Source organism: Hevea brasiliensis, chromosome 1 (assembly GCF_030052815.1).
Source record: "Hevea brasiliensis isolate MT/VB/25A 57/8 chromosome 1, ASM3005281v1, whole genome shotgun sequence".
In the NCBI taxonomy this organism is placed as follows: domain Eukaryota; kingdom Viridiplantae; phylum Streptophyta; class Magnoliopsida; order Malpighiales; family Euphorbiaceae; genus Hevea; species Hevea brasiliensis.
In genome coordinates this window covers 5,050,752-5,194,930 of record NC_079493.1, presented here as the reverse complement: position 1 = coordinate 5,194,930, position 144,179 = coordinate 5,050,752, and the positions used below count along the sequence as shown (strand labels likewise).

The 144,179-nt window shown below is 32.5% G+C and overlaps 10 protein-coding genes, 1 long non-coding RNA gene and 2 pseudogenes across 18 annotated transcripts; 3 read left to right on the top strand and 10 right to left on the bottom strand.

The window, feature by feature from the left end:
- Nucleotides 1-14,151: 14,151 nt before the first annotated feature.
- Nucleotides 14,152-14,821, bottom strand: LOC110652012 (histone H2B). The gene has a single exon (XM_021807507.2). It carries the CDS (start codon nucleotides 14,752-14,754, stop codon nucleotides 14,311-14,313), a length of 444 nt encoding a protein of 147 aa, XP_021663199.1. The 5' UTR covers nucleotides 14,755-14,821; the 3' UTR covers nucleotides 14,152-14,310.
- Nucleotides 14,822-21,315: 6,494 nt separating this feature from the next.
- On the bottom strand, nucleotides 21,316-33,060 carry LOC110652014 (actin-depolymerizing factor 2). 2 transcript variants are annotated; one of them, XM_058143400.1, is made up of 3 exons: nucleotides 32,967-33,060; nucleotides 21,903-22,168; nucleotides 21,316-21,798 (listed from the first exon to the last, which is right to left on the bottom strand). In XM_058143400.1, exons 1-3 carry the CDS (start codon nucleotides 32,967-32,969, stop codon nucleotides 21,648-21,650), a joined length of 420 nt encoding a protein of 139 aa, XP_057999383.1. In that variant the 5' UTR covers nucleotides 32,970-33,060; the 3' UTR covers nucleotides 21,316-21,647. The 2 variants fall into 2 exon arrangements, with proteins under 2 accessions (XP_057999383.1, XP_021663200.2); XM_021807508.2 differs by lacking the exon at nucleotides 32,967-33,060 and adding an exon at nucleotides 23,525-23,681.
- Nucleotides 30,780-33,095, bottom strand: LOC110652591 (actin-depolymerizing factor 2). Its single transcript, XM_021808205.2, has 3 exons — nucleotides 32,967-33,095; nucleotides 31,240-31,505; nucleotides 30,780-31,141 (listed from the first exon to the last, which is right to left on the bottom strand). The coding sequence occupies exons 1-3, from the start codon at nucleotides 32,967-32,969 to the stop codon at nucleotides 30,991-30,993; spliced, it is 420 nt and encodes a 139-aa protein (XP_021663897.2). The 5' UTR covers nucleotides 32,970-33,095; the 3' UTR covers nucleotides 30,780-30,990.
- Nucleotides 33,096-50,108: 17,013 nt separating this feature from the next.
- LOC110653126 (histone H2B) lies at nucleotides 50,109-50,972 on the bottom strand. The gene has a single exon (XM_021808729.2). It carries the CDS (start codon nucleotides 50,872-50,874, stop codon nucleotides 50,431-50,433), a length of 444 nt encoding a protein of 147 aa, XP_021664421.1. The 5' UTR covers nucleotides 50,875-50,972; the 3' UTR covers nucleotides 50,109-50,430.
- A 4,084-nt stretch (nucleotides 50,973-55,056) lies between these two features.
- On the bottom strand, nucleotides 55,057-86,588 carry LOC131178431 (uncharacterized). The gene is made up of 3 exons (XR_009147415.1): nucleotides 86,442-86,588; nucleotides 85,986-86,043; nucleotides 55,057-55,180 (listed from the first exon to the last, which is right to left on the bottom strand). It is a non-coding gene; the product is annotated as an uncharacterized LOC131178431 (long non-coding RNA).
- LOC110652899 (40S ribosomal protein S15a-1) lies at nucleotides 58,814-60,727 on the top strand. Its single transcript, XM_021808514.2, has 4 exons — nucleotides 58,814-58,965; nucleotides 59,703-59,853; nucleotides 59,953-60,113; nucleotides 60,432-60,727. Exons 2-4 carry the CDS (start codon nucleotides 59,721-59,723, stop codon nucleotides 60,528-60,530), a joined length of 393 nt encoding a protein of 130 aa, XP_021664206.1. The 5' UTR covers nucleotides 58,814-58,965; nucleotides 59,703-59,720; the 3' UTR covers nucleotides 60,531-60,727.
- Nucleotides 71,695-77,117, top strand: LOC110636516 (ras-related protein RABE1c). The gene is made up of 8 exons (XM_021786249.2): nucleotides 71,695-72,165; nucleotides 74,529-74,601; nucleotides 74,692-74,792; nucleotides 75,600-75,665; nucleotides 75,930-76,027; nucleotides 76,311-76,373; nucleotides 76,446-76,538; nucleotides 76,678-77,117. The coding sequence occupies exons 1-8, from the start codon at nucleotides 72,093-72,095 to the stop codon at nucleotides 76,759-76,761; spliced, it is 651 nt and encodes a 216-aa protein (XP_021641941.1). The 5' UTR covers nucleotides 71,695-72,092; the 3' UTR covers nucleotides 76,762-77,117.
- LOC110636519 (uncharacterized) lies at nucleotides 77,647-81,160 on the bottom strand. Of its 5 annotated transcripts, none has more exons than XM_021786254.2 (6): nucleotides 80,992-81,160; nucleotides 80,664-80,726; nucleotides 78,800-79,840; nucleotides 78,639-78,701; nucleotides 78,359-78,557; nucleotides 77,647-78,007 (listed from the first exon to the last, which is right to left on the bottom strand). In XM_021786254.2, exons 2-6 carry the CDS (start codon nucleotides 80,664-80,666, stop codon nucleotides 77,943-77,945), a joined length of 1,371 nt encoding a protein of 456 aa, XP_021641946.1. In that variant the 5' UTR covers nucleotides 80,667-80,726; nucleotides 80,992-81,160; the 3' UTR covers nucleotides 77,647-77,942. The 5 variants fall into 5 exon arrangements, with proteins under 5 accessions (XP_021641946.1, XP_021641947.1, XP_021641944.1 ...); XM_021786255.2 differs by having other exon boundaries at nucleotides 78,639-78,704; nucleotides 78,800-79,831; XM_021786252.2 differs by having other exon boundaries at nucleotides 78,639-78,704; nucleotides 80,992-81,159.
- A 3,020-nt stretch (nucleotides 86,589-89,608) lies between the features above and the next one.
- On the bottom strand, nucleotides 89,609-90,872 carry LOC110636505 (xyloglucan endotransglucosylase/hydrolase protein 22). Its single transcript, XM_021786234.2, has 3 exons — nucleotides 90,557-90,872; nucleotides 90,280-90,473; nucleotides 89,609-90,186 (listed from the first exon to the last, which is right to left on the bottom strand). The coding sequence occupies exons 1-3, from the start codon at nucleotides 90,833-90,835 to the stop codon at nucleotides 89,793-89,795; spliced, it is 867 nt and encodes a 288-aa protein (XP_021641926.2). The 5' UTR covers nucleotides 90,836-90,872; the 3' UTR covers nucleotides 89,609-89,792.
- A 2,986-nt stretch (nucleotides 90,873-93,858) lies between these two features.
- Nucleotides 93,859-94,813, bottom strand: LOC110636506 (zinc finger protein ZAT12). The gene has a single exon (XM_021786236.2). It carries the CDS (start codon nucleotides 94,610-94,612, stop codon nucleotides 94,112-94,114), a length of 501 nt encoding a protein of 166 aa, XP_021641928.2. The 5' UTR covers nucleotides 94,613-94,813; the 3' UTR covers nucleotides 93,859-94,111.
- Nucleotides 94,814-109,106: 14,293 nt separating this feature from the next.
- LOC131183399 (uncharacterized) lies at nucleotides 109,107-112,175 on the top strand (annotated as a pseudogene).
- An 18,019-nt stretch (nucleotides 112,176-130,194) lies between these two features.
- Nucleotides 130,195-135,961, bottom strand: LOC110636520 (protein ALP1-like). 3 transcript variants are annotated; one of them, XM_021786260.2, is made up of 4 exons: nucleotides 135,902-135,961; nucleotides 135,297-135,485; nucleotides 130,748-131,737; nucleotides 130,195-130,527 (listed from the first exon to the last, which is right to left on the bottom strand). In XM_021786260.2, the coding sequence occupies exons 2-4, from the start codon at nucleotides 135,439-135,441 to the stop codon at nucleotides 130,433-130,435; spliced, it is 1,230 nt and encodes a 409-aa protein (XP_021641952.2). In that variant the 5' UTR covers nucleotides 135,442-135,485; nucleotides 135,902-135,961; the 3' UTR covers nucleotides 130,195-130,432. The 3 variants fall into 3 exon arrangements, with proteins under 3 accessions (XP_021641952.2, XP_021641951.2, XP_021641949.2); XM_021786259.2 differs by lacking the exon at nucleotides 135,902-135,961 and adding an exon at nucleotides 135,579-135,866; XM_021786257.2 differs by lacking the exon at nucleotides 135,902-135,961 and adding an exon at nucleotides 135,579-135,865 and having other exon boundaries at nucleotides 135,297-135,489.
- A 4,611-nt stretch (nucleotides 135,962-140,572) lies between these two features.
- On the bottom strand, nucleotides 140,573-143,108 carry LOC110636507 (protein SOSEKI 5-like; annotated as a pseudogene).
- Nucleotides 143,109-144,179: the final 1,071 nt, after the last annotated feature.

The following is a 144,179-nucleotide window of genomic DNA, read 5'->3' as shown; positions in this document are numbered from 1 at the left end:
CTGCCACTCAGGGTAGGGGTCAAGCTCGGGTTTTCACCCTAACCCACCAGGATGCTCAGGTTTCTAATGCAGTTGTGGCAGGTATTTTATGAGGCTCGTGTTTTGATAGATCCGGGTGCTACGCACTCATTTGTCTCCCCTGTGTTTGCCATGAGGTTGGGTAGAAACCCTACAACTTTAGAGTGCCCTTTGTCAGTAGCTACCCCACTTAGTGATAACATAGATGTAGACATGGTATTTCCGGGTAGCCCAGTGGTAGTGGATGGAAAGATCCTCCCGGAGACTTGGTTCCTCTACCAAGAATGGATTTCGATGTAATCACGGGATGGACCGTTGGCAACTCATTATGCCACCTTAGACTGCAGGAACAAAAAGGTATACTTCCACATACCTGGTGTGGAAGAGTTTAGCTTTGATGGTGACAGGAGCGTGGCTCCATATAATTTGGTGTCAGCAATTTGTGCTAGAAAAATGTTGAGGCGTGGATGCCAAGGGTATTTGGCATTGGTGAGAGATACATCTGTAGAAGATGTCAGCATGGAAAATGTTCATGTTGTCAGAGAATTCATGGATGTCTTCCCTGAAGAGCTTCCAGGGTTGCCACCAGAAAGGGGAATAGAGTTCTGCATTGATGTTATTCCGGGTACAAACCCCATATCGATGCCACCTTACAGGATGGCACCAGCAGAATTGAAGGAGCTGAAGGAGCAACTACAGGAGCTTTTGGACAAGGGTTTCATACGTCCGAGCACTTCACCCTGGGGTGCTCCTGTTTTATTTGTGAGAAAGAAGGATGGGTCATTAAGGTTGTGTATCGACTACAGACAGCTGAACAAGGTCACTGTGAAGAACAAGTATCCACTTCCTCGGATCGATGATTTGTTTGATCAGCTCCAAGGAGCTAGATTCTTTTCCAAGATAGACCTGCGATCAGGCTACCATCAGTTGAGAATCAGGAATGAGGACGTGTCCAAAACGGCTTTCAGGACAAGATATGGTCATTATGAGTTCTTGGTGATGTCTTTTGGACTCACTAATGCACCAGCAGCCTTTATGGACTTGATGAACAGGGTGTTCAAGCCATTTTTGGACCGTTTTGTCATCGTATTCATAGATGACATTCTGGTATACTCTCGGACCGAGGAAGAACACGTGTGGCACTTGAGGATGGTGTTGCAGACTTTGAGGGAGCACCAGCTATACGCCAAATTTTCGAAATGTGAATTTTGGCTAGAAAGCATCTCATTCTTGGGACACGTGGTTTCTAGAGACGGTATTCAAGTGGATCCCAAGAAAATTGAAGTCAGAATGGCGATTGGCTTAGGCCTACAACAGTCACTGAGGTGCGAAGTTTTCTGGGTTTAGCTGGCTACTATAGGCGTTTTGTACAAGATTTCTCCAGGATAGCGGCTCCCTTAACTAAGTTGACCAGGAAGAATGTTCCATTCATTTGGACAGATGACTGTGAGGTGAGTTTCCAGAAGCTCAAGGAGTGTCTAACCACTGCCCCTGTGTTGACACTACCTGTGAGTGGTGAAGGATACACCGTGTATTGTGACGCCTCCAGAGTTGGCCTAGGGTGTGTTTTGATGCAGAATGGAAAGGTAGTGGCTTATGCTTTAAGGCAGCTGAAGAGGCATGAGCAGAACTACCCCACCCATGATTTGGAAATGGCGGCTGTAGTCTTTGCACTAAAAATCTGGAGACACTACCTGTATGGTAAAGTGTGCGAGATATACACCGACCACAAGAGTTTAAAGTACATCTTCCAACAGAGGGACTTGAACTTGAGACAGAGAAGATGGATGGAGCTTCTGAAAGACTATGATTGCACCATCCAGTACCACCCTGGAAAGGCCAATGTTGTGGCAGATGCCTCGGCGAGAAAATCTTCCGCGGTTTGGCGCACATTTGAGAGAAGAGAACATTTATTCATGAGGTACATGAGTTGATGGATCAAGGTTTAATCCTAGATCTTTCAGATGAGGGGGTATTGTTGGCTCACTTTTCAGTGAGGCCAGACTTGAGGGACAGAGTTAGAGTTTCCCAGCACAGAGACCAACAATTGATGAAAATCATAGAAAGAGTACAGCAAGGTGAAGGTGGTGAGTTTGGATTTGCCAATGATGGCGCCCTAGTGCAAGGTTCTAGGATATGTGTGCCCGATGTGGACAATCTCAGAAATGAAATCATGCAAGAGGCACACTACACACTTTACAGTGTCCATCCAGGTTCCACCAAAATGTACCATGATGTGAAAGATAGTTACTGGTGGAATGGCATGAAGAGAGACATAGCAGACTTTGTGTCCAAGTGCTTGACTTGTCAGAAGGTGAAGTTTGAACACCAGAGACCGTCAGGGAAGCTGCAAGAGCTCCCTATCCCAGAATGGAAGTGGGAAATGATCACTATGGATTTTGTGACTGGGTTGCCTCGTACCACGCGAGGATATGACTCGATATGGGTAATTGTAGACCGTCTGACCAAATCAGCTCACTTCTTACCTGTAAAGACTACATACTCTGTGGCACAGTATGCCCGGCTCTACATTCGAGAAATAGTCAGATTGCATGGAGTTTCGGCTTCCATAATATCTGACAGAGGGCCCCAGTTCACTTCTCGGTTTTGGAGAAAGTTGCAGGAGGCACTTGGCACACAGTTGAACTTCAGTACAGCCTTCCACCCTCAGACAGACGGACAGTCCGAAAGGACAATCCAAACACTGGAAGACATGCTTCGCATGAGTGTCTTGGATTTTGGAGGTCAATGGGATGAGCAGCTAGCTTTGGTGGAGTTTGCCTACAACAACAGTTACCACTCCAGCATAGGGATGGCACCCTATGAGGCACTATATGGAAGAAAGTGTAGGTCTCCTCTGTGTTGGACAGAAATGGGGGAAGCGAAGGTGCATGATGTAGACCTAGTGCAGTACACTTCAGAGGTAGTTCCTTTAATCAGGGAACGACTGAGGACTTTCGATGAGAGAAGAGTTATGCACCCAGACGGAGGGATGTGGAGTTTGCGATGGCGACTATGTATTCCTGAAGGTTTCTCCAATGAAGGGAGTCATGAGATTTGGAAAGAAGGGCAAGTTGGCACCTCGGTATATTGGACCTTTTGAGGTTACTGATAGAGTTGGAGCAGTTGCCTACCGGTTGGAGCTACCACCCAACCTTTCTCACGTTCATCCCGTGTTTCACATCTCCATGCTCAGGAAATACATTCCTGATCCTTCTCATGTACTGCAGCCGGATGTGATAGAGCTAAAAGAGAACTTGACATTTGAGGAGCAGCCTGTAGCCATAGTGGACTACCAAGTGAGACAGCTGAGATCCAAACAGATCCCTATTGTTAAGGTTTTATGGAGGAGTCAGTCAGTGGAAGAGTGCACTGAGTCGAGCGGGACATGCGTAGCAAGTACCTATATTTGTTCAATGTATAGTCATGTGCTTTATTCTGCCTTGTGTAAAATTCGAGGACGAATTTTCTGTAAGGGGGGAAGAATGTAACACCCCAAAATTTTATTAATTATGGGTATTTTTGATATTTAAATTTTATTTAAATTTTAGGAATTTTTTTGAGATTTTTCGGATTTTAAAAATCGGGTTCGATTTTCCGAAAATATAAACTTTGATAATTTTTAAAAATTAATTTAAAGACCACGTGGCAAAACTAAAAATATATTTGGAGTCTACGTATTTTTCTGAGTTTCGAATTTTTGAATTTTTTGACCTCATTTTCGGTCCCGAGGCAGAGTAAAAATTCAAAATTTTGTATTTCGAATCGAACCGGCCGAATCGAATCGGACCGGATCGGACCGGTCGAATCGGACCGGTCTCTTCTCTTTTTCTTCCTCTTCCTCCGGCGCGCGACGCTCTCCCCTTCTCTCTCTCTTTTCTCTCTCCTCCTCGCCGGCCACCGCCTCCCTGCGTCCTCCCTCGCGCGCCCCACTCGGCCCCAGCCTGGCCCGAACGGCCGGAAAACGCCGCGCGAAGGTCCCCTGCGCGCGCCGCGCCGCTTCAGCTTCCTCGGCCAAATCCGGCCGATCCGGTCACCGATTGGACCGGGTCTTGTGTCCAAAACCATCTACTCGGCGAGAGCTTTCCATAGACACCAAGAACGCCGAAATCCATCGAGCGGATTGTCCGATTTTAGCTCGGGAAGATTTTAGCCCATTTCGACTTTTGGGCTAAATTTCTCGGCAAGTGAATCCACGAGGAAACCGAGGCCACCAGTACGCTCCATTCGTCGAGAGCTTCGCAACGACATAAATTTCGAATTTTTCCGACACCGTTTTTCGGTGGGTCCCACGGAACTTCGCAGTGTATTTTCGAGCATTAAATGAGCTTAGAAAATTCTGAAAATTTTATGTACTAACCCCCGTGTAATGGGCTTCGTGTAGGTATCCTCGATTCGCGGAAATTCGACAGTTGATCGGGTCTGCAAATTTCGAGCCAGACAAACCCGTTACCGGAAAAGTCTCCGAATTGGGCCGAGGTTTTGGCTAGCCCCCCATTGTCAGACGTCCCGAGCGCGTTCCCGAAGTCGGAATCGGCAAAGGTAAACCCGAACCTAGTTTTTACGTAATTTTCTAGTGCTTAAATAGGATTAAAAATCCATAAAATATTCGTGGTAGCTTAGAAAATTACGATTCTTTTTGCAATAGCTTAGTAATATTGCTAAGGACATGGGCAAAGTTTTATAATTTTTAGAGCTTGTTTGGGCGCTTTTGCAAAAATGATCAATAATAAGGACTAAATTGAAATTTTGCGTATTGTGATGGATGATTGATTTGATGGGCCTGGAGGGGCTGTGTGATATGATTGAACTGTTGATATATGGATTGTGAGTATAGAAGTGTGTTTTAGCCCTTTTGCAGTTGGGTAGGTCCTAGGTATAGGGAGACTCTGCGGATTTTAACACGACTTAGGGCGATTTGATATTTTTCTTTGTTTGTATTGAGTCAAATTTATTAAATAGATGTAATGTAATTGTCGGGTGAGCGATGACCTTCTTCTCCGCCACCGCCACGGTAATTTGTCGTCAAGTTTGTGAGTAAAATATTAATTTTAATTGTAATTTCGATATTATTATATGTTCACATGCCCATGCATCACTTATATGCATATATTTATGTAGTTAAACTCTAGGCACGAATTATGTTGCATTCATAGCGTTAATGTGCCATGAATGTTGTTGTGGTAATTTGAAGCAGTGTGCGTGCGTTGGCGTGCGTGTGATGTGGTGTGGACTATGGATAGGACGGGGCAGTCACGGCTTGAGTTCTTCATTGGGACGTTCCTTCGAGGGTAGTCACGGCTTGAGTTCTTCATTTGGGACCCTCGATTTGGTTTATTAAGCGAAAGTCAGGCTTGAGTTCTTGGCTGCACCAGTTGGATTTAAGAGAGTCGTATAGGATCGGCTCCCAATATATTATGATTGATGCTACGAGTGCGTGAGTGCTCCAAATTACCTTTTGATGCTATGATGTGAATATGATGTTGATGTTGCATTTCACTCTACAGGTTGCATTAGTTTCAGATAGTTATAGAGATTATGGTTAAAATTGATATTTTACTCTCTGAGTCGAACGCTCACTCCTGTTCAAAAATTTTTACAGGTCACAGGAGGATATTTTGTTCTGGGTTAACCTGCTTTTCTACCTCGCAGGTTGTTTATCAATAATTGTGTAATTTTAATTACTCCTAGAATTTCCGCATGTGTTAGCAGTATTTATTTGAATTTGGTCTGTAATATTTTTATCATGTTGGACCTGTAAACTTAAATATGTTATGCATGTTGATGGATTGGATGAGGGAGCTGAGCTCCCATTTATTTTATGTTGATGAGTATGTGGAGGGTGAGCTGAGCTCCCCAATTGAGTATTTATTGTGTTTACAGGTCGGGTGAGTCAAAAACTCCCCGTTGGAAAGTCCATTTTATGGCCGGACTCTGTCCGTTTGTTTTCTTGAAATTGGGTCCAAATGGGCCTTAGAGTTGGGTTAATGAATAGTTAAGGCTTACTACGGGCCTCGGGGGCTTTAGGCTGGCCCAGGTCCTAGTGCCGGTCCGGCCCATAGGTTGGGTCGTGACAATACAAGTATTGAAAGATATGTATGAAGGAGCAACTACTATTGTGCGCACAGTGGGAGGGGACACAAGAGATTTTCCGATCTCAATTGGATTACACCAAGGATCAGCCATAAGCCCTTACCTTTTTACATTAGTTTTAGATGAACTGACGAAACATATACAAGAGAGTATCCCTTGGTGCATGATGTTTGCGGATGATATTGTTCTGATAGATGAGACACGAGAATGAGTCAATAGGAAGCTAGAACTTTGGAGAAGTACTCTAGAGTCAAAGGGTTTTAAGTTAAGTAGAACGAAGACAGAATACATGCATTGCAAGTTCAGTGAAGGCCAAACTGGTGATAGGGAAGGAGTTAGTTTGAATGGAGTGGCACTGTCCCAAAGTAATCACTTTAAATATCTAGGCTCAGTCCTTCAAGTAGATGGGGGATGTGAGGAGGATGTTAGTCATAGGATTAAAGCCGGATGGTTGAAGTGGAGACGTGTCACGGGAGTTTTATGTGATCGTAAGATTCCCAATAAATTAAAAGGAAAATTTTACCGTACAGCCATACGACCGGCTATGCTATATGGTAGTGAGTGTTGGGCACTGAAAGAGTCGTATGCATCTAAGATAAGAGTTGCAGAGATGAGAATGTTAAGGTGGATGAGTGGTCATACTAGACTAGATAAAATCCATAATGAAAGTATTAGAGAAAAAGTAGGAGTGGTGCCAATTGAAGATAAGTTGAGAGAAGGGAGATTGAGGTGGTTTGGTCATGTGAAGCGTAGACATACGGAGGCTCCAGTTAGACAAGTAGAACACATTAGGCTAGAGGATAGAAAGAAAAAAAGGGGTAGACCTAAATTGACTTGGAGGAGAGTAGTACAGCATGACTTAGAAGCATTACACATTTCTGAGGATTTAACCCAAAATCGTTCAGAGTGGAAAAAGCGAATCCATATAGCCGACCCCAAATTTTTGGGATAAAGGCTTAGTTGAGTTGAGTTGAGTATTTTATTATTTTGAAGTACTTATTAATTACTATAACATATTAAATTTAATTTTAAATTAATTTTTAATATTCTCTAATTAATATATGTAAAAAAGTATTTTTCTCACAAACAATTTCAACAATAATATTAAACAGGTCTAATAACTTCAATTTAAAAAAGTTAAAATATCACATTACCTCAAATTGAAATAGAAAAGAACGTGTAACAACATGGCATTTCCTCTTTTCTTAATTTTCCTAGAATTTTTATGAATTATGTGTTTAATATTTGAGTAGATAGGAATACTAATTACCTTAACCTTGTTCATGTAGAGCTGGGGAGCAGTAGTCTTTCTTTGTTGGGAGCAAACAGCACCATTTCTTGTAAAAAGGCCTTTACCAAGTAAAGCCCCACTTTCATTTTGTAGGTTTCTCAAGGTCCAATGGGCTGAAGCCATTTATTTCCCTCACCATGTCATTGTCCATGTCCAGATTACTCACATGTAACATCTGTATGTGATCCCAAGAGCAAACCTGAATAAATTTCCTGTCAAAAAGTAATATAGTGGCTTCTATTTGTAAATATACTACAAGTGTTACAAAATGGGATATATATGTCAAGCTTTTATTGTGCAACAATAATTATAAATAAGTTTTAATATCAAATTAATTGCAGTCGACTATATAAATTATTTTTCCCCATTCAAGTCTGTGGAGATCAGTTTCTCAATAGACAAATAGTAGCATATATATGCAGAGTAAGAAATTTCAAGAAAATGAAATTTGCAAAACTGAAGCTTGTGATGTCTTCATACCATAATTATGCTTGGTCCAGTGCTTGAAATATGGTAAGACTGTAAAACAACCATCTATTTTTGGAGCGTCAGACATTTGAGACGTCATTCTCTTCGTTTCTGGTATGTTTCCCAATATCATAGAAGGTGGAGCGCCTGTGATCCCTTGCTTTCTAAGCTTTATTCTACAACTTTCAGGCTTCCACAGAAAACATAAGTAAGCATTCTGATCAAATTGAATTGAACCAAATTAGATTATAAAAATTAAATTATATATTTTTAAAAATCGAATCAAATTGAAATGAATAAAAAATTGAATCAAACCAAATCGTTTTATTTCGATTTAGTTTAATTCAAACTGATCAGTTTTAATTTTTTATTGATTTTTTAATTTAGACTTGATTTTTAAGTTATTTAGCCTAATTTTAACTTTAGTTTGAACCTAATAACCATTAATCAATGAAATTAAACAATCTATATATATAATTAAATATAATTCATAAATTTCTTATAAAAATAAATCAATTCAAAAATCGATTCGGATCGATTTGAATATATAAAATTATTATTTAATTCGATTTAATTTAATCGATTTTTTTCTCTTCAAAACCGAATCGAACTGAAATAACCTAAATTTTTATAATATAAGACCGAACCTATTAAATTTTAAAACCTAACTGATTGAACCAAATTAATTCAGTTCGGTATGAACCAAAATCTGCTCACTCCTATATAATATAGATAAATAAGAAAGCTCCATAGCAGAAGCAAAACAGCAATGAAAAGAGGGAATATCTCTTCCAAAGCTACAAATGAGAGAAATCAAGACCACAAGTGCTTGAATCAGGAGCTCTAATAAGGATTCATAAAAGTTGCTGACCCTGGATTAAGGATTCGTAGATATTATCTAAATTATTTCCTTATCAAGGTGATGAACCTCTAGTAAGGATGAATGGATGTTGTCTGGAAAGAAATACTAAGAAGTTGAAACGTACAATTAACCCCAAATGCCACAATCCTGTGTAGATTATAACAATTTTCCTTTTTTTTTTCTTTTTTTCAAAAGGGAAAACAGAAGGCATTAAAGATAAATCAGAATCAAGGAAAAAGGAAGGGACAGTACTCCACTCTTGAAGATCAGACTAAGAACTAATTGTCAAGGCCAAACAATGGGCTACAGGCTACACGTTCGCTGACCTGCGAACGAAAGAAACTATGCAAGAACTAAACTCATTTAGAATAGAAATACAATCTGCTATTATAGAACCAAAATAGGAGAGGTTCGGTTGATTCGCTTGGAGAGCTCTTACCAACAAGAGGCAGTCTCAGTCTGATTTAAAGACCCCACTATGATACCAAGGAACTTGATCCAACTAAAAGCCTCTCCGAAGGAGAGAGCTTCGACTACTTTCGGATAAGGGGGACTAAAAATATCAATCTGACAAGCTTTGACAAGATGGCCATAATCATTACGGAGAGCCCACGCCAATCCTATTATTAAGAGGACGAGGGAAGGTATCGATGCTGCACTTAAGAACCCCCTTGACGGTTTTCTGCCATTTCGATTGATCAATAATCAGAAGTGAGGAAGGAGGGCCAGAAACTAATTGCTGGGCACAAACTGTCAGCTAGCCACTAATTAAGTGTGAAGCAGAGATCGAGATTTGTTGAGCATTGCCATTGACTCCCTTCTAGAGCACTTGGTTCCTATTTCACCAAGGAGACCAAAGAAAACAAGCCAATTGGCGATCTTGGAGATCAGAAGAGTGGAAAACGATAAGAATCCAAACTGAAAAGCTTGAGAACTTGAGGCCAGTTGGCTCGCCAGTAATCATTAGCTATAGGACACGAGTAAAACATGCTCAACAGTCTCATCCGAATTTGAGCATATTGGGTACACACTATCCAAATCAATGTGTTTGCTAATTAACAGCATATGGGTAGGCACACACTCTCCAAACTAGATTCTGCACTTTAGGGGGGAATGAGAGTGGACCAAAATTTTTTCCAGAAACCACCACCTGAGCTGGGATCACAAATGATGAAGGCTAGGACATGCTTCGATAAGCCCATTTAACAAAATACAAACCATTAGGCTTGAGCATCCAAAACCAAAAATCTTCTCTATTATGATTGCATAATGGAAGTTTCTCGACTAAAGCTACATCTAGCTCGTTAATGAGATATCTGATGATGTCCCAATTCCAATTCAAACCAGATTACGAAATCAAATCACTCACCCTCAAATTAACCCCGGGTTTTAAGAATCTGGGATCCACGGGTCCCGCCAGAAAAAGATAAGTATCCCAAACCTACGCGTCTTCGGCAACCGCTATGAATGATTGGGAATGCAGCCATCAAACTTCGCCCGATATAGCTAGGATTATGCCTTAGATTAGCTTGCAGCAGATCTGAATTAGAGAAATATCTAGCTTTATAGATACGAGCAACTACGGAAGAAGGATTTGCCAAAATCCGCCATACCCATTTGCCCAACATAGAGATGTTAAAATCATGGACTCTCCGAAAATTCGAGCCCCCAAAATCCTTATGATGGCAGATATGGTCCCACCGCATCCAACAGATTCCTCTCCCACCCCAAGGACTTTCTCCCCCACCAGAATGCATTCATGAGCCTTTCAATTTCAAGACAATTCCCTGGGAAGTTAAAAAAAAAGGATCACAATATATGTCGGAATTGATTGCATAACAGACTTGAGAAATCTTCTTTGCCTGCTCTAGAGAGGAGACGACGCTTCCAACTATGGAGACGATGCCAGACTCTTTCCTCAATGAACTGGAAGATTTCCCTCCTGCTTTTGCCAACACAGGATGGGAGACCAAGATATAGGCCTAAATTATGAGAACCATTCACCTGAAGCATGCTTGAGAATCTTTGCTTAATAACCCCTCAAGTATGACAACTAGAAGCTATAGAAGATTTTTGAAGATCAACGACTTGCCCCAAATCTTGCTCGTATTGGATGATGCAATCTCGAATGTGAGTGCATTCACTCGAGAGGACTTTGAAGAAAAGTAGGTTGTCATCAGTGAAGAAGAGGTGCGATATTTGTAGAGCACCTGTAGCCACCTTGCATCTATACATCCAACCTCGACATTCCTTCTGTCTGAGGAGCGCCGAGATGCCCTCTGAGCAGATAATGAACAGGTAGGAAGATGGGGCACCGCCTCGTCGCAGACCTGTTTCAAGAAAAATGAGCCCCAACTCTTTATTGTGATGGACAATTCAGTAGCTAACTGTAGAAACACACATGAAAACCTTGATTAAAAACCAAACATTCTAACATTTTTGTAAGATACATCCATTCCAGGCGATCGGAAGCCTCATTCATGTCGATCTTGAGAGCCGCTCAACCATCTTTACCTTGTCTCTTGCAGTTCCTGAAATGAATAACCTCATACATCACCATTATATTATCTGTTATAAGGCACCCAGAAGAAAAGGCGCTTTGGGACTCCTAGATTATAACAAATTATTATGATATACATATATAAATACTTATTATAACAAATTATTATATATATATATATATATATATATATATATATATATATATATATATATATATATATATACACATACACTTATTATTCCGATCAGGCGCTTAAAACTTCCATGCTTGAATAAATTAAGGTTTATTATAGAAGAAAATAAAAAACAAACTAAATAATAAAAGACATTGTCTACTAATAGGAAATTGGTTCCACGCTAAGCAATTTATGAGCACCCCTAAAGTCTCGGGGTTTGAGTCTTATGACTAACCATAGCTGGGAATTAAGGGTCTCTTTAGATGTGTGAGGATTTCTTGGGGTGTGGAAGCCTATCAGCCTTCATTCTATTTTAAGTACCCAAAAAAAAGATTGTGGATAGATGGATGGTTAATTAAAAAATTGACATGTATAAAAAAAAAACAAAAATATTGCAATCACATATTTTGTATTGTAATATTATATTATGATTTTATATTACAAATTTATAATTTTACAATCCAATCACAGATAATTTATAATATTTTCTTATCGTATTTACATAATTTTGTATTTCATTTTTGAAATATGAATTTCTAAATTACCAGAGATTTTCTCAAATAAAACCGTGATATCATTGTTACATACACTCTAGCAAAATGCCACACTAGATGGGGTTGCCTAAATGGATCAATTTCTCTATTCTACTTAGTTTAGAGCTATATCTTCAAAAAGATCTAAGCAACATCCCCCCATGCCATCCTAAGCTTGCTCCCTTCCCATCCCTTACAACTTCAATATGCTCAACCTTTGGTACCAATGCACTTTTTTGTTCTACAATGTACATGACCAAATCATCTCATTCTCCTTTCCCTCAACTTTTCTTCAAGTGCCACTTCCACCTTACTATGAACACTCATTCCTTATCCGGTCTGTTCTTGTATTTCCACACATCCATCTTCGCATTAAATTTTTCAACAAGTACTTTAATTCATTACCACTCTTTCAATTCAAGGCATTATTAAGAAAGAAATTAAATAGGATAAACAAAAGGGTATTGTGCCACAACCACACCTGCTTCACAGCTCCCAGTATGCTTTAGCTTTTATGGATAATGAATATGTCCACAGCACTTCTATCAAATTAAGAAATCAGCATGTTGACCTGAAATACAGATGAATTCCTAAGCAAGTTACAAATTGTTAAGGATAAACAAAATATTAGACACGTTGGAATGGAGAAAGAAAGAGAGGGATTTTGTGTACAGAAGACATAATGCAGTATGGACTTGCCTTGTGATTGAAGTGTACTCTCATGAGGCCAGACCATTGTAAGCATAGATCTCTTCCATGTCATCCCTAATGAAAAATTCAATCAAGTTGCTTCAATCATCATTCACAATCTGCTAATAATTCTTTTACCTCAAGATTGCTCATAGCATTTGAAACCAGGAAGGAGATCATAGGGTAAAACAGCAACAAGAGGAAGAACAGGAGATGAACACAAAATATTTGCCTAACAGAGCAGATAACGGGAAATAAAGTAGAACTTCAATAGACAATATAGATCAGTTGTCCTGCATGAACCAAAACACTTCAATTTACATCACAAATAATAAATAAAATCAATATCTAGATTACAAATGAAAAACAAATTACATAATTGTTCGCTCAAACCCCAAAAACAGATGAGACAGCCAGCTTGCATAAGGAATCATTTTGATTAAAAAACTGATGAGAAAATTCAATGGATAATTAACAAGATATTGAAAAAAAAAAAAAAAAAAAAAAACTTTACCCTTATTGTTTGGAGTTTGGACAGAGTGAAGGAAAATCTTTTCAAGTAAGGTAAAATAAGATATGAAAACCTTCTAATCCATCAATTTGATGGGTTAAAAAAGTGGGGTTTTTGGAGGTTTTACATCCTTTAAACCACAATAAAATACTTCAGTGTAACGGTGTAAGCAAGTTCAGCAGAGCCATTGATCCACTTCCACCCAAATAACTAGATAATTTCTTTACAACTGTAATTCAGGCCTTACCATGGAAATTATGAGATATCTTCATCCGAACCCCTGCCCTAATCCCCTCCCCCTCATATCCAAAAATCAAGCAAAAGAAAAAAAAAATGCTGCACAAACCCATTGTAAAGCCTCATATGAATCAAGTTCAAACAGCTATGTAGTAGACACTTCAAAAATGCAGATGATTCATGCCCCCATCCATGAATCTAAATATCTAATAGAAATAGTGCAATGCAATGAATTAATCAAGCTCTAGTTTGACAACCCAATCTTCAAAGATGCATCTGTTGCATTATAGGCTTGCTAATTTATCCATAACAGGTTAAAAAAGCAATAATAAAAGAGTGAGAAGGAGAAGCCTTGAGGGAAGTTGTTTATCTAAGCTAATCAGCTCATTTTCCAAACAGCGCCATTCCTAAATTGCCGAAATTTGAAACCACCCAAGCAGAAAGAGAAGATCCTCGCTCCATATGCCCTTTTAAAGAACTAGCAACTAAGAATAAATAAAAGCACAGCAAATGAACACAGATATGCAAAGGGAAGCTCTTCAGCAACCTTAATTTCAAGAAAGAACAAAACAATCAACAGGGCGTGCCATTCAACTACAAACTGTTAATGAGAATCAAATTCACACTTAGAAAACAGATCTAATGCAAAAAAATACATCTCCATTAAACAGAGCATCAATTTCTAGGCAATACCAAATCAAAGCAACTCAAAAGACAAATCAAAAAAGGAAAAAGGAACAATGAATTAGAGAATAAAAGGCACTTTCAGCTGATCCGTACTATAATTCATTCATATCACTTGTGAATATATCATTACAGCCACACTGCTCACTCTAAAAAGGGAAAACTAACCGACTCTAAACGAAGAAAATATCCTAATTTTACCATTTAATCACAAAACCCAAACCACCTAAAACGCTACACCTAATTCAAGAACTAGTAAACTTGGTAACAGCCTTGGTACCCTCAGAAACAGCGTGCTTAGCCAACTCCCCAGGAAGCACCAATTTCACGGCAGTCTGTATCTCCCTCGAAGTAATAGTGGGTTTCTTGTTGTACCTAGCAAGTCTCGAGGATTCCTGTGCAAGCTTCTCGAAGATATCGTTGATAAAAGAGTTCATTATGCCCATGGCCTTGCTAGAGATCCCTATATCAGGGTGCACTTGCTTCAGAACCTTGAAGATGTAGATCTTGTAAGTTTCTATGCTCTTCTTCGTGCGCTTCTTCTTCTTGTCCGCAGCCACTGCGCCGCCTTCTTTAGGTAGCTTTTTTCCGGCCTTCGGCTTTTTCTCTGCCGGAGCTTTCTCCGCTACCGTCTTCTTCTCTTCCGCCGGTTTCTTCTCGGCTGGTTTCTTTTCTGCCTTTGGCGCCATCCAACGGAGGGAGACTCTATAATTTTCTTTTTTTTTTTTTATTAACAAGGGCGGACAGCGGCAGAGAGAAGTGAGGAACGAATTGGTGTGGATTTATTATTTATAGGGTGGAAATGTACGATTTGATTGGATGATAGGGAGAGTCAAGAATTGATGACGTGGAGACATCTGCCGTTGAGATTCCAGGGTATAGATCGACGGCTTGGAGAGATGCGTGAAGAATGGTTTGCGTGTGAGGCGTGTTCAACGTGGTTGAATCTTATTGGTCATTAGTGCTGAGATTTGGATTGGTGACCTGAGTCGATGTCTTTTATGATTCGTTAGAGAGGTTGTTCAATGCTTTTACACCTTCGAGAAGGGGAAATAATAAGGAAAACAACATTTGAAAAATATATTTTTTTTATTTAATTAAAAAAGAAAAATAAAAAGAAAGAGAAATTTTTGTTTTTTTTTTAATTATTTTTTCTTTAATTTAAATAAAAAAAAAGGAAAAGTAATTTATATTTTACTATTTTTATTTTTATTTTTTATTTATCTAAATATAAAAAGGTAAAATAAAATAAGAAAAAAAAATTTTCGTTTCTCTTTAATAAATTATTCAAACAGGGTGTTAAAGTATTATTTCATAAAATAATTATAATTATTTAAAATTTTATGAGAATTTAATTGAAAAAATTAATTTTAAGTTTAAAATAAAAATTTTAATTTTTTAATTTTAAAAATATTTATATATAAATTTAATTTTTATTATTCTAATTTCTATTTTTTATAAAATTTAAACTAATTAAAATAAAAAATATATTATGTCTTCACATAATTATTTTCTTTCAAATTTCACGCGTACTTTATATATTACTAACTGCGATACTATAACCAACTTCATCAGGGACAAATTTGTTATTATAAAATTTTACGCCCGTCTACGTAATTAATTGATAAATAATTATTAAATGTTTATATAAAAAAAATATTATTTAAAAAATCATATAAAAAATATTTTTAATAATGTTAATAATAATATACAGCGATAAACATAGTCCAGCAATAATCAGTCTAGTGATACTTGAGAGGCCTCCTATCTCTTTATGTTTTAATTTTTTTAATAAGATTTTTTTACATGTATTAATAAAAATATTTTTAAAAATTACTATTTATTTTTTATATTTTAATAAAATTAACTATTTAATCTACATATTTTAAAAAATTTACAAGTTAGTTGCTTTATTTTGTAGTCTGTTAAACTATTCAATTCATTCATCAATTTTTTGTTAATTAATATCAATCAAATTATTATTTAGTCTTTATATTTTAATAAAACTAATTAGTTGATCACTGTATTTTGAAAAATATATTAGTTAATCTTGATAATTTGATTATGATAAACTTTTCAATTTCTTATATTATTTTTTAATACCCAAACTGTTATAACTCCATACCTCTTATTTCTCTCTCAACCTCTCTTATTTCTCTCTCCTTGTGTTTCCCTCTTTTACACCCAACTATTTTTTCTCTCTTCCTCTTTTTATTTTTCATCTTTTGATAAAAAATTATACAAGATATTTATGCAAAAAGGTTAATCAGTTTTCTAGATTTTAAATAATCAAGGCGACAATCTAAAAAAATTATTTTTCAATAGATAAAATATAAAAAAATATTCAAAGAATTGAATAAAAATAGTTAAATAATTTATAAAAAAAATGTAAATTCAAAATTAGAATTTATATAGTAAAATTTTTATTTTTATCCAAAAACATATTTTTCAAAATTCATAGATCAACTAATTAATTTTATCAAAATAGAATGACCAAATAGGATTAATTATTAAAAAAATGTGAAAAAAACTATTTACAAAAATAATGTTTACTTAAAAAAATGCTATTATAAAAACAGGTTTCAAATAAAGATTTATAATAAAGAAAACGTCACTCCCAATAGATTTCAAGTGCATTTATAACATCTTGAATTTTTAAATAATTATTTTATATGAGAATTAACTGGTTTACCAAGTCTATGAGAGGCATTATGTAGTTCTTGTGTTGTGGGCTTGATGCCTTTTAGATTGAGAAGTGTTAATTGAGTTATTTTGTAAGTTGGGTATGTTCTAGGTACTGATAAAATTTTGCTCGATTTTCGACATAAACCTATGGTATCTTAGGCTCTTTAATTATTTGTTTTGAGTTAATATTGATAAATTTTTTGAATATGATTGTTTATGTGATCCTAGTCAACCTTTTTCTTCTTCTCAGCCGCCTCAGTAACATTTGGATAATCTGTGAGTAGATATTGATTTTATTTATAATTTCAATATTATTATATATTCAAGGTATACTCATGCATTCACTTATAATATATTTATATATTTAAATATTAGGCACGGCTTGTATTGTATTTTTATGTGATGAGACTGTTATGGATGTCGCCTTAAGGTAATTTGGAGCTCTATGTGTGTGTGTGTCGACGTGCATGTGGTGTGATTATAAATATGAGTAGGATGAGAAGTCACGATTGGAGCTTAACTCACTAGGACCCGATCCTTTTTGTGGATAAGTCAGGGTAAGTACAATTTTGAGTTAATATTGCTAGCCCCCGCATTTGGATTATTAAGCGAAAGTCCGATTCAAGTTGATTTCGCTGGTAGGTATTGAAATTAAGAGAGTTGTATAAGGAATCAGCTTCCATACGTATATACATATTGATATGACATATGAGTGTGTGAGCGCTCCAAATTATTTTTTATGTGAATATTGCTTGAATTGTTTAATATTATATGACTGTGCTGCATTTCATATATAGGTAATCCATTAGTTCTAGATAGTTATAGAAATTGTATATAAAATCAATATCTTACTCTATGAGTAGACCGCTCACTCATGTTCAACTATTTTTTCCTCAGATGACAGGTGAGCCCCTTTTTATGAATAACTTACTTCCTTTCTCGTAGGTTTATACAACAGCAGCTTGTTTGTATTTTATTTCCTTGAATTATAATCTAGAACTTCGCATATGCTAATAGTATTCTAATTGTATTGGGACTATAATAATTTATTTCTTTGAAGTTGGAAATCTATTATATGGATATGTTGGAATGTATGAGATGAGTATTCACTTTGGATGAGGGAGCCGAGCTCCTATTTGATTATTTATTATTTTGAGAATTGTGAGGGTAAGCTGAGCTCCTCAAACTGAGTTATTTTTGTATTTACAGGTCGAGTAAATTAATACTCCCTGTTTAGTAATTCAATTTATGACCCGACTCTGTCTATTTAATATCTTAAATTTGGACTACATTTATGAGCCTTATGATTGGACTATGAATAGTTAAGCTTACTATAGGCTTTGGAGGCCTTATGCTGACCCAAGTCCTAGTGCTGGTCTGGCCCAGAATTTAAGTCGTGACCAATGCTTATGTCAGAGGCTCTGCAGAAAATATTTTTTTTTGCTTCTAAAAATGCCACAACTAATAGAGTTTTCTTTGACAAGTCAAATCAATAACTTTTTAATAGAATATAAGGTTTATGCTCTTGAAAATGCCATTGACAGTAGCGTTTTTAAAGTCATGTTATATCACTCCCTACAACTTTTGCATGCCTAATACGATACAAAATAGCTTATAAAAATGCCATAAGGAGTGACATTTTCATAAGCATATGAAAATGCCACTCCCAGTGGTGTTTTCAATGGCTCTTTCTATCTATAAAATACTAGCCAAGTTTTATTATTTTCTTTTACTACATTCATTCATTTCTTCAGTTAGTTCTCTTCTCATGTTTTTTTCCTAATATTATATAGTAATACTCTTAACAATTTTATTATTTTCAAATCATTTAACTCTTTGTCGATCGAATAATACTGATATTTAGGTTTATATTTGAACACTTTTTCTTAATAAATTTTAATGTCATTGTGAAATATTTATAAGTTTGTATTTTTTTTTTACAAGGAGATCTCTTATAATTATTAGAATTAAACTTATAAATATTTCACAATGACATTAAAGTTTATTGAGAAAATGTATCAAAATATAAACCTGGATATCAATATTCTTATATCGATAGAAAGCCAGATGATCTGAATATAATAAAATTGTTAAGAATACCACTAAATAATACTAGAAAAAAAAAACCCAAGAGAAATGAACTAACAAAAAAAAAATGAATAAATGTAGTCAAAGAAAATAGTAAAACTTGACTGGTCTTTTATAGATGAAAAGAGCAACAAAAAATGCTATTGGATGCTTATGAAAATACTATTCTTAATGGCATTTTTACAAGCCATTTTCTCTCCAATTACTCTCCAATGACTGTGTTGTACTAAGTTACTCTCTAACGATTGTGTCAAACTAGGCGTTTTCTTTGTTATAAACCTTTCCTTGAAACCTCTATTTCTAATGGCATTCTTTTAAGTAAACACTATTTTTGTAAATATTTTTAAATTCACACTACAATTGTAAGTAGTTTTTTTCACATTTTTTTAATAATTAATCAAATTAAATAGTAGTATTTTTCAAAATACAGAAATTAACTAATTAATTTTACTAAAATAAAGAGATTAAATGGTAGTTTGACTAGCATTAAAACTTATTAACTAATAAAAAATTTAACAGAGAAACTAAAGAGTGTTTCAAAAGCAAAATATAATAACTAAATAATATATTTTTCAAAGTAAAAGGCAAAGTAAATATTAAATAGTTTAAGAAAATTATAATTTAATCCTTAAAATTTAGAGAAACTTATAATTTAGTTCCAATTTCTTTAAAAATTGCTTATTTAATTTTTAACATTTTAATAATGACCTTGCCATTAATATCGAATAAATTTTAAAGGTTGTCCCTGAACTTTAAGGATTGCAACAACGTCATCTCTGAACTTAAAAATATAACATAAAATCCTTTAAATTTTGAAATTTTGCACAGTAAATCTTTCTAATCGTCAATAGTCAGTTTATGCAATGCAGAATAGCGATAACGTGGATAATTCTAACTACTCTATGTGACAGTGGCAAAATCAGCTATGATTTTCTTCATAGATTATCCATAAAAAGAATCTTAACCGTACAAGCTAATAAAACATTAGATGTATAACAGCTGATTAGAGGGACTTTACCTTCAAAAAACAACAGTAATTGTTCATGTTATTACCATTCATAATTGTTCACATCAACGTATTACTTATAAATCGGCTATTAAGAGTTGAAAGGATTTTATTATGCAAAATTTCAAAGTTTAAGGGGTTTTATATTATATTTTTTAGTTTAAGAACGATTATGTTACAATATTTATAGTTCAAAGACGATTATTGAAATTTATTCGATTAATATAACATTTAAATTACCGCGAGTCAAATTGATTATAAGTTGATAACATAATTACTAATTTTTACTATCCAAAATGCCCCTTCACTCATGGCTCTCCCCTCTCCTCTCCACTTATCTTTGGTACCAACAGATCTGAAAAGCTAATAAAAAACAAAACAAGATCCAAGATAACAGGACAAGAAAATTTATCTCCGCCTTGCGATTGAAATTTTACCATCTTTCATTTTCTTGAGAAAGAAATTTTACTAAGAATTTTGGTACAATAAGAGAAATTACTCTTACACAAAACTCAAGCAAACAGATGAAATAACTGAGTCCAAAGTGTCCAACGACTTCCAAATGTCTAAAACTCAGAAAAACACAACAATTGCCTTTCATTGCAGCAATCTTGTGAACTTTGAACACACCAAGAAAACTCAAAAGGTCCAAACTTTATTTTGCAATCGTCCTGTTGGCATTACCAAAACTTGCAAGAAATGGATGAATAATTTACTGATTTATATTACATTATTCTAGTTACAAGTCTCTACTGATGGGACAGAAAGAGCCATACTTCTCATGAGAGCTAGCAGTAATTAATTAACTTAATTCTGAATGCGTCTTTACCCTGACATGAAGCTTACAAATATGGACAAGAATGATGATTAAAAGGAACGTTTCATTGATACACATAATTATTGTTCCTGGGCTGTAGAAGAATCTTTTATTGTCCCAAACGAAAGACAAGAACCAATGTCTAAGTTTAACAACACTATAAGGACTAAAATGTTTAGAGGTGGTTTTTAATAACACTAACCAATGTATAAGTTTAACTAAACCACAAGGACTAAAGTAAAATAAAGAGATTAAATAATAATTTTCAAAAATTTTAAATTATTAACCTCCTACAAAGTCCGAAAAGATTATATTAATTGAACCCTTAAAGCCTACAATCTAATTGTGGTTGACCAACATCTCTTACATAGTTAATAAGTTTCCAATTTTCAAAAACATGATCCAAAAATATCAGTAGTTTCTGCCATCCATCAATGCCCGCTCATGGATATATGCCAACCACAATTGTTTGCCTAGCTTGAAAAGCCAAAGAATAATCTTTTTAAGTCTCCAAAAAAAAAGAGTACAACAGTACAAATGCATGGACAGCTTCTTTCATTTCATGGAGATGCACACATGCGCATACAAGCAAACCACCATGCCTTGTTCTGCAGGGTTTGAAAAGAGTAAAACATCCATTTTCAGTGTTGCAAATACAAAACCCCGGTTCGCTATACCATCCATTTAAGTAAACCAGTTGGCTATACCATCCATATAAGTAAACCAGTTCGCTCTACCATCAGATGATGATACACCATATATCGTAAACATAACTATAAAGAAACACACGCTGCATAAGTTCAGTGCATAACAGATCATAAAAATATAATCAAAATCATCGAAACCATTCCAGAAGAAGACTGTAAGGTGAAACTCAAACAACAAACCAGTAACCATAATTCAGTCAGGTTCACCGTCCATGAACTATAAACATTTCGCTTAAGAGTGCATAAGAAACCCTTCACTGCGAAATTGGCATATTCTATTTAGCTGGCACGGCTCCTAATGACATCAAGGCCCATTTCAGTTGGATCAGTTGCCTGCAACTCTACCTGAATACCATCTAGTTCTCTCTTAAACCGATCCTTAGAACTGGCATAGATCATCTTACTTCTCACCCTTGAAGTGTCAGGAGACCTTTGCAGATAATAATTGACAGAAACACCAATAGTTAGAGGGAATGCCAGAAATACACACACAAGCAATCATGCACACAAATTACTTTTAGAATGTGTTATTACCACGCAATGAAGAAAATTCTGCTCTTTTGGCAATTCTCTTCAGTCACAAAGTCGAAATCATAAACAGCATATCGGCACTCATCAGCAGGGAGGCTTGCAGTAAAATCTTCATAGCTTTGAGTCGGCTCACCAAGCTTTTCCACAACAACTTGCTTTTGCTTCTCCTCAATCTTAAAAACTATGAAGCGGTAAGTTCGTTTCGCCTTCAGCTCCAAAAACTTTAGCTTGCAATCATCATGCACAGCCATTCCAGAAGCTGCATTGGCCTGCACAGAGAGAGAAAATTTACAGTAAGTGAGATTGTATACAGTTTCCTGAAGGTTCCAACACTGTTATTTGCTAAATTCATTCTCTCATAAAACGTTACAATCTTTTAAGGGGAGAGGTTCAAAGTGAAAATTGTGGTTTACATGATGACAAGCAAGTATCATGAATCATATACTGGAATTATAGTTTGTAAAACCAAAATCAAATATGTTTGAACTGCACTGACCCAAGCCTAACACCTAATCGACATCTTTCTCATAGCAATACATCAGGGATTTTAAACTGGACTATACATCTTGCAGAAGTCCTAAACACGCAAATTCATTAACTGAATGAACCATGACATCCTATTCCTATAAAGTTGAACCAAGGACATTGAAACATGGATCTGAATACTATCCGAAACCTCAATTTGCAAACTAACTAGGCCATTGAGTCCCTAGGAAAGCTGAATGCTTAAAAGCAAACAGATATTTTGATTCAAACGGAACCAAAATATGAGCTAAAAATTAATAATATTCACTGACCATTGGATGTGTAAAATCAAACAGTAATGAACTAGAATTAACACTGTGAAAGAGGCATATCAGATATCTTCCCATAAAAATGAGTCAAAACAGTATCTAACAATAACAATACTCACTCATCATTTGATGTGTAAAATCAATCAACAAATCACCTTAGCAACTATTCATACAAATTTTCAAATTTTACCAATATCAAAATCAAAATATCATAAGGTAAAAACCATTGGTCACAATATGAAATGGTGCCAAATTATACCCATCACCAAAAATATTCCATTAAATTGGAGATTACTTTTGGATCTGACAACTAGTATACTAACTTTAAAAAAAAAAAAAAAAAAAAAAAAAAAAAAAAAAACACCTATTCCCTAGCAATAGCAGATTCATTATCCAGATCAGCAATTGAAGCACTCTCGATTCAAGGATGGATATAGTATCTATGAGTATTAACTATCGCCACAAACCCACTCCCATTTTTTCTCCGAAAATGCCAGATGTACTACTAAAGGCCACGCCATCAATAAACCCGGACTTTCGCTATTTCAATTTTCTCAACTGAACCACTACAATTTTGAGAATCAAAACAAATAAGATCCGCCAAACAGCCAAGCACAAACCCAAAGATCAATCCATTTTCATGTAAAATAGCTTAATCAACATCAAACTGAAAGATCTGCAACTAAATAAACAGCAAAATGGGATCTAAATTGAATAAAATGAAACTGTATCCACTGACAATTACAAATCAAAGATCAAAAGCCATCAAAATGCTACCTAAGAAATTAAATTACAGTAAAGAGAGAGAGAGAGAGAGAGAGAGAGACTGACCATAGTTATAGGAATCGAGGATCTATGAGATCGAAGTAGCAAAGAGAAATTAAAATTTGAGGATATATTTACAGAGAGATACTTATAGATTTATATGTAGAGAGAGAGAGAGTAGAGTATTTAAAGGCTTTTCTTTCAACGGAGACCGCCTGTGTCTTTCTTTATCTTTTATTTAATTATTTTATTTATTTATTTATTAAGAATTTAGGAATATTTTTGGTGGCTCCACTCCGCCTAAATCCTCAAATATCATGATAGTACTCAGTGCTTTACTGCTCATGCGTGACAACAGAGACAAAGAATGTCTGTCGAATGAGACTGAGACGCGTGGTGAATATTGAAATGTCCCTTTTACCCCCCCCCCCAAGCTATATTTCTTTTTGAAAAATTTATAATGATAATTGAATTGAGTATGAAAATATAAAGCGCAATCAAGTCAAGCTTAAATTTGTAGTTTGTAGATCTGAGATTGTTGCTTATGATGTTCTTTATGTTACCAGTTGGGATTTTGTTTATTATCTGTAGCTTAGCTAAATTTGAAATTTTTTTTTTTTTTATGAATTTTGGTTCTAAATGTCTGTTTGGTTGTTGAGAAAATGATGGAAATCGATTTAAACAGCTTATACTTTCTTGAGCTGTCACAGCTAGCAAATGGAGCTTCAATTTTTATCTTATTATGTCCGCATGTTAGTCAAATGATGTATTGCCTGTAGAGTTGAATTAGGGTTTTCAAGGGGGAGAAGAGATATAGTTTATTTAATCAAATTCTGCCTTTTGCACCTGCTCGACTAAGCTGGGTTGTGCGCTGCTTCGGTGGAAAGTACAATTAGGGAGCCAACGAACAGAATATAGATGAAAATAATTATATATGAATTTAATTAATATTATTAAAATTTAAATTTATTTTAAATTTAATTAAAATTTATTTTTAACTATTTGAATTAATTTTAAATTTGATTATTATTATTTAAAAAAAAACTCAAATTTATTTATTTTTATATATTTTAATTAACATTTATAAAAAAAAATTATTTTTGATTAATAATTTATATTTTAAAACTTTAATAATTTTATAAAATATTTAAATTTTATTTTAGATAAAATATATAAAAATTTATAAATATTATTACAAAAATATATATTTTATATTTAATTAATTATTTATATAAACGGGCTTTGGTAACGAATATTCAATATATAAAACTCGAACATATCCCAAATCTGATCATATAATATTTAAATCTGACCTATTAAGGTTCGGTCGGATCAGGTATTCGTAAAAATTCGATTCGTTATCATTTCTAAGTACAATTGATACTCTTTGTTTGAATTAAATATAGTCTAATTTATTAATGTATTATATTATATTATATAATTTTTATTATTATTATATTTTAAAAAAATATTAGATGATATGATATATTAAAATAAATATAAAAATTATTAAAATGTTATTTTAAATACAAAAATTTTAAATTATCCCAAATCATCAATTTGGTGGTTTGAATGTGATAAAATAATGGCTAATACCCTATTTTTATGAACAATCTTTCTAAATATATAAAATAACCATACCTTACTATATGAAACCATTATAATCCAAAGATGGCGCTAGGGTTTGAACAGAAGTTAAAGAGATTTAGGCTGGAGTTTGGGACTGGACTGCTCTTCAATGGTTTACGGACATGGAAGTTGTTGATTGGCTTTTGAAGGATGATCCCTTGTGGTGGATTTGGAGATGGGCGAAATGAAAGATTATTCCAATGTATTCCAAGATCGTATGGTATGGGTCAATGGAAGTTTGGGTTTGCTACCAAATTGGCCTGTGTACTGTTCCTTGATGCAAGCTGAACTCCAACTTTGTTTCAGTGGGAAATTTTTTATCATCACTGGGAATAAAATTATACTTTTCAATGCTTTTTTTTTTTTTGCAAGAAAAGAAGTCAATTCTTACAAAATTATGTATAATTTTTATTGTTAAAAAAAATTAAATTTTTTAATTTTAAATACGAGATTTATTAAAAAAAAATTATTTGAATTGAGTTTTCATAATATTATATATTTCAAAAAAAGAATTAATGTTGCCGTAAATCTTTTCGATATTTGATTTACTCTTGTTAACCGGATCGAAAGTCACTTAAAAATAAGAAATCGGTTTGACCATCAATCATGCCTGAAATCTCAGTTGAGATTAAACATTATAATTAACGTATGATCTGTTGAACTGTAAAATAAAAGGACATAGATTCGATTAAAATTTTATGAAAATTATCCTTCATATTTTTATAAAAACAATTCTAAGACATAGAATGAAGTAAGTCACTGTAAATTAACCACCGACTCTTACTATTCTCAGGTCACCTTCCATCCAGTCAATAGTAGCAAATCAAATACTTAGCAACATCGAGAGTGAATTCTTCTATTCTTCTGTTTTTCCTCCGGAATGAAGTTGAAATCTACGTTCTATATTCTGATTTGTTCTTGATATGCTGAACCAATGCTGACTAATGGTGGGGAGTGGTCTTGACAGGGGTTGAATACAAAGTATTAATTTATACACAATACAAGTGCTCTTCCGCAGTGGAGAATGTTGGAGAGGCCTGTTCAGGAAATGGATCCATGTATGAAAATGCGGTAAGCCTAGACAATTATGGTTCCCTATTATGAATGTTGAGAGGGTGCATATAACAACCCAAAAATTTTAAAAAAATACATATATAATAATAATAATAAATTAAAAAATTAAATTAAATATTTAAAATTTTCCAAGAATGAATCTGGACAACATGACTGTCCAGTTTCATTCTCAAAAATTAAAAAAAAAAAAAAAACAAACAACAGCCCCTCCCCCTTAAAAACTCTCTCCCGTCACTCTCCCTCCCGTCCCTTTTCTTCCAGCCGGCGAGCCTCCTGCCACCATGGCCGTCCGGCGAGGCATCCCCCCACCCTAGGCGATGCCAGTGAGCTGCCAGCTGGTCAGAGCAACAGCGCAAATGTAGGAGTTTTCCTATCAACATGCGCACAGTGGGCAGTAAATTTCCGACGCGATTCCGACTTCATCCGAAATCCGATCGAGGCGATTCAGGTGGCGTTAGAAAGCTTGTTCCGATAGCCTTTCTTTTGATACAAATTTTGCAGCAAATGGAGATCGGATGAGTGAGATATGGAGGAGAGAAGTTTTGAGTTTTTTAAGCTTTTGGGTCAGATCTAGGACGATCCGACCATTAGATTAACGATCCGAGACCACCTACGGACTGAGGGAGATGAGAGGAACATAATGGTATGATCAGATCCGGCAGAAGTCGCTGGCGACCGACAGCCGACTATCGTGTGCGGTGACTCTGGCTAGCTTTGGGGATGATTCAACTTCCACAGGCTTCCTTATAATTTTTTGAAATTTTTGAGACACAGATAAGTTTCGGATATGATTATTTTCATTATTTCTCAGTCTGTGGAACATAAATGCAGAGTTCTTTAAACAAGAAAAATTGGAGAAAATTTCTAAGAAAAATTTATGATGAAAGTAAAATTATTTGGAGATATTCTATGGTATTTGTTGAATTTTGAGTAATTGTAGAATATTTTTAAAAAATATAGATGGATTTTAGTTAGATTTTTAGCATATGGGCATATAAGATTATCTGAAATTATGATATTTAAATTTTATATGATTGGTTGAATCTTGAGAATACAGGTTTAAATATGTGAATATTGAATTGGGTTGAATTAAGAATATGTTAGTTGTTGGAAACTTATAGAATTGAGTAATATTCTTGAATAAAATATTTATGAATGATTAGAAAATTACAATTTCTTTTGTGATAGCTTTATAACTTTATTAAGGACCGTGGGGCAAAATTTTATAATTTTTAGAGTTTGTTTGAGTGGATTTTTATAAAATATCAATTATAGGGACTAAAACGTAATTTTTCAAGTTTATGACTATTGTCTGATTTGGAGGGCCTAGGAGGGGCCATATAATGTTGAAGAGATGTGATTGTGAAAATTGAGATTTAAAAGTGTTATTTGAATATTTTTGCAGGTTAGGTAGGTCCTAGGTACAAGGGAGACTCTGTCGGATTTTCGGCATGAATGAGGCTATCTGTTGTCTCTTTAGAGTTTTATTTTGACTTAATACTAATAAATTTATAATATAATTATTCCGGTGATCGAGGTCAACTATTTTTCTCCATTCAGCAGCCACAATAGTCCTCGGTGTACTGTGAGTAAAATATTAATTTTAATTATAATTTCGATATTATTATATGTTTAAGTATGTCCATGCATCACTTATAAATATGTATCTATGTAGTTAAATACTAGGTACTTTTATATTACATTCATAATTGTTGAAGTGTCATAGATGTTGTTTGTGGTAATTTGGAGCAGTTTGTGTGCGTGGCGTGCGTGTGGTATGGTATTGGATATAGACAAGACGGGTAGACACGGCTTAAGAGACACTTGCTGGGACTTGGTCATTCGGGGTAGAAACGGCTTGAGAGACACTCTCTGGTACCCCGCATTTGGTTTATTAAGCGAAAGTCCGGCTTGAGAGACACTCGCTGGCAGAGGTTGAATTAAGAGGGTTGTATAGGGGATCAGCTCCCATACATGTATTGTTTGATAGTGCTGGGTGTGTAAGTGCTCCAAATTGCCTTTTTGCTGATTGTGATATGAATTGTATGAAAAATTTATGAGAATGTTGCATATCACTCTACAGGATGCATTAGCTTCAAATAGCTATAGAAATTATGATTGACATTGGTATTTTACTCTCTGAGTCGAACGCTCACTCCTGTTCACCATATTTTTCCAGGTTACAGAAGGAGACCTTTTTCAGAATAACATGTTCCTTTCCTCGCAGGTTATGAAAAAATTAATTAACTGTATTATTGTTATCTAAATTTATAATTTAGAACTCCGCATGTACTAGTAGTAGCATTAATCCTGTCAGGAACTACATGAATTTAAGTTTTTGTATTAACAAATGAAAAATTTTTATAAGCTTTAAATAGTTTGTAAATGATGTAACAGGGTTAAGCAGGGCTCCCCTAATTATAGTTTTTGATAATTACTCGGTTAAGTTGGCTCGAAATAAAATTATTACAGTTTAATTTAAATTATTTATATACATATTGGGCTTAAATTATGGGTCTGGTCATAGGTTTGAAAACAATAAAACTTGCTACGGGCCTCCAAGACTTTATGCCGACCTATAGGTTGGGTCGTGACAGTGCATGATTTGCATTATAAGTTTGGTAAAACTTATTTATAAATAAAAAGTTACAGTTGATTATTATTTAATTTAACTTATAAATTAAAGAAATTATTTAAAATAAATTAGAACTTATGATTTATCTAAATTTTTTTTAAATTATTATTTTATTAAGTAAAAGATTATATTATTTTAATAAATTTTAAAAATATCAATATTGTCCTATTTTAATAAATATGACTGTCAATTACATATATATTTTTTTATTTTGATAAATTAAATTACTTTTAAATATATTTTAAGTAAATATTTAAATTATTTATAAATTAAAAAATAAATTATAAATTAAAAATTAAAAATAAGTCCATAAACCAAACACCCTCATGGGTTGAAAATGGACATTGTAATCTTGTTAAATTTGGGTGAAACTATTTAAGAAATGAGAATAGAGGACTTATGAATTAGGATGGCAAGCCAATCTTTTAGAGGGAAAAATGGATACCCTTTGTTTTTTAAATCTAGTGGAAGGTGTCAATTCAAATTAAAGTGACATAGACGAGAAACTTGAGATTAAGCATTGAAATTTCAATTAAATATATATATGTTAAACATGAAAATATGGATTTTACGCTTCTCTCCTCCACTTATGTGGTAGTGGACTTTTTCTGCAATATATATACTTTTTTATAATAATAATAAATTTTTTAAAATGTTATATAATAATTTATAGATTAATTTTCCCATATCGTATTAAATTTATTTATTTTTTATAAATTAAGAGATTTATAAATGAGAAAATTATATTAAAGGGGTTTTAGTGTTGCCTTAACATTAAATTGGGCTAATACTTAGAGTTAGTATACCTTTTTTTTTTTTTTAAATAAAAATCAATATTCACTACAAAAAGAATCTTGGAGTAGAGAATGTTTTCTATTTTTATTTTTCAGTTTTCTTCTTCATTTCCTTTTTTTTTTCCATTTTAAAAAGGAAAACAAGTTTAATTAGTTTTTTAATTTTTACATTCTATTTTCTCTTTGTAAGAACTCTCTTTTATATTTAGTAAATAATCAATGTTTCAAGAGAAAATAATAGTAATTTAATGTGATTATATAAATAGTTCCAAAGCATAAAAAGAGTTGAATAATTTTAAGTTTAAAGAATACATTTCAAAACTAAAAATTGCAATGATTATTTTTATGAACTTTTTTAATGCAGCACTTTGAAGTTAATATAAAATTTATATATTAATGAGTTGTTGATTAAAAAATTAAATATGAAAAAAAATCTATTATCTTGATTTTAAAAATTTGCATATACATCATTATAAAAAAATAAATTAAAAAAAATTTCCCGATAATTACAAAAAAAAAAAAAAAAGTGGCACTACGATTCGGCGGTGGGAGAATTTCGTTTTGAGAAGCAGAGGAAAGAGAGCTAAATTTCAATCGGCTGAGGGTTTAAGATTTTGTTGAATTTGCTAAATCGAATTTTTCATATGGGTATCGTGATTGACAGTAAATGAGAGACATTTTCAGCAAAGTGGAATTGCAAACAAATGAAAATGAACGAAATTTTTACTGAGAGACTCCAGCATGAATGGGTAGCAGAAATGCGTTTTACAATTTTTCATTGTTTCCCTTTTTAGAGAGGTAACAACCAGATTTTATAAAAATTCCTTTTATCGCGCTAATTGTTAAGGAAAATAACAGAAAGGTTCTTTATATATATTTTGTTTGAAATGATATTTCACGAGGCGAAGAGGAGGGGGAGGGGAGACTGGAATGGTGGTTGTTTGTACTCTGTTTTATGAAGGAAGAAAGAGAAAGAGAAGGGGAAAGGGAAGGTGCGGGTGGGGGGAGGTGGAAGCCAATGAATGCAAAGGTCAAGTACGTATATGTGCATATAAGCAAACCGTCTAGGCACCATGAATGGTTCTGCAGAGCTTGAAAAGAGTAAACAACCATTTCCAGTGTTGCAAATACAAAGCCAAGTTTACTTTACCATCAGACGATGATACACCATGTATTGTAAAGATGACTATAAAGAAAAACATATCGCATAAGTTCATTGCATCACAGATCCATAAAAATATCACCAGAATCATTGGAATAGTTCCAGAAGTAGACTGTAAGGTGAAACTCAAACAACAAACCAGTAACATAATTCAGTCAGGTTCACTGCCCATGAACTATAGACATTTCGCTTAAGAGTGCATAAGACCCTCTTCAGTGCAAAGTTGGGAGATTTATATTTAGCTGGCACGGCTCCTAATGACATCAAGGCCAATTTCAGTTGGATCAGTTGCCTGCAACTCTACCTGAATACCATCTAGTTCTCTCTTGAACCTGTCCTTAGAACTCGCATAGATCATCTTGCTTCTTACTCTTGAAGTGTCGGGAGACCTTTGTAGATATTGACAGAAACAACAATATTTAGAAGGAATGACAGAAATATATACACAAGCATGCAGGCACATACTATTTTTAGCATATGTTATTACCAGGCAATGAAGAAAATTCTGCTCTTTTGGCAATTCTCTTCAGTCACAAAGTCAAAATCATAAACAGCATATCGACACTCATCAGCAGGGAGGCTTGCAGTAAAATCTTCATAGCTTTTGGTTGGCTCACCAAGCTTTTCCACAATAACTTGCTTTTGCTTCTCCTCGATCTTAAAAACTATGAAGCGGTAAGTTCGTTTTGCCTTCAGCTCCAAAAACTTTAGCTTGCAGTCATCATGCACAGCCATTCCAGAAGTTGCATTGGCCTGCACAGAGAAAGAAGATTTACAGTAAGAGAAATACTGTATACATTTTCCTAAAGGTCTGTACACTGTTATTTGCTAAGTTCATTCTCTCATAAAATGTTATGATAATTTAAAGGGAGGGTCAAATTAAACATTGTGGTTCTACATGATGACATGCGAGTATCATGAATCATATTCTGGGGTTATCATTTGTAAAACCCCAATCAAATATTTTTGAACTGCACTTACAAGAGTCCTAACTTCTAATCCACATCTTTCTCATAGCAATACATCAGGGATTTCACATTCAACTACATATCTAAACATCTCACAGAAATCCTGTACTCACAAATTCATGAACTGAATGAACCATGACATCCCATATCTATAAAAGTTGAACCAGGGACCTTGAAAAATGGATCTGCATATCATCCAGAACCTCAAGGTGCAAACTAATTAGGCCATTGGGTCCCTAGGAAAGCTGAATGCTCAAAAGGTATTCATAAAAAATATGAAAAATTAAAAAAAGGTTGCAGCTTCAAAGTTTCTGGTAACATAACCTACTTGTTAATAATACTAAGACAAGAACAAATCCACATTGTTCAATTACAAAACCAGGAATGAGCAAACAGATATTGATTCAAACAGAGCTAAAATTAATAATACTCGCTGACCATTGGATGTGTAAAATCAAACAGTGAAGGAGTATATCAGATATCTTCACATAAAACTAAGTCAAAATATACAATAAGAATAACAATACTTAATCATCATTTGATGAGTAAAATCAATCAACAATGGAAAAAATTCAACTTCACAAATCACCTTAGCAACTACTTATATAATATAACCATAACAAATTACCAATGCACACTAATTTTCCAATGTTGAACAAGAATGCACATCATGAGGTAAAAACCATTGGTCACAAGATGAAAATGGCGTGCCAAATTATTTCCATCTCTGAAAATTTCAATAAGTTGGAGAGTATTGTTGGATCTGACAACCAATATATAATTACAATAGACTATTTCCAAACAACAACAGATCCATTATCCAGATCAACAATTGAAGCACTTTCAATTCAGGACAGATGGATAAAATATTTAAGAGTATAAACTATCGCCACAAACCCACCCCCACTTTTTCTCCAAACATTCCAAATGTACTACTTAAGGCCACTCCATCAGCAAACCTAGACTTTTGATATTTCAATTTTCTCAACTTTAGGACTGCAATTTTCAGCACCAAAACAAATAAGATCCGTCAAAAAGCCAAGCACAAAACCAAAGATCAAGCCATTTTCATGTAAAATAGCTTAATCAACATCAAATTGAAAGATCTGAAACTAAATTAACAGCAAAATGGGATCTAAATTGAATAAAATGAAACTGTAACCACTGACAATTACAAATCAAAGATCAAAAGCCATCAAAATGCGAACTTCAGAAGATTAAATTTGAGTAAACAAAAGAGACTGACCATGATTACAGGAATCGCAGAGCTACGAGATAAAAATAGCAAAGAGAAATTGAAATTTGAGGATATTAGGTTTCGATTGATAGAGAGAGAGAGAGAGAGGAGTAAACTATTTAAGCCTTTTTCTTTAACGGAGACTAGTGTAATAGAAAAGCGAAAGACTGTGTCTTTGTTTTTTTTTTTTTTGCTAATCTGAATTTTAAAAAATTTAGGGATAATTTTGGTGGCGCTACTCCGCTAAATATCATGATAGTGCGAAAAAGAATATCTGTCCAATGAGAATTAGACGCGTGGTGAAATTTGAAATGCCACTTTTACACCGAAGCTGTGTTGTTTTTTTTTTTTTTTTTTAATCAATCTGTGTTTTTCAGACAATAGTTATGAATTATTTAATAATTTATAATAACAAATTGATAAATAAGAATATGAATATTTATATAAAATAATATTTTTATATGTAAATTTTAATCTTTAAATTTTTTGTAAAATAAAAGGTATAATTTCTATTAAATTGAGAAAAATATAAATTAAAAATATAAAATTTTATATTATTATTATTTTAAAAAAATTAAAAATAAATTATTTATATAAAATATAATAATAATTATTTTAATTTAAAAAATTTAATCGTATGGACAGAACTTCTGAGTTAGTCATTCATAGGAGTGAATACAATTCGATTTGAACCAAATAAACCAAACATAACACCTTCATTTAGTAATTCGATTTGATTTTGCATTTTAAAAATTTTAGTTATTTTGGTTCAGTTCGATTTTAGAGAGAAAAATTAATTGAATTAAACTGAATTAAATTATTTTATTAATTTTTAAATTAATTTAATCAGACCAAATATGTCACGACCCAACCTATGGGTCGGACTAAGACTAGACTCAGGCCACCTAAAGCCCCGAGGCCCGTAGTAAGCCTAACTGCTCATTAACCCAACTCTAAGGCCCATTTGGGCCCAATATCAAGAAAACAAACGGACAGAGTCCGCCATAAAATGGACTTACCAACGGGAGTTTTCACTCACCCGACTGTAAACACAATATATAGTCAATTGGGAGCTCACCACCCTCCACATAGTCATCAACATAATAATAAATGGGAGCTCAGCTCCCTCATCCAATCCATCAAACATGCATAGCATATTAAGTTTACAGGTCCCAAAATAATAATTTAGTTTACAGACCCAAATCAAATAACATTTCTAACACATGCGGAAATTCTAAGATTTAACAAGTTTATACAAATAAAGAATAATTGACTGCGAGGGAGAAAAGCAGTTAACCAAAAGAAAATCCTCCTGTAGTTTGAAAAATATTGAACAGAGTGAGCGTCACTCGTGAGAGTAAAATATCAATTTTAACCATAATCTCTATAACTATCTAGAACTAATGCACTCTGAGAGTGAAATGCAACATAAACAATATTTTCACATCATAACATCAAAAAGGTAATTTGGAGCACTCACACACCCTGTAGTATCAATCATAACATATGGGAGCTGATCCCCTATACAGCTCTCTTAAATCCAACCTGGTGCCAGCGAATTACTCAAGCTCGGACTTCCACTTAATAACCAAATCGAGGGTCCCAATGAATTACTCAAGCCGTGACTACCCTCAAGGAACGGTCCCAAATAATTACTCAAGCCGTGACTACCCCGCCCTATCCATAGTCCACACCACATCACACGCACGCCAACGCACGACACCGCCTCCAAATTACCACAACAACATCCATGGCATATTAACAGTTATGAATGCAACATAAATCGTGCCTAGAGTTTAACTAAATAAATATATACATATAAGTGATGCATGGGCATGCTGAACATATAATAATATCGAAATTACAATTAAAATTAATATTTTACTCACGCACTTGACGACAAATTACCGTGGCGGGCGGAGGAAGAAGGTCATCGGCCACCGACAATCATATTACATTTATTTAATACAATCTGACTCAATACAAACAAAGAAAAGACCAATTACGTCCTAAGTCGTGCCGAAAATCCGGCAGAGTCTCCCCTATACCTAGGACCTACCCAACCTGCAAAAGGGTTCAAAACACACTTCTATACTCACAATCCATATATCAACAGTTCAATCATATTACACAGCCCCTCCTGGGCCCATCAAATCAATCATTCATCACAATATGTAAAATTTCAATTTAGTCCTTATAATTGATCATTTTTGCAAAAACTGCTCAAATAAGCTCTAAAATTATAAAACTCGCCCATGGTCCTTAGAAATATTACTAAGCTATTGCAAAAGAATCGTAATTTTCTAAGCTACCACGAATATTTTATGGATTTTCAATCCTATTTAAGCACTAGAAAATTACGAAAAAGAAAGGTTCGGTTTACCTTTGCCGATTCCGACTTCGAACGCGCTCGATGCCCGACAATGGTGGGGTAGCCAAAACCTCGATCCAATTTCGAGACTTTTCCAGAGTTGGTCCTGTTCGCCGAAATTCACGCATCCCACAACCGCCGAATTTTCGCGAATTGAGGATACCTACACGAAGCCCAATAATAATATATAAAAATCAGGGCTGTTACATTCTTCCCCCCTTACAGAAAATTCATCCTCGAATTTTACACAAGGCAGAATAAAGCACATGATTACACATTGAATAGATAATGGTACTTGCTACGCATGTCCCGATCTAACTCCGGTGCACTCTTCCACCGATCGACTCCTCCACAAAACCTTAACCATAGGGATCTGCTTTGATCTCACTGCCTCACTTGGTAGTCCACTATGGCTACAGTCGCTCCTCAAATGTCAAGTTCTCTTTAGCTCTATCACATCCTACGCAGTACATGAGAAGGATCGGGAATGTATTTCCTGAGCATGGAGATGTGAAACACGGGATGAACGTGAGAGAGGTTGGGTGGTAGCTCCAACTGGTAGGCAACTGCTCCAACTCTATCAGTAACCTCAAAAGGTCCAATATACCGAGGTGCCAACTTGCCCTTCTTTCCAAATCTCATGACTCCCTTCATTGGAGAAACCTTCAGGAATACATAGTCGTCCACTGCAAACTCCACATCCCTCCGTCTGGGGTCTGCATAACTTTTCTGCCTACTAAAAGCTGTTTTCAGTCGTTCCCTGATTAAAGGAACTATCTCTGAAGTGTACTGCACTAGGTTTACATCATGCACCTTCGCTTCCCCCATTTCTGTCCAACACAGAGGAGACCTACACTTTCTTCCATATAGTGCCTCATAGGGCGCCATTCCTATGGTGGAGTGATAACTGTTGTTGTAGGCAAACTCCACCAAAGCTAGCTGCTCATCCCATTGACCTCCAAAATCCAAGACACTCATGCGAAGCATGTCTTCCAGTGTTTGGATTGTCCTTTCTGATCACCGTCTGAGGGTGGAAAGTCAGATCAAGTTCAATTGTGTGCCAAGTGCCTCCTGCAACTTTCTCCAAAACCGAGAAGTGAATCAGCCCTCTGCCGATATTATGGAAGCCAAACTCCATGCAATCGACTATTTCTCGAATATAGAGCCGCATACTGCGTGCCACGTAATATGTAGTCTTCACGGTAAGAAGTGAGCCGATTTGGTCAAGCGGTCTACAATTACCCATATCGAATCATATCCTCGCGTGGTACGAGGCAACCTACCACAAAATCCATAGTGATCATTTCCCACTTCCATTCTCGGGATAGGGACCTCTTGCAGCCTTCCCCGACGGTCTCGGTGTTCAAACTACACCTACTGACAAGTCAACCACTTGGACACAAAGTCTGCTATGTCTCTCTTCATGCCATTCCACCAATAGCTATCTCTCACATCATGATACATCTTGGTGGAACCTGGATGGACACTGTAAAGTGTGTAGTGTGCCTCTTGTATGATTTCATTTCTGAGATTGTCCACATCGGGCACACATATCCTAGAACCTTGCACTAGGGCGCCATCATTGGCAAATCCAAACTCACCACCTTCGCCTTGCTGTACTCTTTCTATGATCTTCATCAATTGTTGGTCTCAGGGCAGGGAACCTCTAACTCTGTCCCTCAAGTCTGGCCTCACTGAAAAGTGAGCCAACAATACCCCCTCATCTGACAGATCTAGGATTAAACCTTGATCCATCAACTCATGTACCTCCCGAATCAACGGTCTCTTCTCTACTGAAATGTGCGCCAAACTGCCAGAAGATTTTTTGCTCAGAGCATCTGCCACAACATTGGCCTTTCCTGGGTGGTACTGGATGGTGCAATCATAGTCTTTCAGAAGCTCCATCCATCTCCTCTGTCTTAAGTTTAAATCCCTCTGCTGGAAGATGTACTTCAAACTTTTGTGGTCGGTGTATATCTCGCACACTTCACCATACAGATAGTGTCTCCAGATCTTTAGTGCAAAGATTACAAAGCCATTTCCAAATCATGGGTGGGATAGTTCGCTCATGCCTCTTCACCGCTTGAAGCATAAGCCACTACTTTTCCATTCCGCATCAAAACACACCCTAGGCCAACTCTAGAGGCATCACAGTACACAGTGTATCCTTCACCGCTCATAGGTAGTGTTAACACAGGGGCAGTGGTTAGACACTCCTTATCCTCATCATTATAACTGACTCTATCGAGCTCTCTTCCTGTCCTTTGCATCTTATCCACTTCCCTTTTCCTATTTTTGGTATTGTTGGTATCATTTCAACCTGCTGTACTTATTCCTTAATTTTAGTCCTATCTCATCCTTACACCTTTTCCTTCAAAGATGTCTATCCCATCATCAACTTTAACTTTCTTTTTATTTCTTAGTCTTATCTTGAATACTAGTTTCATTACTTCAAGAATTCTAACCCTATGATTTACTCCTACCAGCACATTCTTCACCTTATGTAACACTTATAATTAACCATAGAAAATTCTTTTGGTATCCCCTTTTTCCAACTTAACTATCAGAACATTATCATTCCCTATCACCTTAGTAGGAAATTGCTTATCCTGGATGAATATGAGCCCCATAAACTATAAGTTCCATCCGAACTAACACTGTAGGAAATATGTGTCATGCCTTAATTCCAAACAAGATACTTCACGTGTTCATTCTCCTTAATATAATCATATATACTGCCCATAGCTTTCTAAATTTCAACCTCAAATTACCCATCAAAGAACAATTTCATCTATTGAATCTCAACCATAAATAGTACTTCCTCCAAATTTCATAGTTTAAAACAGCTTGCAAGCCTTAGTAGCTAAATCCTGTCATTACTGCTCGTCCTTTCATACTTAATACTAGGTATGCACTTACTGTCATTCTCATATCAGGAAATTATGTATGAATTTGTGCCTACTAAACTCTCAATAACTAGGTCTCCTTGACTCAGTTTTTGTTCCTTATATAACCTTCTAGAACCAAAAGCACAAGCTAAACTTGAAAAGAAAGAAAATATCCTCTTATATTCAACTACACCCGATTGTCATATTATAACGTTTCACCTAAGTTTCTTGGTCTTTATCTCCAAATTTCATCATCTCCTAGAACAATTATGCTCTACCTATAAGTTATCATTTGCATAAACCCTTTACCGTACCATTTTCCTTCTTGACATAATATTTTATAATTTATTAACTTTACTTATACTCGACCTATGATTCATATCTATCATCGTTTTTATTGTGCCCTTAACTTTTGTTGATTCCTGAAAGATTTCTCTCACTAATAAATTCTTCCAACACTAATTCCACCCTTATCTAGGGTCATTAATTTGATCCCTTAGACTGACTTTTATTCAACTTACTGCTTACTAACTTCTCTTTCTACCTATTTAGGTAGTCCGCAATACCATCGCACACCTTCTAACATTTACTCATTATTATTGTATTCCATACCTCCATCACTTTTCTCACTAATGTGATCCCATTTTGGGTTTTCCATCCTTGTCATTCTCCTTGCCAAGAATAACACTTAGCCTATCCTATATCTTAACTTTGTTCCTTTTATTATGCGCTCTTTAGGTTGTCCTTTCATTTATTTCCTTTGTCTTACCCAAAATAGAACTTGACTATTCTATCCCTGGTTCCATTCTTCTTCCTAACATAATAGCTGTACTTGCTAACTAAATCTTTTAGAGTCTCTATCGCGTTATCATATCATATGTCCTACTCAGATTTGGTCCTTTGACCACTCTAGCTAGTACTTCCACTAGCATTTAGATTATATTGCATCCGCAATCAATTCCCCAAACTTTCATTCTCCACTTTCTTTATCCATTGGCCGTCAGAGATTTATCTTCGCTAATTTATTACTATTAACACCATTATAATTAGATTCTACTATAGTTTTGAAAAAATTGAAATTAGAAAGGAACTCAAAGAAATTACAATCATACTTTTATTGTATGATCTCTATTCTTATCCTTTAACTTACATAATACCCTTACTACCTCGAGACCTGATTCTGCAGGAATTTTATTTATTATTATTTTTATTTTTATTATTATTATTATTATTATTTTCCATGTTTACTCAATTCCAAAACTTAAGATTTCTGCACCCAAACCCATTCATCCAATTCAAAGGATTTACATCCATCGTGATCGATTATATATGATTCCTATAATAGAACTTGTATCCTCTCCAGGCTACCCGAGCCAACTACTCTCTACCACACTCTACAGTCCCATCTGGGACACTATTCCATAAGTCATCATTATCAGTAATAACCTTCGATCCATTCTGAAAAGATAGGACTATATCCTAACTTGTTGCAACAAAGGTACTACATCTACCACCTTGCCAGAACCATGTCAAGTTAATGACTCTTTTATCATATCATAGCTCTATAAATCATCAATTCATAGTTTCGACCTTCTCTAGGTAGTAGAGTTGTACTTTATTCCATACTGATACACACAAGGTATACTATTCTCACTCTATAAGTGTCACCTTTACTTTGCAACTAGTCCGAAACCTCTGGTCTGATGGCAACTCTTGATGAAACTCTAACTCATGTCAGTAATCGAGTCATCGACTCTAGTTATCACCCAACCGTGACCTTTCAATATTCTAACTCTAAACTCTTAGCCGTGAGTTCCCAACTCCTCTGCAAATATAGAACTCTGCTCGCATAATCGTACCAAAACAGAAGCCATCTCAAACACCCTCATTATGGAGCACCACGGGGATGCACGCAGCTCTACACAATAATCTCATGTCGGTACTGTAATCTGCAGCTTACAGAGCAGACATCGAGAATATTGTATAGTTACTACGATACGTCCTGACAAACTAGGTCTCCTAATTTCTTATCTCTCCTGAATCTTCTATTATCACAAACTTATTCATTCGGGTCATCTACGATGACCAAGAGTGGTATCCTCATCCTTATCTAGGGCAACTGTACTTTTAAGACTCACTTTTATGTATTCGTGTCTTACACGAAATGGGCACACCATTTAAACCCATACTGACAAAAATATAACATTTCTTGGAGTACGTATCCTCATGATAGATCTCACATGTCTACTAACTCTATTTCACATTTTTGTGTACTCCACGAAAATCAAGACACTAACTGAGGTAATCTTATATTTCCCGAGGTATAACGTAGAATCTAGAAACAAAGAATTACAGGAAAAGACGAAACAGAACCCTATACTCCGCATGTGACTCCTAGTAGACTCTTCCCAATACTTAGATAATTTTTCCCTATGAATCTGGAGCCTAAGCTCTGATACTACATTTGTCACGACCCAACCTATGGGCCGGACCGGCACTAGGACCTGGGCCAGCCTAAAGCCCCCGAGGCCCGTAGTAAGCCTAACTGTTCATTAACCCAACTCTAAGGCCCATTTGGTCCCAATATCAAGAAAATAAACGGACAGAGTCCGGCCATAAAATGGACTTACCAACGGGGAGTTTTCGACTCACCCGACCTGTAAACACAATATATAGTCAATTGGGGAGCTCAGCTCACCCTCCACATACTCATCAACATAATAATAAATGAGAGCTCAGCTCCCTCATCCAATCCATCAAACATGCATAGCATATTAAGTTTACAGGTCCCAAAATAATAATTTAGTTTACAGACCCAAATCAAATAACATTTCTAACACATGCGGAAATTCTAAGATTTAACAAGTTTATACAAACAAGAATAATTGACTGCGAGGGAGAAAAGCGAGTTAACCAAAAGAAAATCCTCCCGTAGTCTGAAAAATATTGAACAGGAGTGAGCGTTCGACTCAGAGAGTAAAATATCAATTTTAACCATAATCTCTATAACTATCTAGAACTAATGCACCCTGTAGAGTGAAATGCAACATAAACAATATTTTCACATCATAACATCAAAAAGGTAATTTGGAGCACTCACACACCCTGTAGTATCAATCATAACATATGGGAGCTGATCCCCTATACAGCTCTCTTAAATCCAACCCGTGCCAATAATTACTCAAGCTCGGACTTCCACTTAATAACCAAATCGAGGGTCCCAAATAATTACTCAAGCTTTGACTACCCATCGAAGTAAAGGGTCCCATTTAATTACTCAAGCCGTGACTACCCCGTCCTATCCATAGTCCACACCACATCACACGCACGCCAACGCACGCACACTGCTCCAAATTACCACAACAATATCCATGGCATATTAACAGTTATGAATGCAACATAAATCGTGCCTAGAGTTTAACTAAATAAATATATACATATAAGTGATGCATGGGCATGCTGAACATATAATAATATCGAAATTACAATTAAAATTAATATTTTACTCACAGACTTGACGATAAATTACTGTGGCGGCTGGGCGGAGGAAGAAGGTCATCCCGCTCACGACAATCATATTACATTTATTTAATACAATCTGACTCAATACAAACAAAGAAAAAGACCAATTACGTCCTAAGTCGTGCTGAAAATCCGGCAGAGTCTCCCCTATACCTAGGACCTACCCAACCTGCAAAAGGGTTCAAAACACACTTCTATACTCACAATCCATATATCAACAGTTCAATCATATCACACAGCCCCTCCTGGGCCCATCAAATCAATCATTCATCACAATATGTAAAATTTCAATTTAGTCCTTATAATTGATCATTTTTGCAAAAACTGCTCAAATAAGCTCTAAAAATTATAAAACTCTGCCCCGCGGTCCTTAGAAATATTACTAAGCTATTGCAAAAAGAATCGTAATTTTCTAAGCTACCACGAATATTTTATGGATTTTCAATCCTATTTAAGCACTAGAAAATTACGAAAAAGAAAGGTTCGGGTTTACCTTTGCCGATTCCGACTTCGGGAACGCGCTCGGGATGCCTGACAATGGTGGGGTAGCCAAAACCTCGATCCAATTCGGAGACTTTTCCGGTAGTTGGTCTGTCTGGCCGGAAATTCACAGATCCGGACAACTGTCGAATTTTCGCGAATTGAGGATACCTACACGAAGCCCAATAATAATATATAAAAAATCAGGGGTGTTACAAAATAATTTAAAAATTAAATATAAATTAAAAAAATCCATCCAAACTCAAAAATCAATCAATTCAATCTGAACCAAACTGAAATAGGGTGATTTGATTCGGATCAATTTTTAATCATTTTCGTTCGATTTGATTTCTAAAATATGATAATTCATTTAATTTAGTTTTAATGATTCAGTTCAGTTTAAACCGAATACTCAGCTCTAATCATTTAGTAAAAAATACATTTTACTCAATGATAATCTATCACTATTTAACTCTATAATCTTTCAATCAGTATATCTTATAGTTACACTTTTACCTAAATAATAAAACAAAACATTTAGAAAAAAAAAATCTCACAATAAAAAAATTAAGAAATTTTTATGAAAAAGAAAATATTAAATCCTCGTAGAAAAGAAAAGAAGAACATAAATCCTCTCAAAGGATGACATAAAATTCAGATGGATTTAAAAATTATTGAAAAAAAATATATCATAAATATAAAAAAACACAAAAAGAAAAATAAAAGGAACAACCATAAGTAAAAATCCTTACCTATAACTTTTAAATAAATTTAACAAACATAAAAATTACGAAAAGATTATTGGTATATGATTTTATATTTGTGATTATTATTTTTTATATAAATATAATCTAATTATGAAGTAAATACATTCGTTAAGCATAAATATTCATTTACATAAAATATATTTTATATAAATTCCGTAATAAGTACAATTAATCATTTTACATAATTATATCTAAAGCTTTTTCATATTTAAAATATTTTGTATATTTTTTATATAACGGTTCTAAAATTTCAAACAACAAATTTTTACTTTATTTATTTTTTATTAAAAATATTTGAAAATAATTATATTCCTAATGACAGTAAAATTATTATACATAAAAGATTTTAATATAAAAAAATAAATTTTTTATATTTATATTTTTCACACTCTCTCAATTCTCACAATAATTTTTATTCTCATTACTCTTTTAATTTTTTGATTAATTTTATTTTATTTTTATTTTATGTATAAAAAAATCAACTTGAAGTTCACCCAGACATCCAACAAGCGACGATGAAAAGGAAAACTTGGAGAGACTCCATCATCGTTTTGCCCTAGTTTTTGCTCGGTGGATACCAAGTCTCTCGAAGAAGCATTCGAGAATCAACTTCCATCTTAGCATTCAACACAAGAGAGCAAGCATATCTACTTAAAGAAGGTTAAAGATGAAGCTCCAACTCCAACTCAACCGGACCAAGGTGACAAAGCTCTTAATTTCAAGAAAGTGTTTGGTATAAAATTAACAAGTGAATATTTATTATTTTTATAATTTTTAATTTTTATTAATATTATTTAAATACTTAAAAGAGAATAAATTAATTTTTTATCTCATTAGTATTTATATTTTTTTAGAAATTTAAATATTAATTTTAAAAAAATTAAATTAATAATTATTATTTTTAAAAATAAAAATTTATAAAAATAATATTTAACACTTATTTTATTAACTTTTTACCAAACACACCATAAACTCCATAACTAAGTAAAATGTAATTATTACAGAGAGCGAACACATAATACTAAGAAGACACTTACGAAATAAACACTCAGTCGAGGTGGGACTAGTGTAATGAAGAGTTTCAACATTTTTAATGGAGAAAATGACACGTGTTTAAAAAAATCCGTAAATTATATTTCCATTTCACGTATGAAATATTTAATATCAAACTTATAAATATACATATATTTATTGTGTGTGTTTATTTACTCATATTATTCTAATTTTACATGTGATTTGAATAATTGAAATATTTGTCACTCTCACATGTTTATCAAACCACATCACATTTATTATTAATTGAATTTTATACTTATTTTTTATATTTTTAAAAAGCATTGGTGCATTTATAATGATTAACTACATATACATTAAAATTATATGTGTAAAGTACTTTTTTTTTAATCTAATTATTGTTGTAATAGATGTTTAAAAAGAAATATCTCGTTTTATTTATTATTTTAAAAAATTAAAATAATTAATATTTTTTAATTGTATCTTTATATATTATTATTTTTAATGTATTTGTGTCTTATTAACACTTTTTCATATTTCAATATTTTAATGATATTATTAAATTAATTTAATTAATTATTAATATTTTTTATAAAAATAATATTATTCAATTGTTTCTTAATTTTTATAAAAAATTTAAAAAAAAGTTATTAAAATGAAACGAAGTTCCAAGTTCGTGTTTTAGAAACTTGTAAAACTCTATTTAGCATTTAGTTTCAGAATTTAAAATTATTTTTTTTAAATAAAAGTACTATTTTAAATGCTATTGAGAAAGTAATGTGAAAAAAGCTGTTTTGTTATTTTAGTATTTTTATAACTAAAATTGATTAAATTTAATTTCTAATTATTTTTTAACACTCTCTAAATAGTATATTTAAAAAATTAATTTTCTTAATAGTAGTTTTAAATAACAATGCCAAATAGGCCCTAAGTATAGAGGCACACTGATTTTTGGTCTTCACAATTAATACATAAGTAAGGGATTTTGGCTTTTTTTTTTTTAAATATTTTTGGCTAATTGTGAGTGTAGGGACATTGGGTGTATTCATTATTCAAAAGAATTAAAAGTATTTAGAGCTAAGTTTTGATATCATTTAAAAAAAAAAATCTGATATCATAAAAAAATATTAGAAAAATTATAATTTAATTTTTAAAGTTTGATAAAATTTATAATTTAGTTTCTATATTTTTAAAACTAAATAATTTACTCTAAAAGATTTGACAATATCAATAATTAAGTCTCTATCATTAGAATTTTATTTAAATTATCATTAATTTTAATACAAATGGCTAAAATGTTTTTATCTAAAAATAATTTAGTAGGTAAAAATTTATTTTATTGATAATTTAGTCTATAAAATTTGGTTAAATTTATAAATTAGTGTCTATAGTTTTAAAACTAAGTAATTTAGTTCTTAACATTTTAATAAATTTACAAGTTAATCCAAATTATTAAAATTACAGTTAATTTTCTGTTAAATTTAGTAAAAATACTAAAATATTTTTAACTCTATTTTTAATTTGAAAACATTTTATTAATTATTTAAATAACAATTTGTGTCATTATTCATTTTTTTATATATATAAAAAATTATTATAAATTGATATATATATATAATTATTTATATATTATTAAAATAATAATGACATAAATAGAATTATACGAAATTATAAAGTTTTATATATAAATAATTATAATATTTAAAAATTAATTTATAAAATATATGAATGATTTTGCAATAAACAAAAATTATTAACTTTAAAATAATTAGTACATATTTTAACAATTTAAATTTAAAATATTTAATTTAATGTGACTCACATTTTTTAAAATATAAGAATTAAATTATTAATAAAATAAAATCTTAAAAATTAAATTATTAAGAAAATAAAAATATAAAGACTAAATTATTTTTAAATTAAAAATAAATATAAGAATATTTTAAATATTTTTATTAAAATTAAGAGTAACTTAACGAAATTTAAATGATAAGAATTAAATTGTCTTACATTAAATTATTTAATTTTAAAAATATAAAAATTAATTTATATATTTTATCAAATTATAGTTCGCCCAAAAATATTTAGCAAAAAGCTCAATTTTCTATATTGACGCTCTGTCACAGTAAATGTATAATTTGACACGTCTTTGATATGGTGCACAAAATATTTACTCAAATCAATCACACCTAACTTAAAGAAACAAATAAAATGTACAAGATATATATGGCCAAACATATACTTACATTCATGGGTGTGTATTATTCAATTTTAATCAAATTATTAAACTGAAATTCGATTATTTTAATAATAATGAATTTAATTTAATTTTTAATTAATAATTTAAAAATTTTTAATTTTTGCTTATCAGTTCAATAAATTTTAATTTAGTAAACAAACTAATCGAAATAATTAAAATTATATTAATTAATGTATTACTTATATTTTTCTTAATAATATATTATTTAGAATTATTATTATTATAACTTTATTAATAATATTTAATTTATAATTATTCTTTTATTGATAATAAATCATATTTACTATTTTATAAATTAAAAATATTAAAAATGTATTTTTACTTATATTTAATTAATTAACTAATAATATAAAATATAAATTATATTTTCTCAATTATAATCAACAATCGAACGAATATTTTCGTTCTCGGTTTGGTTTAATTTTCTCTCAATTTCAAATTCAATTTGATTTGAATAATATAAATAGAGTCGATTAAATTTTAGTTAACTCAAAATTCAGTTCGATTAACTGAATGCTCACTCTTATTTGTAATTTTATACTATTTGAAATTAATTCATTAATACATGAACTAAAATCATATTTTATTCAACATTTGAATTTATAAAAATCATAATAATTATACACAAATTAGCGATGTCATTGATAACTTATAAAAATAAATAAAAAAAATGAATAAATGATCTCACTTATTGTTAATAGTACTTTAAATTTTATTAATTGTCCTCTAAATTTTCATTCATGATAATCATTTCATTAAGGGTAACTATTTTATGAAAATTTATAACATAAGCTCCCTTTGTTTCGTTCACATTTTTTTAATATTTGAAACACCAAGGAATAGGTCAATAAAAAATATTTTTCTAGTTAAACCTTTTTTTTTTTTCCAGAAGATAATAGGTTTCATTAAAACAAAAAGGCTAAAAAGCCTGATTACAAATCTTGAAAGAAAGCATAGTTATTCAAGGTTATTGGTCTAATACTAAAAAGGCCCTAATATTACCCAAATCACTTAGCCCACAATAGACCAAAAGGTCTCAACCAAACATAGCCCTAGACTCAGAGATCGGGTTTCCAACCAGAATGAAGATCCAGCATGGCAAACTATTAACGCCGCACCAACTTCAACAAATCATCAACTGCCGAACCAACATCGCCACACAGTTGGATTCCTCCTTTTGATGGCCTGCATTGACGAAGACTGGTTCATTTCTAGTTAAAAAAACTAGAAGCATATGACGCAACCACCACAAGCTGTAGAAGTTAGGGGCACTTATAAGAGCAGACCCAAGGTCCTTAAACCCAAGGGAGAACCAAAAGTCACCAAGGCAAGAAAGTAAAAGGATCACACCAACAGAGAGAAATGGGCCACGATGACTCTGATCGTCGGCGAACCACTCGCGCCATACCCTTACTCCAGCCAGCAAGCAAATGCAATGATCCTTCCCATCCCTCGTTTAACCATTACGCACACAGTATGATAGTAAGAAAAAGCCCTCACCATTCAGCCCAACCTACAGTAAAATCACAAAATACAATAAAAAAAATTATGTACGCCCCACCTAGAGATGGGAAGGGACAAACCCACGCCCAAGCGAAGGAAGGGGAGGCCATCTCCTACCCGGAGGGAGAGAGGACAGCTGCTGGACCAACAGAAATTGAGATTGGCTCTCAATAAAGAAGATAAAACAGAGAGAAAACCCAAAACTAGAGCTTTTAAATGTAGTTAAACCTAGTATTACAACTTCTTCTACCCATCCTGTATATTGTCATTTTTCTTCCGTGTTGGAATAGAAACTTATTAATAGACATTTTATAAAAAAAAGTTTTTTTTTTCCTCTTTTTAAGAGAAAAAAAAAATATTACTTTTCTCAATAGAAATTTTACAGAACCTGATAAATTCCTTTTCTATCTATATTAAGACTTATTCTAATTGAAAAAGAATTGAAAACAGATTCCATTATAACTATATCATATATAGTGAAGCAATAAAAATTAAACAATTTTTGATAAAAATAACTTCTGAACTTTAACAATTTTGTTAAAATATAAAAATATTTATAAGTGCACTACATAAATACAAACAATGAAAAATATCTTAAGGAAAAAAATTTCTTACAAAACATTTTTTTAATAGAGATTGCAGGTTTGATCATTTATGGTTTTGACAATCTTAATATGCCTTCAAATAATTAGAGATATTAAATTATATTTAGCATATTTGCTCTTGCTAAAGAGACACTATCATATTAATCTATTGTAGTAGAGAAGGGTTGTTCATAAAAAAGTGAGGCTACTGTGTGAGGTTAACAGTAACAAAGTATAGATATAATTTTGATATCAATTTTTCACAAAATAAATAAAGTCTTAATCAGGAAAAATTATAGTCCATTCAATAATAAGCAAAATTATTTTTTATTTTTTTAACAAATTATAGTAACAATTATGTTTATATGATTTTTAGAAATTTAGGTATTCAATGAGTTACATTTTATTTCAAATATTGGATTAGTTTCAATTGATTTTAGTTTAAGGGCCTGTTTCGTTTAACTGTTGGATACAACTGATAAGCTATTAGCTGATATAGCTTATTTATATTAAATTTTTGATAAAATTATATTTAACTGTTGCGGTTGATATGCAAAATAACTAATAAAAATATATATTATATAATTTATTTTATTATTAAAATAAATATAATATTATAAATTTATTATATTATTTATTTTATTATTAAATTAAATATATAATTATTAATTTTGTATATTATATTATTTATTATATTATTAAAATATATATATAATTATTGATTTATTATATTACATCATTTATTTTATTATTGAAATAAAAAAATAATTAAATAACTTTAAAAATATAGTTATAAAATAATTATTATTGTTGATAAAAAAAACTTATAATTAATTTTAAGTTCTTAAATACAAAAATATATTTTTTTATAAACAAATATTTTATATTTTATATTATTAATAAAAAAACATTCTAATAAATATATAATACATTAGTTAAGATATTAAAATTATAAATAAAAAAATAAAAATATTAATAATATTAATTTTTAAATTAAATAAAAAAATTAATATAATCAATAAAAAATTAAATCAATTATCAACAAATAAAATATAACTTTAAAATAAAATAAAATAAAAATAGAGTTACAAATTACAGCTGAAAGTATTATGTTAATACTCATCAACTATCAACTTTAATTTTTTTAGTAATTTTAAATTTATTAAATACTTTCATTTAATTATTTGAATGTGTATGAACTATTAATTATACCCTACATGTAAACCACACGCCTCAGAAACCTTGGATTAATTTCAAATTTTAGAGGATGTAAGCATATTCTGAGCCTGATATATATGCACAGGCAGTATAAGAAATAACATGCAGACAATGATCAAAATTACAGCCTTTATGTCATGCTTGGACGCAGTTTTTCTCTCATATTAGAGAATTTATTAAATACAATACGACAAATACATACCCTCGATAGTTAATCAGGACGACAATTGATCATATCATAGATTCGATTGAAGCCCACAGTGACCAATGCTACAATTGTTGTATTGTAAATTCTCCCACATACTGAGCATATATTCCTAATTTCCATTGTTAAAGTTATCTCCTGATTTCGAATCTTCCCATCAATGTTAATTGTTTAAATTGTTTTATATTTGAGCTTCAAAAATAGAATCAGCATCTTCAGAAACTTTCAACATTCATCTTCCTCTGTGCTTGAGCAATACGCAGAACAGAGCAGAGCTGATCAGAACAGAACATGGCCTGTTTATTTTCGGAGTACAATTTGAATTTGAAAGAATTCAAATCAGCAAGAAAAGCCAACAATCAACTTGACCAAAATAATCGTCAATTTACACAAACCCAAAATCCCTCTCATCTTCTTCAAATTCACAAATCTATTTTGACAAACACAATCAAGCGACTTTTGTATTTCAATTCTAACATAGAAACATGGGGATCGAGAAGATCCAAGCTTTAACTATAAACCCAAATCAAATTCAAAAAAAAAAAAAAAAACACTAGAAATAGTAAAATAAACCATTACCTTACCTAACCCTACACATACACACAAGAAACCCTAATTCACTACCAACAAACAAACGAGCCTCCTGTAGTCCTGCACTGCTTCAAGAGCTAGTGAACTTGGTCACTGCCTTAGTCCCCTCAGACACAGCATGCTTTGCCAACTCTCCAGGCAACACCAATCTCACAGCGGTCTGGATCTCCCTCGAAGTAATTGTTGGTTTCTTGTTGTACCTCGCTAGCCTCGACGCTTCCTGTGCAAGCTTCTCGAAAATATCGTTTATAAAGGAGTTCATGATACCCATTGCCTTGCTCGAGATCCCGATGTCTGGGTGGACCTGCTTCAAGACCTTAAAGATGTAGATCTTGTATGTCTCCGTGCTCTTCTTCACGCGCTTCTTTTTCTTGTCTCCAGCCGCCGCGCCACCATCTTTTGGTAGCTTCTTTCCGGCCTTCGGCTTCTTCTCCGCCGGAGCTTTCTCTGCCACTGTCTTCTTCTCTTCCGCGGGCTTCTTCTCAGCCGGCTTCTTCTCCGCCTTTGGTGCCATTCTTGGAGAGAGAGTTTGGCTCCTTAGATTTTAGAGAGAGAACGTAAAGCGTAACTGCGTAAGCTGAAAGAGATATTTTTTAGAATTCGGCGTGTGGCATTGTTTATATAAAAAGCGGTGATGGGATGCTATTGGTCAATGGAATTTCACGCGGATCGGTGACGTGGATATCTCAGCCCATTGGATTTGTTTTTGAATCGACGGAGGAGACTGGCTTGTCCTATTGGGAAACTATTAGTTTAAGTGAGGTGTAAATCGGATCCATGATGTGGACTTTAGGGACCGTCGGATTGAGTATTACGTCTTCACTTAGAATCGACGGTAATCAGAGTCAGCTTAACATTACTGTTTAAGACAGCTGTTAACAAAAATAATTTTTTAAATATATTATTTTTTAATTAAATATATTAATTAAAAATTAATAAAAAAATATTATTCTAAACAAGCATTAAGTGGTTTGAGTGATTAATAGAAAAACTTTGATAAATTTAAATATTAAAATTATTTTGATATATATATATAGAATTTATTATATTTAAGAATTAAAAAAAAAAAATTCATCATTCGCTAAATTATATTATATATATATATATATATATATATATATATATATATATATATATATATATATATATCTATTTTACCTTTTTAATGGAGTTAAATAGCTTTTTTTTTTAAACTACATTAAATGCCTATCAGAAATTAAAATATAATTTTTTTTTTCATTTGTAAAAGATGTTAAGTTATATGATATTTTTTATAATTTTTATTTTAAAATTATGAATATAAGTTTGGGATAATGATATTTTTATAAAATATGATTTTTAAAGGTGTTTACCTTTCTATATTAGATAAATGAGTGCCTTCCTCAAATGAATTTCACAAATTTCTATGAAATTTAATTAATTTCATGTAGTTAATTTGTAAATATTTTATAATTGAATTTTAAAAAATTAATTATAACTAAAATCAATACCTATTAAATTTGATGAAATTTAAATTAAATTTAACAAATTTAAGATAACAAAATTTGTTAGATAACAATGCTCATATATTACTCATAAATATATACCGCCTCTCCTTCATTTTCTTATTCCCTCTCTCTCTCTCCTGCATGCCTCTCCCTTCCTATCTCTCTTTCCTACCTCTCTCTCTCTCTTAACTTTCTCTCCCTTTCTCCTCCTATCTCTATCATGCCTTTTTCTTCCTCTCTCTCCATCCCTCTTTTAACTTTCTCTCCCTCTCTCCTACTTTGTCTCTCCTACTTTTATCTTATCATTTAGAGTAGTTTATGAAGCAAGAATAAATGAATTTTAACAATAAAATTACACTAAATATGAACTACATGTCATTCAATAGGATTTTATATTTTAAATTGTGACATACCAAATATTGGAATTTATTTATCCTCGCTTCATAGACTACCATCAATAATAAATGAAAGTAGGACAGAGAGAGAGCAGGAGAGAGGAAAAGAGAGGTAAAAGAGATAAATAACTCCTTTCTCTCTCTAATTTCCTAGGGAGTGATTTTCCTCTGAAAGGCTTTTATTCTTTTTGGATACCCACACCCTTGTTCCTCAATTAACTTGAGCCATCCTGTGCCCTTTGGGGTAGGGGAAGCTTCCTTCTCCTCCCCAGGACATGGGCTTCTCTCCTCATCATTTAGTGAGGTTGTATGTAGTTTTATGCTTGATTTTGTTGGGTTGCAAGTTAAACAATTTGGAGAGGGTCATGGAGTTTCCTGCATATGGGTTTGTCAATTGAAGGAACCATGTTTAACATTGCTGTCACGACCCAACCTATGGGCCGGACCGGCACTAGGACCTGAGCCAGCCTAAAGCCCCTGAGGCCCGTAGTAAGCCTACTATTCATTAGCCCAACTCTAAGGCCCATTTGGGCCTAATTTCAAGAAATCAACCGGACAGAGTCCGGCCATAAAGTGGACCTTTCAACGGGGAGTTTTTTGACTCGCTCGACCTGTAAATAAAATATATCATCAATTGGGGAGCTCAGCTCACCCTCCACATACTCAAATCAACATAAAGATAAATGGGAGCTCAGCTCCCTCATCCAGTCCATCAAACCTGGGCTACCCGGAAAAACCATATCTACATCTATGTTGTCACTAAGTGGGGTAGCTACCGACAAAGGGCATTCTAAAGTTGTAGGGTTTCTACCCAATCTCATAGCAAACACAGGGGAGACAAATGAGTGCGTAGCACCCGGATCTATCAAATCACGAGCCTCATAGGAACAGACCAGAAGAAGACCTGCCACAACTGCATTTGAAGCTTGAGCATCTTGATGGGTCAGGGTGAAAACCCGAGCTTGACCCCTACCCTGAGTGGCAGAACCCTGATACTGACTTCTACCTCCTTATCTGCCTCCAAATCCACGTCCCCCTTGTCCTCGGCCTGAATCGATCGCCTACCATGCCGAAGCACCGGATACAATTGACGAGGAACATTTGCAATGTAACCTGTGACCCCATCGTGGCTCATCAACACGGCATTCCCTAGCAAAGTGACTCGTTGGTCACACCTGAAGCATACTCCTGAACCCATCATACAAGGTCCTGAATGTCCTCTTCCACACTGTGCACAAGGTGCCAAGGAGGATCTGAACTGCACCAGGCTGCACTGTACCCGTGACCACTCTGGATCCGCACCACGGTGCGAACCCTCGAGATTTGTGTCTAAAACCACTCCTCTTATTCCTACTTTTTCCTCTGTAATTACTCTGGCCACCACTGTCTGGAGTACCCATTTGGGGAACACCGGTAGAACCCTCTGCTCTGTTTTTCTTTGCTCTTCCACTGTCATCCACAGCATAGCTAATCTCAATCATGCAGCTCGATCAACCACCACATCAAAAGACTGATCAGACATCATGGCCAGGTTCGCATACCTTCTGTCAAGCCCCTTTAGGAATCTTTTCACCTTCATAGTTTCTGTAGCTACTGCTGTAGGGGCATATCTGCTCAATTTCAAAAATTCTATAGCATATTCATCTACAGACCTGCCATTCTATCTTAAGGCCTCAAAGGCCCACTGCTTCTGATCTCTGAAGCTTTCAGGCACAAACCGATTGATGAACAGTTCCACAAACTGAGTCCACGACAAACCCTCCATCCGAGGTAATATGTAGTCATTCATCCATTGTCTAGGCATAGGCCCCATGACATGCTACATACACTCTATAAGTCTTCTATCACCAATCGCACTTGCTCTCTGCACATGCAGGAATCCAAAAACCGATATGCATCATCTGACACATCATAAGTACCAGGCACCAACTTCTTAAAATTGATTATCTGTTTGTGAGGTTTCCCTCTTGGTGCGGTGGACTGCTGCTGCTGTGGAGGATGGACCATATACTGCGCCATCATATCGATGGTCCTCTGCAAACCAGCTAGAGTAGCTACCATGGGGTCCATGGGACCCTGTGCCATGAAAGACTGATCATGAACTATTAGCAGCTGCTCTTCTACTTGAGCAGCTCGAGGCCTCCTACCCCGCCTCCTCGGGGTAGGCGCCTCATCTTATGTTGACACCTCGTCAGGCACATCAGTTGCAGTGCGATGGCGGCTCTCTCACCTTCTACGCATTTTCCGAAATTCAAAGATTAGCCCACAAAATTCAAAATTACTCATTACACAGCTCTATAGACTCATATTTACACACAATATATGAAGCAAAAACTAGAAGCAAATATGACAATGCAAGACGAATGTGGACCCTATTTTTTTCCGCATGTGACTCCTAGTAGACTCTTCCCAACACTTTAGATGAACATTCCCTAAGAATCTGGAGCCTAAGCTCTGATACCATATTTGTCACGACCCAACCTATGGGCCGGACCGGCACTAGGACCTGGGCCAGCCTAAAGCCCTCGAGGCCCGTAGTAAGCTTACTATTCATTAGCCCAACTCTAAGGCCCATTTGGGCCCAATTTCAAGAAATCAACCGGACAGAGTCCAGCCATAAAGTAGACCTTTCAACGGGGAGTTTTTTTTACTCGCCCGACCTGTAAACAAAATATATCATCAATTGGGGAGCTCAGCTCACCCTCCACAAACTCAAATCAACATAAAGATAAATGGGAGCTCAGCTTCCTCATCCAGTCCATCAAACATGCATATAATAATTTTACAGGTCCACATAACAATTTATATTACAAACCCGAACCATTTAAATATTTCTAACACATGCGGAAATTCTAGGAGTAAATAAAATTACACAAATATTGATAAACAACCTGCGAAGGAGAAAAGCAGGTTAACCACAATAAAATCCTCCTGTAGCCTGAAAAAATATTGAACAGGAGTGAGCGTTCGACTCAGAGAGTAAAATATCAATTTTAACCATAATCTCTACAACTATCTAAAACTAATGCACCCTGTAGAGTGAAATGCAGCATCAACAATATTTTCACATCATAACATCAAAAAGGTAATTTGGAGCACTCACGCACCCAGTAATATCAATCATAATATATATGGGAGCTGATCCCCTATACAGCTCTCTTAATTCCAACTGTGCCAGCGAAGAACTCAGCTCGGACTTCCACTTAATAACCAAATCGGGGTCCCAGCGAAGAACTCAAGCCGTGTCTACCCCGAAGGATCGGGTCCCAGCGAAGATCTCAAGCCGTGTCTACCCGTCCTATCCATAGTCCACACCACATCACACGCACGCCAACGCACGCACACTGCTCTAAATTACCACAACAATATACATGGCACTTTCACAGTTATAAATGCAACATAAATCGTGCCTAAAATTTATCTACATAGATATATGCATATAAGTGATGCATGGGCACGCTTGAACATATAATAATAGTGAAATTACAATTAAAATTAACATTTTACTCACAGACTTGACAACGGTCACTGGGGCGGATGGGCGGAGGAAGAAGGCTGTCCCGGCTCACCTGACAATTACATTACAATTATTTAATACAAATAACTCAATACAAATCAAGAAAAGACCAAATATGTCCTAAATCGTGCCGAAAATCCGACAGAGTCTCCCTTATACCTATGACCTACCCAACCTGCAAAAGGGCTCAAAACACACTTCTATATTCACAACTCATATATCCACAATTCAATCACATCACACAGCCCCTCCTGGGCCCATCAAATCAGTCATCTATCACAATATGTAAAATTTCAATTTAGTCCTTATAATTGATTATTTTTGCAAAAACTACCCAAACAAGCTCTAAAAATTCTAAAACTTTGCCCCGCGGTCCTTAGCAATATTACTAGGCTATTGCAAAAAGAATCATAATTTTCTGAGCTACCACGAATATTTTATGAATTTTTAATCCTATTTAAGCATTAAAAAATTATGAAAAAGCAAAGTTCGGGTTTACCTTTGCCGATTCCGACTTCGGGAACGCGCTCGGGACATCTGACAATGGGGGGGTAGCCAAAACCTCGGTCCAATTCGGAGACTTTTTCAGATGCAGTGCATGCGGCGAAAATTCATGCACTGGTCAATCGCCGAATTTCCACGAATTGAGGATAAGTACACGAAGCCCACAACACGGGGGGTTAGTACATAAATTTTTCAGAATTTTCTAAGCTCATTTAATGCTCGAAAAGACATTGCGAAGTTCCGTGGGACCCATCGAAAAACGGTGTCGGAAAAATTTGAAATTTATGTCGCCGCGAAGCTCTCGACGAGTGGAGCGCTCTGGTACTCTCGATTTTCTCGTGGGATTCACAGTTTGCGAGAAATCTAGCCCGAAAGTCAAAATGGGCTAAAACTTCCCGGGCAAAAATTGGACAAACCGCTCGATGGATTTCGGTGTTCTTGGTGTCTATGGAAAGCTCTCGACGAATAGATGAGTTCAGACACAAGACCCGGTCCGATTGGTGGCCGGATCGACCGGATTTTGGCCGGGAAGGTGAACGGTCATGCGTGCACTGCGCGTCGCTTCTGGAGCCGTTTTTCGGCGTTCAGCAGCCGCTACCGGGAGGTGGGGAGGCAGGGGAGGTGGCGGTGCGGCAAGGGGAGGAGGGAGAAGAGAGAAAAGAGAGAGAGAAGGGGAGGAGGTCGGACTCGCGCGGGGAAGGGAAGAAGAAAAAGAAAAGCTGGTCCGATTCGACCGGTCCCATCCGGTCCGGTTCGATTCGGCCGGTTCGATTCATGATACAAAATTTTTGAATTTTTACTTTGCCTCTGGACCGAAAACGAGGTCCAAAAATTCCGAAAAAATTTCAGAAAACTCAGAAAAATTCATAGATTTCAAATATATTTTTAGTTTTGCCATGTGGTTTTTAAATTAATTTTTAAAAATCATCAAAGTTTATATTTTCGAAAAATCGAACCCGATTTTTAAAATTAGAAAAATCTCAAATAATTTCTTAAAATTTAAATAAAATTAAAATATCCATAATACTCATAAAATAATAAAATTTAAAATTTTGGGGTATTACAATTGCTCTATTCTTCTTAGCATTTCTTGTGTTCAGTTTTGGTAGGTTAAGCAAGTGAGCAACTCTATAGTAGGTTCCAAGGAAGGCATCTCTAAGGAGTTAGAGTTAGCGTTTAAAAGTCTTTTCTTGGTTTTCCATGGCCAGAGGAGATTGAGATGCCATGACTTTTGCCCTCCTCTCTCCTCTATTGATGATAGTTTTTTTATGCCAGGCGATTCTACTAGAGATAGTGGCTTGTTTCTTTGTTTGTGGGTTTCATTATTATCCTCGAGGAGTCATACTCCAAGCTTACAAAGTTTTGACAAAGAAACCTTATTATTATGGTCTCCAACAATCTCTTCTAACTGGTCCCATAGATGGCTACACTGCAAAAGGTTCTGGGGCTCTCTGTTTGGGTCTCTTAGGAATTAAGGTTAGGTTTTGGTTGGTTGAGTTCTAGGCTTTATGGATGGGCTTAGGCTTGAGCAGTTTTTCGTTTGAAAGAAAAATCAAATCAAATCGAGCCATTTCAGTTCAATCGATTAGATTTTTTTTATTCTGTTGGTGCGGTTCGATTAGAGATTTTTAGTATGTTTAGTTTTTTGTTTGGTTCGCTTTGATTTTTTATCAGTTAAAACTAACAAAACTGACTAAACCGAATAACAAACGACACAAGTGATTTTTCAGCTCAGGATTGCTATTTTTATGAAGTGATGTTTGTTGTTTGTATAGACATTTATGTATTTTGGATTGTAATTTCATGGTACATTTTATGAAATATGGATTTATAATTTTATGGACTTGTGGATTTATATGTTATGTACTTTTGAATGGCCATTTATATATTATTGATATTTATAAATAGGTTTTTTTTTTTGTAAACAAGTTTAGGATTGCTCTTAATAAATTGTTGTTTTATTAGATGTAAATAGGTTATTTTGTAAAATTCCAAAGTTTCGATATAATGCAAAGAAACTGAACTGAATTCTTATTTTTTGGTTTAAATTGGTTTGATTCGATCTACTTTTTTAAGTGATTCAGTATTTTGATTTTTTATATTTGATTTGATTCAAAATCAAACCAACCGAATACTCCCCCTTAGATGGGCTTGCTTATTGGTTGAGCTTTTTTGTTCAGGCCTTAAGCCTTTATCTACTGCATTTGTCCTATGGGCTTTTACAATGGATTTGCATTAAAAAAAGTAATGGAACTCATCTTTAAATGTATTCTAATGTTGTAGTTAATTTGAACTAAATATTATTTAAACCAATAAAAAAATTAAGTGCAGTTATGAATAGTTTAAATTCATATGAGAATGAATTTTTTAATAATGAAATTAAATAGTTATATATAAATTTATATATTTTATAGATATATTTTAATTAATTTTATATATATCTAATATAAATATTCAATATGACTGTGGTTAAACTCATTTTCACACGAGGATCTTATATTAGATCACCTTAAAAAGTTTTAATTTAAACCCTAAAAATTGTGGCTTTTCACTCGTGAAAATTGCAGTCACAGGGACAGTTTCGTAAATTGATCCAGCCAAATAAGCCCTACAAGACGCCCCAAAATGCTTAACCCTACAGCCGCTTCTTCCACTGCTCCAAGCTTCCAGCTACCAGACGTAGCCTCCGTTTCTGCCCTCCGGTAAATATTTCCCTCTACTTGTCTCTCACCGTCTAAGTACCAGATTAAAATGATTTTGTTTCAATAGAAGCATTTGAAACATACACTAAATATTGTATGATTCAAATCTGCATCTCTTTTATAACTTGAAGGAGGATTTTCAAAGAGGTTCACTGATTCTGATCAGGACGCTTTTGTTCTATTGAAGATAATGCTTTTGTTATCTCAACGTTAACATTCACCCTTATTTAAGTTTTTTGATGAAGTACTGATGCGCTTTTCTTGAAATACCTATTCTTAAGGTTACGTGTGGTGTGATTTACTTTGCTTTGGTCGGATTAGAAATTTTGTCTCATGTGATTTGGGTTTAGCGCAGAGAGTTCGTGCCAGTATTGGGTTTAGTTATGTTTTTTTGGGTTATCATCTGTTTTGAGAAATGATAATTTGATTCTAAAGATGTTCTCGTGTGCGAATGGATCTTTGTTTGGCCTATTTAAATTATTGTTTGTTTTAGTGGCATTGTGATGGATTTTAGTTTGATTTATTTGTGTGGATGTCACTTAAGGAACCATTAAAACAAAGCCAATGTTTATTTATATTGAGCTAATGAAATCTTCTTTCTCGATGCAATTTTTATTGTTTATTTTGCCTGTGTATGGCTTTGTGTTACTTGATGTTGAAATGTAAATAGCACACATTTTTCCTCTTGCTTTTGCATTTATTTATTTTTTAATTTAAATTTTGTTAACATTTTTCAGTAGCTTGCATTTGGAAGAATGGTGAGAGTCAGTGTTTTAAATGATGCTCTGAAGAGCATGTATAATGCAGAGAAGAGGGGTAAACGACAGGTTATGATCAGGCCATCCTCAAAAGTGATCATCAAGTTTCTTTTGGTCATGCAGAAGCATGGTTTGTTCATGTGCAATTTTAGGCTTTTCCTCTTACTGGAGTACTACTAGAATTTGTAAAAATTTTTTGGTTTTTATATTATCTGTATTGATATTGCAGGTTATATTGGAGAGTTTGAGTATGTTGATGATCACAGAGCTGGCAAAATTGTGGTTGAACTGAATGGGCGGTTGAACAAATGTGGAGTTATTAGTCCTCGCTTTGATGTTGGAGTCAAAGAGATTGAAGGTTGGACTGCTAGATTGCTTCCTTCAAGACAGGTGAGTCTTAAAAATGCAGTTTCAGAGAACAAAAGTTTTCAATTTAGGGAAATTGATTTTTTTTTTTTGGCCAAATGGGATATCTAGGAGTTTGGTGTCAACTCTGTTTTTATGTTTTCTATTGGAAGGTAGTTTAATGGGTGTTATTTTGTCTCTTAGGTCTAGTTTTTGGGAACTGGTTAGCACCTTTTCTTTCTGGCTCATGTGCATTACAATGTCATTGTATTAAAAGTTTATTTGTAGATGCTGTTTTGTAGTTACATATATACGGTTTTAGCACCCTGAAGGGTATTTAATTTTTTTAATGAATATGTGCAGTTTGGATATATTGTGCTGACAACATCTGCTGGTATCATGGATCATGAAGAAGCTAGGAGAAAGAATGTTGGAGGCAAAGTACTTGGTTTCTTTTATTGATAATGATAAGAGTTTTTTGGGATAATTTTTGGCTTACTGCTGAGTAGTTTATCCAACTATCCCAATTTTCATTTTAAATGTTTATGATGTTATTATTTTGTATCTGAGGGAAACTTTTCCTTTGGTTATGACTTGAGATTATGTACTATGCCATCTGAGATTTTGAGTAGTCGAACCTGAAGTTGTTGCCTGATAAACATTGCCTGGTTTTTGTTTCTTCTTTCTTGTGACATTAGTATTTCTAAAGCGCCTGCGCATGAGGTGAATTCTTTGTATGCATAGAACACTGTCTTTGGATTTCTCTGGTGAAAAGCTCCTCTAAGGAGATGCCAAATTGCTGATTCTGGAAAGATGATAGTAAATCACCTTGGATTATCTAGCCTTTGTCTTGCTTATTCATTAATTGAAGCGCTGGAATGCCATAACTAATCATTCCAATCTTGGATTATGCTCATTCCAGGATTGATTATGAACAGGTTTATCAAGGGAAGGTCCATAACATACATCTTTAGTGGTGTTGATTATTTCAACAGTTTTTGTTTTGGCCTAACTAGGATCCTTTAGTTGAGGTTGTTGGTCTGTGAGTCTTGTGTTAGGGACTCTGTTTTTTCATAGTTTGTTTTGAAAGCCATCTTTCTTTTTTCCCTTTCTGGTTTATCTGTATGTGCAGACAATTTTATATTGTTAGTTCTGATAATGATATCAAGCAGGGGAAGTTTCCAATTTCAAGTTTGGTCAAGTCTGTCGTTAATGGTCTTTGCATTATTTTCCGGCATCTGTTTCTCTTTAAGGAAATTTCCTCCCACCCCCTCCTCTTTAATTATCAGGCATATCATTGAAGTTGGTATCTTGTTGCAATCACTTTCCTGAACAGTAAGTGGTTGAACGGTAAAAAATTTAAGCAATTTGCATCTTTCACTTTCAGTGATTTGGACCATTGTTGGATGCTGATTTTGATCTGGCGTGGGAGAACATTGTTTTAAGTCACCGTCCAACTATATTGATTGAAATGTCGAAATAACTAACACACATACAACAAAAGAAATGAAATTAAACGAAGCTCTCAATCAAGAGGAGCTGAAAAAGATTTCCCCTCATTATGATAACGATGACAAGTTTCTGGGAACTGCATTTTTACATGTAGCACCCAATGGTTTTCTCCATAAAATGGACTGATATCTCCAGATTGTAGTGCAATGGGATTGGTGGGTCTAGTGCCAGATTTTCTTTGTTTTATTTACGAGAATGAATTTAATAATTATTTAAGTATATATATTAAAATATATGTAAAATTAATTAAAGTGAGTTTATAAATTATAAATTTATTAGAAACATTTTTAAATTATTTTAATATTATTTTTAAATTTAGTGAAATTTCTCTAACTATGTTACGATTGATGTGATAATCATAAACTAAATATTATGAGAAAATTATTTAGTTTAGGGCTTTACCCATTGGAAAGAATGACTTTCGTAGTAGGTAAGGTTGTTGCCTATAAGTATTGATATCTTACGTATTTACTTTATCACGGTTGATAGTTGGATTTCTCTATAGTTGTACCTGTGTTAATAGTTAAGTGCCTGTTTTCCCTAAAAACAATTATCCGTCGATGCCCAAAGGAAATGAAATTGTTTTCATTAACATTCTAATCTCATCATCAACTTATCAAGCAAACCAAAAATTTCCAGGCATTTGGATTAACATCTCAACACCCATTACATAAAAAAATACGTAGTAAAATACCCTTTATGCCATTTCATAAGAGCTCTCAGCACTAAGAGAAACAGAGAAGAAGCGATATAAAAAGTTTCACTGTTTATGTATGCTGGAGCCTGCCATAATAAACATCTCATTCTAGCTACCTGTGACTGCCAAAGGGTCCTTAGTTGCCCAGCTGATCATATCAAACATGTGATACAACTTCAAGGGTCATGACTCATTATGATCTTCATCTCCTTCATCATCAACGCTGATCTCGCTGCTGTGATTATAGCTTGCCATCATCGCAACTTCATGTGGGAATTGCAGTTATACACACCTAAATGGAAACCATGGATGATTTCTTGTGAAAGAGAACGAGCGAACGTGAGATTGATGGGATTTGAAAGAATAAATATTTGGTTTGTGGGGAAGGGATCTTCTAAGAATATTCTCATATGCTTGAACCATTAAACAGCTGTTGCCTGCCTATTCTTTAATTTTTTTTTACAATAATTTCCTATTGAGATTTAAATTTGAAATATAATTTTAATATTATTAAATTAAATTAAATTTTAATAATTTATTATTGATGATGAAAAAGTAGGATTCTATGCATTTTGCTTTATTTTATTTTTTTAGCCTTTTCAGTTTTTTTTTTTATTTTAAATCATTATTTTTTAATGATTAGTTTAAATTAATTATCATTAGAAAGAATTAACGATCTTTTCATGAATATTTATTTGTGAAAATTAAATAAATTTATAAATTAAATAAGAATTATATGGTATTTAATTGTTGTTTTGTTTATTTTTAACTAATTATAAAAAATTTTGCTAAATTTCTTCTTTATATATATATATATATATATAATTGAACATTTTGTTTAAAAAATATTATATGACACCCACTGAAAAAATAAGATCTCTGGCGACGATTTACAATATTAAATGGACATATCATATACAGATCAAATTTGATCCAGAGACAATATAAAAGAAAATAGTGTTGTACTCATAAGTATCTACACATCTACATAAAGAAGCGGTTGGTTTCTCCATTGGATTTATGTTCTATAATAATAATAATAATAATAATAATAATAATAATAATAATAGTAGAAAAAAGTTTTAGGGATGAAGTGGATTCATATTAAATATAGAATAATAAGGATAATAAAATTATTTTATGTATAAAAATTAATTTATTTTATTAAAATATTTTTTAAATTATTTTTATGGGAGAATGTAAAAATTTAAAATTTGAATTTTAAATTATGTCTGTTGTATTTATTATGATTAAAAATTTCAATACAAATTAAAAATTTCATTTACTTTCTCTCTCTCATCTTTAATTAATACTTTTTTTTTAACTAGGCTTACACATTTAGAAAAAAAATATTTATTTAAATTAAAAAACTTTAAAATAAAAATAAATAATGTATTTTTATTTATTTATTTTTATTTTAATGTATAAATTAATATTAAAAAAGTATAATATATATTACTTTATTATAATTAAACAAATGATCAATATGAATTTAAATTGATTAAATTAACTCAATTAAATTAATAATACAAATCGATTAAATTAATTTGATTAATGTATATATAATAGTAAATAATTAATTAAAAAAAACTTTAAAATAAAAAAACAAATAAAAAATATATTTTTATTTATTTAATTTTATTTTAATGTACAAATTAATATTAAAAAAGTATAATATATATTACTTTATTATAATTAAACAGATGATCAATATGAATTTAAATTAATTAAATTAACTCATTAAATTAACAATGTAAATTGATTAAATTGATTCGATTAATGTATATATAATAATTAATTAATATTATAATCTCAAATGAATTTAATTGACTTAATTAAAAAAAGTATTTCATATAAATAAATTAAATATTTTTACTCAATTAAATCAATTAAATGATTAATTCATTGAAATATATGATTAATCTAATATGTCACGTATTTAATTGATTCAATTGACTGAAATATATATTTAATTGAATCATTTAAATGATAATTGTTATATTTAATCCAAATATATATGAATAATGTGACATGTCGCATACTCAATTGATTCAATTAACTAAAACGTGTATTCAATTGAATCATTTAAATAATAATCGTCATAATTGACTCAAAATATTTATAGTCAGTTGATTCAATTGACTCAAAATATATATAGTCAATTGACATAATGTGAAATGTTACATAATCAATTGATTCAATTTACTTAATTAAGGGTTAATAATAATTGTCACAATTGAATTAAAATATATATGGTCAGTTAATTCAATTAATTCAATTGACTCAAAATATATATGATCAATTGACATAATGTGACATATTGCATAGTCAATTGATTCAATTTACTTAATTAAGGGCTCAATTGATAAAAATATATAATCAATGTAACATTTTACATAATTTATTTAATTAACTAAAATATATGATCAATGTGACATGTCACATACTCGATTGATTTAATTAACTAAAATATATATTTCATTGAATCGTTTGAATGATAATTGTTACAATTAATTTAAAATATCTATGATTAATGTGACATTGTACATAATCAACTGATTCAATTTGTCAATTAAATGTTCAATTGGCTAAAGTATATGATTAATATGAAATGTTATACACTCAAAATGATTTAATTGATTTAAATATATATTCAATTGAATCAATTAAATGATAAATGTTATAATTGACTCAAATATATATGATCAATATGATATTATACATAATCAATTGATTCAATTAACTCAATTAAAAGCTCAATTAACTAAAATAAATAATTAAAGTGATATGTTACATACTCAAATTAATACAATTGATTTAAATATATATTCAATTGAATAAGTTAAATGGTATTTTTCATAATTGGCTCAAATATATATGATCAATGTGACATGTCACGTACTCAAATTGATTAAATTGGCTCAAATATATATTCAATTAAATTATAATTTTTGTAATTGACTCAAATATATATAATTAGTGTAATGTTACATATAATCAATTTGATTCAATTGACTCAATTAAAAACTCAATTGATTAAAATATATGATTAATATGACATATAACATACTCAAATTAATTCAGTTGACTCCAATATATACATTTAATTGAATCAACTAAATTATATTTTTTCAATTGACTTAAATATATATGATTAATATGATCTTGCACGTAATCAATTGATTCAATTTACTCAATTAAAAGCTTGATTGATTAAAATATATAATTAATATGACATGTCAACTATTCAAATTGATTCAGCTGACTTAAATATATATTAAATTGAATAAATTAAATTATAATTTTTACAATTGATACAATCAATATGATATGTCACATGCTCAATTTATTTGATTGATTAAAACATATATTGAATTGAATTCATATAGATTCATCCTATTTACTCAAACCAAACAAGCATATTAATTTATTTGTCATTGTCAATTCAATTTCATATCGTAAATCAAATTTAAATTAATTTTAAATTGAATAATAATTAATTAATTTAAATTAAATTAAATTAAAATCATTTTTGTTTAAAAATCAAATAATTAAATTTAATTAAGGTCACAAATTAAAATTAAAAGTGAGATGAATAATTTGATTTAATTAAAATTAATCCTAACATTAATAGGCCATATTTTTTTAAAACTAAACTAGCCAGATTAAATGGCAGAAAATTTAACATGTTGTACCTTACAAGTTTTATGTAATATGCATGATTTTTGTCAATTGGTACAGAGTTGAAGAAAAAAATAAAAAAAGCCTTCAAACAATAAATATTGGCTAAGAGAAAATTATTTCATCACAAATATTGGCTAAAGAAAAAAATATATATGGATTGTACTCTTTAAAGCTTTAATAAAGTAAAATTAAAATAAATTTTCAAAATTAAAATTTAAATATTAAGTATATATTATTAAAATTCAAATAATTATATATATAGAGAAAATAAGTAGAGAGAATAAGTTTATTTATTTTTTATTGAAAATGAAAGCATAATTTATTACTATTTGCTAAAAAAGATGATGCAGTTAAAGGAAAAAATATTGAAAGAGGAAAGAATAAAAAATGAAAGAAAATTTTATTTCTAAAAATATAAAGGATAAACAAGATATTTTATGTTGCTAAAAACTCTTTGATTCACATTAATTATAAATCTACTTAATCCCTCAATCATGATCCATAATAATAATAATAATAATAATAATAATAATAATTATTATAATTATTATTTAAGTGTGCAATGATAACATAGTTAATTAATTGCATATATCCATGTTCCTTTTCCACTTCAATTTAGACGCTGTGGTCTCCATTAAACGATTCTCTCTCTTTGAATTAGCATCTTCAAACGTTCATTAAATTATTGGAATTATGGGTTGTTAATGATGGAGTTTTTTTTTTTATTTCAAACAAGTGATAGTCTGTTCATTTTCCTCCAATTTTTGATACACTAAAAAATAATACATTTATCACTAACAAAAAATCAAATATTCCTTAAATATAAAAATGTGATACCCAAAACTCTGTGAATAAAAGTGCATACATATAAAAAATATCTAATAATTTGCTAAGAAATAAGGAAGGTCTTAAGTTTGAACCTCTTTTATCTGTATATTTTAGAATTATTAAAAGGGTGAAAATTACCTCATGCGATTGCTGCATAGTTCATTAATTATATTGATCCATATTGTTTTCATTGAGTTATATATATATATATATATATATTGAGATTTTTTTAGAAGTCTACATTATTATTATTAATATTATTATTATTATAAATAATTAATTAACATTCCAGCTAAATAGATTCTTGTTAATTATGCCTTTTATCATTATACACAATGCTAAATCATTAAAATGATCTTTATGGCTTTAGAACGTATACATTATTATATGCATTTAATTAGATGTTTATTATGAATCATTTGGTAACCGTATGCCTTTTTTTTAATTATTTTTTTATAGAATATGTTAAAATTAACATATTATTTTAATTTTAATTTTGTAGATATAAATATTTTTAGTGTAAATATTATTCTTTTTTTTTATCCTTATAAATTTGGAATTTTACATTTCAATATGATATAGATTTAATTTAAAATAATAATAATAATGAAATAAATATATTTTTCTTTATAATCAAGTTGAATGTTGAAAAATTATCATTATTAAATATTTTGTTTGGAGAAATATGAGTTTGATTTTTTTTTTTAATGAATGTTTAGACTTTGATCTGATAAAAAAGAAAGGTCTAAATTAAAGTTGGCCAGAAATTAATGAGATAATTCAATCGAGAAAGAGCAAAAATTGCCAGAAAATGAAAAAATATCTCTTCAAATCATTGTTGGAATGGGACTGTTGTATTTCATCAAATCAAAATGATAGAATCAATTTAGATAATATTTAAATAGAAATTAATAAATTAAATTACAAAGCTATGTATATTTAGTTTTTAAATTAAACAAAATGAATTTAATTCTCACGATTTTCATTTCTTTTAACATTTTTTAAATTTTTACAAGTCAACTCTTATCGAACCTTTTACATATATATATATATATATATATATATATATATATATATATATATATGTTATCATCTATTAATTAAAAAAAATAAATATTAATTTAAATATAATATTCAATAAAATAAAAAAATAAAATTATATATATATAATTTTGATTCAATTTGAATTAAATTTTTATTATGTTAACTTGAAATTCAGATAAAAAATCTAATTTATAATTATTTCTAAGTTGTAATTAATATTTAAATATATAATTTCTATTATATGAAAATAATGAAGTAGGGAGGATTTATTAAGGGAGATCGAACAAAACATATTTCACTAAAGTTTTTTTTCACACATGAATGATAATATTTATGTGCAATAAATTTGTTCAAGTAACAATTTGGTAGATTTATTCACCCAGTTTGCACCAACTGCAACATTTGAGAAAATTAGGGCTGAGCAGAATTCGGTTCAAACTGAAAAACCGAACCAAATCGAGTCAATTCGGTTCAATCGGTTCGGTTTTAAAATTAAATCGGTTCGATTCGGTTTCAATTTATAAAAATTTCGGTTATTTCGGTTCGATTCGGTTTTGAAGAGAAAAAAATCGGTTAAACCGAACCGAACCGAACAGTGATTTATATAGTCAAATCGAACCGAATTGATTTTTGAATAAATTTATTTTTATGCAAAATTTATGAATTATATTTAATTTTATATATATTAATTGTTTAATTTCATTGATTAATGATTATTAGGTTCAAACCAAAGTCAAAATTATACCAAATAACTTGAAAATCAAGTCTAAATTAAAAAATTAATCAAAAATCAAACCGATCGGTTTAAACCAAACCGAACCGAAATAAAGCGGTTCGGTTCGATTCGATTTTTCACCAATTTCGGTTCGGTTCGGTTTCTAAAATTGATGGTTCGGTTTTCATAATTTAATTCGGTTCGATTCGGTTTGAACCGATTGCTCACCCCTAGAGAAAATTGTATACAACATTGGAATGCGCTGGCTTAAGGTTTTAAAAGCAGAGCTTCATCTGGAGAGTTAAATTTTTAGATACAAAGAATACTGAATTCTTTTTTTTTTTTCATTATGATTTTTTTCTGTTAGATTTTTTCTTTGTAAGGTTTTAACGAGGCATATTCTTTATGAAATCGAGAATGAGTGTTATAAAACTATCGTTATGATAGATGTCTATTTAGTTTCTTAACGAGTCTATTTAACTTCTCTATAAATTTTATTTAATATTATAATTTTTAGTATGTCATTTAACCTTATATGGAGACATTCTTAGATTTATTTTTTGTCCTTATAATAATATATTCTATCTAAATTTTCTCTATATTTTCTATCTTGATTTATACTATTATTTTATAATAATTTCGATTTTATTTCATCCAAAATAATTGAGTTTTATTAGTTTGACGGTTGCTATTCTCAGAACCAATTAAAAGACACAAACATAAGAATAATCATTAAAAGATATGATAGGTGTTTGCCTTTTTAATTAAGAAACCAAAATAAGTATGTCTTTGACTCTATGTTTATCTTGTTGGTTGTTGGCTGTTGGTCCACAACTAAGAAGAAGCCTCCCTATGCCACAGTACACATCTTTCTTGCACAAGACTTTTCTTCCTAAAAAAACCAAGTCAAAGTCCTTTTAGACTCGGTCTTCTTTTTTTATATAATTAAATTAAAATTAAAATTTAAAATCTCACATCTGACTTAAGTACCTATTTAGCATTAATGATCTATAATTATTTTTTTAATAAAAATATTATTTTATATGTTATTAAAAAAATAATTTAAAAAAAATATTTTATTATTTTAATATTTTTATAATTAAAACTTATCAAATTTAATTTGAAATTATTTTTTAATACTCTGTAGGTAATATATCTAAGAAAATAATTTTCGTAATAATAATTTTAACAGTAATACTAAACAAGTCTTCAGTGTCTATATAGTATTGAGTTTGAGAGGCCAAAAATATTTTTCTGAATAAAAATATTATTTTAGATGTAATTAAAAAAAATAATTAAAAAAATTATTTTATTATTTTTATGATTAAAATTTATTAAATATAATTTTAAATTATTTTTAATACTTTTTAATTAATATATTTAAAAAAAAAATTAACAACAATGCCAACCATCCATTTGAAACTGTCAACTTAAACCTAGTTTCTCTTGTCTATATATTTAATGACTTTGAAGGGTCCATGCTTTTTCATTAAGTCCATGCATTTTCATTGAATACACTTTGCAATTTTCTTTTTCATTAAACAATTAAGAATAATTTACAAGTTATGTTTTTACTAGTAACATTTTACTATAAATTATGAAAAATTGTGACAAACTTATTGTAACAATCAGCCTCTTCAATATGACAGTGGCAACGTAGACAACGCTGGTGTTTCTTGAGGTCCAGAGCAGGGGACAATAATGAACAAAATTATACATTGAAACAGAGAAAATTAATCATTAGAAATGCCTTTTAATGGAATGACCTAAAGAGTTGGAAGAACTCCGGGGTTAAGCATTTGTATAAAACTAAAATCAACTTTGCAATTGGACTTAAAAGCTAAACAATTGTAATAATTTACAATTATAGTCAAATCTTTTAAATTTCTATAAAATTAATCCTACCCTTTGATATTAAGTACAATTATAGCCAAAACCCAAAATTAATTTTGATAAAATTAAATTTTACCTACTAAACTTATAATTATGGTAACAAAATATCACAAACTTACAAATATAATATCCAAATGCCTAAAAGATTTTATATTTTAATAATTAAGCTGATTGATTATCATAATTGTAATTTGTATCGACAAAATTTAAAGTTATATTAATCAATTTTGAGTTTTAACTATAATTCTCAAAAGTTTAGGTTTATGATCTAAAATTAAAACGTTTGGATATGATTGTAAATTACTGCAAATGTTTGACTTTTACATGCTTTGCAAATTTGATTTTTAAAAATGAATACAATTGTGCTCCATATAAAACCTTAGAATACCAAAACCCAAATTAAAACATAAAAATAAAATTATAAATTTACAAAATATTTAATATTTTTAATCCAATTGGTCTTTATAATGTAAATCCATATAAATAGGCCAAATTATTAAGGCTATTTGCATATCCATAAGCGTCAAATTCGGCCATGATTAATTATATACAAGTAATATATTAAAAGACTTTTTTTAATGATACGCCAAGACTTAAAAATAAAATATTTTTATTAAAATATATTTATTTTATGTATAAATTTCCTATATTTATATGTTTGATTTTAAAATTGTGCCGTTATAATAGAAGATTAGTAGCTAAGGAAACATGTGGTGGTCGGCTTTGATTTGAAGAAGTATATACAAATTCCAATAAATCGATGGAAACAGCCCATACATCACAGCTGTACCTTAAGACATTCATTTTTGTGTATTCGATGATGATTGGGATGCCAGCTCATAACTCACACTTCCAACTCATGCCTTGATTCATTTGATTGAAAATTTGTTGTTTAGGTTTAAAAATATGATACTAAATTAATAGGTAAATATTAAATATAAATAAATATAATTAATTAAGTGATATTAAAATTATTTTTAAAAATATTAAATTTATGAGAGTTAATATCACTAATTTTGTATATTTATATAAATAAAAATAAAATAAATTTAAATTTATTTATATGTTGAAAATTATTTTTTTTAAAATTATTATTATTTTTCTATTTAATATCATCTCATAATTAATTTATCACTGAAATTATATAGCTGACATAATTTCTGAAATCACAGTAGTGGTTGGCAGTTGGCAGCGTTTGATTGGAGGCTCATGGCGATGTGAAGAACCTGATCCTATTTAAGGAAGTTCATTTTAAGGAACCAGTAATCGCGCTCTCTACATTTTGGTATATCTTTGTGCTAACGTGCGCGATTGAGTGATCAACGCCTCATCAGAAAAGAAAGGCCAACAGTGGTGCATTTTAGCGACCCACCATAGTCGGAGCAGAGCTTTTTGTATTGTAGGTTGAGAATTCATCAAGGAAGAAGGAATGTCTCCTAATTTGTAAATTCGCTGAAAAGAAGAAGAAGAAGAAGAAGAAAAAAAAAACCAAAACAAACAACAAATAACAACCATCTCTCTCATTCTCTCTGAAATCTCCATGGCCTTTCATTCCTGAGCTCTTTGGAGATCTCTTTATCTCCCCTTGACTCTCTGTGTCTTTCTATTCCGTGATCTGGTTCATTTTTTTTTTCTACTCGTCGATTTTTCCATGGCTGCTCCACCTGCGAGGGCTCGAGCGGATTACGATTACCTCATAAAGCTTCTATTGATCGGCGACAGTGGTACGTGATCTCATAGATTTTTATTCCTTTCTTCCTTTCCTTTTCGTTTTCTCCACAAGCAAACGGATCGTCGTTTTCTTAGAAGTTATGTTTTTGTGCATTGTTTTGGCCTTTGATTTGGTTTGAGTTTTTGATTTGTTAATTTCTCGTCAACCATCTGATTTCTTGAAGGATTTGATTTGCTATGAGTGTCCTAGTTCTCCCGCATTATGAGCTTTGTGTTAGATGTATTGGTAATTTTGATTTTAGTGGCATTTTACAATGCTGTAAATCATTTTCTAGCAAATCAAGCCTCGAAAATGTTTTCGGCCTATAAATTTATTTTATTGTTAGAAATGACGCTGCTCCTCTCTCTCTCTCTCTCTCTCTCTCTCTCTTGGTTATCTGCATATTTCCCCCCTATTTATTTGTAGTTACTAGAGCGGGAGGCAGCGGTGATGGATTGAAATAGTGAATCTGGCGGAGATTATGGAATATTAGAACCTCTTTTTTCTATTTTTTTTTTTAATTTCGTTTTCTATTGAGCATTATATTCGTTCACTTCTTTGTTGTCGTTCGTCAATGCTTTAGCTAACAATAAAATTTGATTAAAATTTTGTTGATAGATAGGAAAGCAAGATTGTGTTTGGCACTTTTTTCATGGAGTCCTGCCTCCCTGAATATATTTTGTTGATTTTTTTGGAGCCAAAGTTTGTAAGTGCTTATTTTATATTACATAGCGTGTTCGAGTTCAGGAGGCTCTAATAGTTCTTGTAATTTGACATGCAATGAATGCTTTGATTTCAAAGTGAACCGAATTTTTTGTTATAGAACGTGGAAGCCCTCAAGAGTTGAGGAAATCTTGCTTGGTGTTATAGTCTTTGGGTACTTCATTATTCTTTAATTTATGAACTAGGATAATTTAATGGTTTTTATTGTTGGACTTGGATGGATCTTTTGATATTGTATATGGTAACATTCCATAGACCACCTTACTGGATTGGGGTGGTCTATTTCTCTCTTTGCCTCATGCTATCTGTTATTGTCCTTCTTTCTGCTTAAATTCTAATACTGCAATTAAGTTTTCTTCTGTTTCCATATTGCTTGTTCTTGTCATCAAGGTGTACTCCGTGAAACTGTTTGTTCATTTTGATAAACGAGGGCCAAGTGTTTGCTTAAACAAACTTCAAAATTCTGTCATTCATGTGATTGAACCATTGAGGGTTGATTCTAAGATGGGCATCTCATCAGTCGAAAAACTTATGCTTCATACTGAACTTGTGATCATGATAAGAAGCTGTTTACATATGTTTTTATGTGGTAACTTCATATCAACTGCCACCTGCACCTGTCTCTTCCATTCAACTTGACACCTGATTCTTTGTAACTTGGCCAAGCGTATAGGGTGGGTTGACCTTAGAACATGGTTAGTTGGAGCCTTGGAGGTCTTCAAAGCTTTAGATTGTCTGACTTTCAGCACAGCTGATACTTGATAACTTTGGATTTGGTTATTTTACTGATCTATTTGTGGTGTTTGGCAAGTAGTATTTCTGCAGGTGTTTGTTCTATGACATTTTTCCTCTTTCCTGTTTTCCTGTTTTTGTGGTAAGTAGTACTTTTGTAGGGATTTATTCTCTGGCATTTTTCCTTTTTCCTATTTTGGTTAAAAATAATAGATTACTTTTATAAACATACTGAAACTGTAAAATGGGAAATAGATAGCTAAATCAGTGCTTTCGAGGTGAGAGTGGCTAATGCGTCTTATAGTTAGAAGAGCAAAGTTGAAGAGGTAGTTAGCATATGCAAACTTCACATATATAGATGATTAAGAGCAAAGTTGAAGAGGTGCCATTGGGGGTGGCAAGAATATTTGGTGTGCAAGTCCAAGGACACATGTTTAGTATTTGCAGCCATCTCAAATACTGAAAGGTAGTGGCTCCAGATTTACCCTGATATTTTCCTTTGATAGGACCTTAACATGGTAAAGTCCTTTAAAGGCAAAGCTGGAGATTGTGTTATTTGTTTACTGCTGGATTCAGATTTTATTGATTTATGTAAGGAAACTAGGAAACTCTAAGTAATAAAACTAATAAATATTGCAATGCAGGGATTTGGATTGACTAGATAATACACTGGTTTAAAATAAATATCCGGATGCACATGCTTGGTGCATAATTTGTAGTCTTGAACTGTCTGCTGGAGTATGTATAATTCTTTGTCGTTCTAATATGTTGTTCTTGGTTATATTGGTTTGTTTTTGTTTTTAATTTGTTTTTGGAAAATTTATGCCCCTCACTGGATTTGTGTAATCATAAAAGCTTAGTTTGATATGCAAATGGCATTGAACTAAAGATTTCAATTGTTCTTGTTGTTTAACTTTGCAGGGGTGGGCAAGAGTTGCCTTCTTTTACGTTTCTCAGATGGTTCCTTCACTACTAGTTTTATCACCACCATTGGGTCTGTGTTGCCTGAACTATGAGGTTATTTGGGTCTCTATTTCTCTTAGAGGAATTCTCTGACTTGCCAAGATTACTTTTCCTTATGCAGTATTGATTTCAAGATAAGAACTATTGAGCTTGATGGCAAAAGAATTAAGCTTCAAATTTGGGATACCGCTGGTCAGGAACGGTTCCGAACAATTACAACAGGTGAGTTTCTAGTCTGTAGGTAATGTTATTTCATTGTAACAAATGGGAGATGGTATTTGGATGAAATATATTCTTCATTTTTGATGTCGGTAATAATGCATATCGCACATGCAATTGATTTGATGGGTGGTTTCTGCTATTTATATTATATGCTTGAAGATTTCCGGGTGGAACCAGTAAATTTGATAAACGTATTTAGTTTTTGGTGGTTCTTCTTTTTTATTTATTTATTTATTTCCTGATTGGAGAAATGGGGATTTTCTTGTGTGACCCTTTGGACTTTTGAGAAGGAGGATAACCTGCAAGAAGTTTTGTGGTTGATGGTGATTGCCTAACCTCAGGTCCTAAAAAGTTCTACTGGAGTTGAATAGTGAGGTTGAATAATGGCTCTAGTCAACCTGAGAAATCCTTCAGCCACTTTCTTTTGAGGACTGATTGCCTAAACCATTGGCATTTGGGAAACCTAGAAGAATGATGCTTGAGTTGGAGATTAGCAATCCCTTTTTCATGGCCAGATTTCATGATATTTCACTGCTAAGGACCTAGTGCCACCTCTGTGTGGAGAAGATTGTCAGGCTAAGTGAATTAAATCTTCTCATCAGGCTAATAAATTGTTTGATCCATTTGTATGGGCTTGTCAGTGGGTTTGAATTTGGAAATTTATTGTAATTATCTTGCAGCTTTGTTGTGCTGTTTCCTGAAAGTTGCCTTGTTTCCTCCTGCATGTGTCTTACAAGATCATTTCGTAGTTCATTTCTAATTTGTTTCCCACTTTCCCTGGTAATTCATTCTTTATCACTTCTACAGCTTACTATCGTGGAGCAATGGGTATTTTGCTAGTTTATGATGTTACTGATGAATCATCTTTCAACAGTAAGTTTCTATGCTCTTTATCAGATAATTTTTCAGATAGCCATGAAAACTACAAGCGTACAATAATTTTGCTTCTCCCTGATGTACTGTTTGGATTATTTTTTCTATATATTTGTGTTGATGGCTGGACCATTCTCATTTACATAGTTTGATTTGACTGACAATGAGGTGGATATTTGTGAAGTTGCACAAATTATTAAACAATTTGTACACCTGTTGGTGTCCTTTAGTTTTCTCATAAATGTTGCTTGTTACCATTTTCAGACATCAGGAATTGGATTCGCAACATTGAACAGCATGCTTCTGATAATGTTAACAAGATATTGGTGGGGAACAAGGCTGACATGGATGAAAGCAAAAGGGTATTGCTGGGTTTTTATATTTATTGATTGAGAGTGTGCTTTTAATGGCCATTTTACTGATTTTTATTGTTTTCTAGTCGCATTGTAAAGTTTTTAATTTATCCAGCTCACACAGGAAATTTTTGCTCAACCCAACTTTCCTAAAGGGAACTAATAGTGCATTCTAATTACATTTATAACTTTTAAGCAGTTAATTTCTCTCTTTTGCACACACATGCAAACCTCTCCCATGGATTACTTTAAATTCATGTACCTTATCATAATGTTCTTGAAATTTTCGTAGGCTGTCCCCACATCTAAGGGCCAAGCACTTGCTGATGAGTACGGTATCAAGTTCTTTGAAACTGTAAGTAATGGTTGCAGATTTTGAAGCTAATTGTACAAGTGTTGGTATTTATTGAAAACTATGAATTTGCAGAGTGCGAAGACAAATCTAAATGTCGAGGAAGTTTTCTTTTCAATAGCAAGGGATATAAAGCAAAGGCTTGCTGATATGGACTCGAGGGCTGAGGTATTTTGAATTTCATGCAACTGTTTGAAGCTAGAAGTTATGTAAAACAAAAAAAGAATAAGGATTTAATTGTTAATATATATATATATATATATATATATATATATATATATATATTTGTTCTTTTTAATTATTGCAGCCAACAACAATTAAGATTAATCAACCAGGCCAGGCAGGGGGGGCTGGTGAAGCTGCCCAAAAATCAGCTTGCTGCGGATCATAAGATCAAATTAATTTTTAGCGGGCATTAATTGCAGGTGACACTTATGTCTGAAAAAAGAAGGAAAAGTACAAAAAACTAGTTCTGATGACAGGATGATGGGTGTTTGTAATTTTTTTTTTCTTTTGTCATTCTTTTTGAATCTTGTTTTAGTGGGTAAGGTAGCTTATTGTTATAGATTACATTTTGTGGTAAAGAATTGTGCATCTTGTGGCACACTTCTTTTCCCCTTCTTCGGTGTCTGATTTCTTCTTTCTTTGTGACGTACTGGAGACCTTGTTAGAGTTTCTTTGTAATGTAGAAAGACAATTATAAATGGCTTTTTAAGTAGAATATTTAAAAAATTGCACTGTAGAAAACCTCGGTTCTTTCAGGTTCAAGATGCACTCATATCATATCAGATCATATGGGGGCAGGGATTGAATCGTATATGTCACGTATATGGGCATGTATATGTCAGACACTGAAGGTGGTTTCTGGTGAGAGGTTCACGTTGGAGGGTACTTCAGAATTCCCCATTTAGCATCATTCTGTTCTTAAAATGTTTGGCCGTGAAGTCTGTTATTTTAGGACCCACTGGTTGTAGATTTTGTCGTCGCGTACAAGCTGAGCGTCCTCTTTTTGCACTATAAATGACCAAAAGCGCAAAGAAATTCTCATCTCGAGTCTATAATTAGCTCTAATTCAAGTTTCATTAGTTAGTTCAAATTTGAGGAACATGCTAAACCAAAAAGGGCCTAATTCCCTGTTCACGATAAGCATGTAATTAGGTAAAGCTATGAAAAATAACATGGTCCGACAACAGTACGCGGTTCATGTTTTTCTGTTGTCATTCGTGGGCGTCCGAAGGAATCAACTTCAACCCATTTACCAGAAAAAAACATAAGGTAGCCAAAATAAACTTTACATGTTAGATTGCTGGCAGCAATTTCGTCAAACGATTTACATAGCAATTAGAACATACCTTCATCTTCTGTGGTTTTCTTTGCTATATACTAAAGCATCTCAATTACTGACTATCAGAACACTTAAGTTGTACATGAACTACATCATATTAACAAAAAGCACCATTTGGCCTGTCCCAAATAGCACTCTCTACAACACACATAATTTTTTAAGTCATACTTGTTTCTATGCACATGAAAGAGGCTATTCTATAGTACATTTCAAATAAAATTTTCCTTTTACAAATTTAATTCCTCCTTTCCATAGATACGCTGAAGCTCACGTGTTGCTGCTTGAAATGATTCTGAGAAGAAAAATGAGAAAAATATGACAGGGAGTCGAGGCACAGGTGCTATAAAGACTTAGCAAATGGCAAAAAGGTTTAAGCTTCTAAACACTCCCCTTTCCTCTAAAATAAATAATAAATAAATAAAGAATCTAGTGCAAAGGCACTTGTAAGAAATTAATAAGTTTGATGCTGCTCATGAAAAAATGTTGAAGAACATGGTTGCTACCATAATTCTCCTCTCAGAAACGTGCTAATGACTTTACCATAACTGCAAAATGGCCTTTACAAACATATGCTTCTATGCATGTTGAGTGAGTGCCCAAATCCCAAATAATTCAAATCATATAGAAGAAAACAGCTCATTACCTTTCCATGTGCGGAAGGATTTCTGATTGATAGGTGCTCCAAAAACAGTTTGAATTACATCAAATAACATGCTTTCAGGAGTGCTCCTCAATTCTTGTACAATCTGATAAATAGTCTTTCCATTATCAAAGTATATATGATTGTTTGGATGCTTAGTCTTGCAACCAGCATGGCGTTCAAACTCATATGCATTGAGCACCTAGTGCACAAATCATCAATTGGATCAGATAAGTCCAAAGAGTTTATCTAAGGTAAAGCTAAGAGCGAAAGAGTGGATCACCTTGGAGGAATTACATGATTGACAACTACAGAGATACCCAGAACCTTTTATAATGCCACGAAGCTCCTTATTACATTCAGCACATAATGTCAGTAAATAAAAAATTCAGACAAACGAATAAATGGCAAAATGAGAAAAAAAAAATACAAAAGGGTACTTACCTCCCTCGACAAAGAAACATACTTTACAGGGACCCCATCCAGCATACCAGTTGAAATCAAACTTCTGACATTTGAAGGAAAGCTGTTTGGAGCTTCTCTTCGAGTAGTTTTGACTTCTTGTTTGTTCCTGGAAACAGATTCAGGTTTTGACTTAGCTACTTGGGTGTTACTAGCAGCTGCATTGGCATTTGACATATCCAACTCTTTTTCATGAATTGCTTCAGGTGTTTGAACTAAGGATTGATTGTAGGACTGTTCATAACTGCTGATGGGCCTGCCAACAGGTATAATACCACGTGCATTATGAAATCCCCCGAAAGAAATCATATTGGCATCTTCTTTATTGTAGGTTTCACTTATAGGAATGGAATTGTCATCTGGCATGGAATTGTCATCTCCTTTTATATATGCAGTACATGTTGATACAATATGGGCATCTCTATTGTAGCTGTGACCCATTAGAGTAACATTGCCGTGCTCCTTATCATAGGCCTGCCCCATTGATATAAAACTATTTTCATTTTCCCTATTAAAGGCATGACCTGTAGAGATATCACTGTTACTCTCATTGATAAAACTGTGCCCCTTAGGATCATGCACACCATTGTTAGAATCCTTAACTTGATTGACTTTAACTTTTCTAAAACCATTGCAACTAAGACAGGCTTCCGGATCTTCCAAAGTGTGAGATATAGACAGACTAACAGATGCATTTGAGTCATCTGTTACAGGACACATGGTTCTTTCAGAAAAATCGACAGATCTTGCTGTTTCAGGTCCAAACAAATGGTAAATAAATTGATTTGGAACTGACTGAAAACCAGAGGGGTTGTCCAAAGAAGAAATATTTGCACAGGAAATTTGCGAACTTGATGTGCTGTTTGGTGTTTGCCGTGCTTGCTTCTTGTTTGGGAACAGCTCAGGTTCAGCTGCATTTACAAACCACTGATGAGATCGTTTAGGTTCAATTCTTGAAGGACTATCAAATGGGGGATCTCCATCAGCACCCTTTGCCATCCACAAACCCTTATTCTGAAAAGACTGCAAGAAATTAAATCAGATGTTGCTTCCATCAAACATTGGTGCAAAGGGATATGCAGATACACAAATAAAACTTCACAAGGACATGAGGAGGCCTTTTTTTCATAAGTGGAAAAAGAAAAAGAAAAAAATGAAACAATTCCTCAACAGGATAAAAAGGGTAACCAAATGCACTATGCATCCCACCAAAAAAAATAAAGAAAGAAAAAAGAACAAGAAAAATTCATCTTCCTCCATGACTAACATTTCTATGATGTCGGTAAATTATTATTCCAATATCTCCTAAAACTAACAAGCTTTCTCAAATTGTAAATTTTATTAACGCATCCATATGAATACAGATGACCATTTTAAAACATTATGCTACAGCAAAACCTCAATCTCAAGCAGCCAAATTCTATAACCATGATAAGTCAAAGCATTAAAAGTTCACCCACAACAATCTGGAAAGCGTAAATCTAACTAGGTGTGAACTCAAACTATAACGCCAGCAAGATGAAAATTCAACTAAATCATGGACTGATTCCCAAAATTCATATATGCCATCTTTCCAAGGAAATATAAATTTAGGAACCTAGTCAAACATTTGATCATACTAACGATCCCTTTGAAAATTAAAAAGAAGCTCCAAATTTCTACACCAGTAGCTCAGTAAATATAACACAATCAACAGCAAACATATACACAAGACACATTTTCACTGAAAATTACTCAGGAAAGTGCATAATAATAATCCTCAACGCATAGTTTTAAATAAGAAAAGTGGACCCCAGAAAAAAAAAGTGTATCTGGAAAAAGCTTCAAAGAACAATCTATAACGTACCATTTTTATTCTCCACAGTTTCTATTCCTCTATATGATAGTAGTGATCTTCAAACACTACCTGCTGCATTAGCAGATTACACAAATAATAAGAACAACTTAATTTTAACCAAAACAAAATATATCTGAATTTCCAAGAATTGCAGTCAAACTAAGCCCTAAGATCGAAACCATCGGAAATTAACCTTACAAAAACTTCTTTTTCTAAAAAAAGCAGCTTAAAATTCTTTACAATTCCAAGTTATTTCGAGTTGCAGAATGCAAGAGGTTAAAAAACGCGAAATTTAACCCTAGACATGAAGACTAAAAGGTAAAAGGATTAGCCTTACCTTTTCTGATGACCGATAAACTGAGAGGATCACCGGTAGCCGTGAGTAGAGCGGTGAATTTATCAGTCGAGCGGCACCAACGGCGAAAATTGAGCGAGAAAACAGTTGGGATATTGTGTGAGGAGCACTCGATTTTTTCCCTTGAAAAGGAATATAAAAATGGGGCAAAGCCGCACGATCAGAAATCACGGTTACATGTATCGCAACCACACACGTGTCCAACTGATGACGTATCTAGACCGTTCACGGTTTTGGTAAAGATCTAAGGAGCGCACATCCTTCTTCACCCTCCCCTTCCGTGGGGGCATGGTTTCATGGATTTTTCATTTAAGTGGTTTATAAGTTTTATCACGTTTTTATAATTAATTAATTAACTAGTAAAATTACATATTTATTATAAGCTTAATTTTAAATAAAAATTAATTTAAAATTATTATTTTGTGAATTATGATAATAAAAATATAAAAGAAATATTATCATTTATTAATAAATATAGTTAAATAAAAAATACATATTTTATTATATTAAATAAAAAATTTTCATTTAATTTGAGTTAAATGAATGGATTAAATTGAGTTGAAATTTAAAAAATTGAAAATATAAATATAAAAAAAAATGTAATTATTGATTTAGATTTGATTTCAAATTCTAATAGTTACTCTGAATATTAAAATCGGACTATCAACTCTTACTGTTGATTAAATATAACTGTTAATTTTTTTTAATTTTTATTTCTTTAAAAACATATAATTTTGATGGAAATCAAATTAACTAATTTTAATCATTCTAATTTCAAAATAAAATAATTTGCTTTCAAAATATATAATTATTGATTTATATATACAACAATTTAGCAACTCATAGTGAGATGGGCAATTTTCTACTTACAATTTATTTGGATAAAAAAAAAAATCAACCACCATGCACCTTTGAAAGTTCACTAGTAGCTCTCTATCCATCAATTTGTTTCTCACTTTAATAAAAAAAAATATATCCAGCCCATAATTTTTCAGTTTTTCACTCGCGAGAAAAATAAAGAGTACATGAGCTTTCAATCCTCGAAGCTTGTGCATTGTGAGTTTGAAACTTTGAATCAAGGAATGGACAAAGGCTATTTTTGTCGAATAATAAGAAGTTTCTCTTGCTGTTTATGAATAACTTTACGCATGCTTTGTATTATTGTTAAAATTATTATTAAAAAATTATTTTTTTATATATATTAATAAGAGTGTATTAAAAAATAATTTAAAATTATATTTGATAAATTTTAAATATAAAAATATTAAAATAATAAAATAAATTTTTAAAATTTTTTTTAATACTATTTAAAATAATATTTTTATTTAAAAAAGTAATTTTGACTTTTTTAAATTCAATTTTAAACAGATATTTTATATATAAAGTTGGTGAAAAAGCCATATCAAGTCATTCAAATCTTACTTCATATATGAATTATAAATGAATTACATAGAAGTAAAGATTTTATTAAAATTATCATAACTTTAATAGTGATTTGTTTTTATTATTAATATGTGTGTATGTATTTTATTTATTTATAAAAAAAAAGACATGTTTTATCAGTGGCAGAAACAAAAATTTAACTTAGAAAATGTCACGACCCAACATATGGGCTCGACCGGCACTAGGACCTGGGCTAACCTAAAGCTCTCGAGACCCGTAGTAAGCTTAACTATTCCTCAACCCAACTCTAAGGTCCATTTGGACTCAATTTCAAGAATTCAATCGAACAGAGTCCAGTCATAAAATAGACCTTTTTAACGGGGAGTTTTTGACTCACCCGACCTGTAAACACAATATATAGTCATTTGAGGAGCTCAGCTCACTCTCCACATACTCATAATAACATAAAGTCCAATGGGAGCTCAGCTCCCTCATCCAGTCCAACATACATGCATATAATAAGTTTACAGGTCCAACAAGACAAATATATTACAGACCCAAATCAAATAAATATTTCTAACACATGCAAAAATTCTAGGAGTTAACAGAATTATACAAATATTATAGACATTAATAGATGACCTGCGAAGAAGAAAAGCAGGTTAACCATAACAATAATCCTCCTGTAGTCTAGAAAAATAATGAACAGAAGTGAGCGTTCGACTCAGAGAGTAAAATATCAATTTTAACCATAATCTCTATAGCTATCTAAAGCTAATGCACCATGTGGAGTGAAATGTAATATCGTCATAAATTTCATACAAATTATATCAAAAAGGCAATTTGAAGCACTCACACACCCAACACTGTCAAACAATACATATATGGGAGCTGATTCCCTATACAGCCCTCTTAATCCAACCTCTGCCAGCGAAGATCTTAAGTCGGACTTTCACTTAATAAACCAATACGGGGTCCCAGCGAAGAACTCAAGCCGTGTCTACCCTGAAGGACTGGGTCCCAGCGAAGATCTCAAGCCGTGTCTAGCCGTCCTGTCCATATCCAACACTATACCACACGCACGCCAACACACACACACTGCTCTAAATCACCACAAACAACATCCATGACACTTCAACATTTATAAATGTAATGTAAAACGTGCCTAGTGTTTAACTATATAGATACATACATATAAGTGATGCATGGACATGCTTGAACATATAATAATATCGAAATTACAATTAAAATTAATATTTTACTCACATACTCAACCAAAGTCACTGTGGCGGCTGGGCGGAGGAGGAAGGCTGTCCCGGATCACCTGACAATTTTTATTATAATTATTTAATACATTTGACTCAATACAAGCTAAGAAAAAGAACAAAGATGTCCTAAATCGTGCCGAAAATCTAGTAGAGTCTCTCATATACCTAGGACCTACCCAACCTGCAAAAAGGCTTAAAACACACTTCTATATCCACAAACCATATACCCACAACTGAATCACATCACATAGCCCCTCGTGGGCCCATTCGAACAGTCATCCATCATAATTTGTAAAATTATAGTTTAATCCTCATAATTTAACCCTTTCACAAAAACTACCCAAATGAGTTCTAAAAATTATAAAACTTTGTCCCGCGGTCCTTAGCATCATTACTAAGCTAATGCAAAATGAATTAAAATTTTCTAAACTACCACAAATATTTTATGGATTTTTAATCCCATTTAAGCACTAAAAAATTAAGAAAAAGTAAGGTTCGGGTTTACCTATGCCGATTCCGACTCCTGGGACGCGCTCGGGACATCTGACAATGGTGGGGTAGCCAAAATCTCGACCCAATTCCAAGACTTTTTTCGTAGCTTGCCTGTCTGACCGGAAATTCACAGACCTGGGCAACCGTCGAATTTCCTCGAATTGAAGGTACCTATACAAAGCCCACAATACGGGGGTTAGTACATAATTTTTATGAAATTTTCTAAGCTCATTTAGTGCTCGGAAAAACACTACGAAATTTCATGAGACCCATCAAAAAATGGTGTCGGAAAATTTTGAAATTTATATTGCCGCAAAACTCTTGATGAGTGGAGCGTTTCAGTACTCTCGGTTTTTTCGTGGGGTTCACGATTTGCGAGAAATCTAGCCTAAAAGTCAAAATGGGGTCAAACTTTCCGGACAAAAATTGGACAAACCACTCGATAGATTTTGGTGTTCTTAGCGTCTATGGAAAATTCTCGAGGTGTAGATGAAGTTTGACACAAGACCTGGTTCGATTGGTGGCCAGATCGGCTGGATTTTGACAGGGAAAGTGAGGCATCGCGCGCGCTCACAGGGGAGGAGTTTGCGCACGTTTTCCGACCGTTTGGAGCTCCGGCCATCGGTGGGGAAGGGCTAGGGCGGCTAGCCGGCAAGGTGGGGAGGCGGCGGCGCGGTGCGTCTTGGGGAGGAGGGAGGAGAGAGAAAACGGGAGAGAGAGGAAGAGCGACGGGAATGCGCGGGGGAGGAGAAAAAGGAGAAGAAGGTCGGTCTGATTCGACTGGTCCGATCTTGTCACGACCCAACCTATGGGCCGGACCGGCACTAGGACCTGGGCCAGCCTAAAGCCCCCGAGGCCCGTAGTAAGCCTAACTGTTCATTAACCCAACTCCAAGGCCCATTAGGGCCCAATTTCAAGAAAACAAACGGACAGAGTCCGGCCATAAAATGGACTTTCCAACGGAGAGTTTTCGACTCACCCGACCTGTAAACACAATATACAGTCAATTGGGGAGCTCAGCTCACCCTCCACATACTCATCAACATAATAATAAATGGGAGCTTAGCTCCCTCATCCAATCCATCAAACATGCATAGCATATTAAGTTTACAGGTCCAACATGATAATAATATTACAGACCATAATCAAATAAATACTTCTAACACATGCGGAAATTCTAGGAGTAAATAAAATTACACAAATATTGATAAACAACCTGCGAAGGAGAAAAGCAGGTTAACCAAAATAAAATCCTCCTGTAGCATGAAAAAATATTGAACAGGAGTGAGCGTTCGACTCAGAGAGTAAAATATCAATTTTAACCATAATCTCTATAACTATCTAAAACTAATGCACCCTGTAGAGTGAAATGCAACATCCACATCATTTTCACATCATAACATCAAAAAGGTAATTTGGAGCACTCACGCACCCTGTAGCATCAATCATAACATATGGGAGCTGATCCCTATACGACTCTCTTAAATCCAACTGGTGCCAAGAACTCAAGCCGGACTTTCGCTTAATAAGCCAAATCGAGGGTCCCAGCGAAGAACTCAAGCCGTGACTACCCCTCGAAGGATCGGGTCCCAGCGAAGAACTCAAGCCGTGACTACCCGTCCTATCCATAGTCCACACCACATCACACGCACGCCAACGCACGCACACTGCTCCAAATTACCACAACAACATCATGGCACTTTAACATTTATCAATGCAACATAATTTGTGCCTAGAGTTTAACTACATAAATATATGCATATAAGTGATGCATGGGCATGCTTGAACATACAATAATAGTGAAATTACAATTAAAATTAATATTTTACTCACAGACTTGACGACAATCACTGTGGCGGCTGGGCGGAGGAAGAAGGTTGTCCCGGCTCACCTGACAATTTTATTACAATCATTTAATAAATTTGACTCAATACAAACAAAGAAAAAGACCAATACGTCCTAAGTCGTGCCGAAAATCCGGCAGAGTCTCCCCTATACCTAGGACCTACCCAACCTGCAAAAGGGCTCAAAACACACTTCTATATTCACAATCCATATGTCCACAACTCAATCACATCACACAATATGTAAAATTTCAATTTAGTCCTTATAATTGATCATTTTTGCAAAAACTGCTCAAATAAGCTCTAAAAATTATAAAACTCTGCCCCGCAGTCCTTAGAAATATTACTAAGCTATTGCAAAAAGAATCGTAATTTTCTAAGCTACCACGAATATTTTATGGATTTAAGCACTAGAAAATTACGAAAAAGCAAGGTTCGGGTTTACCTTTGCCGATTCCGACTTCGGGAACGCGCTCGGGATGCATGACAATGGTGGGGTAGCCAAAACCTCGATCCAATTCGGAGACTTTTCCGGTAGCTGGTCTGTCTGGCCGGATATTCACAGATCTGGACAACAGTCGAATTTCCGCGAATTGAGGATACCTACACGAAGCCCAATAATAATATATAAAAAAATCAGGGGTGTTACATTTGATCCAGTTCGATTCGATCGGTCCGATTCAAGATACAAAATTTTTGTATTTTTACTCTGCATTGGGATCGAAAACGAGGCCTAAAAATTTCGAAAAAATTCTAAAAAACTCAAAAAATTTCGTTGAATCCAAATATATTTTTAGTTTTGCCACGTGGTCTTTAAATTAATTTTTAAAAATTATCAAAATTTTATAATTTCGGAAAATTGAACCTGATTTGTAAAATCTGAAAAATTTCAAATAATTTCTTAAAATTTAAATAAAATAAAATATTAATATTTTTCCACAAAATAATAAATTTAAAAATTAGGGGTGTTACAGAAAATCTAATTTACAAATATAATTTGTTAATTAATTATATTCTATACTAGTTGGTTAGTAGAATCGTTGAATAACTATAAAATTAAAACATTTAATGAATATAGTAATAAAAATAAATAATTTAATTTTTTAAAATAAAATTAGCTTGCTAAAAATAAAATGAAATTGCTATTAATTGAAAAAATATAATAGATGTTTAATATTATAAATTACTATACTTAAAATATATAAATGGCCTAAAATTAAAAGAGCTTATCCAATTGTTAAAAGAAAAAAGTTTGTCCAATTTATTTCAAATATAATTTCTTCAAAACAATTATAAAAAGTAAATTCAATTAACATTATAGATTAAATAAAATAAATAATATGATTTTAACTTCTAATATTACTAAAGAAATGTTATTTTTCTTAACCTATTCATAAAGAAATTTTAATAAGAGAGAGATTTAAATAATAGCAATGAAATTATGAAAAAAGAAAAATTATAAGAGCTTTTTATTTAATAATCTTGTCCAATAATATAAATTTAAAGAATAAAAATTAATAATTATAGATTTATTAAAAGAAAAATATGGTAAAATATAATTAATGGAAAAGAAGTCAACAAACAATGATTGTTCGGATTTTTTTCGTTGGCAAGGAGATTTATATTTCATTAATGGTATCATTCCTTTAATAAATAATTTAATTTTTTAAATAAAATTATTGATAAATTCTTAAAATTTTTTAAAATATTTGAAGAGTTTATAGTTCCATCATAATTTGTTAAGAGTAGTAAAAAATATTAATTTCTTTGAAAAATTATCATTACACTCCCAAAAAGTTAAAATTTTAAGGGGTCAATGTAGACCTTAGCCTTAACATGGATCATGCTTGTTTACAAGTGTTATACTCCCTTCATTCATTTTTATCTATCATTTAACGTTTTTGTATAGTGATTAAAAAAATAATTAAAATACTTAAATTATAAAAAAATATTCTTTAATTTGAGTAAATTATCATTATTGGACTTAAGTGTGTTAACTCATATTTTAATAATAATAAATAATTAATGTGTTACTAATTATTTTAAAAAGTGTTTGTGACGAGTTTGCAGGTCTCCATTTTAAATATGTTAAATTGCATCAAAACAAGAGGAAGTCAAAGCAAGAAATTGAAGCAAAATTAAGGCAAAAACCGACAATGTAAATTTTCATTTTATTTATATTTAATTCTCATTTGATTAATTGTTGGCTTGAGTCTAAAGTCTTATACTTCAAAGTTTTTAATTTTACCTTTGATTTCAAAAATTAATGATCATAAGACTTAAACTAAAATTTTACATGATTTAGGATGAAAATTGTTTTGAAAATATTATTTAGTTGAGAAGTTTGTTGAATATTTTTTAACAGTTAAAATGGATTAAAAATCTGATTTTTTTTTTTTATTTAAGTTATTATTTTTGTAAAGATTCTTGAACTCAGGTTTCGAAGCACTCTCGGATTCCAAAAGTAAGTTTGAAAGAATTGCCACAGCTAACTTGAATCAAAGTTCAAATTTCCAAAATCCATTTTTCTGAAGGTTCAGATTTTGAACTCGGTATTTCAGAAGTTGTTATAACAGTTATTCAAGTGGTTTGAACAATTATTTTTGCTTGTAATACACCTTTAACACTCATTTTTACAACAACCATTTATTGAACTTTTATTATGTCCTACCTATACTCTTACGCTTTCTCTTCTTAGAACTTGAGCCAAAACATTTAATTCTTTGAAATTTTGTTTCAGTTGTAATTTTTCTTGTGTTCAGAATGAGGTTGTTGAGTGCTTTAAACTGTTTCTTACTGTTGGGAGTGATGGTAGAGCATTAATAGCTCTTTGAGTGTTAACATGCTTGTAAGAGAGCATTGGTTACTCTTAAGGAATTGTAAGAGGTTTAATTATCTCAAAAAAGATTTATAGTGGGGTAAACTCGAGAAGAGCCTAGAGGATAGTGCATATGTATGTTTGAAAAGCTGAACCTCTGCAAATCTTTTGTGCATTCATCATTGTTCCTACCCTTGTTCATCCCCTGTTGGGTTGCTTCAAGGGATAACAACCATTTATCTTATCTAATTAAAAGAGAGGAAGAAACGATAAGATAGTTCTAGAAAATTACATAAATAATTATTGTGTTCAGTAGAAATAAGGGTAAAATTAAAAAAAAAATAACACTTCTTAATTTTTTCAAAATGATAGATAATTTTAAATAAAACAACTTCTACTCCAGTAACTAGACAGATCAATTACTCATATTGTATATTTCTCACTTACAATTCAATCACATAGGAAAAAAAAAAAGGGGTTCTCTCTTCGATCATGACTCCAATAACAAATCTCACATATAATTTTTGATGTTGAATTAAAAAAAAAAAATTTGACTATGAACATTTGGATTTTATTTAATATTATTAAATTTATTCGGACTTTATTATCTTCATTTATAGCATTGTAAAAATATTTTAATGTTATTAATTTTATTTTGTAGTTTTAAATTTAGTGTATATATAGAGAAAGAGAGTTTTACAAAGTTATTTGAAAAAAAAAAATGAGCTTTATCATACATATTATGTTTTGAATTTGTAATAACTAGTTTTAGCCAAATTCGCCTGGATATCCAGTAAAGAGAACACACCAACAAAACATTTTTATTTATGGAAATTTATTTACATACATCATGGACTGCAAGAAAATCTTTTCCTCGTATTATTGGTACAATCTTGTCAGATAAAGAATGTAGAATCAAAGTTACTAGAACAAACAAAACTCTGGAGCCATTGATCCATATATCCAAGTCCTGAATTCCTAATTCTTGTTGATGACAGTGCATTCCTGAGGAAGGCCCTGAGAGAATCTCTTAGTGTCTTTACAGTAGTTGTAGATCATATAATTTTTCTGAACCCATTTTAGCTGCTTGTGACTTATGGAATCAAGCTCTTGTGAGAACCATTGGTTATTAGTGGAGTTACTGCAAGAAGGTGCTCCTTTAGACCAAATACAAGCTTTGGTTTTGAAGTTTCTGAAGGAGGCAGTGAAGGGTGCTTGTGTCCAATCTGTCTTCACAAGCCCACCTCTTGTAGCCCAGTCATCTGCATTCCATAAACTTGCATACATCCTCATTGGTTGGCTTTTTGGGTAGGGGACACCATTTGATTCCATGTTCTTGAATTCTCTAATTGGTCTACCATCAATATAGAATCTGTATAATGACAAAAACATAGCAAGTTAACACTGGCTTATTAGTCCAATGACAACGAAAGATGGGTTGGTGTGCATTGGCATATGCACTTACACGATATGCACTGGATCCCAGAGGATTGAATAGGTATGAAAATCAGCTGTTGGATCAAACCAGAGGTAGAATTGTTGCTCTCTGTTGCCTTTTCCTTGAGTGTAGACATTAGTGTGGACAATAAAAGGGTCACCGCTCAGGTTCCCCAAGAACTCAAAATCTATCTCATCCCAAGTAGACCCTTGTGAGTGGAACTGCAAGATGCAAATTTCCTTGTCTTAGGATTATATATATACATACACAAACTTTTAAACACCAGAATATCAAGAGTACTCACATAGAAGGTTGTGACAGTGCCTGCAGAGTTGCCAGGGACAAGCTTGAGTTGCATGTCGAACTTGCCAAAGAGATACTGATTCTTGGATTGGAAACCTGAACCAGAGGCTTTGTCAAGAGAAAGTGCAATGAGATTGCCATTGTCGAATGCTTTACCACGCCCATCTCCCCATGTGATATCAACATCCTGGTTAAACTTTCCAGCAACAGCTACCACAAGGGATGCCATCAGGAGCAGAGCTAGAGCTAAAGGTTTTGGTTGAGAAGGATAGGCAGCCATTGAAGAATCTTACTGCTTTTTTTTTCTTTGTTTCTTTTGACATGCAGAGATGTTTCAATTTGGTGGGTATTTATAGGGAGATTTAGCTAGGAATGTTATGTTCCTAGCAATACCGAATTTGAGGGATTGTGAAGGTATGAGAAGTAGACAGCTGGATGCCAGGTGAAAAGCACATTGAAAATGGGATTCCTTACAAAGTCCAATTAGAAGCATCTTCTGGGAGGGCATTATCCTAGGTTGACTCTACCTACCCCAGGAGCAAATTCTTGCACTCAACAAGCCTAGCTTCCTGCAAGCACCCTTTGGCTGTGTAGGCTGTAACTTGAAGGCTCCCCAGTGCAGCATGGCATTAGAAAGATCTCACTTTGTGGAGCTCTGCCCTGCTAATAATATACCATTCACTTCACAGCTCATATTTCAATTTGCAAAAAAAAAAAAAAAAAAAAAAAAAAATTTATTCAATTGAATTAGAATCTGAATCATCTCTTGCTTCTACTAAAGCAACATGCCTCCTCACACTTTGTTCCATTTGTTACTTTTACTGTTAAATTCAAAGAGAATGTTGATCAAATTACATTTTAAATCATTTTAATTTAAATTTCTATAAGTGATCAAATTATTTTATATAAATTAATTAATTTAATATTACAATTAACTATTTATATATTATTCTTTTACTTTATATTATTTGGATGTAGGATTTCTAACATGCACTCTTAAGTTGGTCTTTTCTTTTAAAATAATTTTTTTAATTAAATGCACATAAAAAATACTATTACTGTTAATTTTACTATTTAGCCTTAGCAGTTTGGTGAAATTAATAAATAAGTACTTATATATATATATATTTAAAAAATTCATGGAAAAGTTTTTTAAAAAAAATGTTGATGCAAGAAAAGGGAAAAATATTTATAGAAAAAATTTATTTTTTTTAAAAAAATATTTTTAAAAAACTATTTATATGAACAACATTTTTCAAAAAATTTCTAAGAGAAAAAATTTTCAGTATTTAAAAGTTTTACAATTGAGTTTGCATATTTATAAGAGGATTTTATTTAAAAGAAATAACTTTGTCATGAAAAAAGTTCTTGGAAAATTGTTTTTCTTTTCAAAAGTTCTCGAAAAGACATTTGCGAAAAAAATCATAGAAAAAAAAATTCTTCTTAATAAAAATTATTTATTAAATTTTATAATATTTTAAACTTTTGACTATTTTGATTAAGGAAAAAAAAAATTAAAGTGTTAAAAAGAAATCAAATGTGATAGATTAGTAATTTGATTTTTTAAAAGCATAGAAATTAATCCATTAATTTTTTTAAATTTCCTGAAAAGAAAAGGCATGTCCTTTTCAATTTTTTTTTTAATTTATACTCGTTTTAGCATGGCCACTTTATCATAGACTCAAATTATACACCTTTTCGTATGTTTGTATTTTGAGTCTATAATAAACTCGATTTATGTAAGAATTTTAATAACAAAACAATAGAATATGAACAAATATGCTAAAATTTTGAAATTTAGAATTTGTTGATTATAATTTTTTGAAACCCACTACGAACGCGCTTACTTCTTGTTAAAGACTGTCGTTAAGGGCCGAATGGTGGTGCCAAGTGCTCTGTTGCTGTAAGGTAATAGCAGTCTGAGCGTTGGGATTCAAAGTAGAAACTGGACAAAGAGGGAGAAAGAATGCGAGGAGTCAACTGTCAAGGAAAGAGATGAGAGAGGGGTTTATTTGCAGGAAGCCTAGGTTTATTTGCATGTCACTTTCTGAGAAAGAAGAAGGAGAAAGAGAAAGAAGAAGAGGCGATCATAAAGGGAAAGGCAGAGAGCAAAGAAAATTAGAGATTTTGCATAAAAAGAAAGGCAAAACGACGTAACATAGCTAGAATGGGTAGAAAATTTTAGTGAGTTGTTTTTTTTTTATTATTAAATTAACTTATTTTTTAAAAATATTAAACAAAATTGAAATGAAAAATTGAATTACAATGGTTGGTTTCATTTTTAAATTAAAATTGATTTTCACTTAAAGAGTTGGAAAGGAATGGCAACAAACAAGAATGCGAATTTGATTAATATTTTTAAAATTTAAACTCGTCTAAAATTTGATTAAAATTTATTTAAAATTATTTGAATTTATTTCAAATTTAATTATTATTATTTATATGTTTAATTTTATATATTTTAATTAATAATTTATATAAAAATTATTTTTATTAATAGTTTATATTTTAAAATTTTAATAATTTTATAAAATATTTAAATTTTATTTTATATAAAATAAAATGTATAAATATTATTTAAAAATCTTATATTTTATATTTAATTAAGTGTCTACATATAAGCGGGTGTAATAGATGCTGAATATTAAAAACTTGAATCCGACCCAAATTCGTTACAAATATTATTTTTTTAAATTTAAATTTATTTTAAATTCAATTATATAATATTTAAATTTATTCTATTAGAATTTGATCGGATCAAATATCTATAAAAACTTTATCGATTACCATTCATAATTGAAATATTTTTATGATAAAAATATATACGTCTCAAAATATTTTATAAGAACGTCTCCACAAAATGGATCCGTTTCAATAATTGCAAAGGAAAAAATTCTATGCATTGACTGTTGGATATCAAGACCACACATAAACAACACGAGATTAAAAAATACACAATGATCTTGATGTAAAAAATAATTTTATTTTTTATATTTAAGAAAATTTCAATCGATTTTCATTTTTTATAAGGTGATTTTATTATATGCTAATCTTTTATTATTAATATTTTGTATTCTGTCTGATCATTGGTTAGGATGGATATATTCTGTTAAATTTTTCTAAATTTTTTTAATAATTTATAAGTTAAAAAAAAAAAAATCAACCCGTTTAGCATTCTGAATCGAACTAGCCGCTGCTTAGCCCGAATTGAAATTGAAAATGTCTCCCGTCAACCTAAACCAGAATCAAAAACCTCCTAAACCAAAACCGTTAAGAACAAGCTATCCTCTCTAAATTCCACAATTCAAAATCATCAATTCTGCCCGCCTGTGGCCATAATTCCATATACCAAATCTAACCAACTACAAGTTGGCAAAATAATACAAAACTATGAGATCAAACAAGAAGAAGAAACGAAAGCTATAAACTAACGTAGATTAAAAATAAGAAAAACCTGCAAAAGACCCTAATTTGTGTATAGAAATGAATGAACAAATCGGGATACAAAAAATCTTTAATTAATACAAAATTCTATGTCCAAAGTCCTAATAATTAGTTAAATATAACAATTCAAAACAGGAGTCTTCACTATCTTGCCCAATTGCAGTGTCAGGTCATTCTCCATTGGCGTCAGGTTCAAATCCAAAGAGAAAACTCTCTTACTTGTGGATTTCTTCATAACTGGCAGCGGTAACAGAGGCCGAGTCACTAATCCATCACCCATATTGTTATTTCCTCCTCTGTGCCTCCTCATATGACCCCCTAGAGCTTGTCCGATGGGAAACTCAAGGCCACATATGGGGCACTCATGGGTTTTTGGCTTTGGAGGCGAACTGGGTAGTTTTAGAAAGTCATCTCCAACGAGTTTTGGTTTCTTGTGACTTGCACGGTGACCACCCAAGGCTTGAAATGATGCGAATTTCCTATTACACGTCTTGCATGTAAAGAAACGACCATCGGGTGCTTCAGTTTGGCCAACTTTAGAAAGAAGCATCAAGCAATTCACCATGTCCCTGGCTGACTCAAATCCTGCAGCTTCTTCTCTACCTCTCTTCATTTCCTACCAACAAAAGAAATTTAAGCAAATAATGTGAAAGTGAATGTTTTGAATCGGAGATGGGAAAGAGCAAATGGGAGTTGGTGTGTTTATATAGAGGATTTCCAATGGGAGTTGGTGTGTTTATATAGAGGATTTCCTTTTCGAGATAATGGCGGTGACTAGTGCAGTGACGTATTTGAAGTGGCAGATTTGCCCTTTGCTTCGTGTGGTTCAAGGAATTGAGATTTGATGGCAGTTGGTGTAAATTAGTAGGATGTTGATGAGTAGATTTTAGCCGCCGTAGTTGTTACGTCTACGTGAACGCGTTGCTGAACAATGACCTGGCAATTGTCCTTTGGGGTGAGCCAGTGTGAGTCTTCCTTGTATCTTGACTATTCTCGAATCTTATACTATCATGAGTAGACTTCTGCCTTCATTCCCAAGCGTGTACACTAGGCGCGTGGATCGGTTTCCATGTACTTACGAAACAAGGACTAGGAGGACAAGGACTAGGAGTTTTCATCCTCCAAAAAAACAGAAATATTGATTTTTAAAATAATTATATTTATTACAATAATCACCTAAGTGATAAATTAAAACTATTTATGTGATATATTTTTTGAAATTTTAATATATCAGAAAAATAAATTTAAATTTTTTTTAACTTAAATTCTTTATTAATATTTGAGATTTGAATCTTAAAAATTTTATTATTAATTATAATTAAAATAATAAAGAAATTACTAATTCAAGATAATTTAAGGTTGATTATTACAACATAAAAATTTTTATAATAAAATTTTTACTAAAAAATAAATGTCACAATTTGATTTTTTAATTTTTTAATAAAATAAATACTTCATCACAAATTATGATAAAATCACGGCTACAACTATGCCAGAGAAAAATAAATAAACAGAAAAACAATTCACTTTGACAAGACAAGTAGGAAAAAGGTTTAAAGTGTGATTGGGAGACAGATGCTTGGAAAACGCGTGGACGGTTGATAACCTGATGAAGAGTATTAAAGGCAAAGTGAGAAAGCGAAGCAAGTTTCCTGAAACGAAAGGGTGGAGAAAGATAATAGATGAGAATGAGAAAGCAAAGAAAACGTGGAGGACAAGTAGCAAAGTGGCGTCTTACTTGTAAATCAACGCGGTCCATTTACTTAATTGTAAGCTTCCTCTTTTCACACTCTTCGCTTCCATAACTATCATTTATCAATCCTCAATTATCATCTTTTCTATATTATAATTCTTTTTTCCAAATATGTGTGCCTTTCTGCCATAATTTCACACTACTTAATTATCAACTCAAATCTTGTGGTTTATGATGTTATTTTTATTATTTATTTTTTTTTATTTTTAATAAAATAATAATAATAATAATAATAATAATAATAATAATATATAAATCAGGAATAACCTAAACGAGCCTTTCTATATTTCAGTGTGAATATTTTTAATTTGAGTCTTCACATTTATCTTTTTTTTTTTTAGATTATTCACCATAATAGTAAGAAAATAAAAGAGTTATCTCAAGATGTATAGTCTATCATTTGTAACCAACCCATTATGTCTCTATTAAATAATAATAATAACAACAACAATAATAATAATATATTATCTTTATTCATTTGAGTCTGAAGGTCCAACTTAAAATTTTACAATTTTATAAATAATTACAATAATGTCTTAAATCTTAATTGATTTTATGTTTTCAGGGGAAAGGGAGATATTACAGAAGATTAGCCAAGTTGACAATTAAGAACATCAGCAACGGAAACCAAGGCAATAAGGTGGGAGCTCATCCATTCACAAGCAAGTATCAATAACAAAAACAGAAAAATTTACTAAAGAGTGAGCAACTTAGGGCACGTTTAGTATTGCTGTTGAGACTGCTGTTGAGAAAATTACTTTTTAAAATATATTAGTTAAAGAGTGTTAAAAAATAATTAAAAATTAAATTTGATCAGTTTTAGTCATAAGAATATTAAAATAACAAAATAACTGTTCAAACTACTTTTCTCAACAGTATTTAAAATAAAGCTTTTATTCAGAAAAACAGTTTCAGGTTTTGAAACTCAATGCCAAATAGGGCTTTAATTACTTCACTACACGTGGAACAAAGTTAAAAGACGAACTTGGAAAAAAAATGAAGAGATGGATTAAGTGTCCTAAACAACAAAGCTTCCATATGGCATTTGTAGTCTCCTTCCACATTAATGGACAAGATATATACCCGCATCGCTTGTTGCCTGAAGGCCAAAAATAACGGCTTGAGCTTCAGCCATGAGAACTGAGTAGTAAGAATTTAGCTTGCAGACACCAGGTGTCATCACCTCTCTATTGTTGCGAGCTACAGAATCCACATCACAAGTACCATCATGAACACAAGCAACATCTACTTTAATATCCATAATTGATATAGGGGCGATGAGGTAATAATTGATGTGTAGGCTTTTGGCTGAGAGGTGAAATCACGGCTATGAACTGTATGCTGATAGAACGTGGTCCACAACGAGGTCCTTAACCAAAAAAAATAGGGGTTTTAGTGATGCATTTAACTCCATCGCCAATGGTGAAGGATTAGCAAGGGAAATAGAGAATTTTTTTTTTTTTTGGTGACGAATCAGCGATAGATCAATTAGCGACTGAAATATTTTGTTTTCAATCGCTAATCAAGCTACTGGCAATGGATTAATTCTGCCGTGAATGTGACGTTGTATAAAAACTCTTGCTTTGTACCTAACCCTAAAAGCTAAAATCAATTCTCATTCTTACTTTTACTCTCGCCATCTCACAACCTTGCCCCTCTTTCTCTTATCGTCTCGTGCCCTCACCTCTCTCTCTCTCTCATCATTTTCACTCTTTCTCACTACAAAAAATGTTAGATTTAACAATGATTTTTATTATCAAATGTATAAAATTTGCTATCATAAATTATGACAATAATATATGAATATGTTACTGCTATAAAATTGTGGCCGTATGTATTTTACAACAAAATTATTATGGTTGTTGCAAAAAAAAAGTTATTGATAGCAACAATTATTGCTATAAAATTTTTTTAATGATAACAACTATTGTTTCTATATTTTTTTTAATGTAACATTAGCAACAATTATTCATGTTATTACTGTATATTAACTTTATATAGGCAACAAAATTAATATTGTTGTAAAATTTTTGCTGTTAATTCAAATATTTGTTGTAGTGTCTCCTCCTCAACTCACCTTACTAGTTACTGCCACCACCACCATTTATTACTCTCCAATTTTGCCAATTTCTTATCAAATCTCACTTTGTGCCCTAATTTCTCATATCCATTTCACTCTACGATCCATTTCTTGTTTCTATTTCACTTTGAGAGTTACTTGTACTATTTGCTATTAAAGAATCCCTTGCATTTTATTTTGTTTGCCATGGGTCTTTTCATTTTCTCTCTCAATTCAATGTTTAGTTGTTATTCGTATTCCCAATCTTTAATTTGTTTTTATATTTCAATAACTTTAAATATCACTCAAGACATTAAGATGAAAGAGTTCCCATCTTACACCAACTCTATCACCTCCTCTTTCCCATCCACCCTCATCTGTAAGCCTATTTATGGGTTTTCTTCAATTTTTTAAAAATTCTTCACTTGATCTCTGAGACTAAGTATGTGGATTTTTTCCCTATTTTTTGTGTATTGAAAGGAGATTGCCTTATTGATTAAGACTTGTGCCACAGCCCGAGAGGCATGGTGAATAGTGCAAACCATGCGCCTGATGACAATGGGCGTAAGTTGAAAGCGCAAAGCTTAAGTACTCTTTAACTTCCTTAGTCTTACTCTAGGATTTGAGCCTGATAATCAGGTACCCTCCTATCCTCCCAAGGTAATACTATTGCTAACTCGTTTGAGTTTTGAGCTCTCTTAATATTCATTTATACTCTTTTCAGATTATTTAATCTATTTGATACATGCTCATGCATGGATAATATCTTTGGTTTTATGATAAAATTGGTAATGTTGAATACTAAGAAGCAGATATCATGGGCTGAAGAAGTAAATGGGTTGTAGCATGGGCTGAAGATATAAGAACATAGGTTGAAGATGAATAAACCCAATCCACATATTTTCTCCTTTAGGTAACAGATTTTAGAGGAGAAAGGAGGAGATTCTCGTGCTCCAGCTCAGCTCCCAGGTTTTAACAAATTTGTTAGAGGTTTTCTTGATCCTGTAAATAAGGTAGGGTAGAATAGGAAATTGCTTTTATTCTAGATTATTCTTTGTAAATATATATAAACACATTATTCCATTAATAAAAAAAGTAGCTTCTTTTGCTCAAATTTACAAATTAGTAGCTAAAATTTTCATGGTATCAGAGCACAACCTGTGCTACTGATATACTGTTCTTTTCTATAACAAGTCTTCTTGAAAATGGATGAAGTAATAGCAAAAACCACTACTGCTACTGGTAACACTTCTGCAACACATGCTGCTGCTGCTGGTGGGAATCATATCCTCCACTTGCATAGCTCTGATCACCTGGGAATGATGCTGGTGAGTTCACCACTCATAGGAAAGAACTACCTATCATGGAGTAGATCCATCGTGCTAGCTTTAAGGGCCAAGGACAAGTTGGGATTTATAGATGGAAGTTATGAAGCTCCTGCTGCAGATGCAATAAATATGGAAAAATGGAGAAAGGTGGACAGCATGGTCACATCCTAGATTCTAAACTCTCTCTCAAAAGAGCTAGTGCATGCTTTCATTTATGCAATATCTTCAAAGAACCTGTGGGAAGAGATCAAAGAAAAATTTGGAGAGAGCAATGGACCTCTCCTATATCAGCTTAAGAGGGAGATAAGTACCCTGACTCAAACTAATGCTTATGTTTTAGTTTATTTCACTAAACTCAAAAAATTATGGGATGAATTGGCTTGCCTTAAGCCACTGCCAGTGTGTGAATGTGGTGTAGCCAAACAGATAGATGAAATTAATAATGAGGCTAAGGTAATGCAGTTTTTAATAGGGTTGAATGAAATATATGATCATGCTAGAAACCAGATTCTCTTAATGGATTCGTTGCCTAGTATAAACAAGGCATATTCTATGGTGCTTAGGGTGGAAAAACAGAGGGAGGTTCACACTGATGTAATTGAGGAATTCAATTCAGCAATGGTTGTCAAAGGAAAATTTTAGAAAGATAAAGTTCAGGGGAAGAAAAAGGAGTTTGGGAAAAGGGACACTAGAACATGTGACCACTGTAATACAAGTGGACACACTAGAGATACATGCTTCAAGCTACATGGGTATCCAGAATGGTTCACTAAATTGAAACAAAAAAAGAGAAAGGCCAAAGCAAATTTAGCAGCCAATTTGTATGAGGAAATACTTGAGTATGATGGCAAGTCAGATTATAAAAAGGAGGCAGCAGGAGTTGATTGGGCACATATGATTCAGCTGGAGATTGCCAAATATATGCAGAACCAGAATCCTACAACAAATGAGGCAAGCTGTGTCAATTACACAGGCTTTGCAGGTAAGAAACTAACTTACTACTCTTTTACCAAACATGGTGAGAACAAAGGGATATGGATAGTAGACTCAGGAGCCTCCACACATGTGTCATGATTTTTCACTTTTTCAAAACCCTAGAAATTTGAATGACCAATGTTTTATTACCCTGCCTGATGGAAATACCAAACCTATAAAACACAGTGGAAATATTTTCATAAAACCACATTTGCATCTCCATAATGTTCTTCATACACCCAATTTTAAATATAACTTAATGTCAGTTAGTGCTCTTACCAAAACTTCAAATATATTTGTCAAATTCTTTGTTGACCATTGTCTCCTGCAGGACCCAGTGACTGAGGAAGTAATAGCAAAGGGAGAATTGTAGGGAGGATTATATATAATAAGAGCAAACATATGTAATCCAGAAATCTTTAAAGAAAATTGTACCCCTGCTTCTAGAATCAAACATATTCAGACTAAATATCATAAGAATGAAGTTCATCAGTCCTTTGCATATTCTGATTCTTATGAGTTGTGGCATTATAGATTAGGGCACATATCTGATACCAAGTTGTCTCACATCACCTCTATTACACTGAAAAACAAAAATCATGAAATATGTGAAGTACCACATCTGTTTTTGATTTAATTCACATTGATTTATGCGAACCATATCAAGAACATTCAATTTCACATTCAAAGTATGTTCTTACTATTGTTGATGATTTTTCAAGAGTCACATAGATATATTTTCTACATGATAAAACTAGAGTTTATAGTACACTACTTGAGTTTTTAAACATAATTCAAAATCAATTTCAAAAACAAGTTAAAGCAGTAAGATCAGATAATGGGAAAGAGTTTATCAACCAACACTTTTCTAATCCAAGGGAATTTTGCATCAGAAAACTTATCCATACTCTCCACAACAAAATGGGATTGTAGAGAGGAAACATAAACATTTGTTGCAAGTGGCAAGGGCTTTAATGTTTGCATCAAAAGTGCCAAAATATTTTTGGGGAGAAAGCATTTTAACAGCAACATATCTCATTAATAGGATGCCCAACACAGTTTTAAATTGGAAGGCCCCCTATGAAATTTTGTTTAACAAAATGCCATATTACAGTTACCTCAAAGTTTTTGGTAGCTTATGTTATGCTACTAATACAAGTCCACATAAACATAAGTTTGAACAAAGGGCTTTCAAATGCATTTTTATAGGTTATGCATCAGGTTTTGAAGCCTACAAGTTATATGACTTGCATAATCAGAAAGTTATAATTTGTAGGGATGTGGTATTTTATGAAAAATGTTTTCCCTACTCAAGTGGACACACTACACAAGTGGATAGTAGTGTCATTCCTTTAGCTATTCCTGACACAGAACAAAATCATGATTTACCTTCTGATCCAGTTCATTCACATGATTTACCCATCAGCAACACACCATCTATCACAAATACCAATCCTATTTCCACACCCTGTACAAGTCATACACAATCATCAATCAACCCTGTACCTGTTAGAAGAAGCACAAGGGTATCATCAAGACCTCAATGGTTAAATGATTTTGTGGCATAAGTTAGTAAAGACAATCCTACTGCAACTTCATTTGCTAGTACTTCCAAAGAACTTGCAGGTACCTATCATTTCTCTCACACTTCATTTTCTGTTTCTCCACTATTATATAATCATGACTACATTCAATTCACGACAAATGTCCATTGTTTGTGAATCACAATCTTACCATCAAGCTAAGGAGGACAGTAACTGGAATCTAGCCATGAAAGATGAATTGGAGGCTCTAGAAAAGAACAAAACATGGGTCCTCACTAACCTCCCTCAAGGCAAGAAGGCAATAGCCTCAAAATGGGTATATAGAATCAAATACAGACCCGATGGTACAGTTGACTAATACAAGGCTAGACTAGTTGCTAAGGGGTACAACCAGCTAGTTGGAATTGATTACCATGACAATTTCTCACTTGTAGCTAAGTTAGTTACTGTGAGATTATTTTTAGCTATAACTACAAAGTTCAATTCGCTAATTCATCAACTTGACATAAACAATGCATATTTACATGGCTATTTGGATGAAGATGTTTATATGAAACCTCCAAAAAGTTACACAAAACCTATTCCAGGTCAAGTATGTTAGTTAGTCAGAAGTCTTTATGGCCTTAAACAGGCAGGGAGGCAATGGAACAAGGAATTGACAAACAAGTTACATATTTTTAGGTTTCACCAATCTGTTTTTGATCACTGCCTCTTTACTAAAGGGTTTGGTCCCAATTTTATCTCACTAATTGTCTACGTAGATTATTTATTAATTGTAGGGGAAGATGAAACAGAAATTGCAAAAGTCAAGAAATTCCTAGATGAACAGTTCACTATCAAAGACTTGGGATATGCCAAGTATTTCCTAGGCCTTCAAATTGCCAGATCAGAAAAGGGAATGTTCCTAAACCAACGGAAATACATCTTGGATATAATTCAAGAAATGGGATTACAGAATGCAAAGATCAGTTCCTACCCCATGCTAAAAGGATTGAAGCTAGATAATGAAAGTGGGGAGTTATTGAAAGAACTAGAAAAATATATAAGATTCATTGGGAAGCTATTATACCTGGGGCTCACAAGGCCATATCTTTCTCACGCCACACAAAAATTGAGCCAATTTATGCAAGTTCCTCGCAAGTCACATTGGGATGCTGCCATACATGTCCTTAAGTACCTAAAAGGATCTCCTTCCAAAAGCTTGTTCTTCCCACAAGATAATGATTTATGGCTCCAAGCATTTTGTGATCCAGATTGGGCATCTTGTCCCATGAGTCGAAAGTCCATTACTGGATTTTGCATCTTCTTGGGACCATCATTGGTATCTTGGAAAGCAAAGAAATAGACCACTGTTAGTAGATCCTCAGCCGAAGCTGAATATAGAAGCATGGCAGCAACAGTCTGTGAACTAAAATGAATTAGTTATCTTCTTATTGATTTTGGCTTGAAACAATCTCTTCCTATTGCCTTACACTGTGATAACAAGGCAGCAGAGCACATTACAGCAAACCCGATCTTTCACGAGAGGACCAAACATCTCGAGATAGACTGTCATGCAGTTCGTGACGAGATAAACCATGGGTTCATCACCACCATGCATGTGCCTTCTAGACACCAGCTCGTTGATCTATTTATAAAACCCTTCAACTCTGTCTTGTTCAATGAAAACCTCTTCAAGATGGGACTTCATGATGTACACGAGTCTCCATCGAAGTCCCATCTTGAGGGGGGACCTGATAAAATTGGTAATGTTCAATAATAAGAAGTAAATATCATGGGTTGAAGAAGTAAATGGGTTGTAGCATGGGTTGAAGATATAAGAACATAGGTTGAAGATGAATAAACCCACTCCACATATTTTCTCCTTTAGGTAACAGATTTTAGAGGAGAAAAGAGGAGATTCTCGTGCTCTAGCTCAGCTCCTAGGCTTTAACAAATTTATTAGAGGTTTGTTTTCTTGATCCTATAAATAAGGTAGGGTAGAATAGGAAATTGCTTTTGTTCTAGATTATTCTTTGTAAATGTATATAAACACATTATTCCATCAATAAAAAAAATAGCTTCTTTTGCTCAAATTTACAATTAATAGCTAAAATTTTCATTTTATGCATGTTTTGTTAACATTTTAAATCTTATTTTAAGCAGTTCTCTTTGTTTTCATTATGTTTTTAGCTAAATCAATTTAGTTTTATTTTATTTTGTTATCTTGTGTTAATCTTTATTATTTTAGGTGAATTAATAGATTTTTGTTGAACTAGGTACAATGGAAAAAAAGGGCTAAATTTCATACACTGAATCTGCTGATTTGGACTTGAAGATATGACTTTGACCATGTGTAATGCATACAACACATGGCTTGAACCATGTTAAAAGCTAAAATAGACCCGGAGGCAAGACACAAGCTAGACCATGTGCCAACAAAGATAGACATGGGCATGCCCATGTCATAGACGGAAGAAGCTGTGAACTTCCTTACTTTTGTGAGATTTTTTCAACTTATTGGTTATTTTGGTCTCCAAGGCTGAGTAAGAATTAGGAGAGAGGGGGGGGGGGGGGGGGAGGGGTTGTGAAGGATGTGGCATTTAAAGTTGGAGCAGAGGAGATGATTATTAAAGGAAATCCTAGCCATTACTTTTAAAAGAGCAAGAACAAGATTTTCTGCACATTGAAGTATGATGACACATCACCAAAGTTTGATTTTCTTACATCTCTTTGAGCTTTATTGATGTATTTTTCTTTCTTCTTGTATTTTTCCATATCTTTAGGATGGAGTATAACCTTTTATTAGGGGAATGATATGGATTCTAAACTTATGTTATGATTATCTTAATTTCAATGCAATGATTTTGTTTTCATGAGATCGCGTAGTATTGGTTTTAATGCTTTGTGTATGTTGATTGATTAATGGTTCTATTAATCATCAAAAAGAGAAGCTAGAACTTATTTTTCAATTGATTGCATAATTGAATCTTAGGAAGAATATTGTTCATCACATTAGGACTAGACAATCCGAATAAGGCCTTGAAAATGGTGTTTGGTATGTTTAATTTATAACTGAATAGGGCAAATTATCTAAAGGGAATTCCTATTCTCTTTGCCTCTAGATTGTTTGCTATCCAAATAAAAATATTTGATATAGATGAATATTTTCAGTTGGCCAATTTGAATCCTACATCTCATGACATAAGACTTGCATTGGATTAATTTTCATGCATAGGTGAAGGAGAAGTTTGTAATCTAATGCTGTTCATTATAAAAGTTTCTTCGATTTATTTAGTTGATTTCTTTTTAGTTTATTGTCAATTTTAATTTCAATCAATTCAACTATTAACTTCTCAAATAATATTAGGAAAGTATTAATTTAATTATAAATAAAGAATTTGATTTTTTTGAGATGATACTTAATTTTTCTCACTACTTTATTATTTGAACACGATTTAGTGCACTTGCATCACATGCTTTAGATTTTTGTCCCTAGAGTTTTTCCACGAATTTGACTGTGTTGATGGATATGTATTCCTACTTTGTAACAAAATCCAAGCATTTAATTTAAATATTTATTTATTTTGTAGTCACATATTAATATGAGAAATAGAAAGAGGGGCTTTCATTACGGTGAGTACTATTCAATTTGAACTGAATAAATTGAATTGAATCACCATAATTTAGTAATTTGGTTTGGTTCAATTTTAAATATTAAGAATTTCAGTTATTTTAATTCAATTCGATTTTAGAGAGAAAAAATCAATAGAACCGAATTGAATTGCTTTATTACTATAGAAAATTTATGTATTATATATATTTTTATACATATAAATTATTTAATTTCTTGATCAATAATTATTAATTTTAAATTAAGATTAAAATCAGATTAAATAATTTAAAAATTAAGTCTAAATCAAAGCACATCAAAGTCCAAAAATCTATCAATTCGAACCAAACATAATTAAAATGATCCAATTTAATTCAATTTTCATATATTTCAATTTAATTTTTAAAAAAATTTGAATCAAATAGTTTGCCCTAACTTTCACCGGTGACGTATGATAAGCCTTTGACCAGATAATATTCTAATAGAAAACTTGAACAATACTCCATCTAAATGGCAGACGAATCTTCTTCTAGAAATGCAGGCCAAGTACTAGTGTGTACGGATGAAAAATTCAATCCAACCATTATACTTGGATGACTAAATTTAATCTAAAACATCAAATTTACAAAGAATTTTAAAGACACAATTTTGGACTTTTTTTTCCCCTAATTTTTGGGTCAATAAAAAATTGGAAACTGATAATTAGAATTTATTGTGTTTGTTCTCATGGGAATTATTTATCTACCAACTCGTCACAGGCGCAAATAAATGCTGGCCCACAGGAGGTAGCTGGTTTGTGGGGGTTTAGAGAGAAGACAAGTAGTTGTTACTTGTGAGTGTTTTGCACATTTCTTGGTTGTTTCCATGAAAATTAATTAATGAATAGAGTATTAGTTGAAGTTTGACAAAGACTAAACCTTCAACAAGAACACATCAAAGAGGGAAAGAACAATAAAATTTTTCTTGATTAGATCCGATTATTATCCCCTTGAAACACGATTGTTTGTTTTTGATAGAAGTTTTACTTTTGTGGTGTTGGTATCTGCCATGCATTTTGTTTTGGGTGGCTGATTTTTGCACTCATGCAGCTATATTTCATTAAATTTGCTGAAAAAGTTTAAATAAGATAATTTTGAGATTTTTATTTAAATTAATCCACACCTTTTGATTTAACTTGAATTAATATAATTTTTAGTAAAAAATTAAAATTTTTTATAATTATAAATAAAAATAAAAAGTAAAAATTTAACACTAAGAGGAAGAATACTTACCCAGATGATAAAAAAATAAAAACTAAAAAATTATGCGCTTGTTTGGCATTGAGTTTGAAAAGTTTAAACTATTTTTCTGAATAAAAATACTATTTTAGATACAATTTAATAAAAACATATTGAAAAAAATTATTTTATTATTTTAATATTCTTATAACTAAAATTTATAAAATTTAATTTTAAATTATTTTTTAATACTCTCTCATTAATATATTTAAAAAAATAATTTTTTCAATATTAATTTTTACATTAATATCAAGCAGGCCCTATAGCTCCATTACAAATTGAGTCTCCATTACAGATTGACTCCATCGTTCTCATTTTCATTCTAATAATGGTTATCTTAATCTGCCTATAGTTTTTGAGAATTTAATACTACATAGTTGAAAACTGACACGATTAACAAAGACTAAAGCTCCGTTTATTTTATACAAAATAATTTATATACATAAAATATTTTTTATAAAAAATTATTTTTTACAAAAATAAACGGAATCTAAACCTTTTCAGATTTTACTGTAGAAAAAGGGCACAGAATATTCATTGAAGAAGAAAAGAGCAATAATTAATATCACACACTTGTGAAACTCGATTGTTTCTTTATGAGAAAATTTCCTTTAGTGGTGTTGGATATGCCATGCATGCCTTTGCTTTGTGGGGCTGATTTTTGCGCTCCATGCAGCTATTTTTCCTCGCACATTTTCTTTGAAATTTTATTTCATGCACGTTTCTCGCTTTAATTATTAGACAGTGTGAAAGTATTAAAAAATAGTGATTCATAGCTTATAGAAAAGTAAACTTTTTTTATAATATAGAAAATAAATCTCATATAATTATGAGAAATAATGCACGTATATCGAGTGAATCTAATTATTTCTTGTATTTCTCTCTTTTTTTTTAATAAATTTTAAATAAATTAAACTTCAACGTATTTGACTAAGAAGTTTTTCTTATTTAAATTCAATTTATTTATAGACCCAAAAATAGAAACACATAAGATCTTATGTCTTAGGTTTATAGTTGATCGAATCTAAGCAAGAATTTCTATTTGAATAATTACTGCATTCAACTATAAATTTAAATAGTTTATTTTTCATTATGATTTTTTTATATTAAATTTATCATAAATCAAAATAATCAGTGATATATTGAAGAAAGGGCAAATTTTGATAAATTTTAAAAAACAACACTATTTTAAAATTAAAAAAAATAAAATTTTATTATTTTTATATAATATATGCCCTTGTGTCAAAATTTAACTCTCTTACTTTTATTTTATATGAAAATTTATAAAAATAAAATTAAATATATGAAAATGTAAAAAACACCCTCTTTCATATATGACACCTAAATTAAACAAAGAGAATTTTAAATTAAGGATTTAATCACTTTATATTTTGAATATCATTTTTTTTACACATTTAATACTTAAAAACTTCTTTTACAATTTTTTTAATGAATTTGACAATTTTTTTTTAATTTAGAGGAAAGAATTTTGGAGATTCAAATTATAATATTGACATAATAAATGTTACATTTATTATTAATATTTTATACAATTTTTTTTAATTCTATACAATTTTTTTTTGTTTTCTTAAACTTACTTTTTTATTTATTATTCATTTTTATTTTCAATGACTTTATTTTATAAATACCTATATATAAAATATACAGATCTCACTATATATTTTATATTACTATAATATTTTTTATTATATTTTTAATTTCAATAATAAAAACTAATTTATAAATAAAATTAAATTTTAAGAACTAAATTATTACTCATTAAAAATACCAAGACTTCATTGGTTGATATTATTGCTGGTATCACTATCAGATAGTAGTTGAGTACATGTTTCACGGAGTAAGAGTCTAAGAGATAATATATGGATTTAGATCTTAACAACGCCATTTTTTAAGAATTTTTAAAATGAAAAATTATTTTTTCTTTTTTTTTTTGCAAAGAAAAATTAACAAATAAATTTCAAAAAATGTTATTTTAAGAAAAAAAAGGGATTTAAATTTAAATTTAATGAAAATTTGAAAAAAAAAAATCCAATGCAATGCATTAATTGATATGTATCAGGCAGGCTGGGGTTCAAATTTGCAGAGATGGGCACATCAAGTAAATGTTCAACGTCGCGTTTCATGAGAAAACAAGAATTTGAAAAAAAAACTAAATCAATTGAAAAAACGGTACATTTTTCACAAAAATTAAAAAAAAAAAAACAATGGTTTATTAGAAACGGGCCGAAGCTCATTAAGTAGAAAGTCCATTTGACTAGTTAATGGCTTGTGAACACGAAGGATGGCTACAGAAGTAAAATCTAGCCCAGGCCCTTTTTGAATTTTAGGAGCTTCTGCCTTCTTTATAAATTATATGAACAAATTCAATTCAGTAAATACTAAAATGAGAATTTAATGATTCCATAAATAAATAGCTTAAATTATTTTCCACATTAAAGTTGAGGAAATTTTGTATAAATTAATTATTCCTTAATTTAGACTAGTTGATGTGAGGTGATGTTGTATAAAGTTTACACTTTGATTGAGAAGAAAAATTTTAAGTTCTAATAAGCTTTAATTTAGTAATATTTGAGTCATCTGCAGGATTATAAGGTATGGAATTTGCTCTGTAGTAAGAGCTTTCTGCGTCTTGAGTTGTGCTTCAAGCAGTGGTTATTGGGAGGGGGAAATCTAAGGGTAGAATTGTTGATTGTCCTTCCATAGATTGTGGCTGCGCCCTCTAGCTACAAAAAAAGACGCCATCAGAAATCTTCCTCTTCTCTTTTTGCTTCTCCCCCCACAGGCTTTTTTTGATGTGCCATGGTTTGAGCTTCAATGGTTGAGTGATATCATTGCTCTCTTTGCAATGTTTGGGACTGTAGATGTTGATCGTCCAATGAAGATGCATAGGCTTTGGATGGGAAGCGACCTTCCATGTGGCGCTAGTACCTATACTACTTAGAGTTTGCGAGTTTGGGTGTAACCCACTTAAGTTAGAGTTTATGCTGGGTTTTAGCTTATGGGATGGGGTAGGCCTTTTTTGATGTGCCATATTTTGAGCTTCAATGATTAAGTAATATCTAGTTTCATTACTCTCTTTGCCATGTTGGGGACTGTAGATGTTGATCGTCCAATGAAGATGCATAAGCTTCAGGTGGGAGGTGACCTTCCAAGCGATACTGATACTTATTTTGTTTCGAGTTTGGGGGTTCAAGTGTGACCCACTTAAGGTAGAGTTTTTGTTGGGCTTTTATGGGGTGGCTTGTTTAGCTAGTTTTTTTTAGACTATGGCTTTTATATGGAGCTAGCCTCTAAGCCTGTTTGTATTGTGTTCTATTTAAGCCTCACAATGTAATAGATTTTAAGCCCTTCTTTCATTAGCGATTACCTCTGGCTAAAAAAAAAAAAAAATCTTTTGGAGAAGAAAATGGCACACCACTTCGCATATACAACATTACCATCCACCAGCAATTTGTTTCTCTTGCAATTTCTCCTTACTTTTATCCCTTCTTTGCTAATCCACTAGCCTTGAAACTCCATCTTCTTCCACTAGCTGAGCTTAGCATCGCCTCAGCTTGGAAAGACGGTGCCTTATGGGTGCCCTGAACTATTCATTCACCGAGACCTTGGACTATTAATCCACCAAGAAAAACAAATGCACCAACATTTCCAAGACCTCCACATTTTTGCCGCAAAAATGGATGCCAAGCCCTCTCTTCGTGGCCTTTTAACCGAGCAAATTCAGAATAGGGAATTCTAGATTATGGGTTCTGACGTCTTGTCAGTTTCACATCCACCATTTGCTCATCATCATCACCACCCATCAATATGCAATATTACTATGAGCCTGGCACTAAACGTAAGTTTCATTCCTTTTTATCTGTGTAGGAACATCTAACAGTGTGTTTGGATGGAGTGGGAAAGGTTTTATAAAATAAGGTAAAGTAAGGTAATGAAAGGTAAGAAAGCAAAACCTCCTTGATCCACTAATTTGGTGAGTTAAAAAAGTGAGGGTTTGGAGGTTTTGAAACCTCCAAAAACCTTACGTCCTTTAAAAAACTTCCTCCCAAACAAGCACAGTACTTTAAAAACCCATACCTTATCTTCAAAAACTTTCTCCCAAATAAGCTGTAAGGGTCTGTTTGGATGAGAATGGAGGAGGGGTAAATAAAAGTAAAGAGGGGTATGTTTAGAACTAGGTAAATTAATGAAGGGAAAGGGCAAGTAAGAGTATCCTCCCTTATTACTCAAATCTCAATTTTTCAGAGGATAAAGAGGGGAGGTGAAAGCTATAATTATTTTTATTTCTACATCCTTCAAGTTCACCCTTCTTTCACCTCTTCCAAAATATAAAAATAATACATTACCTCTCTTTACCTTTTCATTAATTCACCATTTTCCAAATATTAATATTTTTTTATTATAACTCATCTTAACTTTCTAACTCTTCAATTACTTACCATTTGCTCACCTCTTCCAACAATGTGAAGAGAAAAATGTTGCAAAACAGAGACTGAAGCCTGGCAATGGGAAAATGTGAGTTTTACAATAATTTATTTCATTATGATGGCATAGTTATGACAATTTACCAAGGGACTTTGATGTTAGAAGGATTTCATTTTAAGGGTCAAAATGGGTTATAGTTTGTTGTTGGTCCTTAGGCCTTAAGAAATCAAAGAGGGTAAACTAGACTGTGCTGCCGCAGGTGCACATTGTTCCCTTCGTATTCAAGAGCAGCTTACCTTTCACTCTGCTAGATGATTGGGTTGTTAAAGAAAAGTGACACAGCAACATCAGTTATGCAGGTGTAATTGAGAGAGTACTGTTTTGGACCTAAACTTTTTGCTTCTTTTTTTTTTGCATTTACAGAGGGTACACCTATTATGCACTTGTTAAAGCTAGAGTGGGGATTGAATGCATCTATTGACTTGTTTCAGAATAAACAATCTGATTATACTTCATCTACATTGGAGTTTCATATGTGTGCCTAATCTTCTATGTCTATTGAATGTGTCTATTGACTTGCTACAGAATAATCAATCCAATTGTACTTCATCTAGATTGAAGTTTCATTTTTGTGCCTACTCATATATGTCTACTGAATGTGTTTATCTTCGTGGAAATGCATATGTAATGCATGTAAAGATGTTTTAAATAATTGTCATCTAGATAAAGAAATCCTTTACCCTACACTTGCTGCAAAACTATCAGTCTGATTATACTTTTATCTACACTGTAGATGTGCTTTTTGTTGAAGCATTGTCCTGAAACAGACATTTGCAAATTCAGTTTCACTGTATCTTCTAATCAGTGTCCGAGTGTATTTCTTTTTTGTAGAAGTTGCTTGATATTTTGTTCATAGTAATTCCATTAAATTGCATAAGTGCAAGTCATAAACAATGCTTTTTGTTGTGCAGCATTACATTGAGCCAGGGATTGGAAAGCAGTACCATTCCCCAGTAGACGTTGAGAGATATCTTACAAGAAAAAAATAATATGAAGCTACACCAAAAACATTAAATCAAGGAGATCGATTATACCTCACAACTGGGAAAGAATCTACAGCTATACCCTAGGAATTCAAACTGGGAGATCATGCTATGAATAGCATAATTAAACTTCTTTATACTAGTACAATTCTGCTTTAAGATTAGTCCACAGTTCCATGGCATTTGACTTGCATAATTCTAGTTCTTCCTAATGTTTTCTTGGAATGTTGTGGCAAAACTAAAGAAAAATGGTTAAATCAACTTGTATTTCTTATCTTTTGATGAAGGTTACAAAGCTATTATATGCAATTAGTATATCTATCTAGACCCTAAAGTTTTGCAATTACAATTAATTGTAATTATACAGAATTAATAAAAGATTGTAAGAATCCTTATGATTATTGTGAGAAAATAGAACAGAAGAAGAATATTGAGAATGATTGAAGAGCTTAATTATTCCCTCAAGCTAATGGTGTCAATTTATAATCTGTACAAGACAACTAAATAGGAAATACAATCCTAATTAATTATAGCCACGATTCTAGCATCTAAATATATTCACACAATCACTACAGATACACATATCCTAATTATTTATGGTACATATCTTAATACTCTTACCATAACTTAATACTCCCCCTTAAGCTGGAGCGTGCAAATCATATGCTCCAAGCTTGTTACAAATATATTTAATCCCAGAGCCTCTGAGAGATTTTGTCAGGATATCTGCTAATTGGTCATTTGAGCTAACAAAGCTAGTGGCAATACACCCAAATTCAATCTTTTATCTGATGAAATGACAATCCACCTCTATATGTTTCGTTCTCTCATGAAACACTGGATTAGATACAATGTGAAGTGCAACTTGATTGTCACAGATTAGCTTCATTTTTTTAAGTTTCCCATACTGCAACTGGAGAAGTTGTTTCAACCATATAAGTTCACAAGTTGCCAAAGCCATAGCTCGATATTCTGCTTCTGCACTTGACCTAGCAACCACATCTTGCTTCTTACTTTTCCAAGAAATCAAATTACCTCCAATCATAATGCAATGTCTTGAAGTAGACCATCTGTCTAAAGGAGAATGCCTAATCTGCATTTGAGTAACCAATAATCTGTGAATGACCCCTGTCTTCATATAATAGGCCTTGTCCTAGAGCTCCTTTAATATATCTGAGTATTTGAATGACCATATCCCAATGACTACTACATGGTGCTTGAAGGAACTGACTGACTACACTTACAGCAAATGAGATGTCTGGGCGTGTGATTGAAAGATAATTGAGTTTTCTAACCAATCTCTGGTATCTACCAAGATCCTCCAATGGCTCCTCCTGTCCAGAAATAAGTTTGACATTTGGATCCATAGGAGTATCTGCGTGTCTACAGTCTAACATGCTCGTCTCTATCAGTATATCCAAAGCATATTTCCTTTGAGAAATGGCGATACCTGTCTTGGATTGTGCCACTTCAATCCCCAAGAAATACTTTAGCTTCCCAAGATCCTTAGTCTGAAAATGACTGGACAAGTGTTGTTTGAGTTTTGAGATCCCAACATGATCATTTCGTATAATAACAATGTCATCAACATAAAAAATGAGATAAATGCACTTATCATAGCCATTATGGTGGAAAAATATTGAATGGTCAGCTTCACTCTGAGACATTCCAAATTGTTGGACTACAATACTGAACCATCCAAACCATACTCTCGGAGATTGTTTCAAACCATATAAAGAACGCAATATGTGACACACTAAACCAGACTCCCCCTGAGCAACAAACCCTGGTGGTTGCTCCATATAAACTTCCTTAGCTAGCTTGCCATGTAAAAAGGCACTTTTGATATTCAGTTGATGAAGTGTCCAGTGATGGATGGCAGCTAAGGAAATAAGAAGGCGAACCGAGGCAATCTTAGCCATAGGAGAGAAGGTATCACTGTAATCGAGGCCAAAGATCTGAGTATAGCCCTTTGCAACAAGGAGAGCTTTAAGTCTATCAATTTGGCCATCAAGCCCCACCTTGACTGTATAAACCCATCAACAGCTCACAATAGATTTGCCCTTCAGTAGTGGCACTAAATCCCAAGTGCCATTATTATGGAGAGCAGTCATCTTTTCAACCATTGCATTACACCATCCTGAATGTTCCAAAGCTTTTCTAACAATCTTAGGTACAGATACATTAGACAAAGTGGTGACAAAAGCATAGTAGGAAGGAGACAAATGATGATAACTCACAAAATTATAAATAGGATGAGGATTTTGAGAAGAACAAATACCTTTTGGGATGGCAATGGGAGGAGTAGCATCTTCTGTTGAAGGTGAGACCGGAATAGGTGAAAATGAAGGAGGTCGAGAGTCACCAGGAGCTAGTGTTGTACCTGTATCAAGCAAAGGAGCATCAATGGTGTTAGTGGGAGGATGAAGACGATGTGAGCAGACATGTAGAGGTGGTGAACTGATTGGTGGTGGAGGAAGAGTAGGAACTGGTAAGGTGGTGGGAATAAAAACCTTTGATGCGATGTTGGAGGAAAAATAGGGAGATGTTTCAAAGAAGGTTACATCAACTGACACAAAGTATTTATTTGTAAGTGGATTGTAGCATTTGTAATGTTTTTGAAGTCTAGAATATCCCAACAAGACACATTTTATTGATTTAGGCTGAAGTTTATCTTTGCCAGGAGTGTGATCATGAACAAAACAAATACAACTAAATACACGCAGGGACAACTGATGGGCATCTTGGTCAGGAAACAAAATGCAATGAGGACTCTGATTCTGCAAAATAGAAGAAGGCATTCGATTAATTAAGTAACAAGTAGTAAGAATAGCATCTCCCCAAAAACGAAGAGGAACATTATGGTGAATGAGTAAAGTGCGGGTAGTCTCAACTAGATGACGATTCTTTCGTTCGGCAACCCCATTTTATTGAGGGGTATGAGCACATGAAGTTTGGTGAGTAATACCCTGAGAAGATAAGAAATGAGTAAAGGGAGTAGACAAATATTCTTTTGCATTGTCACTATGAAGTATTTTAATAGAAATACCAAATTGATTACGTATTTTAGTAGGAAATTTTTGAAATATAGAGAATAATTTGGAACAAGTCTTCATTAAAAATAACCAAGTGCAATGAGAATAATCATCAACAAAAGTAATAAAATAATAAAATCCCAAAGTTATACTGACACAACTTGGACCCCAAATGTCTGAATGCACAATTTCAAACATGGACTTAGCCCTATTATTAACTCGCTTGGGAAAGGAAACACGACTTTATTTCCCAAGTTGATAGGACTCACATTCAAAAGAAGATAAACTAGAAAGATTGGGAACTAATTTTTGCAATTTGGTAAGACTCGGATGACCCAGATGATTGTGAAGAAGATCAGCGGAAGTAGTAAAGGCAAGAGCAACTGGAGAATTTGAAGTAGAAAGATGGTACAACCCTTGTGACTCACATCCTACTCCAATCATCTTCCTCGTATTCCAGTCCTGCACAATAATAGAGTCAGCTGTAAAGGTGATAGAACAATTGAGATTTTTAGTCAATTTACTAATGGAGATTAAATTATATGGGCATTCTGGAGTGAACATAACTATGGTTAAAGGAATAGATGGAAAGATTTTTACTTCTCCTATGCCCTTAACTAAAGTTTGTGAACTATTAGCCAAAGTAACTTTAGACAAAACCAGAGAAGAAACTAGAGATGAGAAAAGACTTTTGTTATCAGATATATGATCAGAAGCACCAGAGTCTAGGATCCATGGACCAGTGAGCGAAGACTGTGTTAGACAAGCAAAGGAATTACCAGAATGAGCACTGCTAGAAGATTACTATTTAGCTGTTTGATATTGCAAATACTCCTTGTAATCAGCTCTAGTTAATAGGATATAATCTGACACCTGATCCTTTCCATCAGGTAATAGAAGAATACCATTTTCACCGGATTGAGCCATATGAGCAGTTGATCGGCCCACATTATTTGATTGAATGGGGCGCGATGGTTGACCATGAAGGGCCCAATAAGTGTCTTGAGTGTGATTACTCTTATTACAATAAGTGCAATGGAGCCTTTTACCCTTGCCTCTCTAATAAGTAGCCTGTCTCGATTGGTTTCCACTTTGTACAACTAAAACTAAAGATTTAATTCTGTAGAAATTATTCTTATTAAGTGAGATGTGTAGAAGCCTGGAAAACATATCCTTTAGAGTGGGAATAACCGGACTTGTTAATATCTGGTCTCTAATAGAATCAAGGTCAAGTCTTAGCCTAATCAATGCCAAAACCATGAAGAACCTATCCCACTGTTGCTTAGAAATATTATCAGTACATGGCATGATAGAATTAAATTCATCTTTCAGTGATTCCACCTGTCCCAAATGACTAGACATATCTTGTTGATTTTGCTGCAGATGAACCATATCTGATACTACCTTATAAATACGCTGCACATTTTTGTATATAAGGTTTTCACCTTAATCCAGACTTTACAATAGGTTTTACAAGATTGAAAAATATTAAGTACTTTTGAGTCTAGAGAATGCCATAAGAGATTACATAATTGAGCATCAATCTTCGTCCAATTAGCTCTATTTGTCAAAGCTATATCTATGGCCTTTTTAACCAAGTGGTCATCATACCCCTGCTTCATAAACCATAATTCCACTGATGCAGCCCAAGATATATAATTTTGACTTTCTACTAATTTAACAGTAGTAATAGCTGGTGAATTACCAATGGAAGAAAGTATGGGTTTGAGAATCTAAGAACCTATGTTGGATATGGGTGTGAAAATCTCAGAACCTGTGTTGGAGGCTATATTAGAGGACTCCTCAATCTCAGACATGTTGACAAGAGAAGCTGTCACACCTCACCCCTCCGTAAGGCATAACATGATCCCATAGTATACTTAATGAATCACTAAACTTCGCCTACCGATAACCCATTAAATACACTACAAGAGATTTTAAAACAAAATTTACTTCTTTTGAAGGTGGCGAGCACTTTTAATAGGAATTAAAAACTTTTATTTGAAATTAAACCACATATTAAATTTTTAATCAATTTAAAGTTTCCACAAATTTTATAAAAATTTCGGCAGAGTGCCGTCTATAATTAGGAAAAATCAGTTCTTCAAAACCTGTGAAAATACTCTCAATAATTTCATTTCTCAACCCCAATCGCCAATATATTCTCAAATCAATACAATTCAACCAAATTTCAATTCAAAATTCACAACTCAAAATTGTTTTCAAAATAATTCGATAAACTCATAAACATTGCATTAAATTAAATTTACATACACAATTTAATTTACAGACATAAAAATCCAAAAGATAATATTATTACAATTTACTGTACAACTGCTTAATTTTACATTAATACATATGACACTAAACTATTTACATCAAAATAAACTACAAGAGTATCAATAAATACCCGTACAAAAATCTTCAAGTTGTGCTCCCCTATTACTATAGCAGCTTCCTTATTATTATAGCATTTCACTCTGCTGCTATGTCCTTTTCCCTATCTGCGACAGTAAAATTAAGCTATCGCTGAGTAAATTTTAATCAGTGGTGCACAATAAAAATTTAAAAAGTTGAACATAAACTATTCATTGCCAAATCATAATTTAAACATTACACAATCACATTTCACAAATTTCAAATCACATTTATAATAAATCACAATTTAAATATTTCACAATTTTCAAAGCTCAATATAACACAAATTTGATCAAATAATTTAATAAACACAGTGTTGTCAATCAATAATACAACTTAGGCCATGACACAAAATTTTCAAATGTGCCGTGTGGTACACCACGACAAGGCAAACTCACCCCACTAATTGAAATCAATGAGGGAGATGGCTAATTAGCTAATGAGTACTCATCCAAACTCACCTTAGACTGGCAAGCTAGAGAGGGAGGAAAATGATCAAATATCAAAGTCAACCCCACAAGTGGAGGAGGAACGTAGTAAGGGACTGTCATGCCAAGTGTGAATCAAAAATAATTTTAAATCACAATATTTAAATATTTCATACAAACCACAAATCACATTTTATCTCAAAATTTCCATTTACAAAGTAGGCAATACAATAATTTTCAAATAAAATTCTCAAAGCCAAAACAATTAAAAACTATTCATAGTACATACTAAATCAAATTTCAATAAGAAATACTTAAATAAGTTTATTGTGCACAAACCTCGTAATTAGTCTTTCCTTATTTCACTCCTGTTGATTCCTTTCCTCGGAAGGCCCTCTTTCCACTGAAGCACACAATTAAGATGTTTTAATATTTATTCAATTTATGTTTAATCATAATTTTAACAATTGAAATTTGTATTTAAACCTTATTTATATACTCCTATAAATTGAATTCTTTGCGTTCTTAATTATGGTGGTTACTATTCATTTGACCATTGGGTCAAAATGTTGACTTTTCCACACTAAATAGGTATACCAATTCTCATTACACCCACATACTACATTTTGAGTGCCTAATTTGTTGGTCTTGATTGTCATTTCAATTTCTTAGTCTCCTAAGAGAAAATTCAATTTTTCAGTTTTGGTGCCCTGTATTCTACTGTTTCATTTTTATGGTTATTGTGAGAATTTGGCTAAGTGTCCTTCACCAAAGTTTTTCCTTATTGTCTTATATTTAATTTTCTTTTTGAATCACTCAATTCAGAGTTTTTTAGCCCAAGATATGGACATTTTACTAAGGCTGGCCGGATAAATGTTACCCAGAATTTCTGGGCACTTTATTGGTTCTGGCAGTTTTGGACAACTAAATTTGGGTGACAATTTCACTTTGTTATGGGCAGAATTTGGGTTTGTGTTCTTCATGAAAGTTGTAGTTCTATATCATACCTTTTCAATGTCACAAAAATCAGGTCATTTGGACCTGTCTAGCCCAAGTTATGGCCAAATGAACAGGTTATTTGGTCATTTTGGTACAGTGACAGTACACAATATCCGGATTTAACCAAATTATTCACTATGTTAATGTCATTTTTTGGGCATAGTCTCCACATGAAAATTGTGTCATTATGTGTCTATTTTCATTCTCAATTGGCCTTATACCAATTGGGTTGGTAAAATTTCAGTTTTGATCCCTGAAAAGGACCTAGGTCATACTGCCCAATTTGGGACAACATCACATTCTATTTCCAATCCAATTCCAAACATTCAAACACATGCCAATTGACTCCAATTAACCATTTTAAACTTCACTTAAGGCAAAGTACATCAATTTACCAATTTCTCAAATTTCCTCCCCAAAACCCTGAGGGTTAAGAATCCTAATTTTGGCACATATTTCAATTGATGCAATTAAAGTGTATAACTTACTTCTACCTACTTAATTATACTTAATTCCACCACCAATTGCATCAAATCAAGCAAATCCTATTTCCCCTAAGGTTGACCAAAATTTCCCAATTGGTCTAACATGTGTAATTTGTTTAAGTTTTTCACAATTTCTATGTTAATCCAACTACGTAAACATGAATTTAACAAAAAAAATTATAAGTTTAAACACTAACCTTGACTTGGCTTTTCCTTCTTCTTGTAACTTTAATCTTTCTTCAATCTTTCCATTTTAATCTTCTCATCATAAGCAAATATGAAGTTTTTGTTTTGGGAGCTATAAATTTTATGGTGAGAATTTAGTGTTTGTAAGCTCTAAGATTCATTAATGGAGGAAAGAAAAAATATAAAGGAGAGAGGAAGAAGATGGTGAGCCGACCATTTTGAAGAAAATGAGAATTTTTTTTTTTGTTTTTTAATGGTTTTTGTCTTTACTTTAATATTTAACCATAAAAATGATTTAATTAAATAATTATTATATTTGTTTTATGATGTCATGCTTGATGATGTCATATTTCTTTATTTTATTTTCTTTTCTTTTCCTTTTGTTTTTCCTCACTTCTTTAATTTAATTATATATTTTAAAATTTTTCATTTCTTAGATTTTAGTGGACAGTGAGTTCATGAGTCACCTTTAGGGGTGAATTGACCAATTTGCCACCCGCCGGTTTGATCCGGTTTGTAAATAATTCGGTATTTCTTTCAGAACCTTGATTTAATTATTTGATTTGGTTATCAGCTCTTTTCTATGATTTTCTCTTTTCCACTAGGTTCGCAATAGTCCTTAGGACTGCGGTGTCACAATTTCCCATTCAAAATTAGGGTTAGGACTGATCTCGCAGTCACTTCCCGGAAAGGTCACCCATCGCTATGACCCTTGGCTCATTTAACTTTTTATGCTTTGTTTTTCTTATTTATACTTTACCATCTGGTAATCACTATTTATTTCCATTCAGGGCTTTTCTAGGTGACTTAATTATGGTTCTAATCTCCTTAATTATCCGGACAGACACCGATTAACGGAACAGTATAATTTACCAGGTTATGCAAATAGGGGTGTTACAATTCTCTCTCCCTTAAAAAAAATTTCGTCCGCGAAATTTTATCCAATATCCGTCCTAAAAGAGTTATACGTTTGTTTTCTCATGTCTTTCATATATTTTTTCGTAGCTTCATAATCTGGATAATGGCCCATAACACCTTAACTAAATGTATACATTTATTTCTCAGCTGCTTCACCTCATGTGCTAAGATCTTTATGAGTTTCCCCATCATACATTGAATTTAAATTCATTTCACTTTTTATAGGTAAGCAATTCTGTGTGCTAACGAATCCACTCTTTCTAGGACTTTGTGTGGTCCTATGGAGTGAGAACTTTAGTTTTTCTCCTTTCTATATAATTGTATAATCTTCTTTCCTTTAAGTTTATGTAAGACTTTTAATAATCTAATACAACGTTTAATTTGTTTGTATAACACTAATCTTATTTTACTATCGTTTTGTCTAATATTTCAATTTATGTTTCCTTATAGAATGAATATTGTGGTCATATTAGAATTGTTTATCTAATTATGGGTCCTTTGACCATTCTAGTCAACAATCTTGCTAATTTTCATAACATTTCTTTGTTACATCTGAACCAACTGTTCAAAATTTTTACTTCCATAACTCTTTTATCTATTAATATTCAATAATTTATTGCATTCTAGGAGATATCTTTCACTAACAAACTCTTCCAAAACTAATTCTAAAAAGACTAGTCACTAACATATCAAAATTGATTTTTATACAAGGGACAACAGGAAGGCAAGCAATGCTGGCAGTAACATAAAAGTGTGCAGACCCCAGGTCAAACAATACATATATATATATATATATATATATATATATATATATATATATATATATATATATATATATATATATCTTAGCTAAAATTGAGAAAGTACCATCAACAATGTTAGAAGTCTCATCCTCTTCCCTCTGCTGCATAGTATATACTCTAACTGGAGCATCACCTTGTTCTGGCTGATTCACAGTACTCTGACTTCCAGGTGTACTACCCCTACCTCTGCCTCTGCCTCTGCCTCTACTAACTGATGGTGAACTCTTTGGGGTAGAAGTTTGGGCTGATCCTTTTGACGTAGTAAATGATCTAGAAGGGCGTGGACTTATACAATCCTTAGCAAAATGACCAGTCTCTCCACAATTAAAACATATTCCTATGGCTCTATAGCATACCCCACTATGTGGTTTACCATAAGTTTCACAAAGTCGATCTGACAGCGTATTTCTGGGTGTTTGTTGAGTTTGCTGATCGGATCGAGGTGGTTTCTGTCCAGAAGATCTACCTCTACCCTATTCGCGTGAGCTAGATCCTCCAAAATGTTTCCTCTTTCCTGACCCACTATCAGGAACTTGATTAGTAGTCTTTCCAGTTTTCTCTTTCTCTTTTGTATCCTTTTTAACTGTTTCTTCATTCTCAATTCTTTCTAGTTCCAAGGCTTGCGATATTAGCTCTGAGAAATTCTAGTGTCAGAACCCCACAACTTGTATTCTCAGACTAGGCCTTAACCCGACCTCAAAACATTTACATCTATCTCTAAGAGTGGTAAGCAGATTTCTTGCATAATGACTCAATCGAGAGAAGTCTCTTTTGTACTCTACTACTGTTTTATCCTCTTGCTTCAAACTCAAAAACTCTTGCAGTTTCATGTCCACATATGTGTCGGGGACCCACTTTTGCCGAAATTCCCTAAAAAAATATGACCAGGTGAGGACTGGGGGCTCAACTAAGCTGTGGGGGATGGTTTTCCACCATTCATAAGCATCCCCTTGTAACAAAGAAACAATGTACTCAAACTTTAGCTCTTCTGTACAGTGTAACTTCTTAAACAGCCTTTCCATTCTCTCCAACCATTGCTCAGCTTCTAATAGATCCACAGTTCCCTTAAATTCAGTAGCCCCATACTTTATTAGTTTGTCATACTATTTAACTGGAGGCGGTGATTGTGCTGCAGAGGCTTGTGTTTGGGCTGGTGCTAGCAGGTTCCCAGTCATTTGTTGAAATAGTGCAGTCATCTGCTGTGCAAACTGAGCAGGAAACTGCGATGCTTGAGGAGGAGCTGGAGTGGCTAACCCACTCACATTCTGGAGTGCTGGGGCTTCCTCTTGTGCCTCAGCCTCAACAGATTGTTCTACGGAATGATCTCCTTTTTCCACTCCGATTTCAGAAATTTTCTACTTTCTAATAACAAATACAAGGAGGTTGACCTACGTTAGTGCATATTCATGATATAATATGTCACATGTATCAATTTAGGACACTTAAGTAGTTGCACTTATCAAGGGAAATATTCACATGCATAGTCAAAATTCATTTCAAAATTATGCTCTGATACCACTAAAACATGTCACACCTTACCCCTCCGTAAGGCATAACATGATTCCATAGTATACTTAATGAATTACCGAATTTCACCTACCGATAACCCATTAAATACACTACAAGGGATTTTAAAACAAATTTTACTTCTTTTGAATGTGGCGAGTACTTTTGGTAAGAATTAAAAACTTTTATTTGAAGTTAAACCACATATCAAATTTTCAATCAATTTAAAGTTTTCGCAAATTTTATAAAAATTTTGTCAAAAAAAAAAAAAAAAAAACTTTCAAAACACTCCCAATAATTTCATTTCTCAACTCCAACCGCCAATATATTCTCAAATCAATACAATTCAACCAAATTTCAATTCAAAATTTACAAATCAAAATTATTTTCAAAATAATTCGATAAACTCATAAACATTGCATTAAATTAAATTTACATACACAATTTAATTTACAAACATAAAAATCCAAAAGATAATATTATTACAATTTACTGTATAACTACTCAATTTTACATTAATACATATAACACTAAACTATTTACATCAAAATAAACTATAAGGGTATCAACAAATACTCGTACAAAAATCTTCAAGTTGTGCTCCCCTATTACTGTAGCAGCTCACTTTACTGCTATATCCTTTTCCCTATTTGCAACAGCAAAATTAAACTATCGCTGAGTAAATTTTAATCAGTGGTGCACAATAAAAATTTAAAAAGCTGAACATAAACCATTCATTGCCAAATTATAATTTAAATATTACACAATCACATTTCACAATTTTCAAATCACATTTATAACAAAACATAATTTAAATACTTCATAATTTTCAAAGCTCAATATAACACAAATTTGATCAAACAATTTAATAAACACAGTGTTGTCAATCAATAATACAACTTAGGCCATGACACAAAATTTTCAAATATGTCGTGTTGTACACCACGATAAGGCAAACTCACCCCACTAATCAAAATTAATGAGGGAGGTGGCTAGTTAGCTAATCAGTACTCATCCAAACTCACCTTAGACTGGCAAGCTAGAAAGGGAGGAAAATGATCAAATATCAAACTCAACCCCACAAGTAAAGGAGGAACGTAGTAAGGAGCTGTCATGCCAAGTGTGAATCAAAAATAATTTTAAATCACAACATTTAAATATTTCATACAAAACACAAATCGCATTTTATCTCAAAATTTTCATTTACAAAGTAGGCAATACAATAATTTCCAAATAAAATTCTCAAAGCCAAAATAATTAAAAATTATTCATATTACATACTAAATCAAATTTCAATAAGAAATACTTAAATAAGTTTATTGTGCACAAACCTCGTAATTAGTCTTTCCTTATTTCACTCTTGTCGATTCCTTTCCTCGGAAGGCCCTCTTTCCACTGAAACACCTCTTTCCACTGAAGCACACAACTAAGATGTTTTAATATTTATTCAATTTATGTTTAATCATAATTTTAACAATTGAAATTTGCATTTAAACTTTATTTATATACTCCCATAAATTGAATTCTTTATGTTCTTAATTATGGTGGTTACTATTCATTTGACCATTGGGTCAAATTGTTGACTTTTCCACACTAAATAGGTCTATCAATTTCCATTACACCCACATATCACATTTTGAGTTCCTAATTTGTTGGTCTTGGTTGTCATTTCAATTTCTAATTCTCCTAAGAGAAAATTCAATTTTTCAGTTTTGGTGTCCTATTTTCTACTGTTCTATTAGTCTGGTTACTGTGAGAATTTGGCTAAGTGTCATTCATTAAACTTGTTCCTTATTGTCTTATCTTTAATTTTCTTTTTGAATCACTCCATTCGGAGTTTTTTAACCCAAGATATGGGCATTTTACTAAGGTTGGCCGGATAGGTATTACCCAGAATTTCTGGGCACTTCATTAGTTCTGGCAGTTTTGGACAACTAATTTTGAGTGGCAATTTCACTTTGTTATGGACAGAATTTAGGTTGGTATTCATCATAAAATTTGTAGTAATTTGGGTTGGTATTCATCATAAAAGTTGTAGTTCTATATCATACCTTTCCAATGCCACAAAAATCAGGTCATTTGGACCTGTCTAGCCCAAGTAATGGCCAAATGAAAGTTCATTTGGACATTTTGGTACAGTGATAGTACACAATATCCGAATTTAACCTAATTGTTCACTATGTTAATGTCATTTTCTGGGCATGGTCTCTACATGAAAATTGTGTCATTATGTGTCTATTTTCATTCCCAATTGGCCTCATACCAATTGAGTTAGTAAAATTTCAATTTTGGTCCCTGAAAGAGACCTAGGTCATACTGCCCAATTTGGGACAGTATCACATTCTATTTTCAATCCAATTCCAAACATTCAAACACATGCCAATTGACTCCAATTAACCATTTTAAACCTTACTTAGGTCAAAGTACATCAATTTACCAATTTCTCAAATTTTCTCCCCAAAACCCTAAGGGTTAAGAACCCTAATTTTGGCACATGTTTCAATTGATGCAATTAAAGTGTATAACTTACTTCTACCTACTTAATTATACTTAATTCCACCACCAATTGCATCAACTCAAGCAAATCCTATTTCCCCTAAGGTTGACCGAAATTCCCCAATTGGTCTAACATGTGTAATTTGTTTAAGTTTTTCACAATTTCTATGTTAATCCAACTACATAAACATGAATTTAACAAAAAAAATTATAAGTTCAAACGCTAACCTTGACTTGGCTTTCTTGTAACTTCAATCTTCCTTCAATCTTTCCCTTTTAATCTTCTCACCAGAAGTAAATATGAAGTTTTTGTTTTGGGAGCTATAAATTTTATGGTGAGAATTTAGTGTTTGTAAGCTCTAAGATTCATTAATGGAGGAAAGAAAAAATATGAGGGAGAGAGGAAGAAGATGGTGAGCCGGCCATTTGGAAGAAAATGAGGTTTTTTTTTAATGATTTTTTGTCTTTACTTTAATATTTATCCATAAAAATGATTTAATTAAATAATTATTATATTTGTTTTATGATGTCATGCTTGATGATGTCATATTTCTTTATTTTCTTTTCTTTTCTTTTCTTTTTGTTTTTCCTCACTTCTTTAATTTAATTATATATTTCAAAAATTTTCATTTCTCATATTTTAGTGGACAGTGAGGTCATGAGTCACCTCTAGGGGTGAATTGACCAATTTGTCTCCCGCCGGTCTGATCCGATTTGTAAATAATTCGATATTTCTTCCAGAATCCTAACTTAATTATTTGATCTGGTTATCAACTCTTTTCTGTGATTTTCTTTTTTTCACTAGGTTCGCAATAGTCTTTAGGACTGCGGTGTCATAATTTCCCGTTCAAAATTAGGGTTAAGACTGACCTCGCAGTCACTTCCTGGGAAGGTCATCAATCGCTGTGACCCTTGGCTTATTTAACTTTTTATGCTTTGTTTTTCTTATTTATACTTTACCATTTGGTAATCACTATTTATTTCTGTTCAGGGTCTTCTAGGTGACTTAATTGTGGTTCTAATATCCTTAATTATCCGGAAAAACACCAATCACCGAAACAGTGTAATTTACCAGGTTATGCAAATAGAAGTGTTACAGAAGCACACTGAAATGTTGCTCAGAAATAGTCAGAAAAGCCTACTGTATGAAGAGGTAGTGATAAAAAAGTGAAAAACAGGTGACGGGACCAGCGTGGTTAAGGTCGCCTTAGGCCGGGGAGTTGACGGGAAGAAGCGCTTGAAAGTTCCTCCCTATAAGGACTTTGTTTCAGATTTCAAATCAGACCCATCGAGGGCTCTAATACCATGTGAGAAAATATAATAGAAGAATAATGTTGAGAATGATTGAAGAGCTTGATTATTTCCTCAAGTCAATTGTGTCAATTTATAATTTGTAGAGGACAACTAAATAGGAAATACAATACTAATTAAATACGTAATTATAGCCACAATTCTAGCACCTAAATATATTCACACAATCACTACAGATACACATATCCTAGCTATTTATGGTACATATCTTAACAATTATGTATATGCAGTAGGAAATCCAGTATTTCCTCTTTTGAATCCACATCCATATCCCGTATTAAAAACACCCAGCAGCTGATGTAAGAAATAATATTAAGCCAAACATTAAAACCAGGCAACCATTCTATAAAGAATTGAAATTTATTTATTTTTATGGCTAAATATGATTGCCAAGTCCTCATATATCATTTGTAGCGTTCAAAATGCTCCAATTCTGAAAGAAAAATGAAAGCAACAAAAGTCATTAGTTTCAGCAAACCATAGCAAAAATTTCAACATCTGAACATGGCAATTAACAAGAAGAATCCAGCAATCAACCTTACAATTCATCAATACATCATCAATCAATAAAATTCACAATGAAAATACAATTCATCAATACCAAATTTATAGGCAGACATTGCGATTGACAGGCAGAGGACGAAGCAATTTTTGTCAAGGACCCGTCGAAAGAGAAGGACTGTGAGGTTGAGGGGTGGGCTGGGGCCACAGGTTATCTGCGACTGGCAAGGTTGACGAGTTGCAGGCGAAAGGATGCCGCGATGGTGGACTAGGTTAAAGGTGATGCTCCAATTGGCGAGGTTGAACGGCTGTAAGTGAGGCAGTGATGTCCGCATGCCACAAAGGATGGGTTGGTGGCAAAGGGCAGCTAGTTCGTTCTAAACTCGATTAAAATTTTAAATTATTTTAACTTATTTCTAATTGTTCAAATGTCAAATTTATTTAATTTTATATATTCTTAATTAATAATATATAAAATATATTTTATTAATAATTTATATTTTAAAATTTCAATAAAAAAATAATTTTTATTTAAAATATAATATATAAAAATTTATAAATATTATTATAAATCAAATTCATCCGATTACGTACTATCTAAATTAATATCAATAAGCTCAATAGTACTCAATCAAATTAGATATTCCAAAATACTCGATCCAACGGCAAAGGTGAAAATGCAAAACGTAAAAAGCATATTAAACTAAAGGGAGAAATTGAGGAGAAAGATAAACTAAGGTATGAGAAATCCAAAGCTCATTAAAGGGTGTAAAAAATAGAAAGAAAAAGGGCAAGTAAAGATTTAAAGGAGGAGAAGACAGTGGAACTCAGTTCTTTGAGTACCATATATGTTCCTTGAGCCTTGTACATGAAACATAACGTAAGGCAAAGAAGCAGCAACTCTAACCTATAAAATGCAGACCAATATCAATAAATTTGGTTCAATTTGATTTTATCGTTTTCCTTTTCCTTTTTTTAAAATCTAAATTGATTAAATCAATTTCAGCAAAAACTAAAACTGACTAAAGCAGATCAAATTATTTAATAAATGAAATTAATTTTTTTATTCAGTCAAATAGAGTTAATTATTTTAGTTTAAATTAAATACTAATCTTTAAATAAATACAAAAGTAAATATAAAATAATAAATTATAACAACAATAATAAGATTCATAGTGCCTTTTCGACATTGCGATTTAAATGGCCAAATAGTTTTAAAAAATATATATTTTAGATGTTAAAAAAATAATTTAAAAAAAACATATTTTTTGTTTTAGTATTTTGATATTTAAAACATATGAAATTTTAATTTTAAATTATTTTTTAATACTCTTTCTAATTAATATTTAAAAAGATACATCAAAATCAATTCCATAAGTAACATCAAACAGAATCCTAATCTCAACTCTGGACAAGTGGTAGGTTAAGCTTGAGTTAGTACATAACTTGTCCCTAGCCTGCTAGCCATGCAAGATTCTAAATTCAACAAAATTTTTTTTTCTTTTACTTAAGAAAATTCCCAGCTTGATTAGTCCCCTGGAAAAATAGAGATTCTTTCCTCTTCCAAAGAGGTAAAATCTTTGTTCAAAGATTTGGGGGGGGTTTTGAACCTTTCTCCGGCTTCTTGTGGGTATCTTCAAGAGGATACAATTCGTAACTCAAGTTTGATCTTCCTTGCATAAGAAACAGAAGTAACCTTCGTTGAAAACCATAAGAACTCACATCATAATCGAAGAAAGAACCAGGTTGGAACACCATTGGCTCCTTTTCTCCAGTATTTGACTCTCCATCACTTTGATCATCTGGCTTCCAACTCCACGGCGTCAAGAACGAGTTATCGTTCGTCAAGAAGGTTGTGAATTGCGAGTAGTCCACTGCCGATTGATTGGCCAGGCTTAGTTGTTGCTGCTGTCGATGATACTGATACGCATAAAATTTTAGATCCATTATCGAACTTGGTTTTGTGGGATTTCTTCTTGGACAGAAGATTTGGATCAGAAGATATATATATTAGAGTCAAGTCCAATTAGAACTAGGAAATATAATTAATTGAATAAGTATAATCAATTTAGGATGTTTAGTAAAATTTAAATTATAAAATTTAATAATTAGAGTTTTACAAGGATTAAATTTTAATGGTCTATATATATATACATGAATAATTGATTAGCCATTGTATAGAATATATTGTAGAGAGCCCATAAAATAGAGATGTGTGTTAAATTCTATAATGATAAAGATGAAAAAAATAATTAGTGATTATAATTATTTTTTCTTGATAGTGAATTTGTTTAGTAGGGTAGACTTATACTGAATAACGTTAAATTTTATATTCTTTATTTTATGTGAATGAATTTTTTACGACAATATATGTATAAAATAAAGATTTTAAGTGAACAATAGCGTTTGGTTAGAAGACCGCCTCAGCTAGGGGTGTGCAGTTTTCCGTTTAAACCGAAAAATCGAAGCGAACCGATTAATTTGGTTCAATCGGTTCGGTTTTAAAATTTAATCGGTTCGATTTGATTTATAATTTTGATAATTTCGGTTAATCGGTTCGGTTCGGTTATTTTCATAAAAAAATAAAAAAACCGAACCGAACCAAAATTATTAATATATATAGGAAATCAAAAAATCGAATCAAATTGAATCAAATCGAATCGAACCGAACCGAAATCAAAGAAAACCGAACCCAACCTAAAGATTTTTGAGTTTTGATTTCTAATTTTTTTTGTTTTTATGTTTTTATTATTTAGATTTAATGTTAAAAATATGAAATTTTATAAATTTTTGTTTGATCGGTTTAAAACCGAACCGAACCAAAATTTATCAGTTCGATTTTCTCTTATCAATCGGTTTGGTTCGATTTTTAAAATTTTCGATTTTCGATTTTCAGTTTTATCGGTTCGGTTCGGTTTGAAACCGAACCGACCGTTTGCACACCCCTAGCCTCAGCTATTAGGAGTCCTGTTAGGATGGTGGATTGCCCTTGGCTTTTAGAAAATCCGAAAAATAAGAGGATTTTTTTTTAATTTTTTTATAAAAAATAAAAAGAACAGACAGAAATAGCGCAAAGGAGATAGTAGGCGAAATAAAAGTGATAAGACTAACTGCGCTCCTAAATATGGCAGCCATGCATCTTAGGAATTAATCTTTTATAGACTGTAAAACCGACATAAAGAATACTTGATGTACTTAAAAAAATAATAGTAGAACCAGATAATTGAGTTATGAGATTCCCATGATAAAACAAAAAAAGATGAAGTTCTATGCTGAAGCAATTACTGAAGCCTGAAGGAGTCTTAGGAACTCCTGTGAGCAACTCTAGTTCTATATTGTAGTGTCTCTCTCACATTGTTGTCTTGTCCGGGCCACTGCCTTATGGTTTGATGAACAATGCCAAGTAATCCACCATTTTAGCCAGGCTATTTACAATTTGAAAAATAAAAATAATAATATTAAAAAAGGAAAAAGAAACTGACTGCATCTCTATAGCCTGCATCGAGAGATCATATCTCAGAAACACTCTCAAGTAACAGTTAAACTAACTTCTTTGCTGGCCAACCAAGCTCTTGAAAATAGAAAATATTCATTGTGGCAATCTTCCAGATAAGTATAAAGATAGCTTGTCTCTCAGATACACACCTTTTATGTCGACGGATTCACAAGTCTGTTGCTGGTAGTCTGGGTCATGCTGGTGAGACAAAGGAATATCACTCTGTGCCTCATCTTCCAAATCAATGGCTATGTTATGGAGCAAGCAGCAGACTAGGATAATCCTTGGCAACCTATGTTTGTCAGGTCTCCACATCACTCCATGAATGATCCTCCACATGTCCTTCAGCCTCGCCAATGCTCTGTTGGCTACCATCTGAGTTGCAGAAAGCCGTTTATTGAACTCGGCTTTTGGTTCTGAGAGTTCTTTCCCCTCATATGGAACAATAAGATATGGCAGTAGAGGAAATCCTGAATCTCCAATTATATATTCCCTTATTTCTGATCCTTCAGAAAGCTGTAATTTTTTCCCATTCAACCTATCTCCTCTTTCACAAAGTTTATGGAAGTTTGAACTCTGAAACACCACCCAATCTTGCATTTTTCCAGGCCATCCAGTGACTATGTCTAGGAACCTCATCTCAGGGTCTACAACTCCCTGCAAGACCATGCTGTGATTCTTCTCATTATCGAGCCATACATTACTTGAAGTGTCTGAGGAAGGCAACAGCATCATGATGTGAGTGGTTTCAACCACACCACAACAATTAGGGAGACCTTGTATGTTCTCAAACTTAGATTTTATTTGCATCATTTCTAATTCACTAGAAGGCCATTTTAGGTGTTGAAGCCCCTTTTCTTCCATGGCTTCCACAAAACGCCAGGTCACTTGGGAGACAGTTGAGTGGTTCAAACCAAATGAATCAGCAACTGTCACTAGTGAATCACCAGAACTCAGTCTTCTTAAAGCCACAGCAACCTGGTCATGCAAAGATAAAACCTTGCCATTTAAAAACGTAAATTCCCTTGATTTAGCAGTCATATCTTCCTTCACAAGTGAACATATGTAATTGAAGGTTTTCCTGGTAATCCTGAAAACTTGTTCAAACTTGTCCAAACTCTTTGATGGAGATGGAAGACCTGCAGGTAGTGTAATGAGGAAACAGATTTAGCAGTCTTAAATCAGTAGCATTTTTATTGGATTACAGACTCGTGCAATTTCAAAATAAAAATGCCAAAAGATTTACCATTATTAAATCAGTAGCATTTTTATTGGATCCCAGACTCATTCAATTCAAAGTAAATGGCAACAGATTTACAATTATGAAATCAGTAGCATGTTTATTGGATTCCAGACCCATGCAATTTCGAAATAAAATGCCCAAAGCACCTCAACCTTCAATATTACAGTTACAAAAAAAAAAAAGCCTTCCTGTTTTGGCAGCCAATAACTAGCATATGCAAAAAGCATAGAAAACAAATTTAGAAATTGAAAGCATAATATTGTTTGCAAAGGGATGAGAAGAAGAAGATATGAATATATTCATTGTGCACAGATTTGACTCCTTACATTTTTTGGTTATTAAGGTCATCATCTACAGTAATGAATCAGTTGACCATTTTCATACAGAACTACATTCATAGTCGTTGATGGCGAAGATAACCAAAATACATGTACCTATCATCAAAGCTGAAAAAAGCCTATGCTTTAAACACAGAAGTATCCATCCAAAAAATTCCTGGAAAGATGATTTAAACAATAACAGCCACTTCTGTAACAGTTTCCTGGAAAGATTATTTAAACAAGGACACCCACTTGAATAATAGTTTCATGGAAAGATGATTTAAACAAGAACACCCACTTATGTAATAGTTTCCTGGAAAGATGATTTAAACAAGAACAACTGCTTGTTTAATGGTTCATCATAATAGACAACATTCATATTTTATTTATGAAAGAAAGAAAAAGAAAAGACATCAATTTATGTTTAAAATAAAGAAAATATGACAGAATTGGAGAAAAGAACTCCTAAAAGAAGTTAACCCAATGGCATGCTTTAAAAGGCCTTATTTTCTTTTATTTACAATCCTTTTTTTTTCCTCTTTTTTTTTTTTTAAAAAAAAAAAAACAGCAACCATTGTCAAAACATAGACCTCATAATAACAGAAATCAGTAGCAAGGAACCCATTAAGAATAATTAAAAAAAAGAAAGAAAGAAAAAAGAAAACACACTCTCACCCACATATATGGGAAAATCATGGAAGCAAAAGTAAAATAAGGATAGGACAACAGTATTAGAATCTCATTAGGGCCAAAAGTCATTTACTTTGTGGTCATCTTTATCTGGACATTTATGTACAGTCATGCAGTCATGTTCATATGAAAGATCTGTTGGAAACATTTTATATTTGCATTCAGCAGCACCCAAATATTAGTTACTTTTTAACATTTTGGACAAGTTTAATTTAGTGCACCTAATATATTTTTCCATAACATGGAAGAAACATGCTTGCAGGTATATTACTAATAAATTGGGTAGAGTAGGATGAAAATTAGAGGCTAACCTTTACACACACACACACACACACACACACACACACACACACGCATATACCTCGGCAATTATAACCTATCCAGGTAAGTGATCTTGTGATTAATAAAAGAAATTAGGAGCTAGCTCATTCTTCCTGTAAAACTCAATCAGTTGGACTGGAAATTCATCTCTGCCAAACTTCAGGTTTCCGAAGTTCCAGATTCATGTAATAATTTGCATACAGACCATAACACATTGGCCATTCACATAATGCACAGATTTGATCTAGTCAAATGATCTACAAGCAAATAAACTCCCTTCAATGACATCAAGGATAAAAAGACCTTAAATGAAACAATTGCCAGGTTGTGGACCTCCAACTGAGTTGCCAGGTTTTGGGATAAAGGCTTAGTTGAGTTGAGTTGAGTTGAGTTGAAATTGAATATATCAATTTCTTAAAGTGAATTTCTTCATGTAGTCTTTATACCCCTCTTTGCATCATAAATGGACTTCCCCCCCTAAGTTAAGCGCCCCATATGAGAATGATATAATTTCAAACCTCTGAAGACAAACATTGTTAAATTATAAGAAAATCTCCAGACTCAACCACGTGTTATGTAACAATGTATATCTGCCTCCTTATTTATTGATTTCAACAAGGAAGACGCCTTTAGAAGGCAAAAGGCATTATCCTAACACTTCAACACCGTTGTCTAGCCCTTTAACTTACCACTACCAAATTCCAAGATGTCATTACATTTAAACAAATCAATTAAAGATATCTTTTATCAGCAAACCATTCTAGTAAAGCAAGGAGCTAAAATATATCCAACACCAAGTAGTTGTTGCAACCAATTGCACACAGTACTCACAAGAAATAAAATAAAATAAAATAAAATAAAGCACAATAGCAGATCTGACCAACTGGCTAGAATGCCATTAATTGATCAAGTCGCAGCTGATAGAATGAAATCCAGCCCCAGAAATAGCCATTATGAAAACTTTTACCACTCCAGTTTCTATAATTGATATTTTTTACAACTGGTTCACTGCCTAGTAGCAATGCCTCTATATGTTTCTGCATTGAAATATAGCTAAAGGGGATAAAAAAATTATTGACAGCCTAAAAGATGAGATGTCAGATAATCCAGCTTATAATAAAAATTTTTGTGATGCTGACTCCTTTTAAGCTCTTAAAGAGAATGCAAGTCGAGTACCGCAAAGATAAATAACTACATGATATGTATCCACTTCAAGAGCAACTCAAGACCTAACTTTGTTTGGGAGGAGGTTTTTTAAAGTAATAGGAGGTTTTTCAAAATTTTAAAACCATGAACTTGTGTTTCTGACTGTAGAAGGTTTTTCAAAATATAGTTTTTTGAGGTTACCCACCAAATTGGTGGATTAACAAAGGTTTTCACTTTAAAAGCTCCAAATACTTAAAAAACTAAAAAAATCCTCCCCTTACTCTCAAACACTAAAAATTATGAATGTTTGAAAATCATGAAAACCCTTACTTTAAAAAACTTCACTTTATAAAACCTTACTTTGCTCTATCTCCTCCCAGGAAGTAAATCAATAGGCAGGAGCTCGAAAAGGAAGTTACCATTTGCCATGTCAATGTTTCTTCAACAGATTAATAGTGTTTATTTAAAAAGACAGTTTTTTTTTTCCCAACTACATCTGGAGGTCTCAATTGTATTAGCAGAATATTCACTTAACTTGCATTCCTAAAAACACTCAGTAAGCGTTAAGCTAATGGCATATGCCATTCTTGTCTTAGATTTCAGTACAAGCCTTTGGCTTCTATTACTACCAAAACCACATCGACTCTTATCCTTTCCCTCATTCGAAAAGACAAACTAGAATGTTTGGTAAGAAGGAACATTCAAAAACCAGATTAGGGATCCTTTGCAATGTATTGACACAGACCTTGAATAAAAGCTGAAGCGTAAAGCTAATCAAATTAACCAAAATTATATTCAACTCATGAACTGAATTCAATAGAAAATACAGATGACAAACTTCATATCCCATGATCAATAACGGCAATATTAAAACATCCAAATAAGAAACACAATAGAGAATAAAACAAAAGGAAGGAAAAAAAAAAAGGAAAAGAAAACAGATACAGTAAAGAAACAAAATTTATAAAGAGAACATACCATTAATCCTCTTGGAAAATTCATCCCACCAATCCACAGGCCCTTCCTTCTCTGCAGACACAGAAGCAGAAGCAGAAGCATAAGCATTATCTTCGGCCCTTTTATCTGTCTTTTTCCTCTTTTTGTACCCTCTTATAGGACCCATCAAAGCTTACACGACCCCAATTAAATCCAAACTGAAGAAACCCACTAGCTTGAAACAATTAAAAAAAAAATCAAAGAAACTAAATTAGAATCCACATAAGAACCAAAACCCATTATTGATAACACAAGAATACTTACCAAAGTCACACAGAGATCATAAAAGAATGATGAGAGAGATAATGGGTCGTAATAACATGCAACAAAATTTCATGAACAGGAAAAGCTAGTTGCGATATGTATATTGTTTTTGTGTGTGGCTTTTGAAGCATGCAAATAAATGAGAAAATCAATAATAACAGAGAAAGAGCGCTTGGATGAGATGGGAAAAAAAAAAAAGAGAAGAGAGAGAGAGAGGGTATGTGCATTTATATCTGCACAGAGAAGCTAAATCTATGTGCTAGCACATGTGGGTAGGTCTTTGTTAAAGACAATGTGGCAATAGAAGAGAACTCTTTTCTTACAAAATTTCCTGTTACTCTAACAATCTCAGAGAAGTAGAGTAATGTGCCTTGGGAAGTTAGCTTCAAGTTTTTGGAGTCTCCATCCGCATAAATTTCCATTTTCCCATGGTTTTTATGCATAAATATTTACAAACATTTTAGGGTCAATTTGTTCTTAAATGACAAAAATGTCCATTAGACTTTTTGTGCTTTTAGTAAAAAAATACCTCACCTATCACCTTTTTTTTTTTTTATAAAACAAAGTGTTCAACAATTAATAATATTGATATTGAAAAATAAAAAAACTAATTTATAATATAATATAAACACTTTTTGAATTATTTTGATATTTTAATATTTTTTAGTAGAATTTTTTATCACAATTATTATAGATTTTTTTTAAAAAAAATACATTTATTTAGCATAATAAATTTAATAATAATTCAAATTTATTAGATATTTATATTAAAAAAATGTACACAAAAGGAAAGAAGACAATCATATAAGGAATTCAACTCCATGTAAAGTGAGAATAAAAAAAAAATAAATCCACTGAAGAGGACAAATAAATAAATATACATATATATATATATATATATATATATATATATATATATATATATATATATTAAAAACAAATAAAAAAAAGTACGTAGGAAGTTGGCTTTTAATTTACCGCCATATAATTAAAATTAAGATTATTTACCTATTCATTTATTATAAATTTAAAATATAAAATTTATATTAAATTTTATATATTTATGATCGATCAGATTTAGATAAAAAAAATTTTTAAAAAAATTATTTCACCTATATTAAATCAAAATTTTAATTTAAACTCTATTTATTTCATAAAAAATATTTTATATAAAAAAATATTTTTAAAAAAAATATTTTTCATAAAAATATTTTCTATTGTTTGATTATAATATTAAATTAATAATATTTATTTATTTCATATTTATATTTTAATAAAATTTTTAAAGTTTAAAAAATAAAAAATAATTTTCTCTTTTAAAAAATAAAAATTATTTTTTTTAAAATGATTTAATTTTGTTTAATAAAAAATATTTTTCGTTAAAAATTGAGTAACATTAAATATTAAAAAATATAAAAAATATTTTTTATAAAACAAACGAAATAATATTGATTTGAAAATTTTAGTATCAAATGTCTTTGTTTTCTCTTACAAAATGGTTAGGGTATGAAATTTACTATTTTCGCAACTACTATTTCTAAATACAACCTCCTTAAAAATTTCATTTCGATATCCCAATTGAGTCAACTCGGTCCTTATCGAGTCAACTTCAACGGCAAACTACATTATATCTTCGATTAATATTAAGGTCGATTAATCTATTTTTCTTCTTTATATAAAAGTCAAAAGACACGTTTCAGTCTTGCATACATATTATGAATAAACAGATTATTGGTGAGTTCATGGGTGAATTTTTTTTTTTTTTTTTAAGATAGATAATCCATTTAAGAGCAAAGGCAGCACAAGGCCCAAAGTCAAATACAGTGGAAAGATTCAAAAAACATTAGTAGAACCCGGCTACATAAAACCCAACAAGAAGTCCAGAGGCCCCAAGCCGAGTAAATCTTAGAGCTAGGTGGCGGGTCATTCGACCCACAAATACTTAACTCGTCATACAGCTCCTCACACAATTCCAAGCCACAAGCGTCACTGAGAAGCACCAACAACCAACGAGGCGAGGGCCAACACTAGAAAGAGGCGATCACAAGAGAGGCGGCTTAAATTGGAACCTGAGCTTGGCCATGTGAAACTCAACCAAGGCTTGAAGTAATACCTCTCACTGCGGAGTAAGGGGGCTGGCATGCGCCCTCTGAAATTTTAATTTTTCAAAAGGAAGTAGGTTAAATATGAGAATATTTTTAATAAATTTTCATATTTATTTATTAAAAAAAAATTCTAACAAAGTTTAAAATATTAATATTTGTTCATTGACTCAATAATAAAAAATTTAATGAGTTGATATTGTAAAAACTTAAAAAATTATTTTTTTATTAGTTCAATTAAAATACAAAAAATTAGCTGCTTATATTTTTAAATTTTCTTTTAAATAGTAAAAGAAAATTTTTAAAAAGTTCAAATTGTGGATGTAAGACATTGAAAAAACACATAAGTTAGAAAGTTATGTTTGTTGTTGCCTTCTTGCCTGCGCCTACATGTTGTGTCCATCACGATTTTTTTTTTTTTTTTTTTTTTTTTTTTAGATTCGCCACTGCCTACGCCTACATGTTGTGTCCATCACTACTCTCACTCCCAAGCTACCACTAGCAACTTCAAAAGTTCGAACTTGGATCTCTCGATGGTGATTCTAGAGGAAGAGGCACGATAAAACTTATGGCATCTCAATTTCTTGTGGCCATAGGAAGGTCAGCCACCATTAACCAAGACCAGCATAAAGGCCCTCGAGATGCTCCTTCTACTGTAAGTCTAAGGAACCACCCTGCATATGTGGAGCCTAACAAACAACATTCACAATTGAGATCTTCAATAAGATCCCTTACTACATATCGATCTGCAAAATTGGACTCAAAAGAAGCTATTTACACCCTAAAGATGGGGAGGGAGAAACTCACTATCTGATCCAGGAGAAGACATTCCCCTACTCAAAAGGGGCAAAGAAAGACCTCAAGAAAGGTAGCAAAAACAATGATTTAAAACCTAAAAAAGAAAAAAAACAGAGAAAATTTTCTTTTTAGAAACTTGAGAAATACAAACCCGTGAACTCTTGGGGTGAACATCCAGAAATCTTATAAAGTAAATAAATATATGAGAAGATAACTAGTTTATTCTAATATTGATGATAAAAATAGAAATAAAAAATAGAATAATTCATATAATTAATATTATAATCAACATATGTTTAATTTGTATTAATTAAATATGTAATTTATTTTTTTTTATATTGACATAATTTTGTCAATGTAGCTAAATGCTTATAAATGATGAGGCAGTTGGATGATCTTGCAAAGTAAAGAAAGGTGAGCAGGGACACGTAGGTTCTTTCAGTGTTTCTCATTCAATGATAAATTTAGAATTTTAAGAAGATGATACCATGTGGAAATTTCGTCTCTATCATGAGACTTTAATATGAGTGTACCCTCCATATTTGCACCCCTAGCTAACCTCAATTCTTATTCACATCTTCTAATGATCTCTTGATCATACCGAGCACTTGATTTTTATCTGCTTTTCAAATTACAATTGCTCTTGAAGTCATTGCGTACTCATATCATATACAATTTTATTTGAAAATTATATTAGTTGAAAATTATTAAAAGTACACTATTTTATAATTAAAAGAATATTATTAATGATGAGAAAAAAAAATAAAAAAAATAATGATGAGAAAAAGATGATAGAGAAAATGAAAAAATAGGAAAAAAAATGAAGATAAGAAAAATAAATTAGAGAAGAGAGAAAGGAAATGAAACAATAAGAAAATGAGAAAAATATGATATAAAAAATTAAAATGGGAATAAGATGATGAAGAAAATGAATAAAAAAATTTATAAAATAAAGTTGAAATTAGAGAAAAAAATAATAAAAAATTAAAATGAAGATGAGAGAAAGAAAAAAAAAATAATTATCTAAAATTCTTTTTATTATATCTTTTAAGAATTTTAAAATTTTTAAAATTACAATCTCAAATATTATAAAATTATGTTTATCATATTGCTTATATATCTCTAAACAATAATAGTTTTTTAGATGAATTTTCAGTTAGATTTAGCTTAGGAAATTCCTTCAAATCAAATTCAAATCTAGCCTTGCAATTAATTTCACTTCAGGACTCAAACCACCCCACAATTGAAAACCCTAAAATTATTGTCAAAGTTGTTATTGAAAGAAAAAAAATTAAATATATTTATTAAAGAGTATCAAATTAATTAGGAAAATAAATTTAATATCTTTTAATTATAAGTCAACTAAATTAATAAAATAATTTTTTTAAATAATAATTAAAATAATTCAGTTTTTAAAAAGTTTTTTTTTTAATTTTAAAATTCAATACTAAATGAGGCCTAAATTATATCCTCTTTGGTCTCTTCCATCTGATAAACGGGCCGTTTTGGGCTGGACCAAGGAAGAAACAAGACGTGTGTATGTGTGATGATTTAAAAATAATATATATCTGTTTCGCAGAAATTATAGATTTAATTAATTAATTAATTAAATAATTTGAAAAAATAATAATTAATTAAACATATCATAAAAACATTAAAAAGGGTATCATCGTTGTATATATATATATATATACTATTTAAGATTAATATTAATAAATTTATAAAAATCATAATTATGCTACATATAAAATTTGAATAAACTTTTTTTTTCTTAATTAATTTTTAGGTGAAATTTATTCTATTTTAATATTGAATCCCCCGTAAATGCATTTATCTGTAAAGTGTTCTAAATAAAAAATGATGCATTATTAATCACTGAGGAATTCACCAACCAAATTAACTTAAATAAATTTATTTTATCACATTATATTGTAACTTCTAAAGAATATAATTTCAGATGTAGTGCTTGCCTAAACTTACACTATATAGTTATTTCCAATTAGGATCCACTTAATATAAATCGATTATTAATTTATTTTAAAGAATTAAAATAATTCAAACTCAAATGATTAAACTTAATTCTACAGCTAAAAAAAAAGAAAATCTGTCCAAATCTTATATATATCTCAATTTTTTTTTTCCAAACTAAAGGGGAGAACACGTTCTGCTAATTTTAGAGGTAAAAAGAAATTATTCGTAAAATTGTGAACAGAGGCCAATAGCCAAAAAGGCATAACATACATATAGACCATTTGACCTCGCTTAGATTTAAGAATAATGAGTATAAGTTTCATCTGAGCCTACTTAGGCGAGTTCCATTTACAAATGGGGCAAAGCAAATGCAATAGATTTCTCAGAGTTGCACCACACACAACGCCGGAGAAGCGCATCCCGGGCAGGCAAGTACCTCTCGAATCCCCACAGCCTGGCCGGCATTGGAAAGCTAAAATGGTTACCCAGCTCACGTGGGTGCTTAAAAACCATCAACCCAAAGGTAAACGCCATTGCCAAGGACAAAAGTCTGTTTCACATGCTTGAGAGTCAGAAATATTGTTTGTTTAAATAAACCTTAAAAACAACTAGCATTCAGCACCTAATCACCGAAATCAAGGCACATGTAGCATTGACCCTAACCCCAAAGATCAAAACTCAAACGAACATTTTACAAGCTCCAACAAAGAGGAGAGCCCCCCTTTATAAGATTTCCCAGTTCTCACTCATTTTAACCTCGCGATACCACCGAGCCGTGATTTGCACTCCAACACCTCAGAATTAGCCTATTCCTCTCTTTTTCTTATTTTCTTTTTTATCCATGCTCTTCGTTTTGAGTTTCAAACTACATAATTGAATTTAGGTGTTTCTCACTCTCATTTCGTCTCGTTTTCGACTTGCTGGATCTCGAATCTTTTGCTCCCTAGTTGACTACTGATATCACTAATGTTGCTTTCTTTCTTGGTTGGCGTTGGCGTTGCCTTTGGCTTCCTTGGTATGCACTTGGTGCGTGCTCCCTCTTCCTCCTTTCCTCCCAATTGCAGCAACTGCGAGCTTCTGTTCATTAACCCATTAAATGATCAAAATCAATCAATAACCAACAAACAAAAGCAATTAAGTACTACAAAACATTATGAATTAATCCAGTGGGTAGTAAACTCATTTCAGTCAATTAAAAACATTTTGGTTAAACCTCACGTGTCTCAGACTTGATAGATAGAATTAGTATTAGTTTAATTCACTTTTCCTGGTCACAGCCAGAATTCAATTCTGAGCCCAACATAGAGAAGAATGCAAATAACCCAGAAACAATAGGCACTATTAAAGGTTTGCATACCTATTTGCACTGTAGGAGTTGGACCTCTTCAAAGCGGGGACCTCCTCCTTCTTAGTATCAATCAAGCTCCCACTAAAGTACTCCTTGTCTTCTAATCTTGCCCCTCCAAAATTCATTAAATCCTTGGTTGTTCCCTCCGGGTTCCCTCCTCCACGTGGCAACCTCCCTTTGTAATGGCGGATCAACGAGAAGCCCTGCTCCTTCGCTGCCGTGGCTCCACAGTCCCTAAATGAGATAGAACCGCACGAAATCAGTTGCATCAGTACCGTCGACGCTTTCATCCTCCCACAATTCTCCACCGTCCGATTCAAACTTTCCTCATCTCCGCTCCCGGTGCTCAATATCAACTGCCCCTCAGCCTTCATCAAAGATTCTAATGTCTCGGGGCTAGAATCAGACGTTGGAGGTGATATCTCAATTTCTTCTTGGTTTACCTCCAGTTCTGGCCTTTTCTCTATTTGTAATTCTTCAATTTCCTCTTCTTGCTTTCCCGGCCTTCTCCTTCTCCTCTTGTCATCAGTCTGAGTCGACGAGTCAGCAGCGAGTTTCTGAGTTTACTTGGAGAATGGCTCAGTTCTATAAACCTTATTAAGATCGATGGAGCTCCAGGATTGGTTTCTTCGTCGCGTGATCACTGGAAAATCGGAGTCCTCACCGGACGATGACTTGTGAATCTCTAGCGGTTTCAGGGATCTAGAAGACGACGTGGTTTCGAGGAGGAGGGATTTGTTAGGGTTTGTAGAAGGATCAAGAAGCTCCGATCCTTTGAGAACGTACTCGTGGCCATGGACTGGATAAATGAAATCGTTTTCGCCTAAGTCGTGCCAAACGTAGCCGTTTTTGTAGCTCCTGCTTAGTCATGGTAATCAGATCAGACGGTTGGGGATGGATGAAATATTTTTTTTCTTAATATATTCTCACCGTTTAGAGGACCAGGTGTAGAGAGTGGCCATGCTTTTACCTCGAAGGATGTTCAAGCGGCTGATGACATCTGCAAAAAGAGGATTTTTTTAATATTAGGGCATTATTTAAATCAAATAAAAAAATTAAAGAAAGCTCTAAATGAATGATACCTCTGAGGTAGAGACCTTCGGTGGAAGAGAGAGGGACCTCCATGAAATGAGGATGCTCAAGCTGGCCATTTCTAGAAAGATAGAAAAGAACAGGAACTTTCCTCGCAGTAGCGTTTCTGGTTTTAGGTTCAACCCAGAGTTTGGTTCTTTCAGGAGTGGCGTCTCTGTCCTTAAACTTCCTGGAAACCTGAAGCAACTCTGCGTTTCTTGCTCTGGAACTGACCGCCATTTTCTCTCTGCAACGACAATTCAAACAAACAAACAAAGAGTTAAGAGAAACCGTTATTTCTAATGAGAAAAATAAAAGAAGAGCTGTGATAGTGATTTATCAGAGAACAGAAAGTGAAAGGAGGCAGAAAAAGAGAGAGAGGAGGCTTTGGAGTTATAAGAGAAAGGAAAACTGAGTCATAGAAGGTGTGAAAGGAGGGAGAGATTCAAAATGGGGATGCTGCAGACAACTGCTACACAACAATAGATAGGAGAAAGGGTCTCTGGCATTGCCTTTGTTTAGATTAGAGCTAGGTAGCTGCCTGCAGACTGCAAAGTCCGTGGCACTGGCAGAAAAATTCCTTCAACTTTTTTATGTGTTATGGTACTAACATCCAAGTTCTAACGGTGTCGTTTTTCTGGGTTGCATCTCTGTTGTATCCTGCCTCCTGTATCGCCGCTTAACAAATTTGGCCTTTCATGCTATTTTGGCCTTTATTCTCTATTAACATCAACTTTAGGATCTGCGCAAGATATTTTTCCTCCTCACTGTTAAAAATTTTATTCATTTCAATTATTTTATCAGAAATATTTATTTATTTCTTTCGAGAAATCCATTCAAGGCTACAGCCCACATACATGAAACAGAAATATCAATCATATTTTCCCTAACATCGCTCAAGTCTCTTAAACAGATGAAACCAGCTTAATCTTTGAATACTAGCCCATCAAACAATTAGAACAAAAACCTAGACCATTCGGACTATCTACCCAGAATAGAAGATTTGACAAACTCTATCTAGAAGTGCCGTTAGACCTTCAAATTACAAGTGTTCTCTGTAATGGTGGTCCAGCAAGTTGAAAACAACCAACACATTTCGCATAGCACCACCATAGCTTGACCAAGTCAGGAACCATTAAGCACAAAGGAAATTTGGGCAATGGAAAACGAATGGAGAAATAGGTGATAACAAGCAAGGAGAGCGGAAAGGCAGAACTCGACTAGTGATGTCACTCTCTTTTAACCATGAGGGTTGGCGACCATCTAAGTGATCGACGAAGGTACCCTGAATCTCAAAGATAAATCGGTAAC

Bases quoted from the DNA above. Each gene is read 5' to 3' on its own strand.
- LOC110652012 (XM_021807507.2), bottom strand. From the start codon at position 14,754: ATGGCGCCAAAGGCAGAAAAGAAACCAGCCGAGAAGAAACCGGCGGAA.
- LOC110652014 (XM_058143400.1), bottom strand. The intron at 21,799-21,902 runs GTAATAACACAT...TTATCTGCAAAG, and splicing joins AGAATTTTCTTCATTGCGTG to GTCTCCTGACACTTCAAGGG.
- LOC110652591 (XM_021808205.2), bottom strand. The intron at 31,142-31,239 runs GTAATAACATAT...ATATCTACAAAG, and splicing joins AGAATTTTCTTCATTGCCTG to GTCTCCCGACACTTCAAGAG.
- LOC110653126 (XM_021808729.2), bottom strand. From the start codon at position 50,874: ATGGCACCAAAGGCGGAGAAGAAGCCGGCTGAGAAGAAGCCCGCGGAA.
- LOC110652899 (XM_021808514.2), top strand. From the start codon at position 59,721: ATGGTGAGAGTCAGTGTTTTAAATGATGCTCTGAAGAGCATGTATAAT. The intron at 59,854-59,952 runs GTTTGTTCATGT...TTGATATTGCAG, and splicing joins TTTGGTCATGCAGAAGCATG to GTTATATTGGAGAGTTTGAG. The intron at 60,114-60,431 runs GTGAGTCTTAAA...GAATATGTGCAG, and splicing joins GATTGCTTCCTTCAAGACAG to TTTGGATATATTGTGCTGAC.
- LOC110636516 (XM_021786249.2), top strand. From the start codon at position 72,093: ATGGCTGCTCCACCTGCGAGGGCTCGAGCGGATTACGATTACCTCATA. The intron at 72,166-74,528 runs GTACGTGATCTC...TTAACTTTGCAG, and splicing joins TCTATTGATCGGCGACAGTG to GGGTGGGCAAGAGTTGCCTT. The intron at 74,793-75,599 runs GTGAGTTTCTAG...TCACTTCTACAG, and splicing joins GTTCCGAACAATTACAACAG to CTTACTATCGTGGAGCAATG.
- LOC110636519 (XM_021786252.2), bottom strand. The intron at 78,705-78,799 runs GTAAGTACCCTT...GAATGTAATAAG, and splicing joins ATGTTTCTTTGTCGAGGGAG to GAGCTTCGTGGCATTATAAA. The intron at 78,558-78,638 runs GTGATCCACTCT...TTTGTGCACTAG, and splicing joins AATCATGTAATTCCTCCAAG to GTGCTCAATGCATATGAGTT.
- LOC110636505 (XM_021786234.2), bottom strand. From the start codon at position 90,835: ATGGCTGCCTATCCTTCTCAACCAAAACCTTTAGCTCTAGCTCTGCTC. The intron at 90,474-90,556 runs GTGAGTACTCTT...TGCATCTTGCAG, and splicing joins GCACTGTCACAACCTTCTAT to TTCCACTCACAAGGGTCTAC. The intron at 90,187-90,279 runs GTAAGTGCATAT...GTCATTATACAG, and splicing joins TGGGATCCAGTGCATATCGT to ATTCTATATTGATGGTAGAC.
- LOC110636506 (XM_021786236.2), bottom strand. From the start codon at position 94,612: ATGAAGAGAGGTAGAGAAGAAGCTGCAGGATTTGAGTCAGCCAGGGAC.
- LOC110636520 (XM_021786260.2), bottom strand. From the start codon at position 135,441: ATGGGTCCTATAAGAGGGTACAAAAAGAGGAAAAAGACAGATAAAAGG. The intron at 131,738-135,296 runs GTATGTTCTCTT...CACTACCTGCAG, and splicing joins ATTTTCCAAGAGGATTAATG to GTCTTCCATCTCCATCAAAG. The intron at 130,528-130,747 runs GTGTGTATCTGA...AATTGTAAATAG, and splicing joins TGAATCCGTCGACATAAAAG to CCTGGCTAAAATGGTGGATT.